Source organism: Crinia signifera, chromosome 5 (assembly GCF_055691185.1).
Source record: "Crinia signifera chromosome 5, ASM5569118v1, whole genome shotgun sequence".
NCBI lineage: Eukaryota > Metazoa > Chordata > Amphibia > Anura > Myobatrachidae > Crinia > Crinia signifera.
The window spans coordinates 288,768,911-288,913,089 of NC_139221.1; the positions used below are offsets into that span (position 1 = coordinate 288,768,911).

Here is a 144,179-nt window from a genome sequence, read left to right on the forward strand (position 1 = left end):
CAGGAGCTGCATGGCTTATTGAGTCAAGATGTATGAGGAAACATCTGAATCCAAGCAGAGGCAGAGGTCACAGTGTTAGCGGCTGTGCGAGTGCTGTCTGTGGGTGGGTTGGTTGTGCAATAGTGTTCGGCATATGTGTAAGGGGCATTATGTGTGTCATTTATAAATGCATTAATAATGTGCAACATATGTGTAATGGGCATTATGTCTGTCATGTGTATAAGGGCATTAATAATGTGCAACATATGTGTAAGTGTCATTATGTGTATGAAGGGCATTAATAAAGGTTGGCATATATGTAAGGGGCATTATGGTTATAAGGACATTAATAATGTGTGTCATGTGTAAGGGGCATTACTGTGTGGTATTATCAGGGGTGCCGAGAGAAAGGGGTAGGGGGTACAAATTACCCAGGCCAAAGTCTGATGGAAGGGCCCAGTGGGGGCCCCGGGTCCCCTCCCCTTAAGTGACAGCAGCAGCTGCAGCTCTTCTCCTCTGCCCAGCACACACTGCTTTGTGATGGGTTGCAGTGTGGCCATGGAGGTGCTTAAAATACAATATTTCGTCAGGATTTTTTTCTAAGGGTATAATGTGAGGAGTAATGTACATAAGGTAAAGTGGTACTACTGTGTGATGTAACATGAGTAAGGGACACCATCGCATGATATAATGTGAATAAAGTGGCACTACTGTGTGGCATAATTTGAATTGGGGGTACTATTGGGTGGCCATGCCCCTTCCCAGCAAGAACACACCCCTGTTTGGGCTGCGCACCGAATGTGTGCACTGTTTCTAAATATTGCGGGTAGGAGCACCAAAATTATGGCTGCTATGATGAGGGTTGATGGTGCTGGGAAAGGGGAGCAGGGTCAGAGGCGGAACTAGTGGCGGTGCTAGGGGGCACCAGCCAAAATCTTGCCTAGGGCGTCATTTAGGCTAGGGCCGGCTCTGATTCACCCTGTGCATGAGTGGGTTTCCTTCGGGGGTACTTGTTTCCTAGCACGGCGCCTGCGATTTTGATTGTATCCATCGGGTCCAAAAAAATAGCATTCATCGCATCGCATACGATCGACATGATCAATGCCATTTTTACATCGGAACCAATGTAAAATGGTCCCTGAGACCCGATTTTACATTGGGCCCAATGTTAAATGCTCCCCAGACCCCAATTTTCATTGTATACCCACCCTGATGGGTCAAATGCCCCCCCATTGTTAACAACACCCCACGATGAACGCCAACCCGAAGAGTGGCGAGCGGCGGCGGTACGCGTCCTCCGTCCTTTTCATACCCCCACTATCCACGTCGGCGTGGAGTTGATTTTATATAGTGTGGCGAAAGCCCGAAGCATCTCGAGCGCAGCGAGCTCCGCGAGGGGACACGCATTACTTCACAGATATTACGCGTCCGCTCGCCACGCTGCGCTCGCCACACTATGTAAAATCAACTCCACGCCGACGTGGATAGTGGGGGTATGAAAAGGTCGGAGGACGCGTACCGCCGCCGCTCCCCACGCTTCGGGTTGGCGTTCATCGTGGGTGTGGCGTTAACAATGGGGGGGGGGCATTTCACATGTAAAATACCCATAAGGGTGGGTATACAATGAAAAATCGGGTCCATTGGCCCATTTAACATTGTTCCCTATGTAAAATCGCGTCCATCGCATCAGTCACATCGCATGCCTTAACTTAAGGCATGCGATGGACGCGATTTTGTAATTGTCGGGGAAAAGGCTAAAAATAGCCCTGAAATTGAGTTGGTCGTGTCCATCGCATACCTTGAGTTAAGGTATGCGATCACCTGCGACGGGCGCCGTGCTAGGAAACAAGTACCCCTTCGGGTACTCCGGTTTCTTCCCACACTCCAAAAATATTCTGGAAAGTTAAATGGTGCACAAAAGAGTGTTTAAGTGTGCGTAAGTGTGGTAGGGAGTATAGATTGAACACTTCACTGGAGCAGGGACAGAAATGGCAAATATTCTCTGTAAAGCGCTGCGGAATATGTGTGCACTATATAAATAAGTGGTAATAAATAATTAAATTGATGTATTTTGTATTTACACTTATACCCAAAACCAAGATATTTCATGATGGAATACAAATATTCCAAACTACAAAAACTAACTTTTGGTCCCAAGCATTTTACATACAGTATGAGAGACTCCACCTGTCCTATACTATTTCTTGCGGTGTTTGCTTCAATTTCTTTTTTGTTGTTGTTTGTTTTGTAATATTGTTTATTGGTCAGCAAATGACAATAATAAAACAAATGTATAAACCGTCAAATCCAGACTCATTTTTTTCCAAACTATAGCAAGTCCGTGTGCTGACATTTTCAGTTACATTTGAAAAAGTGATAATGGTTGTATAGGCAGCATGGACTCTGTAGTGGTTAGCATTACTCTCTCACAGCACTAAGGTCATGGGTCATATAGAAGGTAAATAAAATAAAATGAAAGACAACAAATGAAAATAAAAGAAATAAATGGAAATAAACTAGTTAAAAGAAAAGTGGGTTTTTGCAAGTCAATACGCATTATTAAAAGTGTCAAAGGAAACTACCCAGGATGAAGTCCCAGATCCTCAACCCCGTTCTTCTCCAGTGTCAGGCTGAGATCCGGGAATTTCCCAACTCGATAGACCCGGCAATTTCCTTGTATGAAAGGGGCGTAATAGTCATTTCAGATCTCTTTAGGGCAGACAGAGAAGCACCAAGTATGCAATATTAAATATGATACAATAACACAAAAATACCATGTTGTTATAAGGAAATGTAAAAAAACAGATGATATATAAAATATGGAGGATAATTAACACAATACTGCATATGGGAAGGGGAGTAGTAGGTGAATACATGTAATGTATATAGCGTTCCGGGCCGCATGGTCTATAAGGAAAGGAGACTCATTAACACTTTTCCCCTAACAGAAACGGGTACCGGTGTTTAGCTACAGTGACCATAATTGTTAAGTGATTTCCAAAGACCTAAGAAAGAGTCCACGTCCCAATCTGCAAAAGGGCTTGCGCTAACTGATCTATCCAACGCTGTTGGCCAATGCGGCGATGCAGATTTTAGTAAACAGTATTACTGTTAGCTTTTCTATATACATTACATGTATTCACCTACTACTCCCCTTCCCATATGCAGTATTGTGTTAATTATCCTCCATATTTTATATATCATCTGTTGTTGTTTTTTTACATTTCCATCTTCCTTGCAAGACGCTCATCGTCTGCTGATCCGCTCTGCCAGTCCCTCCATTCGTTGCCTGTATATTATCGTATTCAATATAAAACACTTCTACTTGCATATAAAGCTATTAACCATACTGCACCAGCATATATCTCTGCACTTATCACACAATATCTCCCATCTCGACCACTCCGCTCTGCACAAGATTTGCGTCTCTCATCTGAGCGGATCACTAGCTCCCATTCACTATTACAGGACTTTCATCGGGCTGCTCCCACCCTATGGAATGCCCTTCCATGCACAATAAGACTCTCCGCTAGCCTCCAAACTTTCAAGCGTTCCCTGAAAACTCACCTCTTCAGGCAAGCCTATCATATTTAAGTTCTACACGCAAAACCCTCTGAGGCACTTATGTATTATATAGCTTCCCTTCTGGACTTGTAACTTGTTGGGACTGCTATGCTATTACTGGTGCCTGTCCTTGTGTTTCCCTCCTATATCCCTATAGATTGTAAGCTTGCAGCAGGGCCCTCTTACCTCCAAGTCTGTCTGTTGTTACCCAGTTTGTTTTATCACTGTCTACTATTGTAAAGTCAAGGTCAAACATCTGTATTTTATCCCAGTGTTTTAAAAGTGTCCATGTGCTATATGTATGTATTTTATTCAAATAAATGTTGTTTTTAAAGTTTAAACAACTCACATTTTATTTGTGAATGTGCGCCAAGCTATCCCTTTTCCATTATACCAGTATACTATTGTAAAGCGCAACGGAATCTGCTGCGCTATAGAAGAAACTGCAAATAAATAAATAAATTATATCAGCACGGTTTCTTTCCTGTATAATTTATGGCAATTCCACCACCATAGTCTTATACCCCTTTTCCATCTGAAAACTGGGTCGCACCCGGGATTTTGTACCCAGCGACTTGCAAAGCCATTCACACTAGAGTCATAATGCTGGGCGGGTGACGTCATCGGGAGGTGGGGTCGGGGAGGCGCTGGGAGATGAAAGTATCGCCCAGCACCGGCTTTTGCACTGTAGTGAACGGGACCCGGGTCGCATCGACCCCGGTTAGCTATTTACACTACACGGTGATCCATTATTTCTACAGGGAGCGTTTCCACCTGCCTAAAATCCTGGGTTTTGCTCGCTCCTGTGCAAAAACCTTGGTTATTTAGGCTAGTGGAAAAGGGGTATTACAGTAGAAACATATCCTTTCCTCTCAAGTGGAAAACCCATTCAACATATAAATTGAATTTAAAATAGTGAATGGTGAATGGATAGCCAATTAGGTACTCTTTGCCTAGCACAGCGCCCACGATTTTGATCGTGGGCATCACGGGCATTGAATGCACTAAAAATCGGGTGCGACGCGACCGACGCCCGCGATTTCCCATAGGGAACAATGTTAAATGTCTCAATTGACCCGATTTTTCCATAGGAAACAATGTTAAATGGCCCACAGAGACCCTGAAGTGTGAAATGGCCCCCACAATTGTTAACGCCACCCCACGATCAACGTCAACCCGAAGCGTGGCGAGCGCAGCGGTACGCGTCCTACGACCTTTTCATACCCCCACTATCCACGTCGGCGTGGAGTTGAGAATAGAATAGTGTGGCGAGCGCAGCGAGCCACCGTGCCCAAGCGTGGCGAGCGCACGTGGATACCTTCACAGGTAAACGCGTCCCTTCGCGGGCTTCACAGGTATCCGCGTCCGCTCGCCACGCTTCGGGCTCGGTGGCTCGCTGCGCTTGCCACACTATTCTATTCTCAACTCCACGCCGACGTGGATAGTGGGGGTATGAAAAGGTCGTAGGACGCGTACCGCTGCGCTCGCCACGCTTTGGGTTCACGTTGATCGTGGGGTGGCGTTAACAATTGTGGGGGCCATTTCACACTTCAGGGTGCCTATTTGGCCTCTGTGGGCCATTTAACATTGTTTCCTATGGAAAAATCGGGTCAATTGAGGCATTGAACAGGAAAATCGGGTCAATTGAGACATTTAACATTGTTCCCTATGGGAAATCGCGGGCATCGCGTCGCACCCGATTTTTTAGTGCATTCAATGCCCGCGATGGGCGCCGTGCTAAGTAAAGAGTACCGCCAATTATATTTTTTACTGAAATATCAGAAAAGATATTATGTAATTATCTTCTACTACTTAGACAAAGCATCGGCAGAATCTTCCCTGTATTTACACACTACTCCAGAGGGATTAGTAATGAAACAGAAAGAAAAGTTGAATGAGAGACAGAAAGCATTTCTTATACGGTGTGCCGGCTGTCGCAGCGTGTGCTGACGGTAGGGTTTATGTGTTCATTCCTTGAGACTCACCCGCTTTAAATTTAAAAAATTCAATGCTGGGTCATATTGCTCATTACATGAGAGCTGCATATGGGAATGGAACATGGGCATAGAAACAATTTGTTTTTGTTAATGTTTTTATGACATTTTCATAGCAACAAGTAAAGTATAGAAGGAACTTATACATGTAATGCCATCCAGACTACTGTGATTCAAATTGAACGATCTAATCATAATGTCTCAAGGGGAGGTCACTAGTCCGAGTATAGTGTAGGGCTACCATGTCAGGGCGACCACCTTCATACCTCTGGTTTACTTAGGGTGAGATGTGTTAAACCGGTTATGGTATAAAACATAGACAGACTCATCATAGACAGTCACAAGGTAAACAGGGTCTAAAGATCGACAGTTAAAAGTTCGACATGAGTTTTTGGTTTTAAAGGTTTTATTGGATTTTATATAATATAACAAGAAAGAAATATTTGTTTACAATATCATTGTACATATGAAGTAATAAACATACAATAAACTGAACGTTGGATCCGTTCTAAACAGCGTTGTATTCTCATTTGAATATATATACTCATCTTGGCTCTATTATCACAATACATGAATTTCAAAGGTGTATTTTAGCGTCAAACATAGCACCTAATCAAGTATTAAAATATTCTGTTATTATATTAAAGGGGGGGACAAGACAAGGAAACAAGGGGAAAAACTAGGGAAGGAAGGAAGACATTTACGTAAAGTTAATTTCGATAGAATAAACATTATCTATGTGTCTCTAAGCTAGAGTTGGACATACGCAACCTCTCTCTCCGGAGACTGTTTCTAATTTGACTGACATAGGGTATCCTGGATATGTACCCATTTCTCATAGTTGGACAGATGTCAGTGTGAAGGTGTCTCTGCACCACCCCCAAAGGCAGAAGTTCCCCATCTCAACACACCGTGTTGCTGTAGGAAATTAATTTGAATTGATTTTGGGGACGTTAATTGATTTTATCAGATCTGGGTCTAAAGATTGTAGGAAGAGCTCCCACTTCTGGTGGAACTTTTTTTGGAGAAGGTGACGTAGTAAATTTCATTGATCTGACATCAAATAGAAGAAGCTGAAAGAGTCTGTCTTCCAGTACGCTAAAAGAAGGCACTGACATTTTGATCCAGTGGATCAGTATCAATTTCTTAGATAAGGTGAGTATAATTGTCAGGAGAGGGATGTTAGTAGTAGGGTGTGATAGGGAGGGCCAATTTGCGAAAATTAAGACATAGACAAGCCAGTGGGTCTATGGTGACTGTTGTGGAGAATAATGTATTTACTGTATATATACCACGACTTTCCGCCAAAATTTTTGAATTTTTCTACACGACCAGAAGCAATGGAAATATTTTGCAGTCATCATCCCACACTTGACACACCTCCCAGTGGCTTCAGCGGACATGTGTCTACTCTGGGCCGGAGCGACATATATTCTGTGTATTGTCTCGAAGTGTACCTCCTGAAGATAGGCAGATTGAAGTATTTTCATTGAGGAGTAGAAATGCTCAGTTAAAGTGTTCATATCTATTTCCGTTGCTAGATCAGTACTCCAATGTGTGATAAGGGAAGTAGTCGGTGGACGAGTCTTATACTCTAAGATCATATTGATAAAGAAAGCTGTTTTAAATTTGGTGTTTGATAGAATGTTGAGGAGTTTTTAATGTTTTTAGGTTGTATAGGTTGACATGAACACTGTCTAAGAGTGCTGCGCACGCCATGCTTCGGGCACGGTGCCTCCCTGCACTCAGCACACTATTTTATTCTCCCTCCACGCCCTAGTGGATGGTAGGACATGAAATATCACCTGTCGGCACATGTCGGCTGAAAATTTTGTTAAAAAATACATGTCTACATTTTTCATGTCGACCTTTTGACCTATTGTGTGTTGACATTTAAACCCTGTCGACTTTTTGACCCCGTCAACCATTAGTGGTCGACCATATGACTATCAAGAGTCAGTCTATGCTCAGTCCGTACACCGTTAAACCATGGAGAGACATTGGGTTCCAGCCAATCAGCTCCTAACTGCCATTTTACAACAGGAGCTGATGATTGTACCCAAACGATAAGTGTGGGTATGATGCATCTACCCCAACGATAGGGACTACGTATTGCACAATAGTGCAGCATGGTTGTAAGGGTTCTTGGTGGGCTTTGCGATACAGTTACACAGGAACATTGGCCAAGGGTCAGGAGGAAATTGCCACCCCCATGACTTCTGTTGGGTTGATAATCCCACCCCCATCAACTTCTACACAAAAGTGTCTGAGGTCGACCAGGATGGAGGAACACCTAACCCAGATCATGATACTTTGTGCTCATCAAGAAAACACAGCTGTTCTCAACTTGTATGATGTGTCGAGAGAGTCTGTAACCAGAAATGAAGACAGGAAACTGTTAGACTAGAACATTCATGCTATTTCTGAAGTCATGTGGCTAAATTTACAGTACGAAGGCTGTAAATGTTTCCCATAACAACCTCAGATTATGTCCATTATTTCTCTATTGCATCCTAGAAAAAGAATGTCAGAATTTGATTAGTTGCTATGAGCAATATCACCTACTGTATTTTCATTTTTAGAAGCTTTAGTAAATTTACCCACGATATCTTTCCTTTCTACCTGGGATACACAGGGATGGCTGTATTGAGACTGGAGCTACAAAACTATTGCTTGTCTGATGAGCAACAGTTTTAGTAGCTCCAGTCTTAATACAGCCATCCCTGTGTAGCCCAAGGAGAAAGGAAAGCCTGAGGGCTGCTGCTGCTGACCTGCTCCTACTCTGGTTGAATATCACATAGCGTGGTCCACTGTGCTTGCCAACATTCTTCTGGTCTCTGTTGCTGCTGAATAGGCAAAAGGGAAGTTGGCTTCCAGCCTAGAATTCACAAATCTGCCTCCTTGTATCAAGTGAAGGAGAAAAATCTCCTAGGCATTCTGGGACTGTCTATGATGGCATGACTGCTGCGGGACTTGGGCACAAAACCTAGAGCAGCGTCACGAAAGAGCTGGGAAGGCAGGGAGTGGGTCACACTGATCATACCCATACCTTACTACCCTGCACTCACTTACGCCAGGCACAGTAGGACATCTCCCATTTACAACTAAAGGCTAAGAAGTAGTACCATCAGAGACTGCCAGACTTGCGGGACAGCACAGCCTGTCCCTACACCCCCCCCCCTCCCCAATATCTTTCACTGCAATTACCCAGCCCTTTACTTAGTGGGGGAGCCCCTCACTGGGGAACCAGACTGAGGCACCTGCAGGACTCTTTTGACCCCCACCGGGCCCCTCCAGCATGGCCGGGCCCTGGTAATTAGTACCAGCCCTCCCTCATGGCTGCCCTGATTGTACACATACATTTAAACAAAGAAATCACACACGGCAGCATATGGTGTGCTGACAGCGTGAGAGCACATGCTGAGCCTGCTGACAGCACATGCTGTCAGTGTGTGCTGCTGCTGAGGGGGACGGATGGACATTAACACTCCCCCCTTTACTTTAGAATTTTTTTTTAAACCCCTCCGTAATATTTTGGGGACATGGCCTAATTGTGGGAGGTGGCCACGCCCACTAAATTTTACCGGGGCCCGGCGTACCCCTCGGCAGCCCTGTGTATAATCACCAATTCTGTGGTTGTAAACAGGTTAGTGGATCACACATGTACTTAACAATTAACGTAACAATGGACACGTCGCCTCACTCATTAACGTAACAATGGACACGTCGCCTCACTCATTTGATTAATACACCTATAAAAGGGTCATCATAAATTGAGGCTCCAGATATAAAGAACAGAGCGCTATACTCATACTAAACATTATTATCCTATTATATGGAGGCCAAAATACGTGGTTAGGGTACATGTTTCTTAGCACGGCGCCACCAATTTATATTGTATGTCATCGATTCGGAAAAATCGGTCGCATGCGATGTGACCAAATCGACCCATTTTTAATTGTACAGTCACCCTGATGGCTGATTACAATGTTAAATGCCCCCCCCCCAGACCCGATTTTTAATTGTATACCCACCCTGATGGGTAATTACTATGTCAAATGCCCCCTCATTGTTAACGGCAGATCAACGCCAACCCGAAGCACGGTGAGTGCAGCGACCTTTTCATACCCCCACTATCCACGTCGGCGTGGAGTTGATTCCATATAGTGTGGCGAGCGCAGCAAGCCCCGCAACGGGACGCGCATTACTTCACATATATTCCGCTCGCCACGCTTCGGGCTTGCCACACTATATAAAATAAACTCCACAACGACGTGGATAGTGGTGGGTATGAAAAGGTCGGAGGACGCATACCGCGGTGCTCGCCACGCTTCGGGTTGACGTTTATCGCGGCGTTGCGTTAACAAAGGGGGGGGCATTTGACATAATAATTAACCATCATGTGGGTATCCAATTAAAACTCGGGTCTGGTGTGGCATTAACATTGGGTACAATGTAAAATCGGGTCGGTCGCATCGCATGCCATTGCGACCGATTTTTAAATTGTATGGGAAGGTCTTTGAAACCCGAAAATCGGGTCTGTCGGGTCCCATCGTATACCTTAAGTTATGGTATGCGATGGGACCCGACGGGCGCCGTGCTAGGAAACAAGTACCGTGTTTAGTACTGGCAACAGTGTGATGGGCTGGAATGATTACAGACATGAACTATGACGGTATTTAGCTCACGCAGTGTGTCATTATGTAAAGGACAGAGGGGAACTCAATGATGCAAGAGCTTGTCTGGGCTTAGCACATAGGAACAACCATATAATAAACAAGACAAGTTCAGTCAAATTTGTGTGGTTGTTTTTTTAAGTGTTACGGTTCCAATGCTGTAATCTCTGTGCGGCTTCTGTTATGTTACATTCTAATATTCATCTGACAGTTCCTCTGAGGGAGCTGGAAAAGCGAAGGGGCAACACCAGTCTGCGGAATGACAGGGTTCTGCAATGGTTTTCAATCTGTGCACTTACAGGCTCAAAGGCTGAGAATTCCAACAGTAACAAGGTCAAGAGCTCTCTAATTAACTTGGAGTTAGCAAAAGAATGTTGGCAATATCAATAGAACCAGAATTCTTCTGCTTAAATAACAAACACAAATGTACTTACGCTTCTCTGAATGCCCAGAAAATCCATTTGTATTGGAACTCGTATGCTCCTTTTATTACATCTAGTTTAGTCTAGTTTTTATATTTAATATGCTAAATAGGTTTAAAATGAGCTCGTTACGGTTTCCTGCAAGTAGATCAAATTATTATACGCATGGGTTTGGTATATTTTGTTGACATGAGAATGATTATAATGCCAACAAAATAGCCGGTACGTGCTTGCTGCATCATTGGGAGGGACTTAGAGCATGTTGACATAACCGGCGGCAGCGGCTGCTGTCCTAGACTGCAGTGCTAACCCAAAAATGCAGGGGGAGCTGGAAAGCACATACTTTATCAACATAGATGGGATGTTGTATGTAAAGCTCCATAGACACAGTTCAATTTTACTTATATAGGCAAAATTGAATCGGAATTGAACGGTTTTCAGCCGCATTCGATCCAGATTCAATCCCAATGCACGGCCAGTGACATCAAATACAGAAATAGGCTTTGCAGGCAAGACTATATAGTACAGATCTGTAAAATACAGTCTAAATCAAATGTGTACATGGTGCCATGCTATCCGATCCTGATTTGATCTCGATAGAATCGGGATTGAATAGAAAAATAATCGCACCATGTGTACACCACTGAAAATATCTGCTGGCAGCCTTAGTTAAGGAACAGCAGTCACCGCTGCAGCACAGGACCCAAGTTAACATGTATTTGGATAGGTGTTGGCTGGCTCCCCCCGCAGTCTTTGGTCGGTACTCCAGCCCATGGCGAGCAGCCGCTACTCATCATGACTTTCGGCATTTGGGTTGTTGACCTGGTAAAAGGAACCTACTAACAGTATATGTGAATACCAGATGTGCACCAACATTTTTAAAGAATTTATTTTGCTTATTTGACTTTTAATCAGGTGAGGTCTTACTTATTGTCAGTACGGTCCAAAAACATATCCAACAGTAATTAAACCAATGGTTGCTGTTATAGGACTGTAAGCATTGAAGTGTCTGAAGAAATTACATGGACCTCGCTTCACAATGACGACGTTTCGTTACATTTATTTTAAAACTGTTTCTAGTCACTGGATATTCTGGAACTAAATAATATTTGGTGATTATTGGACTTGTCAGATTAAGATAAGGTAGATAGATAAGGCAGGAACACAAGTCTGACTCACACTGTGGACCTTATTCTGGTTGACTCGCAAGGTTGCAAATTTCACACCAATTTAATCTATTGCTTTGACCATAAATAACTTAGGGTGCCTAGTAATGCAATTTGAGAACCACTGCCTTAAAATATTGTTCTACCACACCAGAACAAGTGCTGGCAGGACGCCAAGGAGCACACAAGGGACACACATAGAAGTGGAACTATTTCCTTTATCTGTATACAACTGGAATACTGTATTGACAGCATTATATGATTTTGAATAGACATCTTTTACCCACAGCATAGGAGACTATCTACCTGGGTTAGAGGGCATTTTTTAATAAAGGCCTTATCTTCTACTGAGTAATTTAAGGTCACTGAACGTTACCAGCAGAAAGATTCTTTTTACATCATCTATAAATCTGCCCAATCTATGAAAGACAATAATAACTATCAAGATAAAAAAAAAAAAAACCCTGATGAATTCCTAACCAGAACGAAACGCGTTGGACATTGATCAAAATCCTTGAAAATAAACAGAAAATGATTCCAGAAAAGAAAAAGCTACAAGCCTATCACTATTCATATTTTATCAGATATGTTTATGGACATTACATACTGTACTTAGGGTGCATAAGACACGTGAATATGGAGATTATATAGAAAAGGAAAAAGGCCAAACTTTCAATACTGAATTAGAATTTTATTTTCATATAATGTATTATCTTTGTGACCTTCATTTATTCAATATAAAATCACAAAATGTTAAATATATCTGAAACCATACTTTAAATGCACACTTAAAATGACAAACTAACGCATTTTGACTAGTTGATTTGTCCTTTGGAGAGATTACTCATAGAACACTCCCATCATTACCATTCAGGTGTATGCTTTGGTGTCAGGAGTCTAGAGAGAAGTCCTTTTTCAGTACAGGAATAAGACTATGCAGCTACTAGGATTTTGATATTAAACACTTGCAGACCTGTACATGCTAAATGTAAAGACTGAATCAAGTAAAGGATACAGCAGCAATCTCTTAGTAATAGTTATAAACCTTATATATATATATATATATATATATAAATTTAGTAATGGGTGAGTGGATCATTTACTCTCTCTATCCCCCCCCCTCCCCCGCAATGGTAAAAACTAGCACACAATGTACTAGTTAATGTAGCTGCCCGGTTATGTTGATGAAGTTACACCAGTTTAATGGAAACCGGTATCATTCAATAATGCAGACATCAATTTAACGCATTATACAAAGAGTTACTCTTCAGGAAAAAGAAGCAACAGATACAACAGACAGCACAAACATTGTTAAACCACATTTTTAAAAATACAATGGCAGGTTAATGTTGGAAAATAAAAAAAAAATACATAAAACTATTACAAGAGTAACCAATCTGATTGCATGTACAGGTAAATGTACAAATATTGGACTATGAGAATTTATAAAATATATAGAAGGATGCCTGATTTTATATAAATATGTATTCTCAAAACCACACAAAACATTTGAATTTGGTCTTAATCTAAAAGTAATGCTTTTTGCTAGAACACTGGAATAAGACCAATGATAAAACCTTGGTCCCAACCACACCATAGCTGCCTGTTAATAACTGATATGTAACACTGTCAAAAGTTTTGTTAACACACCTTAAGTAATATGCCCTTTAGACAACAGTGCAATTGTTGCTCCACAACTTAACGAAGGGCCAAAATATATTGATGGGGAATTTCACATTTTTAGCTGTTAAAATCAGCACAGAAAGTGAGAAAGGTAGAACATGTGTATCTTCAGCGTTCCGTTATGTTTACAGCTACTGAAATCAGCACAGATAGTCACCAGCTGTCCAGACATTAGTACATGTGTATCTGCTGCGTTCTGTTATGTATAATGTATATAGCTACTGAAATCAGTACAGATAGTCACCAGTCTTCTATAGACATTAGTACATGTGTATCTGCAGCGTTCCGTTATGTATAATGTATATAGCTACTGAAATCAGCACAGTCACCAGCCTTCTAGAGACATTAGTACATGTGTATCTGCAGCGTTCTGTTATGTATAATGTATATAGCTACTGAAATCAGCACAGAACATCACCAGCCTTCTAGAGACATTAGTACATGTGTATCTGCAGCGTTCCGTTATGTATAATGTATATAGCTAATGAAATCAGTACAGATAGTCACCAGTCTTCTAGAGACATTAGTACATGTGTATCTGCAGCGTTCCGTTATGTATAATGTATATAGCTACTGAAATCAGCACAGTCACCAGCCTTCTAGAGACATTAGTACATGTGTATCTGCAGTGTTCTGTTATGTATAATGTATATAGCTACTGAAATCAGCACAGTCACCAGCCTTTTAGAGACATTAGTACATGTGTATCTGCTGCGTTCTGTTATGTATAATGTATATAGCTACTGAAATCAGCACAGATAGTCACCAGTCTTCTAAAGACATTAGTACATGTGTATCTGCAGCGTTCCGTTACGTATAATGTATATAGCTAATGAAATCAGCAGCTAGTCACCAATCTTCTATAGACATTAGTACATGTGTATCTGCAGTGTTCCGTTATGTATAATGTATATAGCTACTGAAATCAGCACAGATAGTCACCAATCTTCTAGAGACATTAGTACATGTGTATCTGCAGCGTTCCATTATGTCTAATGTATATAGCTAATGAAATCAGCAGCTAGTCACCAGCCTTCTAGAGATGGTGTTACATGTGTATCTGCAGCGTTCTGTTATGTATAATGTATATAGCTACTGAAATCAGCACAGATAGTCACCAGCCTTCTAGAGACATTAGTACATGTGTATCTGCTGCGTTCTGTTATGTATAATGTATATAGCTACTGAAATCAGCATAGATAGTCACCAGTCTTCTAAAGACATTATTACATGTGTATCTGCAGCGTTCCGTTATGTATAATGTATATAGCTACTGAAATCAGCACAGATAGTCACCAATCTTCTAGAGACATTAGTACATGTGTATCTGCAGCGTTCCATTATGTCTAATGTATATAGCTAATGAAATCAGCAGCTAGTCACCAGCCTTCTAGAGATGGTAGTACATGTGTATCTGCAGCGTTCTGTTATGTATAATGTATATAGCTACTGAAATCAGCACAGATAGTCACCAGCCTTCTAGAGATGGTAGTACAGTACATGTGTATCTGCAGTGTTCTGTTATGTATAATGTATATAGCTACTGAAATCAGTACAGAACATCACCAGCCTTCTAGAGACATTAGTACATGTGTATCTGCAGTGTTCCTTTATGTATAATGTATATAGCTACTGAAATCAGCACAGATAGTCACCAGCTGTCCAGACATTAGTACATGTGTATCTGCTGCGTTCTGTTATGTATAATGTATATAGCTACTGAAATCAGCACAGATAGTCACCAGTCTTCTAAAGACATTATTACATGTGTATCTGCAGCGTTCCGTTATGTATAATGTATATAGCTACTGAAATCAGTACAGATAGTCACCATTCTTCTAGAGATGGTAGTACATGTGTATCTGCAGTGTTCCGTTATGTATAATGTATATAGCTACTGAAATCAGCACAGATAGTCACCAGCCTTCTAGAGACATTAGTACATGTGTATCTGCAGTGTTCCGTTATGTATAATGTGTATAGCTACTGAAATCAGTACAGATAGTCACCAGTCTTCTAGAGACATTAGTACATGTGTATCTGCAGCGTTCCGTTATGTATAATGTATATAGCTACTGAAATCAGTACAGATAGTCACCAGCCTTCTAGAGATGGTGTTACATGTGTATCTGCAGTGTTCCGTTATGTATAATGTATATAGCGACTGAAATCAGCACAGAACGTCACCAGCCTTCTAGAGACATTAGTACATGTGTATCTGCAGTGTTCCGTTATGTATAATGTATATAGCGACTGAAATCAGCAGATAGTCACCAGCCTTCTAGAGATGGTAGTATATGTGTATCTGCAGTGTTCCGTTATGTATAATGTATATAGATACTAAAATCAGCACAAATAGTCACCAGCCTTCTAGAGACGTTAGAGCATGTGTATCTGCAGCGTTCCGTAATGTATAATGTATATAGCGACTGAAATCAGCACAAATAGTCACCAGCCTTCTAGAGATGTTAGAGCATGTGTATCTGCAGCGTTCCGTAATGTATAATGTATATAGCGACTGAAATCAGCACAAATAGTCACCAGCCTTCTAGAGATGGTATTACATGTGTATCTGCAGTGGTTTGTTATGTATAATATAAATGGTGTTTAAAGTATAATGTAAATAGTGCTTAAAAAATAATCACATGTTGAGCAGAACATCATTTTTTGTCAGTTTAGCTTATTCTTGTATGGAACACATTCCGAACCACATTTGCAAATGTATCTGTCAGCTGCCTGAGGTCTGCTAAATGGCTTTATTAACCAGTCAGTACATCAGGCTTTCAGTCCACACTAACAAAACTAAAGTGGCATTTTCCTCCTTAGTGAAGCCACCGTATCATTACTCCTGGCTTAATTACTGGAAGAAAAAAAAAAAATAATTCTAGGCTGGCAGTGTACAGTGCACTTCAGCAGAAAAGGACAAGGTGAAAATGCTGAGAGCTTGGTTACACTGGTCTGCTTGTATCTCAGTAACCGCCTACCTGGAAACCTACGCCTGAGACTGAGTATATTACATCTGGCTCAGTTACTACAGTGCTAGTATCAGTTAACATGACATTCATATTTCTAAGAGACATTGGGGGAAATTTACTAAGATGCAAGTTTTATTTCACAACCAATCAAATATGTGAGACCAATCAAATACTATCTATTATCTTCTAGAAGGTGCTAAAAAAAATGAGAAGTAGTTTCTGATTGGTTGCCCATAGCAACATCCCATCTGAAATACAACTCACATCTTAGTAAATTTCCCCCATTGGCTGCAATGTTTTCAGCACTGAGGTGGCCAGGAAGTGACATTATCCTGTAGATGAGTGTAACTTCTGACTGGAACGATTGTATTTGGGTCAAAGTAAAGGGTGTAAAGAGGATTGTATCGGGACACAGACAACATTATCAATCACACATTGGTGACAGCAGTGTATTTTTCTATAACGGATTACTGGGGTATTTAGGGACCTCCATACTCTAAGCCGCTAGAGGACTCTTACCCAATAATCTTCGTTTATGTGCACACGCCACCTTTTTACTATATAGGAAATATGCACATTGTTGAAGAATTAACGGCTGCCATTTATTCATTAGGTTCAAATGCATAACTAAATAGGGTATACAGTACCTTCAGTAGTAGCCATATGTATGCAGACAATGGTCCTTATTCTGGTTCACATGTGCAGGGAGAGTTAGATTTGGGCAAGTTATTTTGTTTCTGTGCAGGGAAAATACTGACTGCTTTATTTTTACACTGCAATATAGATCTCACTTTGAAGTAAAATCCCACCCAAATCTATTTCTCTCTGAACAAGTAACATCTGCCCCCCTGTAGGGCACATAGTTTTGTCCATTTGAGAAGGAATTTGCCTTTGTGAGTGAACCAGAATAAGGGCCAATATCCATAACCATGCACATTTATTCATGAGGAAACCGGGACAACTCGGCTCATGGTGATAGACTGTGCGATGAACCAGTCACTTAGAAAATGCAGACGGGCTACACTGTATATAGGCGATATCTACGGTACATTAAGTGTTATAAGGGAACCGTGTGCACAGACAACACTCTTGTAAACAGACGTCCTCTGAAATAGATTTTACTAGAGCAATAACGCGAAGCGTTAGGAGTATGGATAGATACCTTTTATAACTGGGCATGGCACAGTGAAGATCTGCCCTAGGACACTAAAGCAATGCCAACAAGGATTGATGTTGCTGCATTTCTCAGAGAAAAGCAAGTTCCTTTCCTACACATACAAACGCAATTTAATCCATGTATCAAACAGACTTACAAAATGATTTCAAGTATCCTTTATGTCACAGTGAAAATGTAAGACCAAATGTTGATGCCAAACGTTCTTCGATGAAAAAGGCATATGTACCAAATTAAAAATCACAAAAATGCTTCAACGCATTTCCTTCATGTATTATGTATGAATAGAAAGATTATATTTTAAAAAGTTATAAAAATTAAAATAAATTACATATTTAAGTACACTTTCCCTTCGAAACCTTATATAAAAATTCTGAACAGTGTACGATCCTTTAAAATCCCTACAAGGGGAACAAACGACATGGGTGCCGGAGGTCTGTTCCCTGCTTTTGAGCCGTTTAGTGTCTTTATTAATGATAAATAAAATCTGAGCTCAAAGAAGAAGTCAATAGACCCAGGTAATCGGAACCCACTGCTGCTCCACCCGAAGCTTATCAACCGCTGCCTGGAGCTTCTCAAAGGCTTTGTCCAAGTTGTCGTTTACAATAGTTAAGTCGAAGTAATGGTTGTAAGCTCTCATAACCCGAGCACTTTCATCAACCGTTTTCTTCAGATCGGTGTCCTAAATTGAAGGAAGACAAAAATTAGGAAACAAGAAAAGTGTCCTAGATGTGTATAGACTTGGGGACAATCTTATCCTATAATAGTTCTCCCTAATTCCCATATTACAGATAATCATATCATTTCGTAAGTCTCCAATATTTTCCTAAGGCCATACACTCCAAATGTTATATTTTCTAGTTCCATTAATAATAAATCACATGCTTCTATTATACCTGTTCCACATTAGGAATCACATAGTCAATGTAGTAATCATAAGAATTATGGATAAAAGGAGAAAATGCAAATGACCATGCCGTTATGATAATGAGTTATCATTTTGCTTCCGTTATAATGTTTGTATCCTTAGACGCAACAAAGTACAACATAGAATACAGTGAGTTGACAGACATCTGGGTACATGTTTCCTAGCACAGCGCCCACATGGCATCTTATGCATTGTATCGCATGCCATATGCCCGCATGCGATGCAATTTTAAATTGTATAAGCACCCGAATGGGTTTTTTCAATGGTAAATGGCCCCCCTATACGATTTTTTTATTGTATAAGCACCCTAATGGGTGGTTACAATGTTAAATGCACCCCCACTATCAACACCAACGCGAAGGGGCGGCGGTACGCATCCTCTGACCTTTTCATACCCCCACTATCCACGTCCGCATGGAGTTGATATTATATGGTGTGGCGAGAGCAGCGAGCCACCGAGCCCGAAGCACGCCACTCTATCTAAAATAAACTCCACGCTGACAGGGATAGTGGGGGTATGAAAAGGTCAGAGGACGCGTACCGTTGCGCTCGGCACACTTCAGGTTGGCGTTGATAGTGGGGGTGGCGTGGGGGTGCTTTTAACATTGTAAGCACCCATTACGGTGCTTATACAATTAAAAATCTTATAGGGGGCACATTTAACATTGAAAACACCCATTAGGGTGCTTATGCAATTTTAAATCGTACACCATTGTATATGGCAAACAATGCGATGGTATACGATTTAAAATTGTATAACATCGGCTGCCATCGCGTAACATCGCATCGCATCCCATCGTATGGCTTATGGTATGTGATGGGATGGGCGCCGTGCTAGGAAACAAGTACCAAACATCTGTTATATTTTATACAGACCACTATATGTTATAGGGAACAGCACTAAGGGCCTTATTCTGGTTCACTCCTTCTGGCTAATTCCTTCTCAAATTGACAATACCATGTGCACTGCAGGGGGGGCAGATGTGACATGTGCATAGAGAATTACATTTGGGTGAGTTATTTTGTTTCTGTGCAGGGAAAATACTGACTGCTTTATATCAATACTGCAATATACAGTAGATCGCACTTTGAAGAGAAACCCCACCCAAATCTAATTCCCTCTGCACAAGTTACATCTGCCCCACCTGCAGTGCACATGGTTTTGTCCATCTGAGAAGGAATTTGCCTCTAAGAGTGAACCAGAATAAGGCCCTAAGTGCTCTGATATGTGATCTTCTCTCATATGTTCTAAATATGTTGCAGCTATTGTATAAAGACATTAATGATTACTAATAAAAGCTGTAATTTTATTTCCTGGCCAGTGGCCGAGACACAACATTACTATGTCTACAGTATATTCCCCATTTTTCTATGGAGATCAAAAATAATAAAATGTGTCTGTCCCCACTTTCAGGATAACCTTATACCTTTCAGGATAACCTTATACCTTTCCCTTTTCTATATAACATAATGAACGTCATTGGATCTGCAAGGAACAAAAATATATCCCCCAGAAAGAACATACCAAACAAAAACCCCGATATTCAATAACGATATTCTCATGGATTAACGGAGTTACTGTATAACACCAACTGCAGGCACCTGTTAAGCCCTGAAGTCTATTCTTTACCGTCATTGGCTCCAGAACCAATACTGTTCATACACTGCCTGATAGAATCTCAAGATCTGACCAATGGGGAATGGGCTGTGCTTACTGCAAAAAATAATGAGAGATGAATGGGCACAATCTGCACTTCACTAAATGATGAAAGTGGCTAAATGACTGACTGCACTCTGTAACATGTGAAAGTAAAACAATATATTACAGACCTTTGTTTTTGCTCATTAAGGGCCAGATGTATCAAGCTTCAAAAAGCAATAAAGTGGAGTGTGATAAGTGGAGTCATTCAGACCCAGCCTATAACATGGCAGGTAGGAGCTGATTGGCTGGCTGTTTATCACTCCTTTTTATCACTTTTTGAAGCTTGATACATGTGTTGACCATTTATTGTTATACACTGAAAGATCATTTAAAACTGTTGCATCAGATCGGAATGGGATCATTCGTCAGACTGCATTTAGGTCTACAAGCATAAGGTCGACAGCTGTTCGGTCGATCTGACTGAAGGCCGACAGCTGTTCGGTCGATCTGACTGAAGGACGACAGCTGTTCGGTCGATCTGACTGAAGGTCGACAGCTGTTCGGTCGATCTGACTGAAGGTCGACAGCTGTTCGGTCGATCTGACTGAAGGTCGACAGCTGTTAGGTCGATCTGACTGAAGGTCGACAGCTGTTAGGTCGATCTGACTGAAGGTCGACAGCTGTTAGGTCGATCTGACTGAAGGTCGACAGGTGTTAGGTCGACAGGTGTTAGGTCGATCTGACTGAAGGTCGACAAGTGTTAGGTTGATCTGACTGAAGGTCCACAGGTGTTAGGTCGACAGGTGAAAAAGTCGACACGGGTTTTTTTTCAAGCGTCGACACAGTCAACATAGCACCGTGTCCCCTCGCATGGCTCGCCATGCTTCGCGCACGGTGCCTCGCTACGCTCGCACACTATTTTATTCTCCCACCACACCCTAGTGGATGGTAGGGCATCAAATACCGCCTGTCGGCACATGTCGACTCATAAAACAGTCAAATGACTCATGTCGACATTTTGCATGTCGACCTAATGACCCTGTCAACCTTATAAAAGTCGACCTAATGACCCTGTCAACCTTCAGTCATGTCGACCTAAATGCAGGTCGACCTAGTGGTGTAGACCTAAATGCTGTAGACAATATGACCGTATCCCATCAGATCAAAGGAGATAGCAGTAAGTATAGTAAACATACATTGGGTTTAAAAAGTATTTTGCCAGCCACCGATTGTGTAAGTTGACCCACTTAAAAATATGAGAGAGGTCTGTAATTTCCATCATAAGTTAAGGAGAGGATGAATGGGGCCATGTATCGTGAGATTTTGGCCAAAAACCTTCTTCCCTTAGTAAGAGCATTGAAGATTGAACGTGGCTGGGTCATCCATCATGACAATGACCCCAAACACTGCCCAGGCAACTAAGGAGTGGCTCCGTAAGAATTTCAAGGTCCTGGAGTGGCCTAGCCAGTCTCCAGACCTCAACCCAATCGAAAATCTGTGGAGTGAGCTGAAAGTCCGTGTTGCTCGGGACAACCCCCCCCCCCCCCCACACACTGTTTGTCTCTCACAGTAGAAGCGTACCTATGATGGAAATTACAGACCTCTCTCATCTTTTTAAGTGGGTCAACTTACACAATCGGTGGCTGGCTACTTTTTTGCCCCACTGTAGTTGTAGGGTTACCCAGATATCAGACACTGCAAAGACAGCATATTTAGAACTCAGATTTCAAGCCCTACTATCCACTAGTGCTTGGAGGGAGAATAAAATAATTTGCAGAGCGTAGCAAGGCACCATACCCGAAGCATGGCGAGGGCGGCATTCGGGCCCAAAAAGTGAAATAACCCATGTGGACCTTTTGACTGCCGACCTTGTCCATGTCAACCTAATGCATGTGATCCTGTCGATCTTGGCCCATATCGACTGTCAGTGATCGACAATGCATGTCGATCTTAGTACTATCTACACTATGACCCATATCCATTAATGCAGAGGCCGCTGCATATAGCCGCAGCCTAGCAGTTTTGGTGGCCGCACTCGCTGTTTCCACCTCGCTTTTTAGAAATAGTGAGGTGGAAGCGCTGAGCACAGGGGGTCAGTTGAATTCGGGCGGGCTATGACGGTGAGCAATAGGCCCTGATCGCCTTCATGGCTGGCCTGATCGGCAATGAAAATAGCCCTAAATGTTGTAGACAATCTTCTGATCATTTCCTTCTATGGACAAGATGAAGCTCTAGATGTCGGATCGGCTTATCATAACATAGAGCCACCTGCGGTTTAATGAACTTACATGGTCTTTGCTAAATCACTGATCATTGCAAAGCAAAGGACAGACTTCAATATTTGTTATTTACAAACTATTTTGCACTTTTTTCCCAAAACCAAATTTGATTCATATCCCAATTCTGTTGTTTAACTAGTTCCTCTGTAAGAGGATGATCCCACACCGATAATGCTGACAGAAGGGCCCAAGGAAACGGCAGTGATGACAGAATGGAAGCTGCGGACTAAAGTGTGCAATCCACAATAAAAGTAATAAGTTACAGCAAAGTATAACAGCAACGTGAAAGGAGATTTGTAGCATAACAGCAGATTGTGCTGGAAACATGGGTGTAGTCATTTCTTTACACACGCCGAGGAAGCTGATATCAGCAGGTGGGCTGTAATACAATACAGACACAGGAAACAATATTTTCTTATCAGATTTTTGTTTGTAAAGATTAGAAGGATTTAAGCACAGAATGGCGCTATACAGTGGGGAGAGCAACAGGAGAATGGTTCAGTGGACCAGACTGACAACACCATGCTGAGAAAATCTATCAAAGAGGGAAAAAAAGAAACGTCTATACAACTTAAGGTTTCAAAAAAGAGCCGTCAAAAGAATCGTCTGATCAAAGCCGCTGCCGGCAATCACACTGCCAAACGACTTCATAAAGGAAAGGATAAATGGGGAGGATAAGAGGCAACATTCACAGATCACTATTACACTGACACCAGACAAATTAGGACACACAAAGCAGACCTGTCACCTACAAGCAATGAGACATATGTCAAGAGATAGAACAGTGTTACAATCACATAGGGGTAAATGCAATGGTTTTTGTGAGCGGTGACAGGGAGCAGTGCTGCCTGCTCGCTGTCACAGCGAGCACGGTCAGTATTCAACTGACCCCCCCTCGCCCAATCCGTTTCCACGAAGTTGGGTTTTTACAGTGGCGTGGAAACGGCGTGTGCGGATGCTAAACTAGCGAGGCTCTGTGCTAAATGTAGCGGGCTCCCTGCCACGAAAAGAATTATCATTGGTGGGTTGGGAGCTCAGGGCTCAGGATTCTAATACCATAATAACGACCGACCAATGATTTTGGGCACAATCCCAGGGCAAGTTGATGACAATGTACCCATACATACTCTGACAGTTGGTCAGATTTTGTACAATAGCCGATGAACACTGAAAACTGTCCTATGCTTCTTTTCTATTTCATATGCAGAACAAGAAAACTGGGAAACAACCAGAAATGCCATTATTGTCACATGCAGGGTCACAGGCAAAATGCATGTAGAAAAATAAGCATAAGACCCATGACCAGTGCCTTGACTTCATTTATATGAGGCGCTTCATTTGTCTACTATGTAATGAGCTGGTGATACCACGCCCCTCAGTACAGCTGCAGTGAGGTCAGCTTTACACTGTACAACAGACTCATTAATATTGTGAAATATACATGTTGGGATTTAATGGTCCATTGTGACTTTGTACCACCATAATTACAAACACATCCGATAATCGATCAGTTCCTGACCATTATTCTTCCTGTATTGACAGATTTAACTTGGTAAATATCAGGTGCATTTTATCGCCCAAAGCACGTTTCTATTCTATTCTACAGTCAGCCATAGAAGTGTATCAACTTTATTGGCCATGTATGCGTGCGCACACTAGGAATGTTTTGTGGATTACAGTGCAGCATCAAACTGGGGTAAGGGGGGGGGGGGGGGGGGATTACATACATTACATAAAGACATTACATGCATTCCATTTCTAGCTACGACTATGGTGGATAGGTCGCCAAGTAGGGACACGTTGTTTGGCTGTTGATATTGGGATTGCATTCGCTTTGATTGGATTGTTCAGGTGATGGACGGCTAACGGAAAGAAGCTTCTTGCGGATCTGGACGTTTTGACGGGGATGGACCTGAACTGTCTTCCGGATGGTAGGATGTCGAACAGGTTGTGACCAGGATGCAGCTTGTCCTTCCCGATCTGTACTAGGTACTTTGACATTGAATGATTTTCTTTGTATTAGTGCTGTGTCCAGTGCATTAAACAGTGAAATTAACAGATGTGAGATAGATCGGAAGACACTAGTGTCCAAAACTTTAGGTAAAGGCACACACAAACCCCTTCACTGCAGGAGAGGGAAGGTGGGTCAGATCATTTGAGATAGATAGATGATAGATACTAGGTGCTTTCACGACAAAGTGCCCCAGTTTGTGAGTGGGACAGTATACTCTTCCCCATCTAATGGAAACGATTTATTACCACAGCACTGGGCGATATTGTGTGGTGAGGAGCAGACAATAGCTGCAAAGGGCCACATTATTTGAAACAGGGCTCCCCTTATTTCCTATGTGAATGGCCACACATTTACAGATATAATTATGGGCATAATAGGGCACATAGCAGTATTTGCTTTCCATTGTAAGAAGAATGGCACAAGTGTGTTTGGCAGTTATATCTGTAAAAAGAGGATTTTGTTTACCTACCGGTAAATCCTTTTCTCATAGTCCGTAGGGTATACTAGGGAATCAAGTAAACAATGGGGATGTCCCACAGCGGGCGGGAGAGTGCTGAGAACCTTGTAAAACAGAATTGCTGAATTGGAGGTCCTCCTCAGTCAAGGTATCAAACCTATAGAACTTGACAAAAGTGTTGGGTCCTGACCAAGTGGCCGCTCTGCACAATTGTAGGGCCGGAATTCCTCGGGCAGCTGCCCAAGACCCCACTGACCTTGTCAAGTGCGCAGATATGGAAGCTGGTGCTGGAACAGCAGCCTGAGTGTACGCAAGTTAAATAGTCAGTCTAATCCACCTGGCAATGGATTGCTTGGACGCTGGACAGCCAATCCTTTGTACATCATATAGAACAAAGAGAGAGTACGACTTTCTGGTATAGGCCGTCCGGGACACATAGATCCTTAAGGCCCTAACCACATCAAGATTTACTGGAACCACTATGAGTTGGTTGATGTGGAATGCTGAAACTACCTTGGGAAGAAACTTAGGCCCCGTGCGAAGTTCAGTCCTATCATGAAAAATCAAGTACGGACTCCTGCAGGAGAGTGCTCCAAGCTCCGAGACCCTCCTTGCTGATGCTAAAGCCAACAGTAGAACGGTCTTCCAAGTGAGAAACTTAACAAACCATGATGATTGCAAGAATTCCAAGACCAGGTTTAAATCCCAAGGTGCCACTGGGCACACAAATGGGGGTTGGATGTGTAAGACCCCTTTCAAAAATGTCTGTACTTCAGGTATTGAAGCTAACTGTCTTTGGAATAAAATTGATAACGCAGAAATTTGTACTTTGATGGGACCCAGGCACATTTCCAAATCCACTCCCGCCTGTAGGAATTTCAGGAAATGACCCAATTTAAACTCAATAGGAGAGAAGCGATGACCTTCACCCCATGAGATATAACGTTTCCATATACGGTGATAATGTTTCTGGCTTCCTGGCATTGAGCATAGTAGGGATAACTGCACTAGGAATACCCTTGCAAGCTAGGATCTCCCTTTCAACCTCCACACCGTTAAATTGAGCCAAGGTAAGTCGTGATAAACTAACGGCCCTTGTTGCAGAAGATCTGGTCACTGAGGGAGTGGCCAATACGGTGCCAGGAAGTTCACCTGAACGCTCTCTCTTTTTATACGCTTGAGAAGCCTTGGAATCAATGGAATTGGAGGGAAGACATAAATGAAGCGGTAATTCCAAGGTGCGGTTAGGGTCCACCTGCACCGCCTGAGGATCCCTTGTCCTTGAGCAAGAGAGAGTGGAAGCTTCTTGTTCTGGTGGGAGGCCATTAAATCCATCTGTGGACACCCCCATAGGCTGACTAAAGTCTAGAACTCTTGAGGGTGAAGGCTCCACTCTCCCGGGTGTAGAATGTGTCTGCTGAGGAAATCGGCTTGTCGATTTTGCATTCCTGGAATGAATACTGCCGACATGGCCACAGCATGAATTTCTGCCCACTGAAGTATCCTTGAAACTTCCCGCATGGCTGCTATGCTTTTCGTTCCCCCTTGAAGGTTTACATACGCCACCGCCGTGATGTTGTCCGATTGTACCTGAATCGGTTTTCCTCGAAGAAGAGCTGTTGCTCTGAGCAGGGCCAGGTAAATGGCCCTTAGCTCTAACACATTTATGGGAAGGCAGGTCTCTTGAGGTGACCATAGTCACTGAAAGCGAACCCTTTGAGTTACCGCCCCCCAACCTGTCAGGCTGGCATCTGTTGTGATTAGAGTCCAGGGATGAATCCCAAAACTCCTTCCTTCCAGGTGTGATGAGTTTAGCCAGCATAGGAGGGAGATCTTTGTTTTTGAAGACAGAGTGATTAGGGAATGCATGTGGAGATGCGAGCCAGTCCACTTGCTTAAGAGATCGCGCTCAAAGGTTCTCGCATGAAACCTTCCGTATGGGATTGCTTCGTACGCTGCCACCATCTTCCCTAGCAGGCGAATACAGGAATGAACTGAGATCCTGCGTGGTTTGAGCACTGTTCGAACCAAACTTTGAATCGCCTGAACCTTGTCCATGGGAGGGAAAATTTTCTGGGCCACAGTGTCCAGTAGCATCCCCAAGAATAGGATTCTTTGAGAAGGAATGAGCTGCGACTAAGTTTAGCATCCACCCGTGGGATGATAGGACCTCCAAGGTGGTGTGAATGCTGTCCCTCCAGTTGCTCTCTGGTATCAGCAGGTCGTCCAGGTAAGGCACTACATTCACTCCCTTGTGGCGGAGGAGGAGCATCATCTCTGCCATGACCTTTGTGAATATCCTTGGTGCTGTGGATAGGCCAAAGGGTAGAGCCTGGAACGGATTGTGGTAATCTAGGATTGCAAATCAAAGATAAGCCTGATGTGGCGGCCAGATTAGGATGTGGAGGTAGGCATCCTTTATATCGAACGACGCCAAGAGCTCCTGATCCTCCAAACCCGCAATGACCGCCCTCAAAAACTCAATCTTGAATTTGAAGGTCCTTGGATACCTGTTGAGGAAGCGGAGGTTCAATATGGGTCTTACTGAACAGTCAGGCTTTGGTACTACAAAAGTACTAGTCCTTCCCCTTGAGGTGGGGAGGAACCTGGACAACTACGTGCTGGTGAACTAGCTTTTGAATGGCTTCCAGAAGGATTCTTTGAGAGTCCTGTGAAGCTGGTAAGCCTGATTTGAGGTGAGGTAAATCCCTGCTCTGAAAATCCAGTCGATAGGTTTTCTGGGGTTTCCCCCGTTTTGGTTCAGGGTCAGCCGCCCACTGGCGTAACCACAAAATCCTGCGTGCAGACACTGCCACAGTGGTGGTGCATGCAGTCTACCCATTCTTGAATATGTTTAAGAAGGGTGAGCGAATCCACCTGAGGATTGTCCTCCTGTAAGTATTTTTGGATCGTCACAGCCCATTTGCTAATGGCCTTTTTTTATCCACATAGATAGACTTCAAACAAGTCTCTAGTTTTCGGTCTCCAGAGTCCTTTAAAGAGACCACACCTGGGACAGGTAAGAATCTTTGGTACTTGTGTAATATCTGGACGCCCGATTATTTGATGGTATGCCTTAACTTAAGGCATACAATCAGATGCGATGCGATTTTGCGGTAAAATTGCGTCGATCGCATCGCGACCAAATCGCATGCGATGGACGCGATTTTCCATAGGATTCAATGTTAAAATGGTCCTGTTCATTTCCCCACTATCCAAGTGGGCATAGAGTTGATTTTATATAGCGTGGCGAGCACAGCGAGCCACCGAGCCCGAAGCGTGGCGAGCCCCGCAAGGGGACGCGGATTACTTAAAATGTATTCCGTGTCCGCTCGCCACGCTATATGACATCAACTCTATGCCAACTTGGATAGTGGGGAAATGAACAGGACCATTTTAACATTGAATCCTATGGAAAATCGTGTCGATCGCATTGCATGCAATTTGGTTGCATGCGATGCGATTTTTTCAGACCAGTTCTCAAAATCGGTTTTCCAGTTATTACACAAGTACCGAGTCTAAAAACAGAAGTATCCACTGTCTGATAATTCTCCCAGACCTTTTTATCTTCCTGAGGAAAAGGAAAAATGGACAAGAACCTCTTGGCACCTTTTTATCCAGGTGGTCCCAAGTTTGTTTGAACTTTTTATTAAATTCCGTGGATTATAGGGAACGTAGCAGTGGACCTTGGTTTTGTTGAAAAAAACATTTGCTTAGTTTTCTCTTCTAATAGCAAAGATAAGGGCATCTACCTCTTGAGGTTGGGATTCCTCCATTACCTCAGTAATATCCACCTCCTCTTCCTCCTGTTCATCCTCCTCTGTGTCTGAACCCAGAAGAGGGGGAAGAGAACGTTTCTGAGGAGCCAATTTGGGTGGCCGAGGCCTATGAGCAGAAGGCCCTGCCATGATATCAGAAACATTTTTCTGTAATTCCTGGCTCTCTTGCCTTGCAACAGCCAGTTCAGGGGAAATAGAGGACATCATGCCCTTAATGGACTCTAACCATGCAGGTTCCTGCATTAGTACAATTTTCACACAAAAGGGACCCCTCAGGTGCAGGGGAAAATTTTGTGTGGCAAATCTGACAAACCGACTTTTTTCCTGTCATACCTGAGCAGTGAAAAGTACACGCTATACCATATATCTATACTATATACTCCCGCAGCCAGCGCCACCACCCAGGCCCCAGTAGGGACAGAGAGAGAGAGAAAAGAAGACACCAGAGTAACTCAGTCAGGCTTCTATTTAGCAGCGTTTTGTGTAAAGTCCTGTAGAAAGACTACCGGTTCACCAACAGACCCCTTCTGGAACAATGTCCCGTCAGCGGGTTGCGGACCATTAACCCATCAATGCAGCAGGAAGCCTGGTACTTGCTGCAAAGTTTTAAAAAAGTCAAAGAAAATTCTGAAAGAAAAAAACTCTGGAGCTCTAGAGTGTGCTACCGGCCGAGGGTACTTTTTTCTAGACTGGGCTGTGGGAGGGGGCATAGAGGGGAGGAGCCAGCACACAGGAGGTTGAATTTTATCTAAAGTGCACCGGTCCAATGGACCCATCTATACCCCATTTTTTACTTGATTCCCCAGTATAAGTGGCTACTTTGGCAAGGCAAAAATGTACATTCAGTATTCTAAAAATATTTTGTTTTAATCTCCAAATATTTATTTGTTCCATGCTACAAAGAGGATTGAGACATTCAATTAAAAACTGTAAAGCTGGCAGGTACCAGCGTCAGACATTATGGCAGTGGTTCCCAAACCTTTGAGATCCATGCAGGATGATATAGCCCAAAACGAGCCAATTTACATACAATCTCGACCGAATGTATGTAAATCGGCCGTGTTTTGGGCCATTTTGCTGCCCTTTTAAAGTGCCCCCGATCCGATGCGCGGCTCCGCGGGTCGTTAGGTCCTTTCTGAGATCCTACCTGCTGCAGGTAGGATCTCAGAAACGACCATTGTAGAGGGTGCGGGTCGCGATCACATCAGGGGCTTTTTCTGTGCCGGTCGGCAGCTCCATCAGCTCGTGAGCGGATCGTACGTTCCTGTGACGACCCGCTCACGAGCAGGATCGTTCTGGTGTGTACCCAGCATTAGGATCAATTCAGTAGTGATGGACAGGACTCATCTCTGTCTGTCAGCACATTCTATGCTTTGCAGCCACAAGCACTGGCTTTTGCCTGTTAGATTGACTATAAATAATTTACATTAGTCCTGGACCTCTAATCAAGGCACTTCTGCATGTGCTCTGAGGCACGCCAGGGTGCCACGCGCACGGTTTGCGAAGCACTGGATTATGGTCTCATTAGCATCATCCAAATATATGTGGAACTATCCTAATTTAGTTACTGCATCTAGTGATATAGGCCAAATCAATTGCGAGTATAATGTATGTGTTTTTAATGAAAAAAGTGTCTTGATAAAGGGGGTTTTATTATATAATGAAAACAATGAACTACACCAGTGGTGTTACTTTTCTGAATGCATTCTTTGATCTGACCATAGAAGTAGGTGGTGACTACATTGAGATCTAGCTGCACCCTCTTCAAAAGTACAGACTCTCACTTTTATCTACCCATATATTTTTTTTCCTGTTAGAAATCTGTATACAAAGGTGCACATAACTAGGCTCCAAAGAGTGACATTGCGGAGATGCAGCGCCAGGCGCAGAACTATCCAGGAAATAACAGGGGCAGAGTGTCCATAGTTTAGAATCTCTGAAAGATATCACCCTCTCTAAGCCTCATACACACGGTGAGATATTGGCTGATGGGCCAATTTTGACTAAGCAATTTTGACTAGATGCACAAGAGATTTGGGCTAGATTAGCTGGAGATTTTGACTAAACGATATGATCTAGTCAAAATTGCCTTGCCTGCAGTCTATCTAGTCAAAATCTCACCATGTGTACACCCCTTTAAGGTATAGCCCTCTGCATGGGGACACAATATTGTGAAGGACACACACATGGCTGCAATGTCACATTGTCAGACCGTCTGCAGTAAAGCCATAAATCACAGTCATATAAAGTAATTGCTTAGAACAGTTTGCTAATATTATAATAGAGGACACAAATGGAGAGGTTGCTAGGAAGTGAGCAAATGCTGCTGCGGAATTACAGAATACCCATCTGAACATTAGTATTTTTTTAGGCAATCCCTAATAGAATGCATGCATATTAATCAGATAAAAGAATATATGTAACCAATGCAATATCATGTGCTCAGTGCAAAATTCTTGTATCCAGTGATCATATTCACTGAACTTTGGTTCAGATCTGATTTGAAAGACAAATGTTAGTGTGTGTGCCTATTCATGGTGTTGCCTTGTACTGTAGAAGGGCAGCGATGATCTGCTGGGAGTGACGCAGTGTTACTTACAGTGAGCAGCTTCGTTGTGATTCCAGCATCCACCACTGCTTTGTGCATGTTACGCAATGTCTCCAGCTCTGGCGCTGCAATGAATACTACATACGGCATAAACTCAGAAGTCCTTAGCACTTTCAATGCCTGTAGGAAAGCAAAGTCACAGTTACTGTAGTTTCATTAGCACACAATGTATTGCAGTAATTAGGAACTACAACGCTGACACAGGAGCAGATTGCTGGCACCTAGAAGACATAAGCCATATGGTGTATGTTCTAGTTACCAATATACAGACAGCTTTTTTTTAGAAGAGATAAATTACTGTATAAAAAGATAACTCTACAAATGCATAAAGTCTAGTGTCCAGTTGTGTGTCTCCAAAACACTGCCATCTGTTGGCGAGTGAAACTACATTTTTCTCTCTCACACATGCACAAACACAGAGGCAGTCACAAGGAAGCAGACTAGTTTTGAAGGCATTTGCTTCAAGCGTATTATATATCTCAATTGACTGCTTCCATGAAATATCTGGGTGAAAAAAAAATTGTAAGGAGAGGTGGCAGGTGGCTGTGTCCAAGCAGTCAGTGAGAACTGTGAGGGAGGTGCCACAGTACTGAGCCCAGGCAGACAGCCAGAGAGCTGTGAGGGAGGTGCCACAGTACTGAGCCCAGGCAGACAGCCAGAGAGAGCTGTGAGGGAGGTGCCACAGTACTGAGCCCAGGCAGACAGCCAGAGAGAGCTGTGAGGGAGGTGCCACAGGATGGAGTCCAGGAAGACAGTCAGGGGTGAATTTATGAAGCTTGGAGAAGTGTTATCTATCCCCATAAAGAACGTTATGAGCAAGGTGATAATGGTTCAGCCAATCAGCTCTTACCTGTCAATTTACATATTGTAGCTGATTGGCTGAACCATTATCACCTTGCTCATAACGTTCTTTATGGGGATAGATAACACTTCTCCAAGCTTCATAAATTCACCCCTCAGTGAGAGCTGTGAATGAGGTGCCAGGGAGCCGTTGGGTAGATGAATGAAGCAGTAATAAGAGAGGAGAAGTGATAAAGTTCCTGGTACTTTATCGCCAACCAATCAACTCCTGAGTGTTAAGTTACAGACCGGGTTTAAAAAGGAACAGTTATGAGATGATTGGCTGGTGATAAAGTACCAGGCACAGTCTGACTTCTCCTCCCTTATCACTGCTTCATACATCTACCCCTGAGTCCAGGCAGACAGCCAGTGAGAGCTGTGAGGGAGGTGCCACATGACTGTGTCCAGGCAGACAGCAGGTGAGAGCAGTGGAGATCTAAGAATCTACAATATATACATGAAAACATCTGTAAACAGTTTTGTATATAAATGCAAATGTTAGAATTGGAACTTAAGTAAACTGTGTTAGATAATCCGTTTTCAACTGTATTCTTATGCATCAATTGTATCATGAGGGAAGGGTTATATAGCAGCCTCTCCCTGACATCACTGGGAAAACAATAATAGCATTATATCACAGGTATGTCTGAAAAAAATGGTATAGCTGTACCAGGTCCTATGAAGCCTTGCCCTTGCAATCAAAACCGTTCATATGAAAAACAGATACCGGCTATTGATTAATGCAGTACTTCTTAAACTCTGTCCTCAAGGCAACATAGAAGTACAGGTTTTAAGGATATCTATGCTTAAGCACAGGTGACTTCAACCAGAGATAATGACTTATCTGTGAGTGCGAAACCTCCACCGCTGCGTGTATGACCCTTTCATCATCCCCACTGCCGCAATGGTGCATATAATCAGGAGCTGGGAGCAGCAAATATCACATACAGTAGCAAACTCTTATGTGCCCTCTCGGCCTTTGCCCCGTACCTCTGGTAACCTCGTCTGCAATATTGAGTGGATCTATGGTGGAGTTTCTATTACATAGCGACTACCCTTTTCTGACATGTTAGTCGCTTCTGCTATTCTCCCGCTACAGTGCACAAATTGCTACATTTTTACGTTTATGTTACGGATCGTAATAATTATTGTAGAAAATGTTTTAGGTGTTTGTATGTTCAATCTGTGGTCACAGAAACGATAGTGCTCGGCCAGCAGGCGACACCTGTAGAACCACAAGTTACCTGCCTTTTGGTGTAGACTGCCAGCCAGTCTTTGCTGTAGAACACTATAATATATATGTTTAGGACACTTATTTCAGCAAGCACTTTTACTAGAGTGGAGTATAATATTTTGGGATGTGTGTCCCCAAAAAGAAGAGAGGTAATTAGTAATATGTACAGCTGGTCTACTCTCTGTAACAATCTGTGCTCGGAAATGCTATACAATCTGAATTTCAATATACAGACCGGTACGGCAGGGCACAACAAATGTATGGCCCCTGCGGATGATTGGTATAAAATACTAGTTTGACATAATTATATAAAGCAGCTTAGTCACCTTGGGATGCTAAACGCTGTATAAAGCATTCAGCCGTGAAGCCTTCAGCATTTATACGTGTTCTGCTCACAGAAGTTCTTGCAGACTTGTACTATTGTCAGAATTTAGATCAAATGGATTACATTATTTTCATTATAATTTAACATCTGTGCTACAATCTGAAAGCATTTTTACTTTATACACAGACCATATATACACATTTATATAAAAATAATAATAATAATAATAATAATAAATTACCTGGGGATTTACATCTAATATACATGTTCGTCCAGCCATTACAACTTCATGAATGGAATCTATTTTTGTGCCATAGAGATTGCCTTCATACTCTCCGTGTTCCAAGTATCTGCCCGCTTTCACATCAGCTTCCATTTCCGACCTGGATACAAATCTGTATGCATGGCCATCTTTTTCATCTTCTCTTGGCTTGCGGGAAGTGACTGCAATAGATTTAGGAGGGAGTAAATGGTCGATTTTGTTTGCTTGTCAGAATCTCGGAAGATCATAAGGCTGTAAAGATGCTGAGACTTTCCGAGAACGCCAAGGCAGAAAATGGTAAGATTGCTCAACAAGCTGGAACACGTTTTTAGCAAGTTCTAAGCCTCGTGTAGCAAAGCGCAGCAGAAATCATTCATGGCACAATCTGAGCCTGCATTATCGTTCTCAGATCACGGGCAGCAACATCGCTGCTTTTTCCTCCCACCCATTAGAGATGCCCGGAGGAGAGATGTTAAGCCTAAAGATGACCATACACGGTACAATATTTCTGTGCGTTTTGAACTAGATCGCATAGTTAAAAAAGCACGGGCTGCACAGACTTTATGTGATGTGCGATGAGATGCCCGTGGGAGCGTGCATCGCTCGGCACCCATGCACCGTGTATGGGCACCTTTACATATGGCAGATATGTGAGCAGCCATGGCACATTCTGCCAAACCGAAATCCACCTATTAATGTCTTAATGCTCATATATGTCAAGGCATTTGCTATTACAGGTTAAGTATCCCTTTTCCAAAATGCTCGGGACCAGGAGAAATTTGGATAATGGATTTTTCTGTATTTCTGAATATTTTGATATTTCAATTATGTATCTTGCAGTATCTTGCATTTATGCTGTATAAACACATAAACCACATGAAATACACAAATATATTTTATGTGTTCATAAAACAAAGTTTCAAAACATGAAACAAAGTTTGTGTACTCTCTCTGGCACTGAATTTAAATGTCAATCAATCATTTTCTTGCACATATATGTGCCAGTTACATATCATGTCCCCAGTAGTGCCAGTTACATATCATGTCCCCAGTAGGGCCGTTACATATCATGTCCCCAGTAGGGCCGTTACATATCATGTCCCCAGTAGGGCCGTTACATATCATGTCCCCAGTAGGGCCGTTACATATCATGTCCCCAGTAGGGCCGTTACATATCATGTCCCCAGTAGGGCCGTTACATATCATGTCCCCAGTAGGGCCGTTACATATCATGTCCCCAGTAGGGCCGTTACATATCATGTCCCCAGTAGTGCCGTTACATATCATGTCCCCAGTAGTGCCGTTACATATCATGTCCCCAGTAGTGCCGTTACATATCATGTCCCCAGTAGTGCCGTTACATATCATGTCCCCAGTAGTGCCGTTACATATCATGTCCCCAGTAGTGCCGTTACATATCATGTCCCCAGTAGTGCCGTTACATATCATGTCCCCAGTAGTGCCGTTACATATCATGTCCCCAGTAGTGCCGTTACATATCATGTCCCCAGTAGTGCCGTTACATATCATGTCCCCAGTAGTGCCGTTACATATCATGTCCCCAGTAGTGCCGTTACATATCATGTCCCCAGTAGTGCCGTTACATATCATGTCCCCAGTAGTGCCGTTACATATCATGTCCCCAGTAGTGCCGTTACATATCATGTCCCCAGTAGTGCCGGTACAGATGTCCCCAGTAGTGCCGTTACATATCATGTCCCCAGTAGTGCCGTTACATATCATGTCCCCAGTAGTGCCGTTACATATCATGTCCCCAGTAGTGCCGTTACATATCATGTCCCCAGTAGTGCCGTTACATATCATGTCCCCAGTAGTGCCGTTACATATCATGTCCCCAGTAGTGCCGTTACATATCATGTCCCCAGTAGTGCCGTTACATATCATGTCCCCAGTAGTGCCGTTACATATCATGTCCCCAGTAGTGCCGGTACAGATGTCCCCAGTAGTGCTGGTACAGATGTCCCCCAGTAGTGCCGGTACAGATGTCCCCCAGTAGTGCCGTTACAGATGTCCCCAGTAGTGCCGTTACAGATGTCCCCAGTAGTGCCGTTACCGATGTCCCCAGTAGTGCTGGTACCGATGTCCCCAGTAGTGCCGTTACAGATGTCCCCAGTAGTGCCGTTACAGATGTCCCCAGTAGTGCCGTTACAGATGTCCCCAGTAGTGCCGTTACCGATGTCCCCAGTAGTGCCGTTACCGATGTCCCCAGTAGTGCCGTTACCGATGTCCCCAGTAGTGCCGTTACCGATGTCCCCAGTAGTGCCGTTACCGATGTCCCCAGTAGTGCCGTTACCGATGTCCCCAGTAGTGCCAGTTACATATCATTTCCTCAGTAGTGCTGTTACAAATATCCCCAGTAGTGCCGTTACAGATGTCCCCAGTAGTGCCAGTTACATATCATGTTCTCAGTAGTGCTGTTACCAATGTCCCCAGTAGTGCTGTTACATATCATGTCATCAGTAGTGCTGTTACCAATGTCCCCAGTAGTGCTGTTACATATCATGTCCTCAGTAGTGCTGTTACATATCATGTCCTCAGTAGTGCTGTTACCAATGTCCCCAGTAGTGCTGTTACATATCATGTCCTCAGTAGTGCTGTTACCAATGTCCCCAGTAGGTATTTAGCAAGAATTTGTTTTTCACTTTCTGGAATGTATGGTTTTCGGAATAATTTGGATAATGGATATTTGGCTAAGGGATACTCAACCTGTAGTATTATAGGCCGTTTCTGTTTACTTCCTAGATGTTTTGGAATAATTACTGCACGATTCTCCAGGGTTGCATGAATCACTTTATCTTTAGCACGCTGTACAAAACTAAAATCATTTTATTACAATCCAATAGTATAAAGTCTACCCTTCCATCTGTTCTACCAAATGCTTTTACTCAGAAACTAGAACACATTAAATACTAGGACACTGGGGAAACTGAAAAGCATGAAACTGTAAGCTACAAACCGTTACGATAATGAAATAATGCTGGTTATAAAGGTATAGTAATAATTGTATGCCATCATTGTGTGTTTAGCGAGTACCTGGCCTTTATCACACCATGAATAGCCTTTTACCCCCAGTTTTTTTTACCTTGTGTTGATTGCTTATAAGAGACCATAACTTGGCAAGATATTACACAAACCACTGTCTGACACATTTATCACCACGTGTCTTTGGAGTCACATTATTTAACTACAATTTGAAAAAAAAATATATATATTACACCTACAGGTTATGGGACAATATTATTTTCTTCAAACTATTTATCTTTGAAGAGTCCTTCATACGAGACCATACTGTTAGCTATGTGTTACATACCAAACGGTCACCGCAGTGGCGGTGTGGGTAAGGGTCAGAGTTGGAACTCTGTATAGTCTCCTGTCACATGACATAGTTTGAATTCCAATACTCTGTAAACTTGGAATATAGGTTAAAGGTTTTTGCTAAAAACATGTTCCACTTAAAGCAAGGAATGTGTATGGGTGCTAGACTTCGTATAGGATTCAAATGGCATTCCTACTAATGCTGGTAAACCACTAGGGACACATGGTGTTCTATATACACTACCAACAGTGCCCATCTGCCCAACACATTGCATGGTAAAACACAATAGAAGGATAGCTACAATGTCAGCAGTCTCAAATCCCAACTAGCCATTGACACAAGTCTACTGATCATGAGCCGGGCTTGTAGATTTATTAGCATTCCATTTGTATTGACTTAATTAGCAGTCTTCCTATATACTGGATGCAGGCATACATGTGCTCATGTGCTACAAGATACATATCTTTAAAAGCACATACAACTGAACTTTAAACAGAACAAAGGAGCAAAATCAAAAACACTTCAATTGCGATTTCTAAGAAAATCTTTAAGCAAAATAGTGAGCATATCATCCATTTTTACACCCCCCCCCCCCAACAACAGTGGTATGGATAGCGATAATATCAATGCAAAAATAATCCTATTACCACTCATATCACATAGTGCAGCAATAGGTGATCTGTAGTTCCTGTGAAAGACTATGCCCAGTATGAAACGGCTTTTGTGACATTTCTTTAATTACAAAACATATAAATATTAAAATAATAAAAAAATAATAATAATTGTACATTTTTTGAACATGTACATTTTTGATGGAATATATTGTTCTACTACAATAATCTTACATATTTTTTATGCATCACTGTCATGGCCCATTTATATACCTTTCAGATCGCACTGAAAAACCGGGTTGTGCGGATTTAACCCGGGTAGAGGTGCGGTGTAAAAGCACCAATGTAAGATACGGATTGATCTCTCAATTCTATCCATCATATCTTTAAGTTAGAATAAAGATCTAGAACTTACAGGGAACAGTGGTCCCAAACTGGGTTGGATTGATGACAATAAGTCGATTTTTCAAACTTCTACGTCCCACTCCTTGGGCTCCTATTAAAACGAGCGTCTTCCTCTGAAATGGAGGCATACGCGCTACCTCTTCATATATCTGAATCTCATGGCGATCAAATTCTATGGGAAGATACAAAAGTGATTAATATCAATCACAGGTAAAAAATCAATCCACAAGTACAGTATGAACAGAATGTTATTTATGCTGCAAGTGAATAGAAAGAAGCACAAAGGAAATATACATGAATCAAATTATACTGGCTTCCCAATAGCCTAATTTAATGAGGGGATGTACAGAACAGATACTGAAGTCACTGTGCTGTAACTCACAGCTACACGTGAAAAATCGATCATGCAATTGCTTATAAAAACCAGATGTTATGAATGTCCTCCAGTACCATCAACTGAATGGTAGTTGTAATACCCTAATAACAATAGTAGTTGTGTAATATGTAGGCGCTATACATGATCAGCCATAACTATACATCCAGCTGCTTTATATTGCGTTTATCCCCCTTTTTATCCTGCTGAAAGAGGCCACCTCTATTTGTGTACAATGTTGCCATTAAGGAGCGTTTTTGGTCTGCAACGTTATTTATGTCTACCAATATTTAGGTCTATAAAATTATCAGTAACATGCTTGCGTTCTCTTCCAATAATGCGATTCGGCGCAAAATCAGCCATGATAAAACAAAATAAAACAATTTGGCAGACCAGGCAAACTTCTTCCATTGCAGAATGGTTAAATCCTGGGGGGTGGTACAGTCGGGATCCCGACAGTCATTAGCCAGACGTCGGGATCCCGACTGGCCGGACTCAGACAGTATGGCAAACGCTACAAAGCCCCTTGCAGGCTCGCGACACTCGCCACCTATTCTATTCTCCCTCTATGGGAGTCGTGGACCCCACAAGGTAGAATACCCGGCAGCCATCGGGAACCCGTGTGTAGGTATTTTAACAATCGGGATCCCGACGTCGGGCAAATGACTGTCAGGATCCCGACAGTATAATAATAAATAAAAGCCTACAAGAGTTTTATTAAAAGAAAATGAATGGTAAGAAAATACTTCTACACACTGTATTGTAATCCCACAAGAAAAAAACAAGAAAGGAAACATTTCCATCCTTCCCATAAAAAAAAGCCATGTTTGCTAGTACAGGAAGAGCACATTGGATTGTTTGCTTCCACTAAAAATGTAAATTGTTCAATTTTATTTTGTAATTCCTAGGTATGGCAAAATAATTTTCTCTCATGATATATGGAAGTAATTTCAAAATCCTCAATATGCAATTATCTATGTAAAAATACCATTATAATTTTTTGAAAATTTTATATACAAGTTTGTATGCAAAAATAAATAAGCTCAGGCAAACTTCCTTGTGTTAAAATGTTGGTGCGTTGAACAGAGAAGTGCAGGGACTTACTCACAGAGGGAGCTCAGTTACTGCTTGCAGACCGTCTGATTTCAAGGAGTAAAACAGGTATTTTGGCAGGGGCTTGGCATGGATAGGACAGACCCTCTTCATCTGGTGGTGGTACTACTCATGGCTCACCTCTGCTCCTGCACCACTCTTTATGCGTCTGCAAGTAACTCCCCGGTACGTCTATTTTTACCACCCTCTATTCCTGCTCACTCAGTATTATGGATGACAATTTTCCTGTGTCTTCCACCGGGGGTGGATCATTAGGTCGACCAAACTAAGTTCGACATGCATTGGGTCGACCACTGAAGATAGACAGGCCTTGGGTCAACACATCAAAAAAGGTCAACATGGCTATGGTTCACAGGGTAAAAAGGTCGACAAAAGCATTAGGTTTACATTGGGAAGGTCAACATGGGTGCACCGCATCCCATGGCTTGCTACACTCGCCATGGTTCGGGCTCATCACACTATTATATTCTCCCTCCACGCCTTAGAGGATGGTAGGGCAAGAAATACTGTCGACCTAACGGCCGTATACCCTTCCACCAACCATTGTTGGCTTTTCCACTACTCATTAATGCTTAATTCAAAAATCCCAAAAAGTTTTGTTTTTGTAACTCCGATAAAGTTAATCTTAATGGAAATGAAAGCCCAAATTTGGTATGTTTTGTTAACTGAACTGATCTAAGGACCTTATTTTGGTTGATTTGCAATGCTGCGAATTCACCAGACACCACCCTGCGAATGACGATAAGGCAACCCCCCCCTCGCATGCCGCTTTCATACGCATGGGCTGCGAATGGATGTTTAACATTAACCTCCATTCGCAGGCTGTGGGGGAACACCCATCAGCACTCTGAGGTAACCTTAGATGTGCGTGGGCATTCAGAAGGAAGTGGGCAGGCAGCTGACATCCGGTGATGTCAGCTGCCCGCTACCGGCACCCACGTCACCGGGCGATTTCCATGGGAATGGCCATGAAGCGCTGGGCCCTCCCATGAGCATGTCTATCCGCCCATGCCCCCCAGCCACTGCCTTGGGTGCGAGCACTCTGTTCGCCAGGGCCGCACGCACCCGGTATATGCACATGCGCCGAAATGCGGCTGCGCATGCGCAAAACATCAGTCCCCGTGCAAATGTACAGTCCTTGCGAACGGACCAGAACAACCCCCTAAGTTTTGCAATAAGCAGTGTATATTACAGCAGTTTCCTATAAGAAAACACCTACATCTGCACACTGCCTCTGTTGACTGTACATAATTACCCATTTCTCATCTGCAATAATTATCAACTAAATAACATTTTCAGATATTAGCCATAAATATAGAATCATTTGTACAGTGTTAACCCAATATTTCACTGCCACTGGTTAGAAAGTTACATTTGACCTCCCCCACACACAGCAACTTCTCCTGTCGCATAAGATTGTCCTAATAGCATCTGATACAGATCTAAAAGTTGCAACCAACTTCTTGCGACATGAATGGCTCCTTCCCCTGTGTATCAAGCAACCCACATTATGCATTTCAGCAAATCAAGGTGACTGAGCTGTCAAGTCACTGTAGAGATTCTAGAACATGCCAACCTGCTGCAAAGGAGATCTAGCACGACCAGAATGGTCCATGTATACCACTCAGGTAAGGCATACACAGCAACTGACAAACATTAGGGACTTCACCTTATAAAGTTACAAGTTTGAAAGCAAAGAGCAGTGCAGAATATGTCCAGAGGACACTGCTGGCATTCATTGACCCTGAATATGCCCTGGAACCCAGTCACATGTTTTAGAATCTGACAAGAGTACTAATATATGTAATTGGTCGCTTATAATTCTCAAATGACTAACAGCATGTATCTGCACAATGTCACTAACCACACAGACTGGTTCAGTACTCACAGTGGAGAAATTACTATACATCTCAATTTTACATGAATAATCAGGACATCCTGATGTGTCCACATACAGTACATATATCCTCCATGAAGTCGCGTTTTACATGAGCTGCGGATGACTCTGTAGCGCTGGGCGCTCATTTGTGTGAATTTTTTAAATGAAAGTCTTTGTTGCAACACAGAGCGATTAGGATACCCAACAGCTTCTGCTTACTAAAATGATATGGGGCGTGCCTATATTCAGTGAGTGACAAGCTGCTGTACCTGCATTAGAAATGGAACATTAGTGTTTTTCTGGCATGACTAGAAGGGCTGTGAAAGGCGGCTAGATGTACATAGACACATCTGTATGAAAGATCAGCACTGATACTGTCCTGTCCAATCAACCAAGTAGTAAATGTTTGGGACACAACACAATTCTGCCACTATTGCAGTCCATGAATTAACAACCGAGGCCAAAAAAAAAAAAAGAGAGAGCTGGGACATATGGAGCAGAAGCAAATCAGATGTGCACGAGATAATCCCGCACTGAAGTCATACTCAAGGTTACTGTGACCTTACAATATAATCTGCAATTACAATATGGCAAACAGTACCGGCATTTTTTGTGGTGAGGTACATCATCTTCTTCTTCTTCTTGCTGGTTAGCGTACCACAGAACTGCCCTGAAAAGTGAAGAGACATAATTAAGCGCACACACAATCTGCAGAGTGTCTGTTACTGAGGCGGTGTTTGCTACCATCCAACCACCAGATTCTATTGTATGACTTTAAACATGGTAGCTCTCTGCATTGGGACTGTAATATATTTTACACCCAAAAAAAAATGCCCTCCATATTTTTTTCCAATGTTAAAGTCCTGAATTTAATATTTTTTAAATTACAACACTGGCATGAAGAAACATTAGCCATAAAAGTTGGAAGAAGCAGACATAGTAAATCATTAAGCAAGTTAATCTTACACAAATGGCTATAAACTTAGATATATAATAAAAATTCAGACACAGAGATTGCAATTACCATCCAGTCATACAACAAGCACGAGCCAGTCAACTTGCGCGCACACACACACACACACACACGGATAACAATTCCCAATAACAAATCAGCTCTTGTATTTGGTTATCTTTATAGTAACAAACAAAAGATAAACAGAATAATAAATCAACACACCAGCAGAGAGTAAAGCTAAGTACAAACGGAGTGATTGGCCGCTTCCTTCTGTGGGACCGAACCTGCTAAGCTAGCCTTTCCTCCCTACGTGCATCAATGAGCCACAGGGGCCTGAGACCCTGTTACCGGTTCACTGTCTGTCCTTCCTTGGACCACTTTTGGTAAGTACTAACCACTGCATACAGGGGAGACCCCACAAGACCTGCAGCTATGGAGATGCTCTGAACCCATTTGTCTAGCAATAAAAATGTTGATCCTCGTCAATGTTGCTCAGTTTCTCGCACCCCTTTCTCCTGTTTCGAACACATCAACGTCAAGAACCGAATGTGCACTGGTTTCCGAATATATATCGCACCCCTTCACAGGTGCCATTTCAGTGAGATAAGCAATGTTATTCACTTAACCCTTTAAGGGTTTTAATGTTGGTGTATAAAAATGTATGAGCAGTCTTGAAGGGCAGCCGTTAAAGCTGGGGACTAAGCAAGGAGGTGCAATGTTTGATCTTGGTGCAAGTACTTAAAAAGAAAGCATCTCTGACTGCTTACAACTGGGTGCTTAGTAACCTGTACTACAATGATAAAGTAATGCTCTGGCTGTATCAGATCCTGGGAACTTTTGACAGAAAATGGGATTTCAGCAATTACAAAACAAGCAAACCCCAAGTTATGTGGTTCATACAAGCTCAAAGCGGCACCCAGTGCTCTACCAGTGGCAGCCCAAGGTGAGGGTGAGCAGTACACATATAGTTATATGGCATATGTACTGCATGTCATGTAGAGTTACTAGATACTGGGGCTTTGAGAGAATTGTATACTGAGTGCATGACATCTGTGCTATATACCAAACCTAGGTGTACACACAGAATCCACATATAGCATTGTAGCACTGCTGCGTGTACCACACATAATACAGGGGCTTGTGATGGCTTTGTGCTATGTAACTGGGGACATGAAAGTCATAATATAAATAGTAAGCACGGGAGTATTACTGTATACTGTATCCCTGGGAGCTACACCGGAGCACTGCGGACATTGCAGCTGCCATCACAGCTTAGACACTTCAATTCCCAGGCGCTCTCATTGGAGCATGAAAAGATGCATTCAAATAGGTGCAGTTTATTGGGCGTATTTAATGTACTTTGATCTGTGGATCAGGGGGGGGGTATACACACGATGAGTCTATGTGTCACAGGCCTTACGCGTCTGCCCTGCAGCATATATAGTCAGTGCAACTAGCTGTGTGTACTGACCTGCTAAAGACTGCGGGTGACTGACATCTTACCAGCGGGCAATTTGTAATGCCTGTCCAGCTGTAATATCAGTGCAGACGCTTTGAGCAGCCAATTGGTAAATGTGTATGATTACTTAAATCAGCCGCTCAGTTGGCTTTACGGCGGGGTGGCAGATCGATCTGCCAGGTGTGTATCCAGTTTAAATTTGCAGGGAATTAAATTCTAAATTACCAAATAATTATTTAACTGAACACACGAAAATGAAAACAATGGTTTCAAACAAAAATTACAGTTGGGATCTCAACTCGAGTCCTCCCAACAGATCATGGTTTGTGGATTTCTATAAATCATGCACCGGTGAGTTAGTTTATTTTGCTGGGTCATTAACAAGTTTAAATCAGCTTTCACAGACAGAAATCCTGAGAACATGACTTGCTGGAAGATTTGTGACCAACTGGACTAGGGAAATAGATCTTTTACCTGCTCCATCCCAATCTCTCCTGACAAATGCTTTCCGCTTTTCTTCCAGAAACTGACTGGGAATAAGACCCGCACTTCCACCTTCTTTTACATGACTTGCCTGCAAAGAGTTAATAAATCATGAAACATCTACAGTAACATACAATACATTATTAATAGAAAGCTGGCAAGCAATTTACTTTCCCTTATAAAGCGCCAGTTTCATTCAGCTTTCCCTTGACGCCAGCTGGGAATTGCAGATGCTACCATCTTGCATAGCAGTTAAACATTTGACCAGCTAACAGAAGGAATTTGGAATGATGATTAGCATCGTAGGCAAGACCATGGGAAAACAAGATAGTAGATGAATTATAAAAAGCAGAAACTGAAGTGAAGCTTTAAAAAAGAAAAGAAAAAAAATTATAATGATCAATACTGGTATTCCAAATTAAACCAGGCTAAATAATAAAAAGAAAATTCCCAATCTTGCACAAAAAAAAGCAAGTGCATAGAGTAACGTAGGTGTAATCTTTTAACCCTTTGAGTGCCAGGTGAATTTGCCCAAAAACATTTTTTTTTTTTTTTTTTAATTCAGTCTTTATTTGTTTTTTTTTGTTTTTTTTTTTTTCTTCATATACATACATAGATAATTAAACAAGGAATAAGAAAGTTACAGAACCAAGGAAAAAAAAAGAAAAGAAAAAAGTAACGGACGTAAGAAACGCTAATAATAAAAAAAAAAAAAAAAAAAAAAAATACCACAATTCAGATAAAATTTTTACACTGTCGAATACCATCATAAATGTGACCTTCTTATGCCAGCCGTCCAGTAAGTATTTTTAGTAATAATAACATCCACATAAAATTGATTGAACAGCTAGTAATAGTGTTTACGTGCTATGTGTAAAACCGCTATGTCTATATTTCTAATAATCTCATAACTTTAGTTTTATATAACAATATTATGTGTAAAATACGGTGATAAGCGCCAAAGGTGCCAAATTTCATAAAATTCGCTGCTCCTTTTCTTGGAAGCGAAAAAATTTTTTTCATGTTCATACGTGACATTAACTATATTTATCCATTCTTGATAGTGCGGACCTTTGTGGGCAAGCCAATGTCGTGCTACTATTAATTTTGCAAGTGAAATAAGTGCTAGCAGTAAAAGATTCAACCCTCTAGTGACCCTGGGGTCTAGCCAAACCCCTAATAATATACTACTTTCTGTTAAGATGTCTCGTGGAGCCCCTACTGCTTGACATACCTTAATAACTTCCTCCCAAAACCTACTTACTTCTTGACATGACCATAAAAGATGCCTAAACGAGGCAGCTGGTTCCCCACATTTCGGACACTGATCTGAAGATGAAGCACCTATTGCTTTCAGCTTGGTTGGGGTCAAGTATATCCTATGCAATATGTTATATTGTACTTGTTGTACTCGGATGGAGTTAGAGGCCCGGCTTGATGAAGCTAGGGCAGATTGCCATATTGAGTCGCTGATATTAGGGATTTCCGCTGCCCATTTTTGTCTTAATTGGTTCAGGCCTTTACTCTGACAATTCGAGATTAAGAACCTATAGAGTCTTGCAAGACAGTGCCGTGCCTGAATTTTCAGTAGGAACACCTTAATTGGATTCTCCAACAGCCAGTCAGATTGACCGCGATAGTGAGTTGTTAAAGCACTCCTGACTTGCAAGAATCTATGAAACATGGAGAAGGGTAAGTTAAATTCAAGCTGAAGAGCTCCAAAAGATTTAAGGACTTGGTTTTGATAAAATTGGCCGATATTGACCATCCCATATTGAGCCCATAACCTCCCTCCTTGTTGTTTATTTACCTCCTCAAACGCTTTAATCCCGAAAATATACGAATCTGGATCTACCCTGTCATATCCATAGGACTTAGATACCGCATTCCAGATCTTTAATGCTTGTGTAATAATAGGGGGATATTGCCTATAGATCTTTTTTGATATGAGAAGTTGCATGGGGGACAACCTAGGGGCTACCTGCTTAATGAGCCTAAGTAGCTCAGGAGTTTGGGTAACGTCTGCCAGCCACATCTTTATATGCGCCAATTGCGAAGCAAAGTAATAGTTCTTAAAGTCGGGCAGCGCCAGACCTCCATCCCTACGGTCAAGCCATAGAGTAGATAATTTTATTCTTGGACGCTTATTGTTCCAGATGAAAGATAGCAATATACTATTAATGGCTCTAAACGTCTTATCATTAATATATATAGGGGCCTGCTGTAGGATATATAATAATTTAGGAAGTATTACCATTTTAATTATATTAACCCGACCTATTACTGACAGAGGAAGTTTAGACCAGCATTTACATTTATGTCTCAGTTCCTCCATGGCTGGAAGTAAGTTATCAGTTATAAAATCCTCTGGATTATTCGCCACCACTATACCTAAATATTTAAAGCGTGATACTACAACCATCGGGTTATCTGTCATCCCTATGGCACCCGGGCCTGCCAGACCTACGGGCATGATATGAGATTTGCCCCAGTTTACAGTTAGTCCTGACAGCACCCCAAAGTTTTTTAATTGTGAAAGGACCACGGGAAGGTCCTTGTTCGGGTCTTTAATCCCCACTAACAGGTCATCAGCATACAACAATATGATGTTTGCGTTTGAAGTTAACCCCAGGGGAGAGCAGTGTAATCTTTCTCTTAGGGACTGCGCTAGGGGTTCTATTGCAATTGAGAAAATCAACGGTGATAGGGGACACCCCTGCCTTGTGCCGCGATGTAATGAAAAAGGGGTAGATTTATTTCCATTAATGACAATACTGGCTTTGGGACTTTCATATAGCGCCTTCAACCAATTTATAAAGCCTGTACCGAACCCGAAGGCCTCCAGAGCCCGCCATATGAAAGCCCACTCGACAATGTCGAAGGCTTTATTTATGTCGAATGAAGCAATGGCAGCGTTTTGACGATCTAGCCTAATATTCTGGATATAGGTAAAGATTCTACGAAGATTGTGTGATGTAGTCTTACCCCTCATAAACCCTGCCTGGTCAGGGTGAACAATTTCTTGTATGACTTTGTTCAGTCTATTTGCCATCACTTTTGCTATAATTTTTGCATCTGTACCAAGTAACGAAATCGGTCTATACGAATCTACTCTAGCAGGGTCTTTACCCTTTTTAGGGAGAACTACAATAGTAGCTTCAGAGAGTGATAGGGGTAATACACCGTTTTGAGTCATCTCTCGGCATAGTTTCAGTAACCGGGGCCCCAAAAGTTCTAAGTACCTTTGATACAGCTCGCCTGGCAGCCCATCCGGGCCTGGGGCCTTACCCCTGGGTAGAGTCCTAATAACTTGATTTATCTCTTCGATAGAAAAGGGTGCATCTAGAGAATGCTGAGCATCAGGAGAGAGCTTCGGTAATACAAGTGAGGAAAAGAACGCCTCCAACTCATTGCTACAAATATTTTTACTCGATGAGTAGACTTTACTGAAATGCAACTTAAATTCTTCCAATATATCGGGGGTGGATGTCAAGGGTGGGCTATGATCTGTTGTTATTTTTGTTATAATATTTGACGGCCTATCCATCCTGAGCAGATAGGCTAACATACTACCCACTTTATCAGAGTTAGCAAACCTTTGGTTGGCATTGGATCTAAGTCTCCTATAATTCACTTTTTGTACATATTCCAACCAAGATGCTTGTGCCTTTTGCCATGCTTCACGGTCTGTATCTAGTCCCGAAGCTAAATAGATGTTCTCCAGATTAGATACCCAACCCTCCATTTCAGCATTTTTCTTCCGATGTTGGCACTTCTGGTAGGCAATTTGTTTAATAAGTATCCCTCTTAAAAAGGCCTTAAAGGCATCCCATATACATGGAATCGAGGATGAACCTTGATTAACCTCAAAAAACAACTTAATTGCACTCTCCACTTCTCCTTGATCTATCTGATTAAGCCAGAAAGGCTGAAGTTTCCATGTTCTTAAGCCCCCAGACTCCTCCAGACTACATATCGTCACCAAAGGGGAATGGTCAGAGATACCCCGAGCTGTGTACTCAATAGAGGCAATCTTAGGGAGCATTGTATCAGAGGTAAAAACCATATCCAGTCTGGAGAATACCTGGTATGTGGCCGAATAACATGAATATTGTCTAGTATTAGGGTGCCGTTCCCGCCAAACATCCCTCCATCCAACCTCTTCCACAAATTTAGCAAAATTTGACTTCTCTTTACCCATTGTACTATCATTTCTTCTCCATCGATCCCACTGAGGAGAGATGACATTGTTAAAATCACCCAAACATATTAAATAATTATCCGGATATGTTAAAGAGAAGGACACTGCCAAGCGCACCACCTCATAGTTAAATGGAGGGGGGACATAGACTGAGAGCAATGATACTTCGGCCTGGTTTATACTACAGTCCATAAAGATGTAACGACCTCCTGGATCGATTTTAATTGAGCGACATGCAAAGACAACTGATTTCTTAACAAGGATAGACACTCCCCTAGATGATGATGTAAACGGGGCGTGAAATTGGTGGCCTATCCATGAACGTTTAAGGGCATGAGTTTTATCACTGCTTAGATGTGTTTCCTGTAGGCAAATAATATCCGCCCCCAGGTTCTTACAGTGATTTAAGACTAGTGCTCTTTTTACTTTGCAGTTTAAACCTCTGACGTTCCATGTGAGAAATTTCACCATAAATGCAGGAGATCCCTCATAATTTCCTTGTTAATAAACAGACGTCCACCTACTAATGGCCACTTAAGAAACCTTAAAGTGCAATAGTGCAAATGTGCAATATAGCGTTTCAAACACACAGTAAAGAAATACACAACAATTAGTAACATAAACCCCTCCCCCCACCCCCTCCCTGTATTACCTAGCCACCTAGGCATACCTTGCCCTTACCGAAAGAGAGAAAGAAAAAAAAAAAAAAAGGAGAAAAAGCGAGAGAATCAACAAGCACCAGCGGGGCAAACACAACTCCAATAACCACCCTGCATGTAGGCGGCTCCCCCAAATAAACAATAATATTTCAAACTGAGCTTACCCCCCCCCACCCCCCCATAGCACAACTCCAACTATAGAATAAAGCAGCATGGTTATCGAATTAAGTATCGGACATATAGATGTGTTATATGATTTTTAACGCAGACCAGCGGTCTAGTTATCTGGCTGCCAGCTGTTTCTTTCCTGGATAGGCCCCATCTATCCATGCGGCGGCATCTTCTGAAGATATAAAGAATTTTGTTGTTCCATTGTGTTCTATTCGGAGCTTTGATGGATATAGCATCGAATACTTAAGGTTCAGTTCTCTGAGCCTAGACTTGACCAGCTTGAATTTGGCTCTATCTTTCTGGATTTCTATTGGGAAGTCTGGAAATGCAGAGATTCTTTTGCCCATATAGGTGACATCTGGATTTTGCCTCGTTAGGCGAAGAATACGATCCCGGTCCCTTGCATTCAGTAATTTAGCAATTAAGATGCGAGCCGGCCCACCAGGTATAGCAGGTCTTGCAGGAACACGATGGGCTCTTTCGATGGCGAACTGGGGAGAGAATGCGTCTCGGCCAAATGACTGTGTCAGCCAGTTTTCCAAAAACTTTTCTGGGCTATCGCCCTCTAATCGCTCCTCGAACCCCAGGAATCTGATGTTGTTACGACGATTTCTTCCTTCCAGGTCGGAGAGTTTACACCGCAAATCAGACACTTGATCGGACAGGACCTTAACTTGAGCTTTTAGGGGGAGAGCTGTATCCTCAAGCTCTGAGATGCGACTTTCAGCTTGCGTAACTCTGTCCCTTATTTTATTCACATCGTCATGAAGAATCATGATATCGGCTTGGACCTTGTGTATTTGACTCGTCAAATTGGATTCACAGGTGTTTATTGCTGCCAGTAGCTGTTGTAGTGTAACTTCCTCAGTACCCTCTGCCGTGTTGGGCTCAGCAGATTTTTTTATAGGGGTAACTTGAGGGGTATTAGGATGAGAGGCGTGGGAACCTCCTACTTGTGACTGTACACGTGCGTATTTCTCCAGCCTGGCAGCTGCTGCGGACTGGCTGGATTTGCCCATTATAACCACGGCTCATCAAAATACAAGTCTCTTGAAGTATGACAAGCTCTGTTGTAACAGAGTTTAACAATGTTGCACCTTGCAAAGACTTAATGGAGTCCAAGGGTGCTCTATGACGCTGTTCGGTACTTTGCAAGTTTTACTGCCAGATAATGACACACTGGGACAAGCACAGCATCACATAAAGGGCCCAGAGCAGCTATGTATTGCAGCAAGGCATCCCTGGAGCTGGAACCAGCTGCTAATGCGGGAGGACAGTCACACAACAGGGCTTAACATCCACTTTGCTTACCCTGTTAGGTATTGCTAGATGGGGACCAGCGTTTGTTCAGTGGAGTCTGCAATTTTACTCTGGTGGTGTCTTCACAGCTTCATCTGTCGCAGTGGAGCTGCCGTTTAGTGAGGTCGCCGAGTATCCAGGGACTGCAATAGATGCCGGCAGCTATATTTGCTTCCCTGTATCGTGCGGGAGATGCTGGCGTGGGGCGCCTGCCCCCGATGCAGACGCGCTCTCCGCTGACCCGGAAGCACGTCAGAGGGGAGAAGCGCTTCCTTCTGCTTGCTGGGCCGCTCGCCGGACCTCCGTCACAGTGAATCCAGGCGCCGAGACTGTCTCCCGCGGCTACACACGGCACTTCAGCAGCCGCACCAGACGAGCCGGACAGCCCGGTAACGCATCAAAGGCAGGCCGCCTAGCATGGGCAAACACTGGGTATTGGGTGCTGTGCACGGAGGGGGGAGAGCTGGAGCAGGAGAGCCGACACGACCTCCCTCACTCACATGCCGCCGTGGCCACGCCCCGCCCAAAAACATTTTTAGTCATCATAATCACCTGTAATGTTTACTTTTTTTTTTACAATTTTTTTTTTATTTGAATTTATATAACAAATGTGAAGAATGCTGACATTTTTTGCAGTTATTTTGACCATCTCTTAAGGTGCCCATACACTAGTAAGATTTATCTTCAGATCTGGCCGGTTGGAACAAAAACATGGTCATGGATGAGTGACAGTTTGTCAGTTTACCAGCATTTCCAAGCAAATGGTCAACTGTCATTTGCGCTCATCCATAACCATGTTTTTGTTCCAACCAGACAGATATGGAGATAAATCTGCATGTGTATGGCCACCTTTAGAGAGATAATGGCACTCAAATGGTTAAAGATGGATTACTCAAAAATTAAAATAAAAAAAAGAGATTATATATATGAAAATGCCTGAATAAAAGGCATGTAAACGTTGCCCCTGACCTACAATAGGTGTATTGCCTGAAGTTTTTGCCTGTGAGTGCCGCACCTCCCCCTGACACCTATATCTATTTATCTTTTTTTTTTACCATATCTTAATTAACTGTACTAGATGGTTTATACGGATATCTTTATATCCTCTTTGGTTTATATTATCTGTGCAGAATCCTCTCTATTGTTAATTCAACAAAAAAAAGTCAATGAAATAGTCAAATAAAGTAGTCTCCGACTGTTAACATTAACAACAACTTAAATTAATGTTCTATCCATATTAATATCTCTCTCTTTCTCATATATAGGCCAGTATTCAATGAGAAAAATTCGCTGTGATTTCTGGAGAGTTTGTGCTTTTCACGCGGTGGAGAGAGGTTTTTTTTCTCCAAAGGCGAGCCACCCTATTCAATGTGAAATATTCTCCGTCTTTCTAAGTGATTCTCGCCGTCTCTCTCCGTGTAGAAATTCTCCATCTTTTGATGGAGAGCAGGAATGTGAACTTTTAAACTAAAAGGGTGTTTTTTTTAATTTTGGTGTCAAAAAATCAGGTTTTTTTTTTCTGTGAAGGGCCATGTTATTTTTATTCATGTGCCTATAGCACATGAATATATATTTAATTTAAAAAAAAATATTTTTTTACAATTTTTTTTTTTTTTTTTTTTTACACAGTGCAGCCAGCAGGGGGCCGGAGCGCTCGAGCCGCTCATTAGATATTCATATATTCACTGCACCCGAAGCACGTTCGGGTACAGTGAATACTGGGTCCCCCGCTGGCTATAGGGGGGGCAGCCTGTGCTGCCTGGGTCCAGGGGAGCCCTGCACCCCTCCCCATATCCCCTACAGCAGCCAAGAGAGACTTTAATCTCTCTTGGCTGCTACGTCCCCCGGCTCCCTGACAGCTCCCTGCCGCGGACGCTCGTCCGCTGCAGGGGTTAAGACTCACCGCGAGTGGCGGCGAGTCTTTAACACGTTGAATAGTGGGAGCAGGAGGCTCCGGAACACGGAGAGTGCATGGCGAGAGAAAAAATCTCTCGCCATGCACGGAGAACATTTCTCATTGAATACTGGCCATAGAGTTTGAACTATGCTGTGATTACCTGTATGCTGCTTGCTGTAACTATACTTGCCTATGCTGTGTACCTGGTATTCTGTGACCTGCTCCAAAAAGAAAGATCAAGACTTCAACTTGATCCATTGTATGTAATTCCCTGTCACAATATAAATATATATAAATATCACAAAGATTAGAGGAGCGCTAGCTTACACAAGCGTTAAAAAGCTATTTTTTGCACCTGTATGGGTTCCTATACTTAACAGATAGCCCCAAATAATCCAAGTATACAGCACTAGGTCTTTCAAGGGCTTTCTGAGACTGCTGCTTCCAGCCTTTGGTGCGTCCTGGGATCCAATCAAGACTAGAACAGATCTATTGACAGAAGTGGAAGAAGTGCTTCATAGTGCAGTATTATTTTTGATAAAAGTTATATGCCGGTCACCGTCAGTCTTTGTAGCCGCCTCACGTCAGGATCTGCTGTACCGTCTATGTGCCGCCCTGCAAGGCTGGTCAGCGTTACTCCCGCTCTACGCAACAGGACCTGCGTCTGGTGATTGAATGCGTCTGGTAAGGCACGCCCAAGCGCATTTTGTCGATGAACCTGACGTGAGGCAGCTACAAGGACTGATGGTGACCGGGATATAATTGTTATGTAACACCATGTGGTATTTTTAGCCCACACTGCTGAAAAGCAGGGTACTTGTTTCCTAGCACGGACACATATCTTGGCCATCGGGGGTAATTTGAGTGGCCTGCGACGCGACCGACGCGATGCCCCCGATTTTTCCATTGAAATGCATTGAAAACAGTGAAAAATCGGGTCGGTCGCGTCGTGTGCAGCTAAAAATGCTTAAATGGTCCAGACGCGATGCCCCCGATTTCCTCATAGGGAACAATGTTAAATGCCTCACTTTACCCGCGATGACCACGATTTCCCATAGGAAACAATGTTAAAAGGATCAATTTACCCAAATCAGCATAGGAACAATAGTAAATGGGCCAAAAAGACCCCTGAACATTGAAATGTCCCCCCAAAAGTAGTTGACGCCACCCCGCCATCAACGTGAACCCGAAGCGTAGCGAGCCCGCGAGGGGCGGCGGTACGCGTCCTCCGACCTTTTCATGCCCTACTATCCACTAGGGCGTGGAGTGAGAATAGAATAGTGTGGCGAGCGCAGCGAGCCACCGAGCCCGAAGTGTGGCGAGCGCAGCGAGCCCCGCGAGGGGACGCGTATACCTTCACAGGTAAACGCGTCCCTTCGCGGGCTTCCCAGGTGTCCGCGTCGCCATGGACACCTGGGAAGCCCGCGAGGGGACGCGTATAACTGTGAAGGTATCCGCGTCCGCTCGCCACGCTTCGGGCTCGGTGGCTCGCTGCGCTCACCACACTATTCTATTCTCACTCCACACCCTAGTGGATAGTAGGGCATGAAAAGGTCGGAGGACGCGTACCGCTGCGCTCGCCACGCTTCGGGTTCACGTTGATGGCGGGGTGGCGTCAATAACTTTTGGGGGGACATTTCAATGTTATGGGGTGTTTTGGGTCCATTTACCATTGTTCCCTATGATAATTTGGCTAAATTGAGCCATTTCACATTGTTTCCTATGGGAAATCGTGGTCATCGCGGGTAAATTGAGACATTTAACATTGTTCTCTATGGGGAAATCGCGGGCATCGCGTCTGGCCATCGCACCCGATTTTTTTAGCGGCCGCGATGGCCCCGATTTTACCCCCGATGAGCGCGATTCTGATCGGTGTGGCAGTGCTAGGAAACAAGTACCAAAAGCAGGGTACGAGTATTGGATTACTTGCACTTTTATTTATTAATGAATAAACGTATTTTATCAAAAATAATACTGCACTATGAAGCGCTTCCTTCCACTTCTGTCCATAGAGATATATATAGCTAGATCTCTCTCTATCTATATACAATGAAGTACCTGCACTTGCACCCACCAGAAGACAATACAGAGGTGCCCTAGGGTCACACCGTGGTGTGTCTTATACAGTCCAAGTTTCCACTAGGGAAAAAGAGCACTCGCCTGGCAAAAAACTTAAATAAATATATATATTTATTTATTTAGGAGGCGATAGTGGGGGCCTTGACAAAGGTCTGGAGGCAGAATGAAATGTTGGCCCATGGCCCACTGTCATGCACATTGCACTTTATGTTGAATTGCTGAAAATGGATTAAAGAGTTTGTTATCAATACAGAAGACCGGTGAGTGTCCTCATCTTTGTTACTAAGCTATATCTCTATATAAATACACACCTATATCTCTCTCTCGTTATTTCTATATACATATCTATAGACACCACCGATAAGTTGGCACCTTCTGTTCCAGCAATGTGTCTGTTTAACCGTATTTCCAGATCACCCTTCAATGCGTCTCCCCACCTTACCCAACTGCTGATCATAAAAACACTGCTGGAACGGAAAGAGCTAAGGTAACCATTTTAGCAAAAAGCCGAAATTGTTCTATTGATTATGGAGAAGAAAAAAACAGAACTGTTTTGCTGAAGAACATGAAAGGAAACTGATAAACAGTGTACTCTAATGTGCAGGGAATCATAAACCATTGTATACAACCCGTTGTTCTCTTGCCAACTGCTTACATTTACAGGGCTCTCACAGATTTATACTTTTACTAGCACCTCAAAGGTAGTAATAAAGTCTGACCTGCAAGTCCAGCAGTAACAAGCATGACATTTTATTAAAAAAAAAGAAAAAAAAAGGAGGCAAAAATGTATAAATCTAATTTTTGCAGGGACACAGATCTGTTTAAAATGTGGATATGGAGAGGGAGCTGTGAAGACAGATTGGAGGTAGGAGCAGACAGGGACTGAAGTGGATAGTTTGTGGTCTAAAAGACAAAAAAACCTGCAACACCAACATTCTACCTTTTGCGCTGTGTAACACAAAACTAATACGGAGTTACAAAATGAATACAGCATGCAAGCAAATTTCATTAAGAGAGAAAAATGAAGTTCATGAATACGGTCTACAGCCCTAGTGGTATATCCCTAAATGCATTACACTGTATTATGTTTGCACACTTCATAAGCTAACGCAATTCCTCTACCCGAGGACAAATTTATTTTAACCTGTTAAAATAATGAATATTTCAGCCACTGCCGACAACGATAGATCATTACTTTATACTAATCGTATATACAGTACTGGTTTGTTTTACCCACCTGCCACCAATTTGAATCTTCCCTATTAACTATATGCAGAATTTCGCCTTTGGAAAACTTTAATCCAGCTTCTTTGCAGGGAATCAAATTATCACTGAATGGATTGTAATCAAAATGACACTTCACAAAAACCTAAGGTAAAGGGAAAGACAAACTAATTAGAATCAATTAACAGTGTATGCTATTTATGCGGCAGAATTTCAATACGGTGATTAACCCTTTGAGTGCCGACATCTGTGAGATGCGCAAAAAAAATTCTGGTAAAAATTTCACCGTCACTCACATTTGTTATATAAAATCAAATAAAAAATATTGTATAAAATAAATTATATTTCGTAGATCAGTGGCGTCAAACTCACGCCCCTACATCTATTGTGGAACTACACATCCCAGCATGCCCTGCCACAGTTTTTCCATTCCATCATATAAAATATGTGGCTGGGCATGCTGGGATGTGTAGTTCCACAACAGATGGAGGGCCATGAGTTTGGCACCACTGACCTAGATAATGTAAACATTACAGATCAAGGTGATGAATAAAAATGTTCGCTTGGCCATTTTCACACCAATTTAGACAAATTCACTTGGCACTCAAAGGGTTAAGGTAAGTGATCCCTGGGAGAGATATTTAATGGACTGAACCATAACTGAAAGCAGCCTCTCTCTCCATCATGACATTTCAGAGGTTTCTTGGTTTATCATACCTTTTCCTTGTTTGCACCTTATTAACACCATCACTGCCAATATTATTTGGGTTGTCAACATATCAATAACGATGTAGTATCCACACAATATAACAAAATAATCTCACTCATTTTTTGAAGACTTAGCATTTCCAGGAAACATCAGATTTGTCACGCGAGGAGCAATGTACTGAAAATGTCTAAAAACAGGTAATACTGTTTTTCTAACCGCCACATAAAAAGGAAGGTAGGTGCCAGTGACCACTTGAAAAAGGAAACCACCGCTTTCAAACAAGTGCCCCAATGTTACTGAAGCCTGGATGTGGCATATATTTACCTAACTGGACACCACGCTGATCATAAAAAAATTAAAAAAACTGAGCTACTCAATGGCTCTGCCCAAAAAAAAAAAAAAAGCGGTTTAATGGAGCTTGTCAAATCTCGTGTGTGCCGGGGATGGTCCCATACTCACAAAGCGCCCATCTTTGGCCCTATAGTTAATCCATCCTCTGTCCTATTGTCACTGCTATCACTGCACTAAACCCACTGAAAGCCTTCACCTCCACTTGCTACTGGGGTCCAGTCTTCAGCTGGCCCTGGAGTCACAGGTTGCGGGGTCCTGTTTTTGGCTGCCCGCAGCACTGCTAGAGCTACTTCTCGTCAGCTCCCAGCCTGCCTAGACCTCTGGCCTTCCAATGCGACATTCCAGTAGCCCCTCCTCACCCTCTGCACCAATGACCCAACAACCGAGGACCAAACGTGTCCCTTCAGCTCTCCACAATAATCCTGATATTTTATTTAGTATGTTTAATTTATATAGCGCACTTTCTCCAACAGGACTCAAGGTGCTTTACAGACATTAAAAAACAATGCACATAATAGAGAGGATGTTGGTGGAACAGTAACAGACAAGTCACAGACAAAAGAAACCCTTGAGCACAAAGTAAGCATAATGCAGTGTTGGTGCAGCATTTTGGATAACTTCCATGAGTTGTGTACTCCACCATGACTAGGTACCAGGTGCGGCAGCCATTGTAGGCGCTCTGTGTAGGATTACCCTGGGTGGAATAGATTACCCCTAAAAGAAATTACCCAAAATGGGAGATTTCAGTGTATACTCAGGTCCATGTATTTTTCATCAAATCCCCAAGTGCACTACAAAAGTTACACTGTAGGAGGCGAGTCATACAAGGACCCAACGCATATATTAGAAAGTAAATGCTTGTGTAGTAATATGATAAAACCTGCACAGAAACATCCACGTGACCCACATCCTGCCCGCAGATAAATCATCTGAGGCAACCATCTGGGTGTACTGCAAAGGGCAGCGCTGGCAGTTTCTTATATAGAAACCAAGCTGTGGGCCTCACTCCCCACCTGAGAACACTGGTGTTGCAAGTGAGCTCAAAACACCATGGGCAGTATTCAATGCCACCGGCGAGGATCGCTGAAAACAAGCCATCCTCACCACACAAACCCCCTTTCCGGCTGCTCGCTGTATTTCAATACTCAGACGGCGAGCTATCTGCACTGCTCGCATTGAATATACCCCCATGTCTTCGGCCTTCTCAAAACCAGTTCTGCCCAAAGAACAATAAGAAAGACCAATATGTAGGGGGGGGGGGGGGGGGGGGCTAAAATGCCAGGGGCTCACCTCATTTCTCTCACTACCTGGAGGAGGACAACCATATATCAGAGCACATATTAGGTCAGCTCTTATTATAGGACACGTCAGTTTTTCCCTAATATGTGCACGCCTTCAATCCTTGTATGCCTCACCCCCCCTTCCCCCACATAGTGCAACATTAGTAGTGTGCCACCTCATCTGGATAAAATGATTATCACATGGAGTGACTATAATGCTGGGACCTTACTCCAAGCGTTAGGATGCTGCAACTGCCCTTTTTGAGCAGTCTCTTCTTAGAGGATCCAATCCCCCCAGGGTAATCCTACATAGTGCATTAATACAGCTGCCTCACCTGGTACCTTTGATGGGTGGTATTCAACCTTTATAAGTTATTACCCAAAAGCAATGCTTCACCCATATATTACTCTTATTGTGTGTCTAAAGGTGCCCACACACTAGAAACATCTTAAGATGTGTGCATAAATTAGCCTTGAACTTAGTCTGTCTTGGACAAAAGATTTCAGGCAAGCGCACATCTTCACCAAAGATTTCTCTTAAGATCTAGTGAGTGGGCACCTTTAGGTTTTTTTTTTTTTTTTACTGCTCAATTACTTAATGTTTTGTAATCTGCTTTTTCTGCCTGTAAAGATCCTTGAGTGCCATTGGAGAAAGAGCGCTATATCAATAAAATTATTATATCGCTGTCAACTTCAAGCCAAAAACAGCATTGCCCACTTCAGCATGGAAGCGTAACTTGGCAGAATAAAGTCCCCAGTGCTCCATTCACATAGGGGACACCTTAGTATGCTGTTCTATTAATAGACACGTGGCATTCTGGGCCAAATTGTAGCAATGTGCACAAATGTTTTATTTTGTCAAAATAGTTTAGATCTAAAATGGACTTTATATTTGGGCTAGTGAAACTATGAAGTCTGGCAGTCATACCTCACTGCTTGCAGGTCTGGGATGACTGCCACTTAAAATTCAAACAGGACTATTTGCAGAAAGACCATTAAAGATTGATTGTCTATATCCTGTTCATAAAAAGAGAGTGGACTGCTTGCGCCCGCTCTGCTTCCATGGCCACTTGTAGATTTACTGGTGTCACTAATTCCCCTTTCACACCGCAGCTATAACACGGTATATTGCCGGTTTTAAAACATTACAGCTGCCATGTGAAAACTCCGGATTGAATTTACCGGTTCTAGAAAACCGGTATTTCAAAACGGTTTAAAAGGCGGATCCTACACGGTTCTGAGCTGTTTATTATGCAGTGTGAATGGCTCAGAACCAGTATTTAGTACCCAGGCAGCAGTGAACACTGAGCGGGTCGCTTCGTGCATATGTAATGAGCGGGACCCAGCGCAGTGCATATTTAATGACCGGGTCGCCGTTCCCTGCATAGGTAATGAGCGGGTTGCACCAAACTATTTCTATAAACTATTTCACCACAACTGTTTTCTATGGGTGAAACTGGTTCAATGTGAAAGTACAAAAATGGTAATTAAACGGTAATATACTGTTTACATGCAATGTGAAAGGGGTTTAACTTGCCCTGACCCGTTTTAAGAAACGTTTTAATTAACGGGTCTAAGCAGGTTTTGCGATGTGAAAGCAGCAAAACAAGCTAGGCAGTCCCTTGACAGAGTTTCCATCTGTATCCAGCCAGCAATTGGGCCTGTCTATCTGACATCAAGTGCGGCTGTATGTGACTCCCTCTTAAAATAGGTTTTACAAAGAAAAGTATGCAGTTTCTGGTGTGCTCTTAAAAAATAAAATCAAAATGTCCAAAAAGAAAGTTAATAAACAGCTCAATATTACAGTAAAAATGAATCTGTATTTTCTGCAGCCTTTTCAAGAATCCTTAGTGCATTGGAAAGAGGTCATTGAGCAAAATAATATCACAGCAGAAGGTCTAAGCAAATGATATACAAATATGTAGCTGTGCTTATAAAACTTGCAGATATGCTGCCTCTTGCTTAAATTGTCTACAGTCTAGCAAATCAAAGATTTATTAACACAGACCCAATCTTATGTAGGGAAGAAGGAAGGGATATCGGAGGGGGATTAAATTCCCAGTGCAGCAACATAGTTTCTGTGTGAAATTCCCAGAGCTATTCAATTGATTGCAGAACACTGAAGTTTAATAAGACAGCTATTTGCCCAGGACTTTTGCAACATTATTTGCAACTTCCGATGTAAGTGATATGTCCCATGTTTTTAACATCGCAACTAGTCCCGAGGGTGCAAGCAGGTGCTAGTTGTGTGCTTACAGCACAGGCATTTAAATAGCACTGGATACTTCACCACATTGGGAACTGAACAACCGCCTCCCTTAGAAGGTACAAAACAAGGCATTATGGAATTGAAACACGCATCTGCTATTCAGTTTCAAAAATCTCCATCTTCCGTGTGAATGATGAGACCTTTGACTAACTTGTTCTGATGCAAATGCTTCTGTTTTTAAAGGCTAATAGCTATGGTTTGTACAAATAAGCCACGCAGAAGTAAGATTTCCAGATATACCAATCAAGAGATTTTAGATGCATGTAGATTTGGAGACATATTGAATGTGGGGAACCAAGGACAGTTCAGAGTCGAGGATGACCCCTAGGTAAGAGGCTTGTGGGGTAGATTGTTGGAGAGATCAGGATGGTAACTGTTCTTGGCTGGTGGGAAAAGAATTGATTCAGTTTAAAAAAATATTGAGTTTGAGGTAGCAAGAAGACATCTAAGATGAGATGGCAGAGACATATTCAGAGACTTGGCCCAAAACTACTGGCGACAACTCTGGGGTTGATAGCTAGATATGAGTTTCATCCGCATACAAGTGATACTGAAATCCGAAAGAGCGAATTAGTTTTCCAAGAGATGAGGTATAGGTTGAGAAAAGCCGAGGAACTAAAAACGGAGCCTTGCGGAACTCCGACTGCCTGAGGTAGTGAAGAGGAGGTAGAGTCAGAGAAGCGACACTGGAAGAGCGATCAGATAGGTAAGATGAGAACCAGGAAAGGGCTGTATCATTAAGACCTAGGGAGTGTAGTGTTGGTATGAGAAGAGTGTGATCCACAGTGTCATAAACAGCAGAAAGATCTAGAAGAATAAGTAGAGAGTAATGGCCTTTAGCCTTGGCATTGACCAGATCATTTAGCACTTTAGTCAGTTCTGTCTTAGGCAATTGTGTTTTAATGACTTGTGCAGGTATATTAAGAGGTAGGGGAGTAGAAGGATAAGAAGAGTGTGGATAATTCCTTTTCAGTTGTGGGCTCAAATGAAGAGAAAGTGCCAGAGGGTTCGGGTGGGGAAATAAGTAGGTTAGAGGCTGCAGAAGAAGAAGAGCATCCCATTTCATCTCAGATGTTATCAATCCTGTCCTTAAAGTAGGAGGCAAGTTCTTGTGCACTGATGGTAGCTGGTGGGGGAGTATACAGAAGAGACTTAAATGTGTTAAAAAGGCACTTTTAAAAGAAGAGAAGAATACACACACATATACCGGTATATGTAATCTGGAGTTATATTCAATGTAAGATCAGGACTATATTAATGCTTAAGCCTCTGTACATCTGAGCCCTCCAGATATAAACGGACTTTGCACTACTTCACATAAATATCCTTATGCTGGGTACACACCAATAGATATATCGCCCATTCCATTAAATGGGCGATACAGCTTTTGTGTATCGGTGGGAGCATACACCCAATATGTCTGAACGGCTATGTTCATATACATTGTCCCAGCACAGCTGATGCTGGTATATTAGTACGCATTGTTGTATGTACAGGTTACCCACCACTGCCCATACAGTGGCTGCAAGGACTGACATCATAGCTGTCCGCAAATATTTAAATGCCCTGCCAATTGTGAAGTCAGGAAAGACATCTACTGGCATATTGGTAAGTGTGTATGCTTACCAAATCGTGTGCAGCTGCCTTAAAGGACATATACAAGATTGATATGGACTGCAGATATGGACTATACTGTATAGTCCATATTAGTAGAAAACATAGTGCATATGGCACCGTTTGTTTACAGCATGGGGTCGATATCACAATAAGAAATACACTGTGCAGGCAGCACAACTTAGATGGTGTACAATCTATAGCACAATATAGTTTAAATTGTACATCATTAAAATTGCAATATCAGTAGTTCCGGCCTCCGGTGAATTCAAGACAAATCATACATCATAGACAAATCTTCACCTTAACAGTATATCAGATGGCAGAGAGACAGCATTGAAACAGGCCAGAAGACCAGTCAAATTATTTTTTTGTCAGCTTGGAAATACATTGTATTGTTATCATAGGGAGGACATGAGTTTGTGTGTAATGAACTAATTTTTTTTTTTACTAACTAACGGTTTGGATATTAAAGCTATAAAATAACGTCAGAGCAGACAAACACTATAAAGTTTTGTTGCAACAAGACAGAAAAACAAAAAAGCTTCCCAAGACATAACTACCGTCATTATAATCAGACAGACACACTCAGAGCCGTTTCTCTCCAACTAACCTTACACCTCCCTTCTGCACATACTGTAGATAGGCTAATAACAGATCAGCAGGGAACTGTAATAGCATGAGATTGCTGGAGGTGTGGGATACCGGACGGTCTCAGACATTGTTTTTAAAGTGGAAATCATTTACAGGGCAGAACCATGAGTCGCATACGATTGCCGCTTAAAAAAATAAAATAAAAAAATCGGAGATTGACCGTCGCCATTACATTTCAACCCAGATTTCAAAAGCTTTTACAACTTTTAAAAACAACCGGCAACGCTGGCAGTGTGTTATCCTAAAAAGTTGGGGTTAGTTGCATTTTGGAAAGCAGACACGAGACCAAGTAAGAAGAACCATGCTCAAGTCAGCTCACAGTCTGGAGGAGGAAGGTAATGCTGAGAACAGGAAGTCAGTGCGTGTATGGATCATTGACCATATGATCCATGCGAGCACTAACATCCTGTTATCTCAGCATTATCGACAGTGTCTAGGTCCACCCCACAAGGTTGACAAGCAAAACGGTTGGTGCGGAAATGTTGTAAATTTTTTGGAGAAAATGTGTAAATTGTACCGCATGGACCCCCATTCATGCACCATGCAGGCTTGCGTTGCTTGCTATGCTGCAGGCCATGCACTTTACCATTCCCAATCGTAGTCTGCATGAATGGTAAAGAGGGGAAAAAGGTCAAAAATTTAAAAAAATGTTGGCAAAAACTCATGTTGACATTTTGCTTGTGTCGATTAACAGTTGTAGACTTTTTCACACTGATGCATGTTGATCCAAAGTTCAGATCCTGTTAGTGTAAACGTATCAGGTTGAGAGGTTTGAGTTATAATAAAGGAGGTGGTTTTGAGCGAGTACGGAATTGAAGGCTTCACAGAGAGTATGGACAGTTGTCAGAATTCCATAAATGGGTGAAGTCCAAGAGGAGGGAAAAGATGATAATCAGAATGGGAACGAGGAGCCAATTAGAGGCTGATAGATGGAGCAGAGTATATTGTGACAAGGTGAGAGTTATGAGTGTGAATGGCATTCTGGAGGTTGCAGGGAGCTAACGTAGGAATTTGCAGAGTGGCCATTAACGTACTGAGGAAACAAGCATTTTAGCTGCATGTGCTATTTATAGGCTTACCATACCATCCCTTTAAACTGGAAAACTCATGGATTTGATTCTATGTCTGGCTAAATTTAAGCCTGAATTGCAACTGGTGTTAATCAGCCAGAAAACCGGCATTAATCCGCCACAGAACCGGCATTAATCCGCCACAGAACCGGCATTAATCCGCCACAGAACCTGTATAATTTACGTGTGGGCGCTTAGGAGGAGAAAGAGTTGCACGGTGGATGCACACCAAAGAAAAGAGATAATCCAAAGAGAGGAAATATAAAAAAAAAATTTGGTTCTTAAAAAGGTTAAATTTTAAGAACCAAATTTTTTTGAATATTTCCTCTCTTTGGAATATCTATTTTCTTTGGTGTGCATCCACCGTGCAACTCTTTCTCCTCCTAAGCGCTCTCTTAACTACATTGCCCGGATAGCACCCATCGCCAAATGATACCCAATAAAGGCGATTGAAAATCAACTCCCTATTATTATAAAAAGGGATACCTTTCCAAAAAAGTGTGTGCGGACCAATCCCCCCTCCCTCATCCCCCTCAGATTACTATAATTTACGTGTGGGCCTGTTTAAAAGGAATAGCACAGTAAGCCTGGTTATTTATGTTTTAAATATATTTCTGAACTTCAATAAAGGTAGATCACTTCTGCTTATACTGTATGCAATAGAAATAAAACGAGCGTCCTTAAAGCTAATTGGCAAGGCTGTATAAGAAAATTGCTGCGTCAAGCTACTATATATTTGTTTTTACTAAAGGCTTTAGAGAAACTCATATGATAAGAGCAGTCACATAATGTGCCTGACTCAGATACACACAAGAACACTTTGCAGCTAGATCTCGTGATTTTCACAAACTTTGCATATGTCAGGGCCTGTATACACAACTCAGTAGTCTGCATCAAAGCTGTTTGCCTTCTGTGGCTGAGTGGGTGTAGCTGGCCGTTCACACGTAGGCTACTGTGTACATGCAGATGGAAACGGTTTCCATTCTGAGGGGGGGTATTCAATGCTTCACCGCTATTTCCAACGGGGGCAAATAGCGGCGGGTCCCTAATCAATGCTGTCTTTACCGGCAGCATTGAAGAGGGATCACGGCAGAACGAGCTCGACTTTAGAAGCTGTCGGGCCGTTCTGCCAATAACTGCCGTGGATTGTCGCGATCCCGGACATGCCCACTTATTGCCGATATTTGAATTGACATTGAATCCCGCCTGCCGATTTATTGTCAGGCAAACTGCAAAGGGGCCCGAATCACGGCTGACGGGAGGGATTGACAGCCGTGATCCGGGATTGAATACCCCCCTGAGAATCTCTTTCACAAAGGATAGGGCTGGTGTCTATCACTAACAGCTAACACACTAACAGCAATGATGGCTACTTTCACAAGCAGAAATGCAGGGACACTACAGCTGCAACAGAGGACTGAATACAGGCAAAATATATATACATTTATTTCAGAGCATTGGCGCTATTGGATGCAGGGTCTAAAACAGGGGTGGCCTCAAGATCAACCAACAGTGCATGTTTTCCAGGCAACCTGTGGATCTATAGTAGGAATGAATGCAGCAGGTTTGAAAATGTGACAGTTAGTATTGACTACATATGTGCAGCAGCTAGGTGATTTGGAAAACACAGACCGATGGTAGATCTCGAGGACCGGTTCGGCCACACCTGGTCTCACAGCATCAATGTCCTATGAAACTTTTTTTTTTTTTTAATTTTTAACAAGTTTAAGTTAAAATGACAGCAAACAACCAAATGGTTTGCTTACAATAAAATATATTGTGCCGATAAATTTATGAAAAATGTGGAATTCATTGTCCAATTTAACTTGTGAATATCTTCCAAAATACCATTCAGCGCTTATATGCAACTACCCCTTACAGGGTCTTTGAGAAACTTTCTACGCTGTTCTTGAAACCACATATAATAGATCAGTAAAAAAAAAAAAGAACTGACAGATGCAAGTAGGCCGCCATAAAAATATTAAGCGCAAACCCTTCAGGATAGCAGCGAGCAAAGCCCTTCACAAAGCAGACCTGAATAAAATCAAGAATACAGTATGTGCAAATATGTACGTGCAGGAGGGGCGTGGCTTGGTACGAGTTAGAAGGCGGCAGGTTCCCTGCACTCCTGGCATTTATACTGTATAATCTCCTATTTTTATCCTGTTGGTAGCCCTACTACCTGTGCTGACTGCGGGACACTCCACCAAATTGTTGAAAGCCCCTGGTGACACACAGCGGCCTTTATCTATTGATCCGGCGGTGACACCAGCTGCGGCCTACTGACATCGCGGACCCGGAAGCCGGGGTTCTCAGTACTGAATACATTCATACTGCACACGGCGCTCTGCTGCGTGGCGCCCTGTTCTTGGAGGGCTGGTGAGCTGGGGTGATCAGCGCTGGTGGTCTCTCCGGAGCGTATAGCGGGGAAAGCGGCTAGTGGTCTCACCTGACACGCTGCCGCGGTCCGCACGGGGGGGGGGGGGGGGGGGACCGGCGCCATCTTGCCCCGCTCGCCCGTTCACTGGACTGTGGAGCTTGTTGTGGGGCGCTTTGGATCTTGTGGCTGCTGGTTGGTGCCGGTGCAACTTGGACTTCCCTGACGGTTTTTTAATACTTCTCAGTGAAGCTGTTTGGCGGCCCTGCAGTGGTGAGTGGTGTCTGACACGGCACACCTGATGTGTCGGCGCCATTGCCCCTGGCTGGATCCTCGGTCAAGACAATGCTGACTAATCTACCTTTGGATTCATTGGCTACTTATATACTGTAGCACATAATACTGCCACTGTCCCTCACGGCTAATTGTCTCCTGTACACACTTGGTGGCGTGCTAGCCGCCACCATTTTACTCTGGGTCTATCTTGCTGACAGCTTGCTTTTCTGATAGTCCTATAAAGCCTGCTACGTGTGCTTTCTATACATGACCATGGAGTCCTCCCTACAACAAATACTAAGAGCGATCCATGGCTTTACCATTAGGCTTATTCATCAATTAGATAATATACGGGGTGATGCCACAGTCTCTAACATGCAACATTGAACGGTGTGATGCAGTTTTCCCTGTGCCTATTGAACCACTGGCCCTGCATGCTCCTATACCTGACTCTGCTCTGGTTATACACTCCTCTGTGAATCCACATAAACCTGAGACTGTCTGCTGCAATGCACCCGAGAGTATTGAAGACAGCAAGATTCTTATTCGGGACCCTCTATTGCTGTTGTTGGCTAGGTTAAAACCCTTCAAGATGATTCTTGCCTATTTTCAAAGTTCTCCTGTTCATCCACGAATGGAAATGGACTTACTATTGTAAATCTGCTTTTCCGGGGGATAGAAAATTGGCCAGATTAATGCGTTTCCTTTTAATTTAGGTTGTCCGATCTAACTACCTTTACCCTTTATTATTTTTATTATTAATTCATGTTTTCTTTTTATTATTTTCTATTTTACTTTATCCGACTATAGGTGGGTCTATGTATATAATGGCCTTTGGGCCATTGCCCCTAATGGTCCTTTTGTCCATTACTTGCTCATGGATGGGCTTTGAACTATCATTGCTTAATTAAGTGTTAGACACCTGGCCAGAGTAGTGCTCTTTGTGCTATTATAATTTAAAAAGCTCTCTACATTTGTTTCTATCCTTGTGTATATCCTGTTTAAAATAGGCTATATTTTTCCTTTGCTGTCCACAATTACAGATAATGGGGATGTGGGTAGCTTCTGGTAAAGTACACTTAAATGGTCACTGGGTCACTGTCCCATTCTATCCACTTAACTAATATTTGTACACTGTTAGGTAGACTATACATTGCTGCTGCCTTGTCCTATTGGTATATAATTGGCAGTCATTGGGTCACTGCCCCCATTAATCCATATGTCTTTGATCCGTCTAGAGTGGGTGGGAGGGTAGGGGGGAATGTTATAGATAGTGTAGTTTAGTGGGAGAAGGGTTAGTTCCGGGATCCAAGTATTTCCTAGGTTGGGGTTAGGTTATACAGGGTGGGGGTTATGTGGAGGGTTGATTTGGGTAATTTGTGGGATGGTTTGTTTTGGGATTTAGCATAGCTTAGTCTGTTTTTCTTTTATGTTGTTAGACATAAATATTTCATTATAATACTGGTTACTGCTCTGATGTGATGCTATCCTAATCAGGCATAGTACAGGTTAACTATGTTTGCCATAAGATGAAACTGTTCACCTAATACTCCCTTCTGTAATGTGATATCCTGTTATGCCTATTTATAACTATGGCCTGTCTAACCTGAATGGGGCCTTCAGGTGGACGGCATGTTATTTTCCAGCTGTGAAGATATTATATATATATCTGTAACCGTACTATCTACTATTTGACTATGTATCATCTTACCATGTTGGATGGCTTCCTGTCGCTTGTCTATGTTAAGTTTATTATAGGTTTTGTCTGTTCACACAAAAACACAAAAATAAAAAATACTCAATTAAAATATGTACGTGCAGGATCGTAGTTTGGATTTGCATAAAATAATGAATCTCTTCTATATACTTTACTATAGCAAACAGAAGAATTGTCTTGTGGTTAATATGTTTGGTGAAGACATCCACAACATCAGTGTTACATGACTTGGGATTGTCAACAATATCCCTGAGCTTACTGGTAGATGACATGCGTGATCAATGACAGAACAAGGACCTGGGCGCACATCATACAGACATATCTGATTCAGTTCTCTACAGCACCTTCCTAGTATATAGATCTATATATTTCCTCTTGTGGCAATGTTTCCTGCATCAGAATTTAGGAATTCACCACTGTAAAATATTCAGCAGGCGGAGAAATGGTTAATTTGGGCTCTGAAATCGTGCAAACAGAGAGTCAAATGTAAGAAGTCTGGAGAAGTGAGAAAGTGAAAACGCAGCAGTAAATCAGCTTAGTTGTCAAGTTACAGATGGAGCCGCTCTCTTACAGCGGGGGTCTGGCGGTTGGCTCACCCACCGCCAGCCACCACCCCCCTAACCCTGCCCGTCTCCCTGAACCAGAGACGGGCAGGGTTCACATTCCCCGCCCCCCGGGAAACAGCTGCCTGAGTGATAGGCCGGGGTGTGGTCTATGGTAGGTACCACTGGAGCTTTCCGAAGACTTTGTACTATGCTGTGACACCTGTATGCTGTAACCTTCCTTGCTTATGCTGGTTACCTGGTAAGCTGTGTACCTGCTACAAAATAAAGACCAAGGCTTCAACTTATCCAGTGTATGCGATTCCTTGCCACAATAGTTGTAAAGCAACATTTTAAGTATTTTCGAAACAGTTTAGTAAATAACTATACATAGAAAAAATAATTTAGTATAATGAACAAGCATTGTTTTGGATTAAACTGAAAGCATTCGGGTGGCAAGATTGGCACCGTAAAAGTTCTAATTACCTAATTAACACCACCTGTGCAGCCCATGGGTAATTTGAATAATCTTCTGCTAAATCACAATTTGAATAAACAGCCAAATAAAGTCATATTTTATACAATCAACTTTAGATATAGAGGCTGGCAACAAAACTATTACATTTCTTCATTCTCCAATATACAAGTAGGCAACCAGATGCTCTCACTAGCTGTTGAGTTACAAACTCCCAGCCAAACCGCTAAGGCGTTCAAGCCATGTTGTCGCTAGTTAAACACACTTTGTCATCTCTGATTAATCATTTGTAACTCTTTAGTAACTCTGCTCGTGCAATAATTGAAAAAAATGTCAATTGCAAAAGTAATTCCTGGTTTCATAAAGGCCAACATGACATCTGATTCTAAGAAATAAAAACCCAACACCGTATTATAGCCAAACAATTGCTGCAAATCCAAAGACTGTAGCATTTGATGTTAGATGTTTAATCCAAGTAATACTGTATTTAAAAAATAAATAAAAATAAATTTGTGGACAAATATATTCACCCTTCAAATCAGTTTGGCTATAGGCAGCAGGCTTTCGCAAGTTATACCCCTTTCACACTTGCCAGCCGGGTCGCAAGCCGGTTCTAAGTTCCGGGTGCGACCTGGCTTGCAAGTGCTTTCACACTTGTCACCCGACCCGGAATGAAGTCGGGTGGGTGGCGTCATCTGGAGGCTTGGCCGGGGTGGCGCTGGGAGATGTCAGCACCTCCCAGCGGCTCATTTTCACTGCAGTGAACGGGATCTGGGTCACCCTGACCCGGAATACCCGTTCACACTCACCGCATCCCGTGTCGATTCCGGAATCTACCCAGGTCAGGAACTGGGTAGAAATCCCGGAATGCTGAACACGGGATGCGGTGACAAGACACTGAGCTAAATCCCGGGTTGATGCGCGTTCATGTGCCAAAACCCAGGATATTTTTGCAAGTGTGAAAGGGGTATAAGTGTAGAGGTTAGCGAGCACTTCTGTGATAATCGAGAATTAGGCCGGGTGAATGGTGTGAGATGGGCTGCCACGTTTAAACACTGAATTCGCACGCTTCACTGGTAATTGAATTCCCCCCATAAAGTATCATACAAAAGACTAAAAAGATGGAAAAAAGACCTTCCAATTTTTAAGACCAAACTTCATCACACCACATTTATGTTACAAACATGAAAGCGTACCCCATTTTGTCCTAGAATAATTCCAGGTGTTATTTTATAGCAGTGGTTTTCAGAATTCACGAAAACTTAAACAGGTTTTTGCTTGCAGGCTGAAGTGTAAAGTATGGAAATATGAACTTACATAAAAGGGCCAAAATTACAATTTACTGTATGTAAATGTACTTGTAAACTAACTGGTGATTGCATTTTAATACTTTACAGGTATTTGTCCTCATAGATGGACTAGAGTTTAGGGATGAATGGACGCGTACTAAAATTCTTATGACTCATGGTAATGTCATCACAGAAATGATTCTAGCTTTATTGCTGTCAAACATAACCTGTTCAGACATCTTTGTTTTTAGTAAATACACAGTACTGACAAAGTGTGTGCCACCTCACGGGCTCACTAGTGCGGAAATAAACAACAGTAACACAAATAATAATAATTAGTGCTCAGGAATTTCTGTGAAAGGTTGTTCTATATTGTGCAGTATAACAAAAAAAACATGTAAGTAAAATAATAACTGAATAATATATTTAAGCAGTGGTGTTTATTGTTCTTATCTAAAATCTTGGAGTAGGTAGAAAAGTAACTTCAAGGTATTTTGGGAGTGGACTTTTTGACAAATATGGGGTAATTTCTGCAGTGAATTGACTCGCCGGGGCTATTCAATTAGCCCCCGATACCCCCAAAACGATCTGCAGCCCATTTTTTTACTGGAGAAAATCTAGCACACCTATTGGACTACCGTCCATAGCCTCCTTTAGTACCCTAAGACACTCCCAAAGGCACCAGATGGTAGAACCACAGCAAATTTTGTACTATTGTTGATATTTTGTAGTTATTGTTGCTATATGTTCTTTACTCTAAGACCCTCAAGTATTCTCAGGAAATTACTATTTTTAAAAACATTGTGAGGGATGACAATATAAATGCCAATGACTTGTTGGACCAGGATCTGGTCATTATTTGAAATTCACAGCTAGCCATGCCAGCAGAGATGTAAACTGTGAAGTATTATCTGCATAAGCCCCAAAACCGGTTCCAATGGAAGAATATATTATAAAGGACCCTCAAATGTAACAACTTACATGAAAATAATAACCCTTTTACACCAAAACGCCGGGTCGCACCCGGCTTTTTTAGACCCAGGTTCAAGCCGGGCGCGACCCGGCGTTTAGTGCAATTTACACCGGGCGGACAGCCCGGCCCGCACCCGTGCTTGGAGATGACAGGATGATGTCATCTCCAAGCGCCAATCACCGCCGCCGCCGGACCGGAACGCTGCTGGGGGCAGCCCAGCACTAAGGTAAGCTGCTGGGCTGCCCCCAGTCCCCGCGCACACTCCCCCCCGCCGTCTCACAGGAGGTGAATGGATGCCGCACACAGGCATCCGTTCACCTCCCTCCCCCGCCACCGCTGCTGTCTGCAGGGTATAGCAGACAGCAGCGCCGACTGTCAGTGACAGGCTGACAACCCGTCCAACCTGCGGACGCTGCGGTCCGCAGGTTGGACGTTCCCCATTCATGTAAATGGGAGCCGGGTCATCCGACCCGGCGTTCCCATTTACACCGCCCTCTACCCAGGTCCTAGCCGTGCTCTACCCAGGTCAGGACCTGGGTAGAAGTCCCGTGTAAAGGGACACGGCGTTAGGGATTTACACCGCCGAAGATCCGGGTCTGACCCGCCGCTGACCCGGATTTTTCGGCGGTGTAAAAGGGGTATTCATGAACCAGGGATTCCCCCTCCTTTCCTTCTGACCATTGCCATCTGTATGGACAGAGTAACCTAAACATTTTCACAATCTTCCCATAATTTAATACCATCATTGCCTATTTGCTATGTAACATGAGACACACAAAGCATGGTACAAACATGGGGCATCAGACTAAAGGTCCATACACACTGGGCGATTATGGCCAGCGTGTATGGACAGCGATGACCGCTTTCATCATTGGGGGAAAGCCGCTCAGTGCATACACAGTGAGCGGCTTTTCCCCTGCCCAGCGAGGTCAGCTTTGCATAGCGCAGCGCTATGCAAAGCCGTCCACAAAGCCGCTAATCTGCTGGTAATACCAACAGTTAAGCGGCTTTCCCGGCAATCATGCAGGAGCGCGCACACCGTTCATTGCCGAGCCATACTCACTGGACGGCTTTGAGCTGAAAGCCTCTCAAACTTGATGTTTTGAGCTGCTTTCAACTCAAAATCACCCAGTGTGTACGGGCCTTTAGGATAATGGCCAGCTCCCCTCGTTATAGGTATAATTGTATGGAGCTGTCCATGGAAAATATTAAAGGGTGCAATGTGAACTAAGATTACAGCGGTGCTGTGGGTGACACTGACCTGCTGTGGGCTAATTGTATCCTTATAGCTTGGAAGGATCTTTAATGTAACACTTCCACTAATACTCTTCAGCAACTCCTGCAATTCCTTTGGGTTGTTTCCCACTTCATGGCTATTGACTTCCTTAATTATGTCTCCTACGTGAAGGAGCCCTTGCCGATCGATCATGCCACCATGGAGAATTCGAGCAATAACCAGATTACCATTTTCCACTTTAAATGTCACGCCCTGAGAAAAGAAACACAAACAAGAACATTGCTAGAACCAGAAACACCAGCCCAAAAAATATAGTACATGGTAATTTACTATTTAATAAGCAAACACAATACATTATTTCACCAATGTGAGAATTATACAAACAATTTACAATCACTACTAGACTATTAAGCAATAGCACCATAAATGGATCTGATGTAACAATGACATAAGGTGTTATAGAACAGGCACATATGAAGATAGCTACAGTCCAAAGTACAAATCTTTCAGATAAAGATCAGTCTAATTGTAATGACACAATCTGGAAAACAGAAGAGTGAAGGGAACAGTTGTAACCGCCCTGTCAGTTAAACAAACCGTATAGTAGAGAAAAGGTGGTACAGTTTTTGGGAAAGGTAAGATAAAAAGAAAGCTGCATACTGTAAAAGGGAGTTTATCCTCCTCTTATCAATCTCATTCATAAAGCAAATTCACTATTCTACTCATTAAATACCAGATTACAATTAATATTCTGATCACGAAAGATTGCATGCATGTTGTAGAACACAGGTCTTCAACCTGTGGCCCTCCAGATGTTGTGGAACTACATATCCCAGCATGCCCTGAGGGTTTTTGGCATGCTCTTATAGGAAAAAATGTGGCAATGCATGTTGGAACATGTAGTTTCACAACATCTGGAAGCCCACAGGTTGAAGACCCATGATGTAGAAAGTAATGCTGGGTACACACCAGAATGATTTCGCCTCAATTTCCCTAATTTCGATACAATCTCGATCGATTGTATGTAAATCGGGCATGTTTTAGATCAGATTCCAATCCGATGCGCATCCCCGCTGGTCGTTTTGCAGATCCTACCTGCTGCAGTCAGGATTTGAAAACAACCCTTTCAACTGGGTACAGATCAGAATCGAATGCAGATCGTGTGCTCCAGCAGATCATGCGACCATTGCTCACGATCATGATAGTTCTGGTGTGTACCTAGCATAAGTGGATTTATATAACCAATTCACGGAGTAAAGCTGGCCATACATCTGCAGATGGATTGTCAGATCTGGCTGGTTGTCATTCAGATATTACCAGGTTTATGTTCCAGTTTGGCAGCTTTCCAGAATTTCGAAGTAAATGGTCAACTGTCATTTTCAGTCATCCATTACCAGGTTTTTGTTCCAACCAGCCAGATCTGACAATAAATCTGTAGATATATGGCCAACTTAACGCTCACATACAGTGTACATTTTGTTTTTGGGTCATTCCAAGAAAATGTCCTTTTTGTGTAACGTTTGTTACCAGTTTTCATGACAAGCTTTGCATTAAATTTAAAGCACGTGCCACACAAACATTTACTTTGCACAACATATTCAAAACACATGCTCAAAAATATACGTTTCACATGATCTGTTTCGGCAAAAATGTAACGTTTGTTATCATGGAATGACCCTTTAAAAATAAATGTGTCGAATAGAGAGACAGACAGACAGACAGACAGACAAAGAGATAGCATGGTACATGGATAAAAATAACTAATATATAAAGGCTAATATACACCATATAAAGTATACATATCTACCATCCTGCAAATTCCTTCTGCCTCCATCTCCACAGTGTGTTCCTCAATCCTCACCCTAGGTTGAGTTCCTCCAAACTCCTGAGCAGACTTATTTATACATATATCCCTAGCATATAACTAACTATCTTTTCCTAAGCCTGTTAAGATCCAGATAAAACCAGCATACTCTGGCTACTGATCTGTGTTACAAAATAACAAAACTATTCAATCTAATACTTCATTGTACTCGGATTTACACCAAGGTTGTATGGTGATAGCCTTCTCTTCTTTGTATGGCAAGGAGGTCTTGTAGATGTCCTATGTACTTAACATCCATAAATGTAGGTGACAATCAAAGTTAGCATCTTGTTGTCAACAAATGGAGTGGTCAGTCTATCTTGTTTCTCTGTGTCACAGTACAGGCCTTTATATGCTAATGGTCTAAATTTATCTAGCTACAGTAGATGACTAAAGATGCTACAATGCAATAGTGTCAGTAAAGATCAAAACCTGAGCATCGGAGATGCAATAATTATAATAATCATTTTAAAAAATGCGTTATATTTGCATCAGCACGGATGGTGTAATGGTTAGCATCACAGCGCTGAGGTCATGGGTTCGATTCCCACCATGGCCCTAACTGTGCGGAGTTTGTATTTTCCTGTGTGTGCATGGGTTTACTCCGAGTATTCCGGTTTCCTCCCACAATCCAAAAATATACTGGTAGGTCAATTGGCTTCCAACAAAAATTCACCCTAAAATGTCTGTGTGTGCGCATGTACACGTGGTAGGGAATATAGATTGTAAGCTCCACTGGGGCAGGGACTGATGTGAATGTTCGGATTCGGTATGAAATCCTGACGGTTAAAATCCCGAATGGGTCATAATACAAACAAGGACAAAATCCCGACAAGGACAAAATCCCGACAAGGACAAAATCCCGACAAGGACAAAATCCCGACAAGGACAAAATCCCGACAAGGACAAAATCCCGACAAGGACAAAATCCCGACAAAGACAAAATCCCGACAAAGACAAAATCCCGACAAGGACAAAATACAGACATATAGAATGTACAGGTAAAACAGTCAACATGACTTTGTGTCGACAGGTTGCGAGGTCGACATGGGTTTTTTCACTGTTTTTTTTTTTAACCCAAATGTCGACACGGTCGACATGGACAGAGTTTGAAGTGACCCGCTGCCCTTTGCAACGCTCGTTTCGCTCGCGATGCTTCGGGCACGGTGCCTCGCTGCACTCGGCACACTGTTTCATTCTCCCACCATGCCCTAGTGGATGGTAGGGCATGAAATACCACCTGTTGGTACATGTCGGGTCAAAAAACAGTGAAAAAAACCATGTCGACCTGTCGACACAAAGTCATGTTGACTGTTTTACCTGTACATTCTATATGTCGGTATTTTGACCTTGTCGGGATTTTAAATGCCGGGATTTTGTCCTAGTCGGAATTTTAAATGTCGGGATTTTGTCCTTGTCGGTATAATGACCCATACGGGATTTTGACCATCGGGATTTTGACTGCATCCCGAATGTTCAACTATACTCACTGCGCTGCAGAATATGTGTACAATATATAAGAAACTGTTAATAATTAAATAATATAAAGAAAGCTTAAAATGTAAAGGTCGTGGCTATTTTGGTATTATAATGCTGAAACAAAGATATTATAGAACAGTGGTACCTGCAAAATTCAACAGAGCCCACATTTGGTTGAGAGCAAAAATTCTGCATCATATCAATATTGTTTTTTGTGAAGCAATTGTCAGTTAAGCAAAGTAATAAAACAACAGACCGCTAATAACAGTTCCACTCAAGGCACCATTGTACCAAAGTGCAACCAGTCAATGACTGTGTACAAACACACAGAGGAGACTGTCCATTCAGACATCTGAACCGGACTAAGGAGATGATGTGGAGTCGGCCATGTAATTTGGTATATTTTTTTGCCCACAACTAAATGTGGATTTTCTGAGAAGTCAATGTATGAGAGCCTTAACTATAAATCCATCCAAAGCATATAGTTACAAAGGTAACTTCAAACTAATGCTGCTTTTACACTGCAAAAACGGCATGGACCAGGTATTTTTACCCGGTATCTGCCAGCTAAAACCCCTTTCACACCAAATATCTTTAAACGGTATTTCAATGCAGTTTTTGTCCATTCACAACATTGAACCCGTTTAAACCCTAGAAAACCGTGGATGGTAAAATACTGTGTCTGAAACAGGTAAAATACTGCTTTATTACAGTTTAAAAATACCAGTTTTATAGAACCGGTAAATTCACTTTGCACCTTTCAGACTGCACATATTACCGTTTGGAAACGGGAAAAAAAACCGGCAAAATACTGGGTAAAAAGTGCGGTCTGAAAGGGGCATCATAAGAAAAGTAGAGGTTGTTTATAGGTGTAAAATAAAATAAAATTCAGTTATGTGAAAAGGCATGTTTAAAAAAAGAAAAAACTAAAGGGCCCCCACTGAGACTGTGTTCTGGAGACCCATCGACAAGCAAATGGCAGCAAAGCAGAACTGCATCATATATAGAAAAGCTAAAGTATTGTGTGCAATACCAGTGTACAATACAGTAAATTTAGCTATGTGTGTAATGTATTTGAGAAACTATGGGGGGGTATTCAATTTAGTTTCCGACTGTCAGAACGCCTGTGGATTGTTGAAATGACACATATTCGACAACCTAGTGGCTGTTTTTGACAATGCAGATTCAAATCTGCATGGCTTCATTGTGGCTGAAAACGGCCGCATGGAATAGGTGTTTGCCGATATTTCCGACTGTAGGAAAAATCGGGGCACGTTAAATACCCCCAATCTGTTAATTTACTAAAATGTGCGTTCTATTGGAGATGGGATGTTGCCCATAGCAACCAAATTCTATTAACTTCTAGAAGGTGCGAAATAAATAAGTAGAATCTGATTGGTTGCTATGGAAACCCCATCTTCGTAAATTTACCCTTAACCCTTTGAGTGCCAAGTAAATTAGTCAAAATAGGTGTGAAAATTGTAAAGCATTTTTATTCATCATAATGACCTGTAATGTTTACCTTATATAGGAAATATAATCTTTTTTGCACAACATTCTTTATTTGAGTTTATATAACAAATTTTAGCGACACTGGAATCTTTAACAGATATTTTGTACATCTCTCACAGATGTTGGCACAGAAAGGTTTAACAGGGTAATGTTGTAGTGCCATTCTGTTGATGTCAGTTTGTTAAGTGCATCACACACAAGAAAAAACAACACAACACATAAAAAAAAACTGAATAAATGCCCAAAATAACGGAGATATATTGGAAAAAAAAGATGACCTTAAGTACTAAAAATTGCATGGAATTTAAACTTAAAATAAACACAGGCAATTAGCATGTTATGGCTAGGACCACGGTTGTGCTAAATGGGGGTGGTAATATGATGTTGCTTTTTGCCAAGTCTAGTCTAAAACAGAATTAAGTATTCAATTGCTGTTGCCTTACCAAAGGTTCCCCAGCTCTTTTGTGAATACCAACCATACGGATGGCATCTACTGGCGCAATCTGGTTATTCACTGCAGAGTTCATTTCTGGACTTGAGGGTGGAGAATCGTAACATTTTGAGGCAACAATGTCATGGGCTTCTAGTAGACTCTGGGGAAAAGAAAATGGATTGTATCTTATTTCAGATTGCTCTGAATTTAAATGTGAGAAAAATACTGAAAATACCACAAAAATGATTATAACTTGCATTTCCTCTGCAAACACCTTTCATGCACTATTTTGTTTCTGTAAGACCCATGCTAAGGAGCAGATGTGCAGGCACAGGAACTAGCATGCCTGTGTATACAGTACATTCTGATTGGTTACCCAAACAAAATCATAAAATAACCCCATACACTGTAAAAAGCATGCTGTACTACTGCAATAAAAATGTATACGAAGGTTGAGGTTATGCTTCTATAAAAGGTTTTAGACTACCTAGCATCACATCTTCAGCATATAAAACAGTAGTTCTCTACATTAATGCCCCTTTTCGACCGCACAAAAAACCGGTATTTTGCCGATTTTTAACCATTTTAAAATGGTAATCTGTGCAGTCGGAAAGGTCCAGAGTGATTTTACCGTTTCCAAAAAAAACAACATTTGGAAATGGTATAAAAGCAGGGTCCTACCCGTTTCAGACCCGTTTTTTTTTGCAGTCTGAAAGGGTCTGAAACGGTTTTTAGGGCCGAGCCAATAGTGGTCCTGCTCTGTGCATATCTAATGAGCGGGCAGTGAATATTTAATGAGCGGGTGGGGACCCCGCCACTGATCTAACATACACTGCAGGGACCCCATGCCCTCCAGCGCGATCATTCCATTCCCTGCACTGTGCTTCCCAGGTGGGGGGGTTGGGGGAGGCTTGTCCCGTGCAGTGTGTGCATGCCCAGGTCTACGTTCTACACAAAGACGTAGCTCGCGGCACAGGCCCCGCCCACTCAGGGGATCGGTATCAGCCATCAGTGAAACCTGCGGTGGGCATGGAGGATACAGCAGCTACGCCACGTCAGGGGTGGAGTTTTCTGCAGTTTCAGCTTCACCTGTTATGCCTCTTTCACACCAGAAAACCTGTTTAGACCCGGTTTAAGTGCGGTCTGAAAGAACCATTAAAGCCTGCTTTGACCCGTTTTAAATACCAGGTCTAAGCAGGTTTTGCAATGTGAAAGCAGCATAAGTAGCTTGGGAACACTCCACATACTTCTGTACAAATGTTTATGCAACACCAAATACATTCAATTTTAAAACCGTAACCCATTGAGCAAAGCATTTCATAGTTGGTTGGCTCTTTGTTACAGTTAAAAAGATCAGTTCAACACACAGTAGAATAATCAGTTTCCACACAGAGTCCATTTGGCAAGAAACTTTGTTTCACCATAACACATCTCTGCATAATCACATTCCGGTTTTCATTCAACTATTCTACTAAAAATTTTTCTTGAAGGATGAAACTTTCTCTGCCATCCAAAACTGGCAGCTTGCACACTCACCTGAAAATGGGGTTCTTTGAGGATTCCAACTAGTTCTTCAACATTTTTATCTTCGCGTACTAAAGGACTAATGTCTTCAAGAATTTCATGTAGAAGTTCTACATTATTGTCACCAACTGCTTCTAATTTTGTATCTTCTAACCGTTCATGTGCCTACAATAGAATAGAAAAACGGTTTGAAATTCAAAATGTTTATGAAAAGATTTGACGATATATATCTACATAGCACTTCTCTCTCAATAGGACTCAAAGAGATGTATTTTCAGATTGAGAAACACAATATACATTTAAAATTAAGTATTAACCAAGTAAAGGAGAGCTAAGCATGTTAATTGTTTCCAGTGTTAGAAAATAATGACTTCATGAAATGCGTGAGTAAATGGTCAAGTCTGTTTTTGAAGGTTTCCAGAGCAGGAATTCTCAAATAAATTTGTGCTGGAAGAGATGGTGGTAACAATTGTGCGCAATAAACACAGCGTGCAGCTCTGGAACCCCATCAGACAAAAAATATATTACAGGACCCCAGCAAGTTATCGCAGAATGGCCATCACATGTGTGGTCAGCAGACCGCACATGCACAGTAGCACTGCAGAGGCACAAAGCAAATTAAGTAACCTAAAAGCAATGGGTGTTTACTAAAAGCATTTTCCCCTTGTCCACGCCGCCGCAGGCATAGGCCATAAAGTCTGTGCTCAGGGCTCCTCTCCTTCCCCGTCATGCTCCCCTGCTGCTGATTTCCAGAACCACCCCACCTGTTGCCCGCAGATGACACCCCATTCCTGCAATTACTTACAAGAGGTTCTTCACAGATTCAGAGTCCTGATTATTGAGAGTTGGCTCAATTTCCTACAGCTCAGTAGCCCTGCATATAGATGAGGGATGCAGCAGCTACTGTTGCTGGGCAGGGCAGGAGAGGCAGAACACAGGGATGGGGGTGTAGCAGCCTGATAACTCCCCAGATCTCTAGGCCAGTGATGCAAGGAGTCTGAACATTCAATACAACTGATTTTTCAGACTTCTTGGATCACTGGCTGAAAGACCAGAGGAGTCATTAGCCCGACTGTCGTCAACATTTAGTCAAGACCCCATGATGAGATGGTCGAGACCCACTTTGACCTCATGATCCAGTTTGAGAACCGCCGTTCTAGAGTAAAGGCCTGGAGAACTGCATGAGGCAGATGGTTCAAAAGAGTAAGCACTGAAAAGCTTTAGGGGGCAATTAACTTGATATCAAACAGATTCACCCAGCTGAATACACAACACTCGCCCCACTTTACGATGGTGGGCTCTTCCTCCCAAAAAATTTTCAGCCACACAAAAAGGTGCAAATGGGAATGCCATTTGCCGGCAATTGAATTCCACTCAGAGGCTGGCAATCTTGAGGCTAGGGTGCAGATTTAAGAAAGCTTTTTACCAGCACATTTTAACATGGCCTTGGTTTTCTAAAGAGGGTGTGAATTAAATAGCATATCAAATGGGTATTCTTGAATATGAATTAACTCCATTCTCATCCTTGGAAATAAAAGTGCAGGGGGAGAGAGCCTGCCGGGGGAGGGGCGTGAACAGTGGGAGAGCCTGCCGGGGGAGGGGCGTGAACAGTGGGAGAGCCTGCCGGGGGAGGGGCGTGAACAGTGGGAGAGCCTGCCGGGGGAGGGGCGAGAACAGTGGGAGAGCCTGCCGGGGGAGGGGCGAGAACAGTGGGAGAGCCTGCCGGGGGAGGGCGAGAACAGTGGGAGAGCCTGCCGGGGGAGAGGCAGGACAGTGGGAGAGCCTGCCGGGGGAGAGGCAGGACAGTGGGAGAGCCTGCCGGGAGAGAGGCAGGACAGTGGGAGAGCCTGCCGGGAGAGAGGCAGGACAGTGGGAGAGCCTGCCGGGGGAGAGGCAGGACAGTGGGAGAGACTGCCGGGGGAGAGGCAGGACAGTGGGAGAAACTGCCGGGGGATCGGGGGAGGCAGAGTGGGAATGACTGCATGGGAGGGAGAGACTGCAGGAGATTGAACAGTGTCAGGGCCAGCAGGGGACTAAAAGACATCAGTGGAGTGGGAAAACATCTGTTGGGTTCCGCCGTTAGCTGCTACAGGAACAGACTGAGCAGCCTCCTTAGATCCCAAGAGGAAGGAGATAACAAGAGAATTGCTGGGGGCGGGGCTACTGCATAGCCCAGGAAGGAAAGCTTCCTGGGGGGGGGGGGGGGGGGGGGGCTGCCTGTGAAAGGGTGGGCACGTTCCCTCCTCAAACTGTCCCAGTTACTGATCCAAGCAGTTTGTAGTTCAAAAACAGGTGGAGTAACCTGGCCCCCTCCATTGGCCTGGTAGATGTACCACCTTAATCCCCCTGATGGTGACCCAGTCTGTATCTGCTGTGCAGGCCTCGTTCTCATGCTAGCTGCTTTTCGGAGCCTGACAGTGTGCAGCAGACATAGCTTGACGGATTGTACAATTGTAGCGGCCTAGGGTCAGATGGAACCATTGATTCCACCCATTGTCCCAAATGGTACTGCTAATTTGTGGACAGAGTCAGTAAAAGCATGTAGGCTATTAAAAAATCAGAAGTTGACTCAAGTAGCCAATAAATGGTTATGTAGCATACTGGTAGTCAGTAAGCCAAACTTAAAATAGACTTGCCCTCTTAAAAGCAGAAAGTAATGAGAGTGAATAGTTGTGTGTCAGGAATGGGGCTGGTTAAGTGGTGTAATTTGTGCTTTGTGATGTCGGTAGATGGTATGGCAGGAGTCCAAGTGGAGCTTACAAAAACCATTTACTGTATGAGACAACACGATTTTCTAATAGCTGGCTAATTTAACATTGCTCCCTATGTTATATCGCGTTGATCACATTGGGGCCAATGTAAATACGGGTCTCAGGGACCATTTTACATTGGTTCCAATGTAAAAAATCGCATCGATCGCATTGCATGCGATTTGGTTGCATGCAATGCGATCTAAGCGATTTTTTGGGTCCCGATGGATGCAATTAAAATCGCTGGCGCCGTGCTAGGAAACAAGTACCAAAAGGAAATCTGAGGGAATCAAGTGTTTTATTTTGGATATGTCCCACATTGGGGGGTGATTCAATTGTTTTTCTTGGCACCATCCACTAAATGGCAACAGGAGGCTGTAATTCAAGTGTTATGCCATTAGTGTGTGATCACCACCAAACATTTCTGCTTGCAGTGTCATAATATGGCAAGCAGATGTGCGAAAAGGGTGTCCAAACAGGACTTTTCCTACTGCACTATTTTAGTTGTGTTTAGTGAACCCGGTACTTTTGGGCACTTTAAAGTTTAAAAATAAAAATGTAAAATCACCCACCAAGCTGAATACATGCTTGAGACGGGCATTCGGCAAAAAAACACAACAGAATCATAAGACAGGGCAGCCTGTGTGCAGATTGAGAACATTCAATACCACAGTTAAACTTTTTACAAGCAAAGATAAATAATAATTACAAAAGTCAAATGCTAGTCGGTCACAAAGAACTGAGGTATAGCGCTAATATGCATCCTTCTTTCCTGTATTATCCATTATTACATTGTCATAGGTTGTGCCATAGACAACTTTAAGCTCCCACCAGGGCATTGAGAAGAAGAAAATTTGCAGATGGCTAGGCCTTAATCAGTTCAACTATGCGATCACACTAAATAAGTCTGCGACAGAATATTCATTGACATGTATGTTGTTTTATGGCGGGGAGCATTGCCAAAACTCATCTATGGGGTGAGTCAGTTCTGTAAAAGGAGCGGGCCATAATATGATGTGTGGGTGGAATGAGCAAGAACCACTTGACTGAACAACAAGAAAATGTCTAACAAGACATTTTCAAGATCAACATGTTTAATCAAACAAATATTATTTTGTTCCAATTTCATTTGCCCACTATAATAATCAGGTAACATCAGAAAAGTCCAAATATAACCAATTGTGCTAACATATTGGCAGAACGCTTTATGTACATCAGGCATGCATAGGTCTGTGAATCTTTCATGCGCGCTTGCGTACAGAGAACAGAACGCGTGGAGGACAAATGATTAAGCAGCGAGAAACACCAGGTGAGAGTTTCACTGAAGTATGAAAGAGAATGTTTCTGAAGGAAGCCTGTCAAATCCTGATTCTTCTGTGCTCACAGAGAGCAATTAGATTCCCAGGCGTTACTGTGCATTACATGCCGTAGGCTTGGCTGCTGGCTAAATAGTCTTTTCTTTTATATCAACTTTCATAATAGATTTTAAGGATCATTCTTTCATAGCAAGTGATAATTGGAACGGCATAGAGGTATTAGATTTCCTTCATTTTGCAAATATAGTCCTAAACCTACACCACAGAGAAGCCCTTTTGCATGCCAGAAGCCAGAACCCTGCTGCTGTTATAAACGCAATTCTATGCTAAGCTTTGTAAGCTTTTAACTTTATCAATATCCTTTGATTTGCAGACAAATTGCAATCAGTTAAGCAAATGCTCTATAAGGATGTTGCTTTTTTGAGTTGCCAGTAGTTAAACAACTTATCTGCTTCTAAACTATCACATAAGGCCGTTTCACCCCTGTATGTAATAGTCGCAATGTGCAAATATGAAATAAGATGTGATAACAAAACCCATTCTGTTCTGTGTCCTTACCCGTAATGGTATCTGGTAGTGGGCGTACGCGTTGTGGAATTTTGAACTCTAATTTGGCCATTTCAACCTGTTCAAATCAATTCACAGCCCTTTAAAGCATTAATTTAACTCTATAACAACTATCTGTACCTACTCACTGGGGGACAAACAGAGTGGCTGAACTGTTCTGTAATGCTGTATTTCACCCATATCATGAAAGATGCAAGTAGTTTTTGCTGATGTGTGACCAAAGCAGGGAGCCCCAGGATGCCCATCTTGGGTGTTTTGCAGCTAGCATCAGCAAACTTTGTCAAGCAAACATGAAGCTTTACATTTAATTCAGTTCAGGGTCAATTTCAATGCTGGCTTACATTACTCACTGTGTTTTGGGGTTTTTAATAAATTTAAAAATGAAAAATACAATAAGGGGAATTCGATCTTTATAGTAATCTAATCTAATAGGTGTCTATCATGAGTTCATTAATTGTTGCTCCAATCATTGAACCCAATAGCACCCCCCCCCCCCCCCACTTCCCCCAGGATGCGAGCTGAAATATGCGCAGTCGGCTGTTTAGGTGCTCAAACAGCTTTGCATGACAAAACACGGAATAATTGGGCGGCATAATCAAAGGGTGGCCCGAAAAATTATTTGTTTCTGCTTTAAAAAAACAAATTGAATTCAGGGCTATGGTTCAAAGCGAGTCAATTAGCTTTGGTAGCTAATTTAGGGGTAGATGTATGAAGCAGTGATAAGGGAGAAGTGAGCCAGAAGAGAAGAGGACCATGTCAACCAATCAGCACTGAAGCAACATCTGTAATTTGCATAATCTAAAATCATACAGAGCAGCTGGGCCACTTCTCCCTTATCACTACTTCATACATCTACCCTTCAATTCCCCCCTTATACACAGACAAGAACATACTGTAGCTGTTATTTTCACTTTCAAAAGTGGTTTAGATTTACAAAACAATCACTTATATTTAACAAGAAATGAATGACCCCAATGATTTGCTCTCTCCATTAAGTGGTTATAAAAGGTTAACAAAAGATTTGAAAACAGACTGAAAACACTTTAAAACCCCTTTAAGATTTTTAGGTAGGTTTAGTTTCACGGCGGCACTTCCCAGCAGATCGTATGCAAATCGTATGCAAATTGCATGCAATATTTGCATACGATTCGATCTGCGATGCGATTTAACACACCCCCACTATCCACGTCAGCCCGAAGTGTGGCGAGCGCAGTGTGTCCCGCGAGGGGATGCGGTACTCATCTTAGAAAAATTAAAAAAGATGATAGAAAAATATGAAGGGGATGGTGTCCTACTAAACAGAGAGGCTAAATTTTTACTGAATGATGAACCAGCCATTCCGGTTCTTTACCTTCTACCTAAGGTTCATAAGGACCCCCTGAATCCCCCAGGGCGTCCTATTATGTCAGGGGTTAACTCCCTCACAGCAAACTTATCGGAGTTCATAGACTTCCACCTACAGCCTTTGGTCCTGGAGAATACATCACATCTGAAGGACACCAAAGACTTGTTGAACTACCTATCCACGGTCCAGTGGGAGGAGGGATACGTCTTGGTGACCGCGGATGTTAGATCGTTATATACGATAATCCAGCATGAAGCTGGGGTGGAAGCCTGTACAGAAGCACTTTTAAAAAGCACTTTAGCTACCCCGCTACAACTGTTTTTAATAGAAGGTATTAAATTCATTCTTAATAACAATTACTTTATGTTTAATGAGACCTTTTATATTCAGAAGGTCGGCACGGCGATGGGTACCAGGTTCGCCCCAAGTTATGCTAACATCTTTATGGGGAAGTGGGAACAGGATGTTATCTGGTCCCACAACCCCTTTGGGGCGAACCTGGTATCCTGGAAACGGTATATAGACGATATACTGTTCCTGTGGAAAGGGGGACGGGAAACCCTGTCTTCATTCTGTACATACCTTAATACCAATCTTTTAAACATAGATCTTACTTTTAATATCAGTGAAGTTTCAGTTGATTTTTTAGATATCACTATTTTTATTCAAAATGGAGTTTTATGTACTAAAACCTTCACGAAACCCACGGATTCTGGCACCTATATTGAGACCACGAGTTGCCACCACAATAATTGGTTAGAATCAATTCCGGGTGGTCAACTCAAAAGGATTAAAAGAAACTGCAGTGAGAATGAAATTTATAAAGTGCAGGCTGACCAATTAGAAAAGAAATTCAAAAAATGTGGTTATAAGGAAAAATCAATCCAACAAGCCAGAACCTTGGTAGACAATACTGATCGTAAGGCCCTACTGGAAAACAGAGTTATCAGTGTAGAGGATGATACATCCAGAAAGAATAATAAAGCAGAGTGGGCCTTTATTACTAACTACTCTGCACAATATAAATACATTGAAAACTCCTTTAAGCGACATTGGGAAATTCTATTTCGTGACCCCATAATAGGGGGAATTATTCCCAAAAAACCGCAGTTCATTTATAAAAGGGCTCCCAACCTAAGGAACAAATTGGTTAGAAGTGCCCTCCCCCCTCAAAAGAAAGAGGGCAATATCCTTACGAAAGGGTTCCATAGGTGTGGGATCTGCCAGGGATGTAGAGAAGTGAAAGGTGATGGTAGCAAAAAAACTGATAAAATTACCATCAATGGGACATCCTTTGAACTTAGAGATTTTTTAACTTGTAACACAAAGAGTGTGGTCTATATGATAGAGTGCGCATGTAATTTAGTATATATCGGACGCACCTCAAGACCATTTAAGGTCAGAATAGGCGAGCATCTACGCAACATTAAAAAAGGGCTCGCCACCCATGCTTTATCTCAGCATTTTAATGAGGTCCACAATAAATCCATTAGTGGCATAAAAAGATTCTTGGCGATTAAAAGCGTCAAGACGGACAATAGACAGCGCAATTTGAGTACTGCTCTTGCCAAAGCAGAGATGCGCTGTATTTATGACTTTGGAACTCTCAAACCAGGTGGACTTAACGCTGACTTTGAGATAAAATGGTTTTTATAGAATTTTAGTGCTATTCTATTTTTTTAGACCACACTCCTTTTTTAATTAATTGATGTTTTTAATTAATTGAAGCTTTATGCTAATGTAATTTTTTTAAAAATTTATCCTTAATTTTAAATATTGGACGTTTTTAGATGCATATATCAAATTTTATTATGTATTTATTTATCTGCACTTTCTTGCACAAATAATCTATATGCACTTTGTGGAATGAGTAAAAGTGTAAAAGTATCACGAAGTATTGCATTTAATGTCCTGATTCTCGCATATTATTTTGTCCCATCACAGAAAATAATGCTGGCTCAGGGACTACATTAAGGACAAGCTTTATGCACTGCGCTTTCCCTGGTACGCTCCGTCACGGAGAGCCAGGAAGTAGAGTCTCCGGCTAGTTGGAACGCAAACAGCGTTCCACATACCGGAAGTGACGCGATGCAAACCCGGAACCCGGAAGCGATCAGCGGTGACAGCGGGGAAGACAGGTGGACGCTCGTTCACCGCTGATCCCTTCTAATTAAGGACAAACTATATAAACGCAAGCTGCCCATGCCACAGCACAAGCCTTGAAAAAGACCTTTTCTACATAAGGTCGAAACGCGTTGGCTAAGTGAAGTGGCAGCCGTTGTTGATCCAGCTCAAGGGGACACCAGGAATTTACCTTCGGTATTCTACACCCAGGACTGCTACCCGGGACCAGACTGGTGACTATTATACCGAGCTTATGAACTGATTAACACCCAGTTCTGATACTCTATCCGGTAATTGTACTGGGCACTTGATTGCTGGATTTTTGTTTTTCACTGGATCTATTATTGTGTATTTTTGTATGTTATGTTTGTGTATGTATATGTATATTAAAACTGGCTTCACTATCCTGAGCCTTTCTTTTTTGCATATACCGGAGTTTACAAACGGACAGAGATACTCCACATATGGAACTTTGACCACCGTGCATAAAGGAAGTATATTTTTTTGCATTTCCCCCCTTATCACCTGTTATTATTAGATCATTACCATTAGCTCACTGGCGCCATTTGGAGTTGTAAAACTTTTGTTGTTCGGATGTTCTAATTGTTGAAGGTTTTGGATACCCTTCTTTGCAATTTCTGTGGCGGCCTGGCGCAGAACTGTAATAGACACTACCAACTGTACTTTTGTCTGTAATCTATCCTTGGTCTGTATCAGTTCAGCTGCAATATGTTTAAATATAGAGATCAAAGGAAGACTCTATTAGAGGATATTTTTAAAAATGATGGTGAACGCATTGACCTTTTGGATGACACGTTAGAATCTATAATGAAAAAATTGGAGACACTTCTCATCAAGGAAAATAAACTTTGGTGGGAGGTGGCCACCTTAGATAAATATTTAAGTCATCAGATCATACCAAAGGGCCTGCGTATCAATAAAAAAGCTAGTTTTTTAGATGCCTCTGATGAATTTTTGGATGCATGGGAAGGGGTCATCAATGAGTGTTCCTTTTCCCTCATACGCATCATTATAGAAGAAAGGAAAAGGGATCTAGAAACTTTAGACGGTGAAATTAAAAAATATAAAGACTTATTAGGTCGCTTCACTGATCTCACTGAATATAAAGATTTGGAAAAGGATATAGAATCTAACATCAAAAGAAATGAAAAAACATTAGTAGAGAGAAAAATTAGGAAATTTCTCCGTGATAAGAAAGAACATGAGGAGAATGAGTTTGACGCCGAGGGTTCATTTATCTCCATAGAAACCCCAACCACCTCTGGTAATAAACCCTTTTTGATTAGTAAAAATAGAAAAAATAATAATAAAAAATATATTAAAAATCCCACGCCTTATAAAAGGACTGTTCAAGAACATTTGCAACCAAAAAGGAGAGATCGAGAGCCTAAAAGAGACAGAGAATGGAATGGGAATAGAGAATTCCATCCTACAACTGCAAATTATAGGGGCGACTATAGAGAGGAGAGACCTAGATTTCAAAGAGATCGCAATTGGAGAGTTCGAGATGACGACCAATTTGTTGACCGCACTCCTAGAGAAAACAGAAATAGGTACAATCCCCTGAGAGATAACCATGGAGATCATTTTTTAGGGAAACATCGGTCTACAAATGTGAGACGGTAACTAAAAGAACGCATAGAGGTAAAAGGGGTGGCAATAAAGTTAAAATCATACAGAGGAAAAGAAAGAATAAGATCAAGAAAAAAAGATCTAAGGTTAAAGCAGGCCCTCCAATCATAGAGGAAGCCACAAAGGTCAAAATCTTTAACCTCAGCACATATGTCCTTACCGATATAGAAACAGCAGTTTTGGGTAAAGGACTTAAATATGCCCCATCTGTCCCTTTAGATAAATTTACAACATTTGTCGACGTGCATAAGTTCCTGCGAAAACTGTGCCTAAAAAAATTCTTTCTCAACAGAGAACACACGAATGATGAGGAGGAACTAATCAGACCTAATGAAACCCCTTTTAGACCTAAATCTATTTTCTGTCCTACTTTTATAAAGGGGAACTTTATAGACACTTTTTGTTCCCTAGTCCAGGAGGATATTAAAAAAGCACCCCAAAAGGACTTCAAATCCAATCTTACTTTTAAAGAAAGAACTGCATTGAAGAACCTTAGTGAGAATCACCTTATCACTATTAAACCCAGTGATAAGGGGGGAGGCATAGTTTTAATGGATAGAACCAGATACGAAGCCGAAGTTTTGAAACACCTAGAAGATAGAACAACATATCATAAATTAAGAGCTGACCCCACTCTTGTCATCTTAGAAAAATTAAAAAAGATGATAGAAAAATATGAAGGGGATGGTGTCCTACTAAACAGAGAGGCTAAATTTTTACTGAATGATGAACCAGCCATTCCGGTTCTTTACCTTCTACCTAAGGTTCATAAGGACCCCCTGAATCCCCCAGGGCGTCCTATTATGTCAGGGGTTAACTCCCTCACAGCAAACTTATCGGAGTTCATAGACTTCCACCTACAGCCTTTGGTCCTGGAGAATACATCACATCTGAAGGACACCAAAGACTTGTTGAACTACCTATCCACGGTCCAGTGGGAGGAGGGATACGTCTTGGTGACCGCGGATGTTAGATCGTTATATACGATAATCCAGCATGAAGCTGGGGTGGAAGCCTGTACAGAAGCACTTTTAAAAAGCACTTTAGCTACCCCGCTACAACTGTTTTTAATAGAAGGTATTAAATTCATTCTTAATAACAATTACTTTATGTTTAATGAGACCTTTTATATTCAGAAGGTCGGCACGGCGATGGGTACCAGGTTCGCCCCAAGTTATGCTAACATCTTTATGGGGAAGTGGGAACAGGATGTTATCTGGTCCCACAACCCCTTTGGGGCGAACCTGGTATCCTGGAAACGGTATATAGACGATATACTGTTCCTGTGGAAAGGGGGACGGGAAACCCTGTCTTCATTCTGTACATACCTTAATACCAATCTTTTAAACATAGATCTTACTTTTAATATCAGTGAAGTTTCAGTTGATTTTTTAGATATCACTATTTTTATTCAAAATGGAGTTTTATGTACTAAAACCTTCACGAAACCCACGGATTCTGGCACCTATATTGAGACCACGAGTTGCCACCACAATAATTGGTTAGAATCAATTCCGGGTGGTCAACTCAAAAGGATTAAAAGAAACTGCAGTGAGAATGAAATTTATAAAGTGCAGGCTGACCAATTAGAAAAGAAATTCAAAAAATGTGGTTATAAGGAAAAATCAATCCAACAAGCCAGAACCTTGGTAGACAATACTGATCGTAAGGCCCTACTGGAAAACAGAGTTATCAGTGTAGAGGATGATACATCCAGAAAGAATAATAAAGCAGAGTGGGCCTTTATTACTAACTACTCTGCACAATATAAATACATTGAAAACTCCTTTAAGCGACATTGGGAAATTCTATTTCGTGACCCCATAATAGGGGGAATTATTCCCAAAAAACCGCAGTTCATTTATAAAAGGGCTCCCAACCTAAGGAACAAATTGGTTAGAAGTGCCCTCCCCCCTCAAAAGAAAGAGGGCAATATCCTTACGAAAGGGTTCCATAGGTGTGGGATCTGCCAGGGATGTAGAGAAGTGAAAGGTGATGGTAGCAAAAAAACTGATAAAATTACCATCAATGGTACATCCTTTGAACTTAGAGATTTTTTAACTTGTAACACAAAGAGTGTGGTCTATATGATAGAGTGCGCATGTAATTTAGTATATATCGGACGCACCTCAAGACCATTTAAGGTCAGAATAGGCGAGCATCTACGCAACATTAAAAAAGGGCTCGCCACCCATGCTTTATCTCAGCATTTTAATGAGGTCCACAATAAATCCATTAGTGGCATAAAAAGATTCTTGGCGATTAAAAGCGTCAAGACGGACAATAGACAGCGCAATTTGAGTACTGCTCTTGCCAAAGCAGAGATGCGCTGTATTTATGACTTTGGAACTCTCAAACCAGGTGGACTTAACGCTGACTTTGAGATAAAATGGTTTTTATAGAATTTTAGTGCTATTCTATTTTTTTAGACCACACTCCTTTTTTAATTAATTGATGTTTTTAATTAATTGAAGCTTTATGCTAATGTAATTTTTTTAAAAATTTATCCTTAATTTTAAATATTGGACGTTTTTAGATGCATATATCAAATTTTATTATGTATTTATTTATCTGCACTTTCTTGCACAAATAATCTATATGCACTTTGTGGAATGAGTAAAAGTGTAAAAGTATCACGAAGTATTGCATTTAATGTCCTGATTCTCGCATATTATTTTGTCCCATCACAGAAAATAATGCTGGCTCAGGGACTACATTAAGGACAAGCTTTATGCACTGCGCTTTCCCTGGTACGCTCCGTCACGGAGAGCCAGGAAGTAGAGTCTCCGGCTAGTTGGAACGCAAACAGCGTTCCACATACCGGAAGTGACGCGATGCAAACCCGGAACCCGGAAGCGATCAGCGGTGACAGCGGGGAAGACAGGTGGACGCTCGTTCACCGCTGATCCCTTCTAATTAAGGACAAACTATATAAACGCAAGCTGCCCATGCCACAGCACAAGCCTTGAAAAAGACCTTTTCTACATAAGGTCGAAACGCGTTGGCTAAGTGAAGTGGCAGCCGTTGTTGATCCAGCTCAAGGGGACACCAGGAATTTACCTTCGGTATTCTACACCCAGGACTGCTACCCGGGACCAGACTGGTGACTATTATACCGAGCTTATGAACTGATTAACACCCAGTTCTGATACTCTATCCGGTAATTGTACTGGGCACTTGATTGCTGGATTTTTGTTTTTCACTGGATCTATTATTGTGTATTTTTGTATGTTATGTTTGTGTATGTATATGTATATTAAAACTGGCTTCACTATCCTGAGCCTTTCTTTTTTGCATATACCGGAGTTTACAAACGGACAGAGATACTCCACATATGGAACTTTGACCACCGTGCATAAAGGAAGTATATTTTTTTGCATTTCCCCCCTTATCACCTGTTATTATTAGATCATTACCATTAGCTCACTGGCGCCATTTGGAGTTGTAAAACTTTTGTTGTTCGGATACTCCTGACCTGTTCATACCCCCCACTATCCACATTGGCGTGGAGTCAATTTTATAAAGTGTGGCGAGCGTAGCGAGGGTCCGAGCCCTGCGAAGGTCCGCTTAAAACGAGCCCGAAGCATGGCAAAAGGGGCCGCGGAATACACGTGACGTAATCCATGTCCGCTCACCATGCTTCGGGGTCGTTTTACGTGTCCGCTCGCCACACTTTATAAAATCAACTCAGCGCCAACATGAATAGTGGGGGTATGAACAGGTCGGGAGGACACTTACCGCATCCGCTCGCCACGCTTCAGGCTGCCGTGGATATTCGGGGTGTGCTAAATCGCATCGCGGATCAAATTGTACACAAATCACATGCAAATAATATGCAAATCGGGAATATTTGCATACGGCGCGTTCTGCTGGGAGGTGCCGCCGTGAAACTAAACAAGTACCGATTTTTTTTTTTTTTTTTTTAAATCACTTAAATGTGTGTGGGGTGACAGTCACATAACACTAACATTTAATTTACACAACTGATACTCAAATGCTATGGATGTGATATGGGGGAGGAGTGCTGAATGATCAAATCTATTTTGCTAGTAAGCTGACATTTCAAACAATAAAAATACCTTAGCAAGGGATCTTACAATGGGATTTTCCATTATTCCTTTAAGGAAAATGATATCGATTTCTTCTGCCCCTGTGGAGGAGGGTAGATCAGTCAATTTCTCCAAGACTTGCTGCATTGCTGTTAGAATAGAAAACAGTGACCAAATTAAATTGCAGTTTCAAGCAACAAACCTCAAATATACAGATTGGCTGACAATATCCTGCAGGATGCTTCTCCTGCCGTAAACTGCTCCAGCTTCTAAGAAAAAATCTGCAGCAACTTGTTACTTTCACAATAATGAAATGTCAACAATGTATGCAGGGTATGCGCAGTGAAGGGTAAGAATATTGCCAGCCTCACTATAATAAGGTCGTACTACACCACCACCAAGCTTTGCCTCGATGTTAAGAAACAAAAGGAAAAAACTAATTCTACGTCATTAGCTTAATACAGTTTCTTAAAGTAAGGCTGGGTACACATTAAGTGATTGTAAATGATATGCACGATAATATCGTTAACGATATTTTCACGCATATCATTTAGTGCGTACGCACTACAGTATATCTTTATTGATCCCCACTGTCTGTACCATGCAGTCAAATCCTGACTCATCAGCGACCTCATGCTCCGTTACCGATATTGTTCAGTGTGTATGCACTATATCGTTTGTCCAGTAGTTCCAGGCAGTTCAAGGGAAAACCTTAACGATATCGTTTATGGACAATATCATCTAATGTGTAACCAGCTGTGGACTTCAAGGTCCCTAACGGGGCACGTTTTCCCAGAGCACCTCGTGGCCCAATCTCACCACTGACTCACAGGTGATTAACACCATAGGATCCAAAGGTGGTATGGAAAACCAGCTGTTAGGGGTCCTGAGGATCAAATTTGGGAAAACCTGGCTTAGTAGAAACTCTAAAAGAATCTCATGTAAATGTTCATAATATCGGAATGTTTAAAATCAAAACATTAAACTTATTTAAAAAGAGGTAAAATAGTTTAAAGTCACTAGTTTAGTTCAACAATTATGTATCATACCATGCCAGGGAAAGCCCAGCGTGGCATAGCCGCATCTCATGTGACCACGCCAGGCAAGGGGATAAAGGGACTATTCCAGGGGCACACAAGTTTTCTTTGTAGACAATCTTGTGATTTTTAGCAATTGCGCGTACACTGAAAATGGTATATGCAACTCAGAGCAACTAGAGGGCTACTTAGATTCATAATGAGCTCAACCGAAACACCACTTGCTGATAAGTGATGTTAACTGGTTGCCAGATGAGCCGCTGCATAAGCACCCTGTGGTTATATAAAAGGAATTGCAGGTTATTCAACCATAAGCATTCAGACCCAGGATCAACCCGGGACAGCCCCATTCACACATTCCCGGGTATGACCTGGGACTGCAAGTGGATCCATACATGTAAAATAGACGCCAGCACATACGTGCCTCTTTGGTCTGTCCGTCGGCGGCATCTCCGGGGGGCTGCACTCTGCCTGTGCCCTGGACGCGCTTCCCCTCGGGGTGGCTTCCTCAGGGTCTGAGGACGCGCTTGTCTCCTCCACCACTGTGAAGTGGCTGCTGGCCGGGTCGGAGGGGACCTGCTGCTCGCTCTTTCCCCCGTGGCTCTGGGAAGGAGAGGGGACAGCTGGAGGTGGCTCTGAACCTGCTCTCCTGGACTGGGAAGCCTCCCATGCTCTCCCTATATTGGCTGCTGGAAGCGGCTTCCCGGCTAGCAGTAGCGTAAAGTCCCGTGTACCCGATCGGGACCATTCACACTGACAGCATCCCGTGTCGATTCCGGGTCCTACCCAGGTCAGGACCTGGGTAGAGATCCCGGAATGCTGAACACGGGTTATTCCTCAAAGACCCTTTCACACTGCACTAAATCCCGGGTTGATGCGCAAAAACCCGGGATATTTTTGCAAGTGGAAAAGGGGTACAACTCTGACCACAGACGAAGCACATTTATTATCAAGCATGCCATACAGCCAAATAATTGCATGCACTTCTGAAATCAGGCCCTAAGAGGGGCGGGGGGTTGGTTTACTTTTGCTTGTGCTACTTAATTGTCACTGTATGGAGCAATTTAGCCATATGCATGTGCCAATTTATTGTGCTTGTTGCAGCCATATAGACCTGGTTTAGTTTCCTATAGCAGCAAAATCAGTCTAACAGTCTAATGTCCTTGTTCGGGCATCCAAGCCATGGGCGTTTTGCATTCTTCTGACCACCTCCGCAAAAAGAACTGCAAAAGAGTTCCCCACTCGAACCTGTACGGAGCATCAATTCAATTGCGCTGTCAGGCACCCACTAGTAACGGATACTGGGGAAAACAATTGAATCTCCCCCCTAAGTGTACCCCTATTTTTACTTACACCGATGCTGACATTCCATCCCTTGTTAAACGATTTACCATTATTAACTACAGAAAGATAAATCTGCCTATGACAAAAATCACTGAAATACACACAATGTCCCTTTTCCCCCTACACAAGTTTCAGGAGACAGCTGAGCACTAAATATCTGGCGGTTTCAATCACTGACAAATAAACAATTCAATTAAGGGAGTGTAGATTTTCACTTGGGATCCTCCAGTTTACACACACAGCAATACTGAAAGGTAAAATCAATGATCACTGATGTCAAAGTGGAAACAATACGTAGTCCGAATGCACAGCATTAAAAATACATTATCCACATAAGTCGAGCATTTGAAATCGGCTCAAAAGCTTATTCATGTCAATCACCTGCTGCTTTCCTACCAGCCTCTGGATATTGTTTATTCCTCATTAAAACTTTGCTACATCTATTGGTGCACACGCAGCAGCAACAGGCTTAAAAGAAGAAAACTTTCTGGCCAAGTAAAATACTAGACTGCTAGAGCACACACACAGGTTCTCACATACGTAGTCTGCAAAGATTCAATATGGCAGAAGAGCACCGCACAAAAATGGTGGGAGTACAATGCCTTATAGCACCAGAGCATTCTTCTGTTCACCAAAAATAAATTGTTAAATGGGGATCTGGTCACTAGGTCGACATGCATTGGGTAGGCCACTGAAGGTCAACGCCTGAAATGGCTTAGGAGGTCAACAAGGTTGGAAGGTTGACAGAAGTATTCGGTCAACAATCAGAAGGTCTTCGTGAGTTTTGCACTTTTTTTTTACGTGTCCCGACAGACTCTATTTCATGCCCTACCATTCACTATGGTGTGAGAATAAAATAGTGTGCCGAGCGCAGTGAGACACCGTGCCCAAAGCATAGTGAGCATAGCGAGCCATGTGAGGGGACATGGTACACATTGACTGTGTCCATGTCAACATTCAGGAAAAAAGTGTGAAAACTCATGTCGACCTTGCCATTGCCGATCTAATGCTCGTGTGGACCTTCCAACCCGGTTGACCAGTGGGGTCGCTCCGATGACTCATACCCCTTAAATGAACCCTTAGAACATGTATTCTCATCCTCTATCCTCAATGCACACTAACAGTTTATAGTGGGGTAGGGATAATAGGATCGGCAATGTCTAGGTGCCAACCAGCACAAGGTCAACAAAAATAACAGGTTAGCATTAGGGATTTGATTTTCTTGTTATGTAAAAAAAAAAAAAAAAAAAAGGAGAAAAAACACAATGTCGACCAATATTGACTAAGATCCAAAGTTCAGATTCCGTTTTCGTGATATACATGCTTGAGCACAGGTGACAAATGGGTACCTTAATTTCACTTAACCACCTGTATTGAAGCCTGTAAATCAGTAAAACCTGCACTGTATTAGTGCACCTTGAGGACGGAGGTTGGGAATTATTCAGAATTGGATACATTTATGTGACTGCAACACCCCATCTATACGCTTGCAAAGGTATCGGTCATCACTGGGTATGATATAGCAAGTTGACAATGTCTAGGTTGATCCCAAAAGATTGGCCTACACAAGGCTGACACTTGAAATAGGTCAACTCATGCAAAAGGTCGAAACATCAAACTGTCAACATACTTTTCCAGTGTTGATGTTGACATCTGAGCACATGGATCCCCAATAAGTATACCGCATCCCTCGCGGTGGGAAAAGGTTCAAAAACGCAAAAAAATATACACAAAAAAACCCACTCTCCACATTCTTGCACACCAAAAAGCTCAATTTAGCAGATTTCTCTTTTTTACACAACTGAATTTTACACAACCGGAAGCACTAGTTATTGTCAAACTATAGTTTCAAAATAGTAAATTGCGTAGAACTGGAATTAAATGTACAACATCTTCCGTGTCAGACATTTTGCCAACTCAAAGATTTTTACCACCCACATTTGATCATTAATAGTAGGACCGTGCACATGATTTCCTTGATCTACCGGTACAATATGATTGTAGACTTTACTTCAGCTATAGAGAGCAAGAATATGAATGGGAGTTGGATCTGGGCCCATCTACAGAGAATAGATAAAAAAAGGACTTCCTATGCCTCCATCGGGTTAGGGTTAGAATAGACACCAGGATCTGCCGGCTTTCTGACTGTCATTAGGCAGACATTTCGTTATGCTGGAATAACATGGCTATAAGGAAACCTGATATATTACATTTGTAGACCGGATACAAAAGCATTCTGGTATCAGTCACGTCAATCACTTCATCTGACTGCAAGCAAGCGCATCCCCTCCCGTTTCTTTGTACCTAAATTTAAATAAACTGTTAAAAAAATAAACTGTTGCCAACACTTCCTATTGTGCTTCTGAGTGATTGGCCCAATGTTAAATATTTAATATTTTGTCTTTGAAAGTCACACAAACTCCTGAAAAACTGTACACACTGTATACATACAGAGCCATTAAGTGTACAAGAGTTGGTCAAGTGCATATGCCTTGTAAGAGGATCTTGGAGGGGTTCAGCATAATCCTTACACGGAATGCAGCTGCAAATCCATCCTCAAGCAATTTATCGCATAATCCACAGGAGGGAAATCATAGCAGATTAATTTTGAATGCTTTAAAAGTGATATGTAGTAGCTTGATTAGCAGAATAATTTGGGGAAAAGTCATTTCTTCTGCGGTACAAATATTCCTCCATATTAAGCCAAGAAACACAAATCACCAAGGCTTTTAGGATTTAGTAGTCTGATCACAAATAGATAAGAACACTACTTGCACAGAAAACCACGAATGGGGATGAATGGAACATTTCCCATATATCATTAGTATTGTCCACCATATACTAAAAAAGTACACTGACATTTTTACAGCAACTTCAGTGTAGTATACAGGTGTGGTAAATTAGGTAGGCCATAAATAGTGTCTAGGCCTGGGGTAGCCAACCCTAGTCCTCGAGAGCTACCAACAGTGCATGTTTTGCAGGTCTCCTCACAGAATCACAAGTGAGCTAATTAGCTCCATCTGTGTATCTTTTAAAATGTGTCAGTGATTAATGATTGCAGCTGTGCAGCAGCTAGGTTGTCTGGAAAATGTGCACTGTTGGTAGCTCTCGAGGGCTAGGGTTGGCTACCACTGGTCTCGGCCGACCCCAAAAGGTTGACATGGGGACGAACTGGAACTGATGAACACCCGGCGGTCGGGATCCCGGCGTTCAGAATCCTGACCGCCGACATCCCAACACTTTCTCCCTCCGTGGGTGTCCACGATACCCCTGGAGGGGGAATAAATTAGCGTAGCGAGGCACCGGGCCCGCTGCGTGGCACGCCCCCCCCCCCCCCCTTGTCCGGATTTCGGCGTTCGGGATTCCGGCGTCGGGATTTTGAACGCCGGGATCCGACCGCCGGAATTTCATACTGAATCCGTGCCACGGAGTCAAATGAAAGTACATACACACTGACCAATATATCGGTCAGTGACGTCAACTCCACCACCACTCTGTATCTGGAGCCATTGACTACAGTCAAGATTGAGCTGCATGTACAGATGGCAGGAGTAGCGCTAATGATGCACGGGAGCGAGCAGTGTTAATGACATTGAGCTTACGCACTATGATTTGCTCTATATATCATTAACTATATCGTCCATATCATTAACGCTATATCACCTAGTGTGTACTCCGCTTAATTGTAATTAGAGCTTGGCCAAATATCATGCATAAAAAAAAAAAAGATTCCCTTTTCTAATGCACTATAAGTGCATTGCTTTATGAATTAATTTATGAGCTAAGTAGCAAATCTCAATATAAAGACCAACCCCAAAAAGGTATACTTCCTTAAAGAAACACTAAATAACATAAGAACATATAGTCATTATGGAATCTAATTATATGATCACCAAGCCAAAATCAAGCGAAAGCCTTGATTTTAGTAGAACAGGGCTAGGTAATGCGCGGCACTAAAGTTGCTGTAGAACTATACCCCCCAGAAGCAGATCCGGACATTGAGTCAACAAGGTTGACAACCATTAGATCAACATGCATTAAGGTCGACATGCATTAAGGTCAACGGTCAAAAGGTCGATATGGGGGGTTTTCAAAAAATTTGAGCAGACATGTGCCCAACAGGCGGTATTTCATGCCCTACCATCCACTAGGGCATGGTAGCGTGGCCCGTACCCAAAGCATGGCGAGTGCAGCAAGCAGTGCGAGGGGACGCGGTGCTACGGTTTAGGGTCCATGTCGACATTCAGGACAAAAATGTGAAACCCCCATGTCGACCTTTTGACTGTCGACCTTCCCCATGTCAACCTAATGTTCGTGTCGACCCAATGTCCCATACCCCCCAGAAGGACCTGACAGTTTTATTAAGAAATAACTGCATAGCTGTAGCACAGCGCATGGACTGTCACACATGGAGTACAGCGACTGTACAACATAAAGCTATCTGCTTACCAAACAAAAAAATAAGCAAATTCTAAAATGGAATAAGTTTGTCACCGACTATCAAGTCTACGATTAACTTTTTCTATTCATTTTCTCATTAAGCAAATAAATATCTGTTTTTGTATGTGATCACTCATCAGCCTTAGAAACCGTCTATTTAGGATATATGCAATTGGCGAATGATGGTATAAATGTTAAAACATATTTTGGTACTTATGTATTATCTGGGCTCCTATGTTCATATTTTTCCTTTTTGCAGACTGCAGTAATAAATCATTCACTAGCCAGGTAACAAAACCATGGTGATCTAACGCCTGATGACATTATGGTGCATGAAATACTCAAAGGGGACGATTCAATTGATTTTATTGCAGCTATAAGTATTAAGTGCCAATTCAATAGTACAGAGTTTAGCTGCGTAAAACTCCTAAACTCGTCAAAACTAATAGGCGTTACCTGAAAAGTAGTGTTTGGCAATGGATCTTTTCACTTAGAACCCAAAGTACTAAGAGGTGATGTAAGTAAATCAGATATAATGGACTTTAAAAAAAAAAAAAAGTGATTCAATTGTTCTGCCCTGCGACTGCCATTAGTTGCCACCCAATGGCACAATTCAGTTGATACTCAGGATTCTGAGCAGTTTTGAGCATACAAACCAGTACTAATTTGCGTGCACTTAGGGGGGAAGGGGGGGGGTGCACACAATTGATTTACTCTGATGAACACGCACAGAACAATTGAATTTCCCCCTAAAACATCTTTATACCACAACAGTTAATAAATGCCTTTGAGTAAGTGTTATTCGGCATAACCAAGACCGGAAGTTCTGCTAATTGAATGATGCCCTTGTACATAAAAAAAAGAAAAAAACTTTTTAAATAGAACATTGAAAGTGCTGGAATAAATTAGGAGGTGCTAAATAGAAACATTTTAATGGAATTGCACTTGAAAGGTTTCTTAAGGTAAGGATGACACAAACACGAGAATTTTAAATCAGATTGCAGTCTACAAACTATCATAAAATTAAGAAAAATAAAATGTAACATTCTATCTACTATCCAGAAAATGAAATTTATGGTTTAGAGTGCAGCTGAAAAGAAAATATATACCCTATTGATTTGATTACTTTTTTAGTCAATTGCTGACAAGCTATACACATAAGTACACATTTTAATCAGGCACTGATTTTTTAAAACAAAATTTAGTATAGAAAGTATTTGAAGAAGATCAATAAATTCTCTAAATTGTAGAGGGCCCCTAAGGCCCCTTATACTTGATTTGACCATACTTATACCAGATTTGACCCAATTCAGGTGGATTGGGTCAATTTATCTGACAAAATCTGATGTGCCTGATATGTAGGACCCAATGCACAATCCCGTGCCATTGGGTATAACCAAGACATTGCACGAGATTGATCCTCCTGCACATAGGATAAATCTTGAGTCAATCAGGTCCAATTTGTTGGACAAATATATATATATCAACCCGGACTAGCTCTGGTGTATAAAGGTGCCCATACACGTTACAATTATTGTATACAATATTGTATACAATATCGCATCTCATCCGATCTCTGTTTTGCGATGACATCACATGAGATGAGATCTAGTACAAAAAGTACGTGCTGCACATACTTTTTGTACTAGATCTCATCTCATCTGATGTCATCGCAAAACTGAGATCGGATGAGATGCGATATTGTATACAATAATTGTAACGTGTATGGGCACCTTTAGGTTCCAGGGACAAATTCCCGGGTTAATTTGCCGGCAATTCAACCCTGCTAGGTAGCAGGGTTGCTCCCGGGTCCTTCCAGGGTTACTGGCTGGTGTGAAAGGTGCAGGGACATGTCCCTGCTTCCCGTGTTGCCTCTGCTAGTGCTGATTTGCTAGCAGGGCAACTTCCTGTTGTGGTGACGCTCACAGACATGCCCAGAGGTATCATACAGCGTGCAGGGAGACACTGTGCATGTTCTGTAGCACCACAGACCCCAGAAGTGCATTTTAACCCCTGAAAGCCTGCAATGTGTGCCATGTCTTGGACAAATGAGGAGGTGAGACAGCTATTAATCATTAGAGGTGAAGATGCTTTCATAAGCCTTTTAATTAGTTTTACACAAGTAAACAGAGGCTGAAACACTACAAATGTTTTGTGTCTTAATTATTAATAATCAATCTAATGTGAGCCTAAAAAAGGCCATTTTCAATGCTATTCTCATAGAAATGCAGGGTCATCCCGGGTTCAGTGTGAAAGGTGCCGACCCGGGTTATCCCTGCTTCAAAAGCATGTGTGAATGGGTCCCCACCTGGGAATGTCCCTGCTTGTCCCGGGAATGTAATTCCCGGGTTTGTCTCTGCATTTCTGGTGTGAAAGGGGTATTATTTGTGAACAGGTATAGAACATTCTAATTTAACCTTGCAATCAATACCCACTGGCGCAGTCATCGTTTAACTGTTTTGCATGCTACTTTGTGTTCAGATCAATTAGTGATTTGTTACAAGTGAGAGCAAGAAATTATATTGCAGCTTTCACTAGTATTTATTCAAGCACTGGGGATCTCTGAATCCTTTAAAAAATTTTTGTTTTTTGTTTCATTTTTCAAGTTATCGGAGAGGAGGTCAGATACACTGAAGCACACTCAATATACAGTAGTCAGTGGCGACTATCAAAACTTTCAAATATTAAAATCACAGTGTGAAATAATCAATAAGAGCCTAGGAGCAGGCTGCAACGCTGCATGAGCTTCTGGAGTACACAATATTCTTAACAATCCAGAAATCAAAGAATAGATATTCTGTACAGCAGTGGTGTACAACTGTGTGCCATGGCTCCCTGGGGCCTCGTGTTGGTGGTCCAGGACCAATTAAAATTATTTATGGTGGGAGAATCAAATAGTGTGCCGAGCGTAGCGAGGCACCGTGCCCGAAGCATCGCGAGCGAAGCGAGGGGCTGCGGTTCAACTACAACTGTGTCCATGTCGACTGTGTCGACATTCGGGCGAAAAAACTGTGAAAACCTCATGTCGACCAAATGACTGTCGACCTAAACACATGTTGACCTTGACCCATGTCGACCTTTAACCCTGTCGACCTTGGGGCCAGTCGACCTTCCGGGGTCGACCTAATGACTGTAGACCTGTCTGTTCTGACAGATGTACCGATTCCCATAAAATGTGTACAAACAGAAGTAAATCCTGCCCTTCACCTCTAAACCTAAGAATCGCATATAAACCCAGTCTACTTAATGTTATATGTATTCTGTTTTTCTATTTATTTTTTTGGCCTAGGGGTGCTGTGAAAAAATTCTGATACTGTAGGGTGCCCTGATTCAAAGAAAGGATTAGGAGCCCCTGCTGTACCATATAAACCTTTCGGAATTAATACCCCTTTCACATTGCACCTAATTACAGAGTTCATGCCAGTTTCTTGCCGGGTCGACCCGGTAAGTGCCATGTGAAAGGGGTTACCGGATCCAGAAAACCGGTAGCAACACGGCAATATGAACTGGTAAAAAAGGATGGTTCTTACATGTTAGTTGCCGTGTTGCTTTGCGGTGTGAACGGGTTAATCGACCGGTTTCATGTTCACACTAATGTCGGAGGCAGTGCTCTAAGCACTGCCTACTCCCCAGCTCTACACCGCGCCCCCAAGACATCAGGAAAGCGGCAATATTCCCGGTTCGCTGAAGCTATTTTAATGGACCAAAATGCATGGTCGCACCGGGTCTGAACTATTTCAAAGTCCCCGTGCGACCCTGCATTTGCGGTCTGAATGCGGCATTAGACTTGTACCCCTTTAAGGTGGCCATACATCAGAAAAATATTGTACCCAATCATACAATCTCAATTGATTGTAAGATGGATTGTATGCAGATTGTGTGCACATCTTGTGTACACAATCATACAATCAATCATAAGATGGATTGTATGACTGATTGTATGATGGATTGTGTGTAGATTGTGTGTCCAAAAACCACCAAGGACTGCCGGGGATTTCAAGGGAAATTGTACACAATCATGAGCACAATCGATCTTAAGATCGATCTTTCTGATGTATGGCCAGCTTTACAGGGGATTTTAACTGCCAGCATTTCCTGTGTTACAACACAGACGGTCCATGAGGAACTTCTGTATATATAACATACTTCTATATGGACATTCTGAGTGCTGAAATCATTTCTCCCATAATCATTAAACCATGGTCCTCTCCTTTCGGTCTCCTCTTTGAGTCCTTGAGGACAAACTGGTGACCATCAATGCTGCTAGATGTAGAGCTTGCGCAGACCATTATTTATACACACACACACACACACACAATTACTACTTAGGTTTGCATCTACTGATTGTTCCAATTCTTTCCAGTGTGCAAATATGCTCCCTTATGGCAGAAGTGTCCTTCCTCATTTATAATCCAAACATGATGAGTCACGGCACACAGGGCACATGAGATGACAACTCCCACGTAACCCAGCCAATGGGCCAGATGCAATAAGCTTCAAAAGTGATAAAATGGAGAGTGATGAACAGCCAGCCAATCAGCTCCTAACTTCCATATCACAGACTGAGTTTCAAAAATGTCAGACAGGAGCAGATTGGTTGGTTGTTTATCACTCTTCATTTTATCGCTTGTGAAGCTTAGTGTATCTGGCCCAATGTCTTTTCCCCCCATAAATTAGGTATTTTTTGCATCACTGTGACTGCAGCGGTATCTGCATACAATGGTCTAAGTGACAGGAAATCACTAACGCACCACTTTATATGCATGAAAAGATACTCTACGTTAGCAAACACGCTAATGACTTGGTGCCAATAGGAGGGCTATGTAACGTGACTGTAGCAATAATGAGGGATAACATTTGTTTGTACCACAATTGGACCCTATAAAACCATTTTTTTTTTATCCAATAAAGGCACCATTACATTTTTGGGTTTATAAATGAGGCAATTCGATTGTTTAAGAGCACCTGATCTCATGTGTAAAGTGACTTTTCTCAATCGGCTATCTGCAGAGCGGGGAAGCTCCAGGCTAAAAGAGCTCGGTCAGCTTTTTATTATTCTCCTGCTCCCCACCGGCAGCTCCCTGGGAGTACATATATGCAGTAAATCGCATGTAAAAATGCCACATCAAGTGCCAAATTGTAAATGAGCCCTCCGGGGGAGCTAGAGGGGAATTGGGTCCCACTTGTCCTTAGGACAAGTCAGACTAGAGGGTTTGTAAGGAAAAATAATTTGTGTGTGATGTCAACAATGACATTTCTTCAATGCTGACCTTTTGCAGTGCTTGCTGCATTGCCTGTGCCCTATACGATGGCTTGTTTGCAGTTTACAGGATCTTAAGTTGACTAGTTTGCTGTATTCGGACAATAAACAGGGGTGTAGTAATATGTTATCAGTGGGGACAAGCCAAAGTAAAGTTTGAGTAGATTGAATTCCAGCTTTTAAAGTCCAAAGAAAATATTCATGGCAGTTACTCATGGAAAGTGCTCATTGTTTAGAATGTCAAACCAGGTATGGCACTAAGATCTTACAATTCTGACCAAACTACTAGTGTCAATGTTTCCATTTTCAACAAGCATACTAACTTTCAACAAAAATATAAATATATCTATCTAGATCACACACAGTATTTCTGACGAGAAGGCCTGACTCTCAATCTCCGTTCCAGTTCATCCCAAAGTTGCTCGATGGTGTTGAGGGATCTGCCCGGGCCAGTTAAGTTATTCAACACCATGCCAATTATAGTCCTAGCTTTGTGCACTAAGATTTCCCTTCACGTGAGATAAGGGGCTTAACCCAAAACCCTTGAAAAACAGCCCTATACAGATATGTCTTGTCCACCAAACTTCACCGTTGGCATAATTCAGTCAGGTAGGTAACGTTCTCCTGTCATCTGCCAAACCCAGACTCACCCATCTGACTGCCAAACAAAGAAGAGTTTCCTTTGCGCCACAGTCCGGATTCAGTATGAAATCCCGGCGTTCAAAATCCCGACCGCCGAAACCCCGACAAGGGGGGGGGACGTGGATCTCCGCCCCTTACGTGCTCGGTGCCGCGCTACGCTCGGCACGCTAATTTATTTTCCCTCCAGGGGTGTCGTGGACACCCACGCAGGGAGAGACTGTCGGGATTTCGGCAGTCGGGATTCCGGCATCGGGATTCTGAACGCCGGGATCCCGACTGCCGTGGTTTCAACTGCATCCCCACAGTCCAGTATGTGCTTTACACCACTCCATGAGACGCTTGGCATTGGACTTGGTGACGTGATGCAGATGCTTTGCTAATGGAAACCTATTCCATTAAGTTCCTGCTTTAGTTTTTGTGCTTACATTATTGCCAGTAGAATTTAAAAACCCTTTAGCTATGGAAACAGCAAAATGTTAGCGACTTTTACATATCATGCGCCTGAGCCGTTGACCCAGGCCTGTGATTTTATGTGGTCTTCTACTTTGTGGAGGAGTTGCTGCTGTTCCACTTCCTCATACTATCACTTACAGTTGACGTGGAACATCCAACAGGGATGAACTTTCACTTATTACAAAAGGTGGAAACCTATCACAGTACCACGCTTGAAGTCACTGAGCTCTTTAGAACGACCCATTTTGTATCAAAAAGGTTTGAAAATGGAGACTAGATTACTAGTTTCGCCTTGCACCTCAAGTGTGAAATAAAAAACGAAGGATGTCAGTGTGTGTAATGTGCCGTTTCTGAAACGTCACAGTGTGTAAAATTGAATTCTACCCTACGAATTATGCACTATAAAATTATTTCCAAACCCCCCCCGCAAACTCTACACTAAAACACAACTACCAAAACCGTCCATTATACTTTTCTGATGACCACTTACTTGGGTAAACACTGTTATTGGGGAGATCATTTTACAACTGAAACTTCTCTAAATGTACTGGTTGCGCAATTCAAACACACACCTTTTTTATTTGAATTGCTTGAGGTGCCAATTTATATTGTTATCCCCATGACCGTTTTTCATTTATGAAGCACTAACACAATACATATAACATCACAAAACAGAGTAAATATGTTGCTGCATGAATGAGCTACATGGGTAATGGAATACTGCTGGTGAGGAAAGAGAGTGCGTGGAAGCTACCAGTAGTAAGTAATAAGGTAGCCATTGACTGGTATTTCTCTGCAGCTACTAAGTAGATGGCACAAGGCAGACAAACTATTCGCTCCGACACTGTATCCATTTTATCTAGACAATACTGTACTCTTCAGCACCACCCTGTACTTACTTAAGCTTCTTTTGCAGGGTGCCGCACCCTGCCCGTTCTGAAAACCTCAAAATGCACCCTGCCCTTTTTGTGTGTGGCACTGTGCACCCTTACGGTGCCCCCACCGTAAGGGTGACATGTCACTGAGAACTTTCAGTGTGTGCCATCATGTGCAATGGTTATTGCAGTGTATGCCATCATATGTAATGGGCATTATGGTGTGTGGTATAATGTGTAAGAGGCATTACAGTGTGTGCCATAATGTGTTATTGTCATTACGACAATAGAGAGTATAACAATTTTTAATGGGCGTAAACCTATTGCAGGGTTTAATTTTTTTATATATATATATTTTTTGTTTCTAATGTAAATTTCTAATATAAAATGTGCCCTCCCCACTGAAAAAAGTGCCCTGCCCGGTGGTCAGCACCCTGCCCTAAAAAAATCCTTGAGAGAACACTACTTGCTAATGCCTTCACAAATAACATTTTAACTTTGTTGAATGTAAGTAGCAAAACAAAGGGGCGATTACCGTCTTGCACATGTCACACAGGATGATGAGGTTAGATTTTAAAATATATAATAAACAAAAAAATATTCTTCACCCGTGCTTAACAGTAAATATTTCTGCAACAATATTCTATATAGATAAGTACTGTAGCTTCCCCAAACAGATCCTCTGTTAGCACGGAATCTGAAACCGCAACTTATACTTTCTAGATCTCCGTGAGGCGCTCAGTGGTACAGTATTTGTATGAAAACATTTATAACCAACATAAGGGGGTATTCAATATGTGCCAATATTTCCAGACAGGGGGAACATCAACAGACACTTATTTAATGCTACCATTAAACGGCAGAATTGAAGGGTGTCAAAGCCGACTTTTTATAAAGTTAGATCTGCTTTGTTGGAAACTGACACAGATTGTAGAATTCACAGTAATTTTTCAACAATTCACTGCCATTTTCGACAATGGATCATTGAACTAGAGAGAAACTAAAACGTCCCGGGACTCCCATGGTTGGGACGTTCTGACAGTTGGAATCTCAGATTGAATACCCGCCAAAATTGTCAATGTAAAGAGACTCACCCCCACAATCCATCTTGAACGCAGCTTTGAGGCTAATCCTTGCTAAATGTTCATTGTCAGTATCAGCTCTGTCAGTCCTGTATTTTAACATATTCAATATAAAATACTTCTCAAAATATCTCCCAACACAACCTCTTTGATCTTCACAAGAGCTACAGCTCCTCAAGTTATTCACTCCCATTCACAATAGCTGTACTTTCTTTGAACTGCACCCACTATGTGGAATACCCTCCCACACACAATAAGAGTCTCAAAACCTCTAAACATTCCCTGAAAACTCACATCTTCAGGAGTCCTGGCCAACATTGCTGGGTGACCCTATCGTACATCCCACCAAGAACCTGTGCATTCTGTAGGACCATTATGCAATAGATAACACCCTTACTTGTGTATCAGTCCCTATTTAAGCATAGATTGCGAGCAGGGCCATAAAATATACAAGACAAATATTGAACTAACTAGGTAAAATATGACCCTACTTTTCATATTATTGGTCTATTTTAATTGCCTTAGTTGAAAAAAACTGGGTAGACTATTCTATTTTAAAAGTTTTCAAATATGTAAGGAAGGGGATAAAAAAAAAGGGGGGGGGGGGCGATAGAGTGAGGGCCTCAAGACACTTGAAGTGGTGCCTTTAAAAAATAAAAATAAAAAAAAAAAGGGATGGATTGGATGGGAGGGGGGACCCAGTATAAGCCATTAAGTGTTGTTAGAATATAATGGAAGAGCTTATATGCCCCATTCAGCAGGGATACATATAAATCAGAAACATAGTGTGAGAGAAGTCAAAACCCACATAAGAGAACAGCTACAAATAGAATGAGAGGAGCTTATTGTAATGGACCTTGAGAAAGGGGAGGATGTGCATCATGCAATGTAACCACGGTGACCATGTGTCCGAAAATCCTTAACAGTTATTATCTACAATACTGGTGATATGATCCATTTGGTATTTAAACCACACCGCCTCCTTAACTGAGAAGGAATGTCACGGCCTAGGCACACTGCTCTACAATTTAAAGCAGTGTGCCTAGGCTTGGTGGTCCAGGACCAATTCATACTACGTATTTATAGTCAATGCAATTGCAAAACAAGAGCGGTGGTTGCCAGATGATAAAATATGAGGTCAAAAAAAAAGAAAAAGCAAATTCTGTCCCTCACCACATAATTGAATTTTTATAAATTTCTTAACAAGAAACTTCTGTCCCAGAGGTGCCGTGAAAATGATTATTATAACTCTTGAGCGCTGGGATTCAAAAAAATTAGGCGATTTTCCTGGGGGGGTGGACACTATGGAAAGCCATCCCACTCGGTCGCTCATCTGCTGGCAATACCAGCAGAGGAACAGCCGGGCCAGTGATGATGTGTGAGTGCGGATCAGTGCTCACCATTCATCGTTGCCCTGTACACACTGGGCATCTTTTGAGCTGAAAGCAGCTAAAACGAGAGGTACTTGTGTATTATAGCGGCACCCATCGCATACCATAAGGCATGCGATGGTATGCGATGGTATGCGATGCGACGCGATATCGCGCGATATTGTACAATGTCATACAATTTTAAAATTGTGTGACATTGTGTATGGCATACAATGCGATGCCATTAAAAATTATATAAGCACCCTAATGGGTGCTTACAATGTTAAATGCACCCCCACCCCATTATAAACGTGAACCCGAAGCGCGGCGATACGTGTCCTCCGACCTTTTCATACCCCCACTATCCACGTCGGCGTGGAGTTGAGAATAGAAAGTGTGGCGAGCGCAGCGAGCCCCACGAGGGGACGCAGATACCTTCACAGGAATCGGCGTCCCCTCACGGGCTTCACAGGTATCTGCGCTCGCCACACTTTCTATTCTCAACTCCACGCCGACGTGGATAGTGGGGTTATGAAAAGGTCGGAGGACGCGTACCGCCGCCGCTCGCCACGCTTCGGGTTCACGTTTATAGTGGGGGGTGGCGTGGGGGTGCATTTAACATTGTAAGCACCCATTTGGGTGATTAAAAGCACCCTTTAGGGTGCTTATGCAATGTTTCATTGCATAGGGGGCCAAAATCGCGTCGCATGCCATCGGGTGCATGGCATGCGATGCGATAAAAACATTGCGCGATGTACATCGGGGTGCCGCTATAATACACAAGTACCAAACTGCTTTCAGCTCAAAGTCACCCAGTGTGTATGGGCCTTTATAGCATTTAATATGTGCAAGAATAATTTTTTCTTGTTTTTGGAGATCCCCGGGTTTGCCTGTGATATCATTGAATGGAGTAGCAATGGGAGGCATAATGACACCAGTAAATTACACCTAAGGCCTCCCACCTTAACCCAGCCCTGGTGTCTGTCATTTTAATAGGCTTTTAACTAGTACAATATAATTTGCTCACCAAAGCTGCAATTCACAATACAAACTGATTTTCGGTTTTGTGCAGCACATTATTTGTTTAGCTCATTAATATTTGTTTGTGAGCCAGAGAAGCTGGAAAACACCACAGTAAAAAGACTGTGGCTAGAGTCTGGAGCAAGGCTTTGTATAGCCACCAGTTGGATATTTCCGCGTCAGCTAACTGAACAGCTACATAATTACTGTTTCCTGATAAAAACAAATCTGTTGCGATAATGGCTTTTCCAACTAAACAAGAATCAGCAGTACACATCTGAAAACTGTATGACCATTAGAACTTGTTCCAAAGATTCATATTGTTAAAGCAATGGGATATTATTTAACACATATTCAATCTCAATTAGTTTAATCACCAAAAACTCACACTGGATTTGGATAATTCCACTAATACATTAGGAAAAAAAAAAAAATTATAATCCCTGCTCTTGCCCTGACCAAATTCACTATTTCATAGGACACGAGTCCTGTGGCAGAATAATTTAATTGAAATGAATGTCACAGTATCAGATATTGCTGGACATATAATAATCTTAAAAAACAAACGTGGTGAATAAATTGTTACGGACTAAAACCAAATGTATACAGAAGGATAAAGTAGGATTAAAGGTGTCAGTGAGAGTTTTATTACTTGATGAATCTGTGTTACTATGCAGTTTTATGCAATATGCTGGTAGCAAAATTCCATCTTGAAAACACATACTGTACTACTCCTAGGGCACTTGTACCATATATTAACATAGCTTGCAACACCGTGAGCTTCAGTGTTTATTATCATCCTATTTTATATGGTGCCACAAGGGATCGGCAGCACCCGATTACAGAGTACATTAACAGAGGCCTAGAGTTGAATACAGTAGAGCAGCGGTTCTCAAACTGTTGGGTCCTGACTCTGAAGTGGGTCCCGATCTTCTCACCATGGGGGCGCTATTCCATGTTGCTGACCATCAGGCTGATGACTTTTCTAATGTCAGTCAAGGAGTCTGAAAAATCTGTTTAATTGTCTGTTAACTTAGACTCCTCACATCACTTTGTGCCTCCACAATGCTGCCTGCTGACCACACACATGTGATGTTATGACCTTGGTCCTGGAATTATTTGTATTGTCTGATGGGGTCCCAGAGCAAAATAGTTTGAGGACCCCTACAGTAGAGGACAAGTACTGGGTACATAACTATAGCTGCATCAGCAGAGGGGACTGACAGAAGTATCAACTTGGCAGAAAACTGCAGGATTTGTGGCATAATTCTGATTCATAAGGGGCTAATGTGAGTCTGTTTATGCGGAAGCGCATATTTGCACATGTGCAGAACCCAGCAACGAACGGACTCGGTGAGTTTCACACTCACTGGGCCATTTGTGGGGTGGGGGGGCAGACGGAGGCATGAATGGGGCTCACCCATGGGAATTTCTGGTGGTTAATGGGAGTCCTCATGGAAACGCTGGGCGTTCCCATGGTATGCGGGCGAGCCGATGCCTGCTGAGGCCAGGCAGGTGACGTCACAGGACAAACACAATGAAGATAGGGTTAAGGTGCCCACACACTTATTTATTTTAATTACAGTTTCTTATATAGCGCAGCAGATTCTGTTGCGCTTTAAAATTGTAGACAATTAGAACCTTATGCAACTTCTCAGAGGGAGAAGTCGCATAAGAATTTCCTTGAACCGCCGAGAGCTTCAAGTGCAGAATGATTGCATGCAATATACCCGATTCAGCACTGCCGGTATTTACGATCTCAGACTCTGAATTGGAGACAAAACACATGCGATTTTTGACGCTTTCAGCAATAACTCAATGGTGGTTGTTGTGAAGGGGGTTTAAACTTCCCGATATCTGCGCGTAAGGCCACTACTGGGGAGCTGGACTGAGCAGGGGTGGAGGGGTTGTATCAGAAGAGGTAGTCGCTACACCTCCATTTTGTTTCACCATAACCCCTTTTTTTAGAGCACAAATACTTTTCAGCTGTCAAAAGTAGATCACTTCAAAAGTGTGGCCACTTCTATCCTAAAAGAACAAACAAGACGAGTGCAAATTGGGGTAGGTGCATAGGGGCTAAGAGGTCCTACTGCTGAATGAGGAGACAACACCCAGTGGGTTGTTACAAGAATTCTCCATTTTCCTATCATTGTCTAAGCATTAGAACAGTGATATTACAACCTTTTCCAACTCGTAGCACACCAAATAAGATTTTAAAATTGCCAAGACACACCATCAGACCCACAGAGAGAAAAATACATTTGCCCTCGCCAAAAAAAAAAAAAACATATCATACCAGTCCCCACAGGTAACAATTAAATACATCGGCCCTGCCATGAAAACATAATGCACTGTCCTCCCAGAACACAAAAATAAAAAACTCGACCTTCAGATGTACACTGTACAGTCTGTGCCAGGCCCATTTTCTTGCAGAACACAGGCGACACCTTATGCCAATTGAATTCAGTGTGTAGTGCCCCATAGGGTAGAGTTCAAAAATGCTCTCATGTGACCACCTTACAGAGTCACTGCCTAGCTGCCATTATGTTCTCCTAGGGAACTAGTGGGTACAGTATAGCAGCAGGACACCTGAGCAGATCCTCAACTAGCCCCATGTGACTCTGCTTCTTTAACCACTTGACTGGTATGCGCTGCCGCAGCGGGCTGTCCCGGAAATTTACGGGCATACCATTAAAATGAAGGTGTGCACCACTGGCGCATCACCTGTCCAGGCACCACCCCCAGTGGCCGCTCTGCTCTCCCCTCCCATCAGTCCCCCTCACCTCCGGCGCTTGTGTGCTGGAGCTCCCCTGCCCACGCCACCATTAGTTCTAGTAATAAGCAGAGATGAGGAGGAGGAGGGGGGGCAAGAAACGCGGGGGGTGGCTCAATACTCTGTGGTGGGATTTGGTGGGGCAGGACAAACCTGCCCTGGTAGGTTTGTCCTGCCCCAGCAAAACCCACCACTCAAGAGGTTAAATCAGATTCACGTCCTATGCTGTCTCCAGGCAGCTTCTTAAGCAATGAGCCCTTGAACCGGGACTGACACTAACACCATCTATGTGAGAGAGGGAGGAACAACAACAGCAACCGCCAACCAATGATAATTAGCGGATGACAAGAGGAGGAGGGAGCAGCAGCCAGATCTGGACCCACTGACATCAGAAAGAGCTGACTTATAAGGATACAGAGACAGGACTGGAGCAGGAAGAGACCAGTGAATAACAGTTGAAGTGGTGGTGGCTGTAAACTGGTGTGCACATCTCTAGCTCTGGTGGCACACTTGAGAACAGCTGAAGGAACACTAGAGTGCTAGGCAACAGTGGTTAAAAACTCTGGATTAGACTGAGCTTTCTCTAGCTGAGGCCACTCTTTCAATATTAATGTTCAAATTACTGGATGGGAGACAGCATGTTCCTGCAAAAACAGATTTTTACTCCAAGTCCATTCCGACTTCATTTTCCCCCAAAGATTTACCTATTTATTTAATAGAATATCATTACCGAAATGAAATTTCACTGCCGTTTCTTCAATTCGCTCACAAGGAATTTTCCCCTGCACCTGAAGAATCCCATTCTGACTGAAAACAAATCATCATCCAAACCTGTCCTACTGTAGCTGGGTGATCTTCCGTGCAGATCATGTAATGCTAGTATATATTCACAGAAGTCATCCTGCATCCAGAAGTGGTTTATTTGAATCAGAACACTCAACTGCAAGCAGACTGACGTTTGTATCTCCTATGCAGCACATAAGAAACCGGACCCCAAGTGGGAGATGAAAATGGAACTGCTAAAATATTTGTTGTGTGTGAATTCCTCCTGCACACGACTAGGCTAAATCCTTAATGACACATTGCTTTGCAGCTAATCAGAATATGATCTGCATGGCTGATCATACAAATGATTGGTACAGTACATCTCAGCATTGTGAAGTTACCTAACATTTCAGTAGTAAATATTGCCAATACATAGCAGATACATGAATACCATTAGGTTGAATGAATATGTTGTGGTATTGTGAAAGATTGTTACATTCATTTTATGCAACATAATTTATTGTTGATCATTAAAAAGAGTAACTATTGTCTATGTACAAGTGTACTTTTAGAGGACTTCATATTTTTTTTGTATCTCTGTACATTAGAAGACTGGAGTGCACAGGTAACCAGCATTATCATGAGATGCGGTTGTCCCTGGGATCAATTAAAACAGTATCCACCCATAATTGATTGAAAAGGGGGAAGGGGAATAACCACTACCTCTCTAGCCAGTAAGAGAAGAGGATATAGATAGAGCTATAGGAATATGATAAATATTCTGGCATCCTGATACAGAGAATCCTGACAAGGGCCTTAGTAAGTGGGTTAACCCTCTCACCCACCCCGAAACATCACCCTCCCTGTTTGCAGCCTAACCTTCACTTATCTCTATTGAAGTAGAAAAGAGCTAAAGCCATTTTAAAGGACTGCTATGAGCACTGAAGTAAGAGAATAGTACAAGCCTTGTGTAAAAGGGTCTGCCTGATAAATTGTGGTATAGATTACTGTGCGAAAGCAGTGTGCTGGGAGAAGCACAACACAGGGAGAATAAAGGCACTGGTGTTTGGATAGGTAGATGTGTACAAGTCAAAGGAGAATAGAACGTATTATGTGCAATACAACCATTTATTTTTGTTTATAATCCCTTCATAAGGATGTGTAAATTATATACATGCGCTACTTAATGAATATAAACAATGCCTGCATTGATTTAACCACACCCACTACAAAGGGGAAGTAGTAATGGAACCTGTACCATGTCCCAAAAATTCAGCAGCAATTCTCGCGCCGCCACCGGGCGAATAGCGTTGCAGGGAGTCAGAACCATGCTGCCCGCCCCACGCCACTTCCCAGCCACCACCCAACCAACTGGTCGGACCCCGCAGCCTGCTCCGCAAATCTGAAGTCCCAGGACGGGTGGTCGGACGGGCAGCAGGTCCAACCACCTGCTCGGGTCCGATGCACACAAACCGATCGGCCAAATTCAGCAGCGTTTCCCGCGCCACCCCCAGGCGAATAGCGGTTGGTCGCAATTGGCCGAAATCGGCTCAGTATATGGGCACCTTTACAGTCACAGAAGCATAACTCTGGGAGGCAATGGAGTCATCTGCTGCTGGGCTCCTGCTCCCAAGAAGCACCTCTGCTCCACCATGAGTTTGAAACAATTAAAAGCTGTCAATATCGCTTCTGTGGCTAACCCCCCTCCTAACATTTTTACAAGTGTCACACCCTGTATTAGAACCCATGACTTACTGGAGAGACACACCTTACTGACTGAGCTATTTGGGGGATGCCAATATATATCTTGCCTCTGTTCAACTGGGACAAACTTACACCACTGTACAGTTTTGGTACTCTTCTGATAAGGATTACTGTACTCCAAAACATTGCAGTATACTTGCACGGTCAATAAGATAAGAGAAAGTTAAAGGGTCCCAATGTCATATTTAAAGGTCAGCCACAATGTATCTAGTCCTGACATCTGTAGCGATTACAACTACTCGCCTATATTTGACATGTCAGTAGTTAGCAATGACTGCTTCATCCGAGAGTATTACACACCTACAGTACACACTTTATACTAATAACATGAGCTGTCAAACGTAAAATAAAATAAAAAAAAACAGCAAATCTAAATAAAAGGTTCATTTCTTTCTTTCAGTGAAGTAAAAAAAAATTGTAATTTTCCAATGAATTATAAGCTACCCTAACAAGTCCCTATCTGCAAACAGAAAGCAATGCATAAATATTTAAAAAAGAAAAATATACATTATTAATGCGCATAAAAAAAAATGCAGGCAGCAGTTTATACCACTTTTAATAACTTAAAAAATATATATAAATTTGAGTAGACTGAGACAACACACTAAGACAAAGCACAATGTATTCTCCATCAGGGTTGTACATATTCAGACTAATAACAGGTTTATAATAATCATGGAGACAAAGAAGAATTGTCTGGTGTCTAAAACAAGTTTCAATCATCACATTTAAGCAGCCCATTTTTTTTATAGCATTTGATTTAAATCGCAAGCTCTGAACCCCAGGAGGGAGCTGCACCCCACACAATACCCCCAGCCATCTCCTGCTCAACAGGTACAGTAAGCCATAACTCACCACAGAGATCCCACAAGCAAACACTGACAAGGCACTGCCTGCACATGTCCTCTGGCTGATGAGAGAACATGTAACATGCATGTCATTCAGTCCTGGCACCGATCCAAAGGCTACATCCCAAATACCACATCTGCTAGTATTTGGGATGTAGCCACCCCCCCCCCCCCCCCCCCCCCAATTCTCTGGGGTGACTGCAGATTGCTCTGTGTCCCAGGGAGAGAGGGGGGGGGGAGAGTACAGGGCAGCAAACTGAGCCCTCCCTCCCGAGTCCTTATGCTGCTGGGCCATTGATTGAGAGGGTTTCCCCAGCATACCATGCAGCAGACACCTCACACAGAGCAGAGACTCATATAGACACAGGGTCATGTGGGGAAGGACACCGCACATTGACAGGTTGCATCCATCCATAGGACACTGCATGCATCCATCCATAGGGGACTGCAGCCAGTTACTGCATAGAGTATATATTAGTACATCTGCCGCATTACAGGGGCGCACAAGACCAGGACGTGCATGTGCATATGACAGGGCTGCAGGCACATGGGTGCACACTTACCTGGCACACACTGACAGGGGATCACACACACACACACACACACACACACACACACACACACACACACGTGTAATGTTAAGTGTCACACACACACACACATAGCTCCCCGCACATGTCCCCGGCCAGGCAGCACACAAATCACAGCAGGCACACTGACCGGTGACAGCCACTCACCTCTCTCCCCCACCGCCTGCTCCCCGCCTGCCGTCAGCCAGTGGTGTGAGGGGATAAGGGGGCGATGCTGAGCTCCGGCTCTGTCGTTGCTACACGTCTCTCTCACACACTCGGGCTCCGTCACCTAACGGGAGTAGGCGGAGCGGCGGCACCGTACATGGGGAACGCGCACTCCTCTTGTTCTTCTTCTTTTCCCACCGAACTCCCCGAGCGCGGCCGGCGTCAGCAGCAGCATAGTGTGTGGGACCGGGCACGCGCAAGCAGCCGGCGCGCGGTCATGTGGCGGGAGATGGGATGGGGGGGTGTCCGGGCGCGCTGCCAGTCTCTCACTCACTCGCTCGCTCTCTGGGGTGGGCGTGCACGCGCTTACCTGCTGCAGCTGGTGGCCGCTGACGTCACGCGGCTCAGTCAGTCACTGGTAGCGTACGCGACGTCACACAGCTAAGCGGTGACAGGGGCGTAACCGTAGGTGTGACTCCTCCTCCCGTGCCCCGCCTCCTCTGTCTGACAACTCCAATAGCTAAGCTAAGCAAGGTGCCTGAGGGGCGCTGCTGCTGCTGCCGGCCCGAGTGAGCCTGTGCCTCATGGTGGCCCAATCTAGTTATTACTACTAGTGAAAGTTGTGATGACGACTTCTGGGTGTGTGCCCCGCTGTTACATACATTATACAGGAACTTGTAATATGGATGGTGGCAGCTGGGCACGTTGGCCTTCTCCTGCTTTTGTGGAACTAAAAAGCTCAGCATACCACCTTGTTGAGAACTGTGAGGGCCGACATCCCAGTCGTAATCCTAAACCTGCATTAAACCCAACCACAATCCTCCCAGTGCTCAGCAAGCTGCTACTAGTCATGCTCCGGTTAATAGGTTGAATATGACTAGGTTGGCAAAAGATCGGCATGGACAAAGGGTCGACACACGCAAAAGGTAAATATGGAAATAGTCAACACAAGAAAAATGCCTGTTCACTATTGGGTGGGTTTCTATGTTTATTTTTATCTGTCGTCATGGACCCTAATTAGTGACTAATTAGGGTCCATGACGACAGATAAAAATAAACATAGAAACCCACCCAATAGTGAACAGGCAGTGTAACAATTATCCTCACATTGCTGTCTTTGCTCAGCACACTTTATCATTCTCAATTGTAATCGAGGTGGACGTGTACAAGTCATCTGGAAGAAAAAAAATCATGAAACACTCATGTCGACTCTTTCCTGTGTTGACCATTCAACCTATTGCCAAGTCTACCTTTTTCCTATGTCAACCTTTCCACTGTGGTAAACCTAATGACTGTACCATACCTCCCAACTGTGCTTGAAAGCGGGACTGGCCAGCCCAAAAAAGGTGGCGAGGCTAAGGGGAGACCCCCCTTTTTTTAATCATATTTAGGGTTGTGCCCAGTGACGGAGCAGCCCACAGCCCCCTCCCTTCTGGCCCTCCCTCTTCCCTGCACTGAAGAGATGCTGCGCACAGGCTCACAGCATTTATTCAGCGATCACTACTTCTCAGCAGAGTAGCGGTGACCTCCTGCTCCCCCCCAACTGCCCCCGCCCGTGGGACACTGTCACCTGCAGCAGGGACAGTGGGGCAGTCTCCAAATAGCGGGACTGTCCCTCTGTAGGGATGGCCATCAACACATCCCCCATCAATTACTTTTAAAGGTGTGTGTACACACGCTTCAATTTGCTTTAGATTCGATGTCCGATTCGATTTTCCATTAGATTTGGCATTAGATCTTTGGATTCAATTTGGCATTAAATCTGTACCTATGCATTAGATATCAATTTCAATATCGAATTCAATTTACATTCAGGGTTCAGTGTACACATTCGATTTACTGGATGGAATTCGATATTTCCCTGCCTGCAGAGTCTATTTTTCTTTTAGAAATAGAGAAAACGGGAGCGCACATCGAATTGAATGCAGATCAAAAGTATCTTAAAAACCATTCGATTTCTATTCGATTTTGCTTCTATAAGCAAAATCGGATCGAAAACCTGTCAAAATCGACGCGTGTGTACACCCCTTAAAGCAGGAACCATAGATGGCTATAAAACATTCTACCACCTACCACTGATGGTTCCCGCTATCACTTAGCCAAGCATGAGCAGAAGAACGAGGTGGCCAGCCGCGTCACTCTGGGTGGTCCGCCCCCTTTGGAGGTGCGCGCATACGCAGAAGAAGCTATCGATTTCGTTAACATTTCTTCCGCGCATACGCACTTCTCGGCGGGGTGGGCCAGTCGTGCACATGCCCTGGCCGATACCACAGGCTGTTGCGGTGCTGGCCGAAGCTGCAAAATACAGAGTGAGACCGCATATATGAGAGACAGAGAGAGAGAGAGGTAGGCAGAAGAGCCAGGACACAGGGACTGACAAGGGGGAAAAAAAACATTGCCATCGGATGCCGTACATCGATGGCATAAAACTATTCGAACCTCCCCTATTGGTACCCAAAACATTGAGCACTAGGTCCCATCGGTAGCCATCCCTATCCCGCTGTAATTGGGACAGTTGGGAGCTATGCCGTACCAGTCGCAATGGTGCAGATGGAATGGAGGTTACTTTAAATGTAAATTAATTATTTCACTTTATTTTTCTTCTGCTGTGCAGTGATATATATATATATATATATATAGTTGAAATAACGGATGGCACTCAGGAGACTTGTAAAAACGTGCTGTATTTAGCTGTGCAAAAGAGACCAACGTTTCGGGGTATATACCCCTTTGTCAAGGTTCTCACTAGCACCTTGACAAAGGGGTATATACCCCGAAACGTTGGTCTCTTTTGCACAGCTAAATACAGCACGTTTTTACAAGTCTCCTGAGTGCCATCCGTTATTTCAACTATACCCATCCCTCTGTGGAAGGGCACCGGGGCAGCTGACCAGACAGCGGAGTGCCGGGCCGCAAACTCCCTATATATATATATATATATATATATATATATATATATATATTCTCCCTATAGAGTCTGGTGCCTTAGGCACAAGCCCATGTACCAACTCTCCTGCAAAGCTGACAAAATAATCAGCCCAGGCTTCTGTCAGTATTTTTAGACTGCTTAGTTGCCTATGGCTTTTGCAGGATCTGAAGTCTAGCCCCTTTTGCAGGATCTGAAGTCTAGAATAGTAACTCGGTGTGGCTGGTGGGCATGCCGGCAGGACTGTAGTGCCCACAGAAATATCTCTCCGGCTACTGGAGTGTGTATTCTGATAAAATTGATAAATCTCAAAACCTTTTGTCTAACAATGTAACCTTCAGCTCAGCGTGCTTCTGCTTGGAGGGTGACATCTGGAGGGACTGTCACATTCAGACTGCTTATAGTGTTAACTTAAGGCCCTCATACACTGCAGCTGAGAAGCTGCCTTGAGCCCAGGTTTCTCGGCACCCTAGGCAAAACATCAACCTTCTGCCCCCTCAGGGACATGTAACTCCCAGAGCAGGGGCGTAACTATAGTACCGCAGCCCCCGCCACCGCGGGGGGGCGCTGTGCATGTGGGGGCGCCGGGGGCTGCGGTGCTATAGTTACCCCCCCAATCCCCCGCAGACTTACGTATCTGGTCCCGGCGGCTCCGTTCTTCTGATGAGGACCACAACAAAATGGCCGCCCCCATATAGCAAACAGTTCTCTGAAACTGTCTGCTGTACGGGGGCGGCCATTTTGTGGTGGTCCTCAGCAGATGAACGGACGGAGCCGCCGGGACCAGCGCGATAGGTAAGACGGGGAGGGGGTTAGCATAGGCGACGGGGCGGCCGGGGGGGGAGGGTGCTCGACGGGGCGGGGGGTGGGTATGGGCCCCCCTAACGGCGGGGGGGCGCCCAAAACGTAGCTACGCCACTGTCCCAGAGGCAATGGAGATGCCATCCTCTGGACTAACATCACTGGAGGGGCAGCTGCAAGTACAGCAGCACCTGTGCGGTTCACAGCGGAATCTAACTGTGACCGCTGCTCTTCCACTGGAGCTCTGCAGGGCACCCTGAGATAACTGGCTCTATCCCCGGATTCAGACTTGGTGAAGCCCCGCAGATCCTGGCACCCTAGGCAGCTGTCAACCTAGACCCTGTAGAACTATTAATCCACACCCGCAGCCCTCAGCCAGTCTGTGGATAAGCTGAAGCTTATGCACAAGTTCTGGATCCCCCATGGAGAATGCCCCCCCCCCCCCCCCCCCCCCATTCCTTTGGGTCCAATTAGCCCCAGTGCCAGTAGTACACTATAACCCTGGTGGCTTTTTTAGGTGAATTACTGATCTCAGCAAGCCTGCCAGTGCTTGACTGAACCACAAGTACTAGCAAGCCCTGGCATCAAGGGTCCTCTGGAACCTGTAGTCCACCTGTAAAGTAAAAATTTCAATAAATGACAGGAAACACCATAGAGAAAAAATATTTATTAAATAAAGACTCCTATATCCGTGTTTCCTTTGTATTGCTCTCGTGATTTAAGTTCCTCATCAGTCCTTGTAGTCATTCATGTAGAGGCCAGGGGCGGATTGGGACTGCAATCCCCCCACTATATAAGGGCCCCCTGTGGTTGGCATGTATTTTTTTTTAAAACACACGCAAAGCTAAGACACCTGTTTTGCGTATACGCTCCACATCATTTGATGGTCGGTGACCATCGAAAAATGTGGGTCTCGCCCCCTAGGCTGCGAATGGGTGTTTATGCAAAACATCCATTCACAGCTATGTGGGCGAATTGGCCCTGCATAAGGGGGAGGGTGGCAATGCAAGCGGCAGGCGGGCTTAAAAAGACTGCGAATTCGCAGCCTTGCAAGTCACCCGCCCATTGGATGCCCGGCCTCCTACCCACCCCCCCTCACAGTGTTTATGTTTAGCATAAACATCCATTCACATGCTGCGGGGAACACCCACATCTTTCAATGGTCGCCGACCATTGAAAGATGTGGAAGGTACACGCATATAAAAGTGACTTTCAAGTCACTTACATATGCGTACACGCTGAGACGGAAATGGGCAGGCAGCTGACATCCAGTGATGTCAACTGCCTGCCCAGCGGCACCGGTGTCACTGCCTCATCACCATGAGAACGGACAGCATTCTCAAGGGAACGCCCATGAAACGCTGGGCGTACCCATATGGTAAAGGGGCTTCCTGGCGCCCCCCATCCTTCTCCGCCTCCCGCTCTCCTTGTAGGGTGCGTGCAATTGGTGAACAGAATGTTTTCCATTTGTGCACACACCCTCCGTCTGCACATGCTCAGAAATGCGCCTGCACAGACGCACAACAACAACCCCCAAAGTCTGAAATCACTTGGTGATTATTAAGTAATGGGAATATGCGATTTTTAATAAATGGAGTGTGCATTTTTTGGTTAAATATAAAGATAATGGTGTGCATAACCAGTCCCAGGCTCACTGAGCCAGTCCTGGTTTCCCAAATATGGAGAAAAAGCGATGGGGTCCCCCAGTATTTAAGAAATCAGCACTGGACTCTTGGACCAGTCCTGGTTCCAAAAATACAGGGGACAAAAAGAGTAGGGGTCCCTCGTATTTTGGGACTATAGATTTAGGGAATATAGATTGTAAGCTCCACTGGGGCAGGGACTGATGTGAGTGTTCAACTATTCTATGTTAAATGCTGCGGGATATGTGTGCGCTATATAAATAATTGTTAATAAATAAATACGTGTCAGCCAATTACAATTATTTATTAACAGTTTCTTAAACAGAGCACACATATTCTGTAGCACTTTACAGAGAGTATTTGAACACTCACATCGAGCCCCAGTTGAACAATCTACTGTATATTCCCTACCACATGTACATGCAACGCTGAACGTTCTCATGCTAATGAGGCCATAACACGGGTGCGGGGGTAGGCAGTTGACATCCCAGGATGGCAGCTGCCCATTCCTTTCCTTCCCAGCGTGCACGCATAAGTTAGTGACTTAAGAGTCACTTTGGTACTTGTGTAGTTACACGGCGCCTGATAAATCGGATGTGATATATCGATGCGATCCTATGCGATTTTGTACCTGTTAATAACCCCACTATCCACTACACACGGAGTTGATGTTATATAGTGTGGCGAGCGCAGAGAGCCACCGAGCCTGGAGCGTGGCGAGCGTACACGGATTACTGCACTCGCCACACTATATAAAATCAACTCCATGCGCAGTGGATAGTGGGGTTATGAACAGGTTAAAAATCGCTTTGGATCGCATCGATATAACGGCCGATAACGCATCCGATATATCGTGCGCTGTGAAACTGAACAAGTACCGTCACTTTTATATGCCACACCTTCCACATCTTTGGACACAAAAACAAAAACTGCAGAGGGTAGTGAAGACTGCGGAAAGGATCATAGGGACCGACCTCCCCCCGATAAGGGATCTGTTCTCATCCAGGGTAAGGAAACGCGCTGAGCAGATCGCGAAGGACAAGCTGCATCCCGGTCACAACCTGTTAGACATCCTACCATCCGGAAGACGGTTCAGGTCCATCCCCGTCAAAACGTCCAGATCCGCAAGAAGCTTCTTTCCGTTAGCCGTCCATCACCTGAACAATCCAATCAAAGCGAATGCAATCCCAATATCAACAGCCAAACAACGTGACCCTACTTGGCGACCTATCCACCATAGTCGTAGCTAGAAATGGAATGCATGTAATGTCTTTATGTAATATATGTAATGTCTCCCCCCCCCCCCCCCCCTTTCCATCCCTGCTTGATGCTGCACTGTAATCCACAAAAAAATTTCCTAGTGTGCGCAAGCATACATGGCCAATAAAGTTGATTCTATTCTATTCGGTGCATGATGGTCGCGGTCGGCGACCATCGAAAGATGTTGGAGTTTCCCCCTGCCCTGCGAATGGAGTTTCCCCCTGCCCTGTGTAACGTCCATTTGCAAGCCCCTGCGAGCGAGTCACCCTTGCTAATGGGTGGCACCAGCAGGGTTTGGAGGATGGGGTTTGGTGGACTCGCAAGGCTGCGAATTTGCAGCCTTGCCAATCAACCAGAATAACCCCCATTAACTCTTGTGTTAATTTTCGTTGGAAGCCAATTAACCTACCAGGATATTTTTAGATTGTGGGAGGAAACCGGAGTACCCGGAGAAAACCCACGCAAGCGCGGGGAGACTATATAAACTCCGCACAGTTAGGGCCATGGTGGGAATCGAACCCATGACCTCAGTGCTGTGAGGCAGTAATGCTAACCATTACACCGTCTGTGCTGCTGTTAACGTGCGTTAAGAGTAACTTGTAAATTTAGTCATTTTTTGATAGTGTAAATAAAACTGATTTACATTTTCTATTTTTCACTCTGTGATGTTCGTTGCCAAGAACAGCAGACAGGCTATTTCAGCTCATCAAATAAAAGGTTGGGCTACATTTTGGGCTTGGCTGGAATTTACAGTAGCTTTTTTTTTCATTTCACAGTTGACAAGACCCTGGTACCCACCCATGCAGCACAAAGATACAAGTCTTCTCCAGAACCACAGCTTTGAGGAGGTTTAGTTAAAGTAAAATACAGTCATGGTCGCCAGCAGCTGTCCGAACTTTTATACAATGACTAAGTCATCTTTTATGTATTCATCTTTCTCCTTATTGCAAGCAAACCACTTTTAGCCAGACAGAAATGCCAGTTTACAGTGTTGCTTTAATATTGGTTGCTGATAATACTTCTGACATTCAATAGCCATACACAATTTCTCCACCACCAATTACATTTTTTTTCAGCTACCTTATATGTCAATTGATCCCCATACTACCTTCTATTATATAATTCTCCAGCAGCTTGTCTCTTACAGTTCTCACTGGGGGCCAGATGTATCAAGCTTCAAAAAGTGATAAAACAGAGAGTGATAAGCAGCCAGCCAATCAGCTCCTGCCTGTTTTTTTTCAAACCCAGCATGTGACATGGCAGGTAGGAGCTGATTGGCTGGCTGTTTATCCATTCAAATAGGTGTAATGGGATGCTAAATCACACAGAACGCTCAGCAAGATCGCTCAGAACACAGCGATGTGTCAGTTCTCCGGTTAGAACACTGGCCCTGATCAGCGATTAAGAGATTAATAACCAGCATGCATCACTATGGCCCCTACACTCGGAGCATTGTAGGGCATTTTCTAAGTGATCTAGGGCGGGATGTATTAACATACATCGCCGCCCTTCGTACTGCAGCCCGCGCGATGCTGCAGTATCGGGTTGCGGTGACGGAGACCCCCGCGATACCTGTGATGTAGGCTGCGGGGGTCTCCGTCACCTCCCGGCGGCTGGCAGCGTCCCCCTGCGTCTCCTCCTGGATTTTGGAGGACGGGAGGTGGGGTTGCGCGGACGTCGTACAGCGGGAGTCGAAATAAGCCCATAGGCTTCTATAGGGTATCGCCACCCAGGGGCGGACGGGGATTGATACATAGGAAAATGCCGTAAAACGGGGGTTTTACGGCATTTTCCCTTTAGTAAATCTCGCCCCTAGTGAGATCACTTACAGAATGCCCCTAAATTGCTACTTGTGTTGGCACCATAACAGCCCGGCTGCGGCGTGACCCTACTTCCCTCACCTCAGTGGTCATAAGAGATAACATAACACGTAAAAGAGGTAAGGAAAGGGTGGGAATTGTGAGAGACAAATAAGGGAGACGAGAGAGAGGGGGACAGACACACACAATCTAGCCACTACAGCCTGCGATCTGACTAGGGTGGCCAATCCCAGGATCAGGATTAGTGAGATCCCGGGATTTGGCCCCAAAATCGCATGTGCAGTCTAATGCCAGGCAGCCTCTGAGCACTCACTCAAATCCCAAGATTGAGAAAATGCCCTGGGACTGGCATCCCCTAGATCTGATGAATGATTGGTCTATAATGCCTGTGTTTTCCTGTATCATACATATATAGTTTGTATCATGCATACAGATTTTTGAAGAGCCCCACCTGGTAGAGTCCTGGAGGGAGAAAGCCCATTGGAGGTGTTGCAATAACTCTGGCCCTGCCTGCTGCCCAATGACGCAATTGGAATTGCATCATCTAACCCTAGTCCTCCAGCTTCCAATGCATGGGTTTGGGGACAATTTGCTATAGATAATGGGATGGGATTAAGAGAAAACCTTGTAGAGCACAAACTAGGCCAAACTCTCACCTCTATACTTTTCAGTGTAAAGCAATTTTGCCTTCCATTGGCACTTCTACAGAAAGTTCATTGTAATCACACTACGACCAATAGAAAGCCTCATACACACACATAAATAATAATAAACAAACTGCTCCATTCGCATTTATTTCATGTGTAAATTAGGGTATTCTTAACAGTTTTTGAAGAAGCCAAACTTACATGTTATGGGGAAAAGGGCAGAGATGAGACAAGTTCGGGACCAGTAATTGCTGCATTCACTATAAACAGAAAACACATCCTGTACTAATGGTCCTTTTTTTCTTTCTTCATTTGCACTGTCATCATTTCCACAGAATTCTAGGCCGCTTTCCATTATTTACAAAGTAATTAAGCCAGAACCGAAGTGGCTTTATGCTAATACGCAGTTTTGCTAAAAATGTTGCCTGCCGTCCATGATTGTGTCCCACCTGCTGGGTCTCCCATGTTAACTGTAAACTGCTGTCATGTTTCCCCGAAGATCACTGGCAAAAGTCTGCCAAAGTAAACCTAACAGTCCTCGTTTGTATCCCCTCTGAGGGGTAGATTTATTAAGCTTGGTGAAGTGATAAACTGTCTGTTTTTTTATCACCGGCCAATCAGCTCCTACCTGTGAAGCTACAGGCTTGGTTTGAAAAATGACAGGTAAGAGCTGATTGGCCGGTGATAAAAACCAGACAGTTTATCGCTTCACCGAGCTTAATAAATTTACCCCTCAGAGTGGTAAAGCATGTGTGCACGTATCTAACAGTTCATATAGATAATTGTTGTGGCCTATTGGAAATGGGGTACCTACATAGCAATGGCATAAATACAGTAGTATTAACAATGGACTACAAAATTCCAGGATAGTAACAATGGGCCTGATTCACCGCTGGTTACAAAAGTAAATCACCAAATAGCACATTCAGAAAAATGCACTGGCAAGGCTTAGTGCAGGAGGAGATGGGGTGGTCACGTGACATTTGTGGCGTTGGTTGCGGTGGATGTGTTGCAACCCAAAACATGTCAGCCCTGCACCTGCTTTCGAAGCTAGGCTGTGCAGATAGGGGCTGTGGTTTGGAATGTTAGGCTTAGCATTGGCACCCACTGCTTCTCCAAGTAAGGGTCATTGAATCGACAGTAATTAAATTGACAACCAGTAGGTTGACCACTATTGGTCGGCAGTCAAAAGGTCGATACAAAAATGGTCAACATACATTAGGTTGACGCGGTCAAAGGGTCGACACAAACAATAGGTCAACATGGAAAAGGTTGGCATTAAAAAGGTTAGTTTTTCATGTTTTTGTGTCTATGTCGACATAAGTAGACATGGACACCATATAAATGTACCACTTTGCTCACCATGCTTCGGGCACACTATTGTATTCTCCCTCTATGTCCACGTGGATAGTTAAGTATGAAAACCCACCTTTAAAAAAACAAAACATGAAAAACTCATGACCACCTTTTTCATTTCAACCTTTTGACTTCTGAACAAAAGTGGTCGACCAACTGACCGCTTCCCGCTGCTGCAATGGCCCTGTCTACAGAGGCTGGATTTAGGGGGTTATTCGGGTTGATTCGCAGCCATGCGAGTCCACCAGATGCTACCCTGCGAAAGCCGGTATATTATCAATAAAGATCACAGTAGAGATGGGCGCTGGGGCTGAAGATTTGGATTCGTCGCTGGGATTTGGATTTGTCAAGCGGTGGTGAAAGGCTTTGGATTTGAATTTTTTTCAAAAATGGTCAAAAAACACCAAAATGTTGAAATTTTTTCGTCCCTAGAGTAATATTAACTTCAATAAAATTAACTTTCAGCCCTTTTTAGACAATTTTGACCACGTTACAGCTCACAATGTTGTTTTCATTCAAGTTAGGCCAAGGTCTGCAGCAAGCTGGCTGGTTATTAATATTATACTAGGTGACAGAGCCTCGGCACAAACAGATGGTAGTTTGTTTCATATAGTATTTGCCTCCCAGCAGTGGGATTATTGAATGGTGATGCAAGATGGAATTGTCCCTGGGCCCACCCACCCGGGCCCACCCACCCACCTACCTACCCTTAGCTTGTAAAAAAACATGCACATTGAACACTTGAACAAACTAATCATTTCACTCAGAAGGAATGCCAAACCTGTGACTGAAATGACTGATTTGTTTGGGACTGAAATGACTGGTTCGTTTTGTCCCCCACAATAAAAGAAGCAATGCTCAAAATAGCACATGATTATTAAATAAGAAGACAATCACACACAGAACTTCTAACAGTATCTCACTATGGTGTATTGGGGTGCAGTGCACACAAACAATAAACAAGAGCAAAATATATATTTTTTATTTTTGAGGAAGCAGCTTGTCCAACACTGCGTGGAGGCAGAACAAACACTCATGGAACTTCTGACAGTATCTCACTATGGTGTATTGGGGTGCAGTGCAATGCACACAAACAATGTAAATAAAGTTAATAAAAGAAAAAAAAACGCGTTAATGGTGTTTTTGTTATTTTTATTTTTTTTAAGGACGCAGCTTGTCCATCACTGCATAGAAGCAGAACAATCACACACGGAACTTTTGACAGTGGGCTGTATTCAATTCAATATCTCCCTCTCACCCTATTCAACACCGCAGGGGCTCGCTGCCCCTGACGGCGAATTTTAACCCCTTCCCCAGAATGTGTGTGGGGGGGAGGGCTCTCGGGGACACAAAGCTGCCCCCCCCTCGTGAGAGCTGACAGGGGAGCTGTGGAGGGAGCCGCTGCACTGGTCCTGCTCGTGCATATGTAATGAGCGGGACCAGTGTGAAGTGAATATGTAATGAGCGGCTCCCCTCCCCCTGCTGGCGAATGTGTAAAAAAAAAAAAATAATTTTTAACTTAAGTATATATTCATGTGCTGCATGCCCCTTCACAGAATAAAATTTCATATTTTTTGACACCAAAAAAGAAAAAAAAAAAACACTTTATTTTGAAAGATCACTTTCTAGTTCACCTAAGATGTTGAATGCAAAACGGTAAATCACGGCGAAAATCATGCTGAAATTAGTTCTCCATCCTAGCATTGAATACACTCTCAGTGAATCCCAGTGAAAACCCCATTGAAATACACCAGCGAATTGCTGTTCGCTTTTGGCGAAGTGAAAACAGCCTGATTCGCTGAAAAAAAACCCGGTGAATCGGGAGCATTGAATACTGCCCAGTATCTCACCATGATGTATTGGTGTGCTGCGGTGCACGCAAACAATAAACAAGAGATATTGATATATACTATATATATATATATATATATATTTTTTTTTTTTTTTTTGAGTATGCAGCTTGTCCAATACTGCGTGGAGGAAGAACAGTCACACATGGAACTTCAGACAGTATCTCACTATGGTGTATTGAGCACACAAACAATAAACAACAGCAAAATATTTTTATTTTTGAGGACGCAGCTTGTCCAACACTGCATGGAGGCAGAACAATCTGACAGACGAAACTTCTGACAGTATCTCTCACTAGGGCCCTTATTCTGGTTGGTGCGGCCGGAGCCGCACACGGTGCTCCGGCCGCACAAACCAATCCCCGCCCACGAGACGGATCGCCACGGCCGTCCGTACACGGACGGCTGGCGATCCGCATAAAAATGGTGGGGCGTACGCCTCCACCATGGTGGGAGCTGCCCCCTGCATTCGATGGTCGTCGACCATCGAAGGCAGGGCCGCACGCCACAGCAGCTCCCGCAAGCTGAGACCACACGGACAATCGTCCGTGTGATAGCTTGTATGGGGGCTGAGAGCTGACATCCGGCGACGTCAGCTTTCCGCCCCCATCAGTGGCGTCATACCCTGATTAGCATGCATACGCCCCGCGTTTGCATGGGAACGCCCATGAAACGCGGGGCGTATACATAGGGAAATGAGGGTATGAAGCCCCTCACGCCCCTATACGCCCCCTTTGCGGCGGACGAAATACGTCTGCGGCGAATGGGGCTGCACATGCGCAGATTGACCTCTGCGCATGTGCAGACTAAAAACATCGGCGGTACGGCCGCACGCGGGCCGTACCGTCCGATTCAGAATAAGGGCCAAAGTGCAGTGCAGCACAATGCATACCTCTTAACTGTCCCGCTTATCACGGGAACGTCCCGGTATTTGGGGACGTTCCCGCGTCCCTCCCGCGTCCGGCAGTGTCCCGCGGGGGGGGGGGGGGGGCAGTTGGGAGTCCCCCCCTGTAGTCCGTGAATAGATGCTGTGTGCATGCGCACAGCGTCTATTCTTTCAGGCAGAGGGGCTGGGGGCTGGGCAGCAGCTTACAGAGCCGCAGGACATGCCCCCACTGAGGCAAAAAATGGGGCGTGGCCTCGTGGCAGCATCGCACATATAGACCACGCCCCCTTTTCTTAGGTCACGCCCAAAGAAATTTGACACGCACCTCCTGTAACACGATAGCAGTTGAAATGTTAGGAGGTATGACAATGATATATTATAGAGTAGACTCACTGACTGACACAGCCTGCCTGCACACTGTGACTACACTACACTGACTGACACAGCCTCTGCACAGCTATACACTGATTGCCATCTGTCTGACACACAAGTTACATAACCCAAACAGTGACTGTGTACACTAGTACTACTACTGACGCTGACTATATATATATTAGTCTATAATAATTTATGCCTAGGCCCTTAAAAGGACACCAGGCTTGCACACGACCCAGCACCACAAGACCCAGCAGTGCACCACAAGCCCCAGCACCCCACAAGACCCAGCACAAGAGACCCTACAGAGATGTGCGCTGTTCAGAAGCATGGGAGAAATGGCGCCAAATACGCGAGACGCAGAGCCTTTAAGCACTCAACGCGGGACTTTGCCTCTCGGACGCGCTCGGGTTTCCGAAACCAAGATGGAAACTCGCGAGAGCCGTTCGTGGAGGGCTCGGTGGGCTGTGTTTGGAGCGTTCCGGATTCCTTGGAATCCAGACTGCTCATCTCTAGTTAAAAGTATTACAATGTGTATTTCTTTTCATTTTCTCTCTAAATATCTCTTTAGACAAGCAATGCATCTAATCAGCATTACCATTATTAATGCACACAATGTTTGAAAGGGTCCCAATAGTCAATTACCGTCAAGCTGCAAAGTCTGAATATCAATTGATAATTTCTTGAGAAGAACATTGCTCTGAATACATGATTAACGCACAGACAATGCAGAAACGTTTACTATTGTCTAAGTGGGTGTTCATTTTAGTTCCACATCTCTCCATGAATGTTGATATGTATTTTCTTCTTGATGAATTTAGTTGCAGCCTGGCCAGAAAACATTGGGTTTGACAAACACAAACAGGACCCAGTTGCCAGGAAAGCCGTTGGTGGCATTCATAATTAGCAATATCGCCCGCTGCTCCTGATGACTCAGAACCTCATTAATCCTTCCACAGGACAGATTAACCCCTTCCTGACAGAGCTAGTTTTTGCGTTCCTGACAGAGCCATTTTTTTCAAATCTGACATGTCTCACTTAAGTGGGGATAACTTTTTTTTGCTTTTACTTATCCCAGTGATTTTGAGATTGTTTTTTCGTGACACATTGTACTTCAAATTAGTGGTAAATTTGGGTCGATACAGTCTGTGTTTTTTTGTGAAAAATACCAAAATATCGTGAAAAAATGGAAAATTTAGCGATTTGCAAAATGTTAAATTTTCTGCTTGTGAGACAAATAATCATACCACTCAAAATAGTTAATAACTAACATAGACCATATGTCTACTTTATGTTGCCATCATTATTTCAACTTCCTTTTAATTTTTTTGGACACTAGGAGGCTTCAAATATGAATAGCAAATTCTCAAATTTTCAAGAAAATTTCAAACACTGATTTTTTTAGGGACCAGTTCAGTTCTGATGTGACTTTGAGGGACTTGTATGTGAGACACCCCCATAAATGATGCCATTTCAAAAACTGCACCCCTCACAGTATTCAAAACAGCATTTTGGAAGTTTGTTAACCCTTTAGGTGTTTCACAGGAATTAAAACAAAGTGTAGGTGAAATTTCAAAATTTCATTTTTTTTGCAGATTTGCAAATTTAATACATTTTTCTAAGGAACACAGTACATTTTACTAGAGAAATGTGACTAAAAATTGATTCCCCCAATTCTTTGGTTTTCATAAATATCCTATATGTGGCCCTAGTGTGCACGGTGACCAAACCACAGGCTTCATAATAGAAGGAGCACCTACTTGATTTTGGAGCCTCCTTTTTATGAGATTATTTTTTAGGAACCATGTAGGTTTCTAGGCACCATAAGATGCTAAAAGTTAGGTACCCCCCCCACAAGTGACCCCATTTTGCAAACTACACCCTTCAGGGAATTCATCTAGGGGTATAGTGTACATTTCAAACCCCCAGGGGTTTCACCAATTGTGGTACAACTGGGCAGTGAAAATGAAAAAAATAAATTTTTCATTTTCACAGCTCAGTTGTATCAAAATTGGTGAAACCCCGGGGGGTTTGAAATGTACACTATACCCCTTGATGAATTCCCTGAAGGGTGTAGTTTGCAAAATGGGGTCACTTGTGGGGGGGTTCCACTGTATGGGTGTTTCGGGGGTCATTCAACCAGAATCTGTGCTGCAAAATCCAAAAATCACTCCTTCCCTTCTGAGTCCTGCCATGCACCCAACTGGTATTTTTTGGTCACACATGAGGCATTGCCGTACTCGGGAGAAATTGGGGCACAGATTTTGGGGTGCTTTGTCTCCTTCATTCCTTGTGAAAATGAAAAATTTTGAGCCAGATCTGCATTTTTGTGTAAAAAAATGTAATTTTTTACACAAAAATGCAGTTCTGGCTCAAAATTTTTTATTTTCACAAGGAATGAAGGAGACAAAGCACCCCAAAATCTGTGCCCCAATTTCTCCCGAGTACGGCAATGCCTCACGTGTGACCAAAAAATACCAGTTGGGTGCATGGCAGGACTCAGAAGGGAAGGAGTGATTTTTGGTGGCGGAATGAATGGTGGGTGCTATGTCGCATTAGCAAGACCCCCGAAGCACCAATACAGTGGAACCCCCCCACAAGTGACCCCATTTTAGTCACCAGCTTTGGGAGGGGGGCTGGCGCTGCGGCTGGCGGGGGGGTGAGAGGGGTGCTGGCGCTGCGGCAGCCGGGTGGGTGGGAGGGAGGGGGGCTGCCGGGTGGGAGGGGGGGGGGGGGGCTGGCGATCGGTGGGGTATATACACACACACACACACACACACACACACACACATATATATATATATATATATATATATATATATATGTGTATATATGTATATATATATATATATATATTTATATATATACATATATATACACACACATATATATATATATATATGTGTGTGTATATATATATATATATATATATATATATATATATATATACATATATTTTCAGTGCATATATTTTATTTTACAACTTTTTCAGCAGCTTGATGCTGCTGCTGCTGCTGCGGGGGGGAGGGGGGAGGAGGGCAGCGCTGCGTGCGCTCCAGACGCTCCGGGGGAGCCGTGGGAGCCGCTGCTGCTGCCGGGTGAGTGCCCGGCGGGTGCGAGGGGTGGGCTGCACATCGGTGGTGATCGGTGCTGTACCTGACAGCACCGATCACCACCGATCCCTGTGTTACCGAGCGGCTTAGCCGCCGGTAACACAGGAAACGCTGTGAATGGCTGTTCAGATTTGAACAGCCAATCACAGCGATCGCCGACCGGGGGGGGCACCCCTGCCCCCCCTGGGCGGCGAGGGGGGATGTCTGCTGTCAGGGACAGCAGACATCACCTAACTGTCACTGCGTCTCTAGACGCAGTGACAGTTAGAAGTCATGACGTACATTTATGCCATGTGTCGGGAAGTACCTCCCGGCCATGACGTAAATGTACGTCAAATGTCGGGAAGGGGTTAATATCTGTGCATCAATCATATTTAAGTAGCTTGTATCTCTTTACCACTATGGCCTGGACTAATAGATCGACATAATACAAAAATTGCGCACCACTATATAGACAGCTGCCGGGCTGCCATGTTTCGGTTCGCAGCGGCTGTGTATGAGGTCATGTAGCTGCCAAGTCCCGCCCACAAGCAGTACGGAAAAGCCTATGTGGTCCAGGCTGCTCCCACACAACACAGCATCACCACTCTATAAACACTGCATCGCTGTCCCCGTGGACCCTTAGATTGCGGTCACATTCTGAATATGACCACAGTTTAAAGGGTCACGCACCCATATTGGGTCTAATTCAGGTTGGCTCACAAAAGCAAAATCTCTCCTAATGGGCAAAACTATGTGCACTGCAGTTGGGGCAGATGTAACAGGTGCAGAGAGAGTTACATTGGGGGGGGGGGGGGGGGGGGTTTGTTGAAACTGGAATCTATATTGCAGTGTAAGAATAAGAAAGCCAGTATTTACTCTGCACAGAAACAAACTCACCAAATGTAACGCTCTCTGCACATGTTACATCTGCCCACCTGCAGTGCACATGATTTTGTCCAGGTGCAAAAATATATTTTGGCGCCCCCTACTCCACCCCAACCCAAGTGCACAACACTACAGTGGGTGAAAGGGAGAGGCAGGGGGAGGTAGAGTGTGACAAGAAGAGGCAGAGGGTGACAGTGAAAAAGAGGAAGATGGTGACAGGGGCAGTCATGGGCCCCTTAGTCCTCAGGGGCCCCGGTGCACTGCACTTGCTGCACCAATGATACAGCTGCAGGTAGTACTATAGGTAGTACTATAATAGCAAGTGTTACAGATGGTCGGCATGCAGTACCAATGGGAGCTTTGCTGTGCACGTAAGGTGCTTTTATTTGTGTTGCTAGCTGGTATTATAAATATGGAGTACTGTTCTAGATTATAGGTTACTAGGATAGTTACCAGATGCTTTTTACATTGGAGATTTAGGTTTAGGTTTTATGGACCACAGTACCATTATTCTATAATTTCATGTTGTAGTTTTCATGGTACTAGCCACAAATATTGGCATCTTCGTTGCACATGTTACAGCCATCTCCCCCAAAGTCCATGTCTTTGACATCTACTGTACTTCAAAGGCAAAATCGACCATTCAACAAGACATCTCCTCCTGTATAACGATATAATCTCCAAGCACCGAGATCTGGTCCTCCGAATAACTACCCGAGTTTGTACCCGGTTCAACGTTGGTCGAGATTAGTGGGCAATTCAGACCCGCTCACTGTGGGCCAAATTCACTCCCCTGCCCGATGGTCTGGGTTTGCACATGTGCGAATATGCGCATGTGCAAACCCCTGGGAACGAACAACTTCGGACGGGTTTTTCGCTCAATGGTGGGTGGGAGAGGGGGCGGGCATAGGGCATAAGCAGGAAAGCACTCAGTGTTTTATGGGGGTGCCCATAATAACGCTGAGAATACCCCTGCAGATGTAGGCATGTCGATACCTGCTTGGGTGGTCGGTTGACGTCACATGATATCAGCGCCCACCCCTGTTTCGCCCATCTACGTCCAGGATATGTAAGTATAGACTTGAATGATTTTTCCTCCATGTGTGCAGCATTGGAATGCTAGGAGCGTATTTGGGTGTTGGGGAGAGGGGCGCAGATGTCCGGCAGGGCTGGAGGGTGACGTTTTCCTGCTTGCTAGGCTGCGAATATACACAGCCTAGCGCCCAGGTACGAGTCACCCCTTCAGCCAGGAGCCAGTTTGCCCAGGCGATATACCAGGTCTGAAGCTTGGTGTGGAAAGGTTATTAATGATTCCTTTCCTCTATCACCCACCAGTACCGCCTTTGTGCTGGTATCTCCCCAAACTACCTCCCAACTCCTTCCTTTACTATGGCTCTGTGCTACAGTTCATTCACATGGATGTCCCAATACTACCTGGGTGCCGGATGACCCTCTGACAGGGGGAATCCCGACAGTCAGTATCCCGACGTCGGAATCCCGACTGACGGTGCTCCGACATGGGGGATCCCGACTCACAGGGGCTATTATCCCTTGTGGGGGTCCACGACCCCCATAAAGGGAGAATAGAACCTGTGGCGAGTGTAGCGAGCCACAGAGCTCGCAGCGTAGCGAGCTCAGCAAGCCCGCAAGGGGCTTTTTTGTGCTCACCCCCCTGTCAGAGCACCGGCAGTCGGGATACTGACCTTCGGGATCCCCGATGTCGGAGCGCCATACCACACCCATACTACCTAATGCTCAACAGGGCTTGTCATCTTCCAGTCATGCACAGAACCTCCCCACAAACCTCCCTCACTCTGAACAATACTATAATGACCTCTTCCACATCCCACATCCGTACACAGATCCATTGCCGGCAATAGATGTATGAATACTTATCAGGTACTTTGTAGCAGCCTCTTTACGCCACCTCTGCCTGGCAAATTGAATTGCTGCTGGGTGAGAGTTGGGGGGGGGGGGGCAGGGGCACTGATTCCGGGTTGGGAGGGTATGCAGTCATTGGGGCAGTACGGATGGTGTAATGGTTAGCATTACTGCCTCACGGCACTGAGGTCATGGGTTCGATTCCCACCATGACTCTAACTGTGCGGAGTATATTCTACCGGTGTTTGCACGGGTTTCCTCCCACAAGCCAAAAATATACTGTTAGGTTCATTGGCTGCCAACAAATTAACCCTAGAATGTCTGTGTGCGTGTACATGTGGGAATATAGATTGTAAGCTCCACTGGGGCAGGGACTGATGTGACTGTTCAACTATTCTCTGTAAAGCGCTGCGGAATGTGAGTGCGCTATATAACAAACTATTAGTAATAATAATAATTAGGTCGACATTGTCTAGGTTGACAAGCAGAATGTCGACATATGGAAAAGGTTGACATGATTAAAATGTTGACACAAGCAAATGGTTGACATGGAAACGTGTTATGTAATATGTGGCTGCAATAAATAAATAATAAATAAACAAATATACTAGATTTGGGTCCATTTTTCACATGAAATATCACCGGCACCATGTAATATAGTAATAAAAGGTCTGAGTTCAGCCGGAATCCTGCTCCTGCAACAGGCTCGGACTCTGGGCCTGATTAAGATATCAGCGCAGGACATATTTGTTTTCAAAATGGGCAAAACCATGTGCTCTGCAGGTGGGGCAGATGTAATATGTGCAGAGAGAGGGTCAGATTTAGGTGAGTTATATTGTTTCTGTGCAGGGCAAATACTGGCTGCTTTATTCTTACACTGCAATATACAGTAGATATCAGTTTGAAGTACAAACCCCATCCAAATCTAACTCTCTCTGCACATGTTACTTCTGCCCCACCTGCAGTGCACATGGTTTTGCCAATTTTGAGAACATATTTTTCCTGTGATCTGAATTAGGCCCTATGTTACCTTTTGCTGCATATCTGCCAATGTTTATTTGTAAACTAAACGTGCCCATACACTAGTGGACCAATGGCGTAATTCCCTAATCCCCCGGCATGACCACCAGCATACCTCCCAACTTCTGCCGAGCTCGATGCGGGATGCGTCAGAAATGGGGGGGGGGCCTAATGTCAGGGGCGTGGCCTATACTCGCGGCTCTCCCGCGAGGCCATGCCCCCATTTTGCCGCTATTTTGCCGCCATTTTGCCGCTATGGGGGCATGACCCAGAGGCTCTGTGAGCCTCTAGCCATGCCCCCAGCCCCCTGGCTGCAGGAATAGACGCTGTGCGCATGCGCACAGCGTTTATTCCCCGCTGCTTAGAAGCTGACAGGGGGGACTCCCAACAGCCCCCCTCACCGCGGGACACTGCCGGCCGCGGGAGGGACAGCGGGACAGGCCCTGATAATCGGGACTGTCCCAATGAAATCGGGACTGTTGGGAGGTATGCACCAGAGATATTAAACATGTGTAAAATTCCTGATCCCCCAATCCTGGCGGGGATAACAGAATCAGCTCTTTTTAACATGTTACTTTATAATGGGCCCAATTTAGACCTGATTGCTGCTGTGCGAATTCGCACAGTGGCTGCGCATGCCTATGGCCCGTGGTACGCATACAATGAAATCATGTTACTTTTTTGTTTCGCTAGCCGTTCACACGGCGATTGACAGGAAAGAGGCGTATGGGGGTGGAAACCGGCCATTTAATTGGAGTGTTAAGGAAAATGCTAGGCGACCACTGCAGAGGCTCAGAGTCTCTGACAGCATTACAGAGACCCTGTGCCCCGGCTGCCGCCACAGAGAAAACACGCTAGAGGTACTCCTGCACCTCTAGCATCTATAACATTGACAGACACTAGAGGTGCAGGAAGTCCTCTAGTGGATGTCTCCTTTGCGGCGGTGGCCATCTTTGGAGGCACGCAGGGTCTCTGTAATGCTGTCAGAGACTCTGCACCTCCGTGGCCGATGGGCTGTCGCCTTCCGGAGGGGGGGAAGAGGGCATTAAACTCATTTAATTCCCCATGGGCAATGAGCATTTATCTCCCCCAGGCAACGGAAATTAAAGTCCCCCTTGGCCACACTACAGGGGGCATTATGCGTGTAAGTAGCATTACAGGGTGCATTATGTGTAAGTGGCACTAAAATGCCATGGGGGGGGGGGGGGTGCAAAATGTATAATTACGTCATTGCATGTATAACATTACCCTGAAGCATGGGTCTTCAAACTGCGGCCCTCCAGATGTTGTGAAACTACAAATCCCAGCATGCCTTGCCACAGTTTTGCTATAAGGGAATGTTAAAACTGTGGCAAGGCATGGTGGAATTTGTAGTTTCACAACATCTGGAGGGCCGCAGTTTGAAGACCCATGCCCTGAAGGATTACAACATGTTGCATAATGTGTAATGGGCATTATGGTTTGGCATAAAAGTGAATTAAGCATTATGGTGTGTAGCATGTGCAATGGGCATTAGGGTGTGTGGCAGGGGTTAAAGTGAGGGGGAACTGGGTGGAACTGAGTTCCACCACCTCTAATGGTAGGGGGAACTGAATTCCACCTGTATCACAGCCCTGAACAGTAATTCCAACAAAAAAGCCTGTCCAAGCCATTTCTTCTGGCAAGGCATATGCCATGCCACCACCGCCGCTGAAGTGAAGAAGTGCCACTAAAAGGACACGAAAGATGTGTATAAGCAGCACAACTGTGTTCATTATGTGTATAAGGGGCACTACTGTGTGATTTAATATGAATCAAGGGGCACTACATCCGGTGTAATGTGTCCCTTTATGGGAGGTAGAGCACAAATTTCCTGACACTGGTCTAGGCTCTGCCCAATTCGGGGGGGGAGGGGGGGGTGCATGCCGTTGTTAGGGAAGGGAGTTCCACCACTTCTCCAGGACCACTTTAAGCCCTGGTGTGTGGCATAAAGTTTTTTAAGCATTACAGTGTGTGGCATTATGCCTACTAGACATTACGGTGTGGGGCATAATGAGTAATAGGCATTACTATAAGAAGGAAAAATTACTGGGGGGGGGGGGGGGTGTCAGAATCATACTGTTGCTCCGGGCACCATGTCACCTAGCTACTTTTCTGAGTCCATCATTGGCTAATATGCGAGCTGAATACTGATTCACTGAATACACCAAAAACTCAGTGAATTAGCAGATACCAGCGAAGTAAATTCTGCAAAAAATGTTAAGTACCGCTGCTTCTGAGTACAATAGGTCAGTACAGAACCCACTATCTATTAAATGCTTCTGAGAAAAGTATGAGTAATGAATATACAATGTGTGTCTCTCTATTGACATTTAAATGAAAAAGCCAAATTCATGCTGAAGTAAACAGCTTTGTTTACAATGGTCGTATTGATCTTCTTGTGACTTTATTTTGTGACTTTTCATGCAATGATTTAGCTGTAAAACAGGCTGGATCTGAACACTTAAATAACTAAATGATAACATAATTCAGTTCAGTGAACCCCCATTATAATTGTACGTTTTCTATCAATACTGGGGCTCATGCTGAGTTGAATGTAGGCCTGTTGGTGGGGCGCACGCGCTATAGCACTGGGCATGCTGTGTAATTGAGTTTGCATCTGCAATTACTGTATGACAGGATTGGTATAACTGAGCTTTAATACATACTTGCCTACTTTTAAAGTCTCCTCCCTGGGAGAACCCTGGAGAGCAGACTGTTAGCAGCATTCCTGGGGGTGGGGCCTGATGTACTCATCATCAAGCCACGCCCCCAGTAATGCAAAGCCCGCAATCCACGGGTCTACAAGGAGGAGGCAACTAACTCTGCCACTGGGGAGATGCGTACAGAGGGGGGGGGGGGGGGGGGGTGGTGTTGTCTGGCAGGGGGGGGGGGGTGTTGTCTGTAAATGTATGGCCAGCTTTACCCTAACTGTGGTCTAGCTGGCCATACATCTACAGATTTATTGTCTGATCTGGCTGGTTGGAACAAAAACCTGGTAAAATCTGAATGACAGTTTTTGGCAGTTTTCCAGCATGTCAAAGCAAATGGTCAACTGTCATTTCCTCTCATCCAGTACCAGGATTTTGTTCCAACCAGCCAGATCTGACAATCATCTGTGAATGTATGGCCAGCTTAACACTAACTGTAGACCAACCCTGTTGGTTCCTGTCAACCTTAAAAATGTTGAATTTCTGAATATGAACATTATGTCAATGTCGACATTGTGAATGTCAACATGTTATCTGCTGACATTCTAAATGCGTCAACTGAGCTCCCATCAGGAATCTCAGTTGACGCATTTAGGAAAATTAAGTAAAAGGACAGGGTAACATATTGAGGATAGTCCCAGGATATGGGTGCATCTAGGGGGCTCCTGTTATAACACTCAGGGCAGGTTTTGGCTAGGAATTGGCCTTCTGCATACACCACTAGTGAAAAAAGTTTCAATAGTAACGAAAGTTTCATTTTCATGTATTCTTTAGCTGTCGCTGTAATGGATTGTTAGAGCTCATTCTGACGTTCCTCCAACCTTCTACTTCCTAGAAAGTACATAGGCCTGTTTGCATGGTGTAGTTAAGTTACACAACTGTTACTTCTATTGTTTCTTTTGATAGATGTTTCAAAGCATTGTTTCCAAGCAACCATTCAGAATTCTCTTGTATTAATGTCAGCCTGGCTCACGATTCACGGGAATAAAGCACCACATAAGCCTTAAACAAGTGCAGTGACACCAGAAGAATTGAGTAAACGTATCAATTGAATTATTTTTTCCATCTTCGATCCTGTCATACGGTTCATTGTTATTATTTTTCTTACCTCCTACCATTATATTCTAAGTCATCAATATGTATTAATCAACGTTTTGTTAAGTTTCCTAAGGGGCTAATTCAGCAGGGATTGCACAAGTGATTCACTGCGCAGTATCCCGATGTTCGGGAAATATGTGCATGTGCGATCGCAGTGAACATTCTTCCAGAATGACAAGCAGGGGCATTTGCTGGGGGCATGTTACCCGGTCCCAGGCATGGCGAGCGCAAGGACTGTGTCATGCTCGCAGTTTCTATGGCATAGCAAGCCTCTGCGAGTAGCTTATATGCAATGCCTGCTGAATCAAGCCCTGTTTTTACTATTACTCACACACACACACACACACACACACACACAGTACTACCCCTTCCCAATGACAGTTTATTGTAGTACTGAAGGACCTACCAAACAAACATTTAAGATGGAGTTCACACTTGCCTTAATAGGGTTGGTTCAAGTATTCATGGTGCAACTGATGGCGGCCTCTAAAGAAGCACCAGCTGGTATTTCAATATGTATCGGACACATGGATGTACACCAGGGAAGGCCTTTGTAGCTGCATTTGTATAAACAGGGGCGCTTTAGTAGAGGAGGATGCCAGTGTGCAGACTCCTCCGCCTGGGCCCCCTCCTCTCTGCTGGCTCTGCTCCAATAGAATCTGAGCACTAGAGAGCTCAGACTTTAATGCACTCGCACAGATCTCTGAAAAAATGGCGCGGCTACAAATGATGTAGGGCATGCTGGGATGTGTAGTTCAACAGCAGTTGGAGTGTCAAGGTTAGCCATCACTGGTTTAGACAGACAGGGGTGACACAGAAGGGGTAGCAGTGAGTATAAACAAAAGGTAAGGATGAGAGATGGTTGGGTTTTATGCAATAGGGTGGGAAGATGATCAGCTTAGTCTTGGATATTGAAAAAAATGCACTGGGTCATCCAAGAGTAGATAGCAGAGAGACAGTTGGAAATATGAGTGAGGATAGAGGGAGGGAATCAGGAGAGGAAGATGGAAGATGCCAGTATCATCAGTGTAGACATGTACAGATAGAGAAGAAGAGGACCAAGAATAAATTCTTGGGGGACACCTACTATCAATGGAAGAACAGGAGAGGTGAAGTCATTAGAGGTACAGCTGTGCATTTTCAAAACAGACAGTGCAAATACAAGCATAAACAGTGATATTCAATGTTTTAGCAGATGTAAAAATGGTGATATTATGGATGAAAAGCCAGATTAAGCAGCCAGGAGTAGTATGTTGTGAGAATGAAATGAGCTAACTCAAAGCAGTACTTAGGTTTTCAGAGTTGCTGTTGTTTTCTGTCCTTCTGTTTTACTTTGGTGTAACGCCGGTATAATGCTGCAGTTATGTTAATATTATGCCGACCATGGTATTCCAAGATACCAAGTTGGTTGTCTGTTTCTGTCCAGTTTAAGTCCAGGCTAAGTCCAGGCTGAAGTTATGTAGCTGTTTTCTCCCTACTTAAATCACTTTCTACTTTAAAATCTGAAAAAATATCAATAGTCAGCCTTCTATCCTCAATAAGTACTAAAAGCTGTTTGTAAGTTCATTGATTGAGACCCCACCCAGCCAGTGCTCCTCTCCCACAAGCAATAAAACTAAGATAAACAAATGGTGAGAGGTTACATACCATCCCAGACACTAACGAATTCTAAGTCACTTTCAAATCTTACAAAAATATTTGCACAATTACATAAATATAGAAAATTGCAGTATGCAAAACAACTAGTTCAATACCGTCAGGGGGTTCAACAGACACAGACATGCAACAAAAAGCTATTGACTATGTTTGCCAACCCCCACCCTTTTTGTATGATATTTTGGGGGATTTCCATGCGTCTCTCCTCGATCTTTTTGCAGCTTAGAAACACCATCCAAGGGAATG

At 43.3% G+C, this 144,179-nt stretch overlaps 1 protein-coding gene across 5 annotated transcripts; it reads right to left on the minus strand.

The window, feature by feature from the left end:
• Positions 1-12,479: 12,479 nt before the first annotated feature.
• Positions 12,480-118,396, minus strand: PALS2 (protein associated with LIN7 2, MAGUK p55 family member). Of its 5 annotated transcripts, XR_014475077.1 has the most exons (13): positions 117,276-117,296; positions 93,626-93,744; positions 79,804-79,956; positions 78,278-78,427; positions 73,004-73,231; positions 56,160-56,291; positions 44,608-44,707; positions 42,321-42,389; positions 38,365-38,526; positions 33,981-34,183; positions 31,332-31,460; positions 20,192-20,275; positions 18,178-18,315 (listed from the first exon to the last, which is right to left on the minus strand). XR_014475077.1 is itself a non-coding variant. In XM_083189197.1 (12 exons), the coding sequence occupies exons 2-12, from the start codon at positions 93,740-93,742 to the stop codon at positions 18,139-18,141; spliced, it is 1,620 nt and encodes a 539-aa protein (XP_083045323.1). In that variant the 5' UTR covers positions 93,743-93,744; positions 118,376-118,396; the 3' UTR covers positions 12,480-18,138. The 5 variants fall into 5 exon arrangements, 4 of the variants coding, with proteins under 4 accessions (XP_083045323.1, XP_083045325.1, XP_083045324.1 ...); XM_083189197.1 differs by lacking the exons at positions 20,192-20,275; positions 117,276-117,296 and adding an exon at positions 118,376-118,396 and having other exon boundaries at positions 12,480-18,315; XM_083189199.1 differs by lacking the exons at positions 20,192-20,275; positions 117,276-117,296 and adding an exon at positions 118,376-118,395 and having other exon boundaries at positions 12,480-18,315; positions 93,644-93,744.
• Between the last annotated feature and the right edge of the window lie 25,783 nt (positions 118,397-144,179).

Excerpts from the sequence above, each read along its gene's own strand:
- PALS2 (XM_083189197.1), bottom strand. The coding sequence starts at position 93,742 with ATGCAGCAAGTCTTGGAGAAATTGACTGATCTACCCTCCTCCACAGGG. Across the intron at positions 73,232-78,277 it reads AAAGAGCTGGGGAACCTTTG|GGCGTGACATTTAAAGTGGA; the intron begins GTAAGGCAACAG and ends TTCTTTTCTCAG. Across the intron at positions 56,292-73,003 it reads ATACAATTAGCCCACAGCAG|GTTTTTGTGAAGTGTCATTT; the intron begins GTCAGTGTCACC and ends CCTTTACCTTAG.